The sequence below is a fragment of the Leucoraja erinacea genome, unplaced genomic scaffold, assembly GCF_028641065.1.
Source record: "Leucoraja erinacea ecotype New England unplaced genomic scaffold, Leri_hhj_1 Leri_176S, whole genome shotgun sequence".
NCBI classification, from domain to species: Eukaryota; Metazoa; Chordata; class Chondrichthyes; order Rajiformes; family Rajidae; genus Leucoraja; species Leucoraja erinaceus.
This window is the reverse complement of record NW_026576077.1, coordinates 66400-208691: the sequence shown is the minus strand read 5'-3', so window position 1 is coordinate 208691 and position 142292 is coordinate 66400. Positions and strand designations below refer to the sequence as shown.

Here is a 142292-nt window from a genome sequence, read left to right as displayed (position 1 = left end):
AATGGGTGAAGTTTCGGGTGGAGACCCTTCTTCAGACACCATTTTGTGTCTACCTTCGATTTAAACCAGCATCTGTAGTTCTTCCCTACGCAATCTATACCCCCTGATCCTTTCTCTCGTGATCCCCGCAGGTTCTCTCACCACCTCCTTTATCCAAACCTACAGTTGTCCATTCCCCAGTTTCTTACCTTTCCCCACCAGCCTCCATCTGCCCTTCACCCACTTACTGAACCCACCTGTACTATCCCCTTCCCCTCTTGTTCCCTCTGACTCCACCACTCACTCTCTGCTTCAGCAGGGTGACGCAATGCTGCAAGTGCAACCTCACTAGTGGCTTGTACATCATGAAACATAATATCCCAAATGTTATACTTTGGCCATCTCCTGTGGCTCCACATGTGAATGGCTGCTCTGCCTGGAATGTTGTGAATCTGTGTTGTTCCATGCCACAGAAGGCAGGAGAGGCCGATTCCCTGGATGCTGTCAACTGAGAGTTAGATAGAGGTCTTTAAGATAGCGGAGGCAGGGGATTTGGGGAGAAGGCAGGAACGGGGTACTGATTGTGGATGATCAGCCATGATCGCAGTGAATGGCGCTGCTGGCTCAAAGGGCCGAATGGCCTACTCCTATACCTTTTGTCTATTGAGACCCCTATCCCCACACTCTCACTGTGGGATGACCCCTGACACACAGCGTCACCATACGGTGATGACTCTGTGGTTAAATGTTTCCCCTCAGGTTCCTCTCTCACCTTAAACCAATGTCGTCAGGTTTGTGATCCCCCTATCCTGAGTAAAAGACTGTGCATTCAGATTCAGATTCAGATTCAGATTCAGATTCAATTTTAATTGTCATTGTCAGTGTACAGTACAGAGACAACAAAATGCATTTAGCATCTCCCTGGAAGAGCGACATAGCAAACGATTTGAATAAATAATAATAAGTGTCCGGGGGGGGTGGTGATTGGCAGTCACCGAGGTACGTTGTTGAGTAGAGTAACAGCCGCCGGAAAGAAGCTGTTCCTCGACCTGCTGGTTCGGCAACGGAGAGACCTGTAGCGCCTCCCGGATGGTAGGAGGGTAAACAGTCCATGGTTGGGGTGAGAGCAGTCCTTGGCGATGCTGAGCGCCCTTCACAGACAACGCTTGCTTTGGACAGACTCAATGGAGGGGAGCGAGGAACCGGTGATGCGTTGGGCAATTTTCACCACCCTCTGCAATGCCTTCCGGTCGGAGACAGAGCAGTTGCCGTACCATACTGTGATGCAGTTGGTAAGGATGCTCTCGATGGTGCAGCGGTAGAAGTTCACCAGGATCTGAGGAGACAGATGGACCTTCTTCAGTCCCCTCAGGAAGAAGAGACGCTGATGAGCCTTCTTGATCAGAGTAGAGGTATTGTGGGTCCAAGAGAGGTCATCGGAGATGTTGACTCCCAGGAACCTGAAGCTAGAAACACGTTCCACCTCCGTCCCGTTAATGTGGATGGGGGTGTGCGTGCCGCCCCTAGACTTCCTGAAGTCTACAATGAGCTCCTTGGTCTTCTTGGAGTTAAGGGCCAGGTTGTTGTCAGCGCACCATGCTGCTAAGTGCTGGACCTCCTCCCTGTAGGCCAGCTCATCGTTGTTGCTGATGAGGCCAATCACCGTTGTATCATCTGCATACTTGATCATGGTGTTAGTACCATGTACAGGTGTGCAGTCATAGGTGAAGAGGGAGTAGAGGATCACCCAATCTATTCGCCTCGTGCTCTTATACACCTCTAAGATCAGCGCACAGCCTCCTGCTCTCCAAGGAATGAGGTCCCAGCCTGTCCAACCTCTCCAATAGTTCAGGCACTCAACCCTGGCAACATCCTCGTAAATCTACCCCTTAATAACATCTTTCCTGTAGCAGGGTGACACAATGCTCCAATGCAGCCTCACCAATATCTTATGCATCATGTAACATAACATCCCACTGTAATACATTGGCCATCTCCTGTAGCTACACATGTGAATGGCTGCTCTGCCCTATTCTCCCCAAGTTAGCCCTTTCCCCCTCAATACACTGTTAAAATCTCTGAAATCTCATCCATCGGAGCTATCTCTTTCCCCCTTTTTGCCGTCCTTATTCGTTCTTCAGTATGCTCCTCAATTCCCTCAACTCCTCTAGCTGTCTGTACCATAAGACATGGGCGCAGAATTAGGCCATTCACCCGACGCGTGTACTCTGCATTCCAATCATGGCTGATCTATCCTCCTCTCTCAATCCCATTCTCCTACCTTTGCCCCATAACCTTTGACACCCTTCCTAATCAATAACGTATTAATCTCCACTTTAAAAATACCCAATGTCGTCGTCCACAGCCGTGCGTGGCAATGAATTCCAGATTCACCGACCTCTGGCAAATTAAATTCTTCCTCATCTCCATTCTAAAAGCAAGTATTTTTATTCTGCATCTGTACTTTCTGGTTCTCGACTCGCCCATTACTGGAAACAACCTTTTCATCGCCTGTCCATCTAGGAACCCCACGCCCTTGCTTTCCTTTCCAGAGTCTCAATTTATCTTGTCATGCACAATCTCATACCCCCACCTGTCTAACCGATCAATCTAATAGAAACATGCCTTGAACCTTCTCTATCAAACTTTTAAAATGGTGCGACATTCTGCATCTCTCTTTGCTCATAAACAACCTGCTCCAATTAACCGTTGCAGGTTCCTGCCTAACACCATTAAAACACTGTATCTCCTATTCTGCTTGGGTTGTCTGTAGCCCAATGGAGTAAACTTTAGATTCTCCAGTTTTCAGTAATCTGTACCCCCTGGTAGACACAAAATGCTGGAGTAACTCAGTGTGTCCGGCAGCATCTCTGGAGAGAAGGAATGGGTGAAGTTTCGGGTGGAGACCCTTCTTCAGACACCATTTTGTGTCTACCTTCGATTTAAACCAGCATCTGTAGTTCTTCCCTACGCAATCTATACCCCCTGATCCTTTCTCTCGTGATCCCCGCAGGTTCTCTCACCACCTCCTTTATCCAAACCTACAGTTGTCCATTCCCCAGTTTCTTACCTTTCCCCACCAGCCTCCATCTGCCCTTCACCCACTTACTGAACCCACCTGTACTATCCCCTTCCCCTCTTGTTCCCTCTGACTCCACCACTCACTCTCTGCTTCAGCAGGGTGACGCAATGCTGCAAGTGCAACCTCACCAGTGGCTTGTACATCATGAAACATAATATCCCAAATGTTATACTTTGGCCATCTCCTGTGGCTCCACATGTGAATGGCTGCTCTGCCTGGAATGTTGCACCAGGGGTGGTGGTAAGGCAGATATGACAGTGGCGTTTAAGTGGCTTTTGCATAGGCTCATGGATATACATGGAGTGTTCGGGATGGATCATGTACAGCCACACATACACATGTAAATGCAACTGGATGTTTGTCATTTTACTGCTTGTACCTGGTCTTTCAGGAAGCCTTTGATCAAGTCCCACATAGGAGAACAGTGGGCAAAATTACACATGGTATTGCGGGTAGGGTACAGACATGGATAGAAAATTGGTCGGTAGACAGGAAACATAGAGTAGGGATTAACAGGTCCCTTTCAGAGTGGCAGCCAGTGACCAGTGAGGTACCACAAGGCTCGGTGCTGGGACTGCAGCTATTTGCAATACACATTAATGATTTAGCTGAAGGGATTAAAAGTAACGTTAGCAAATTTGCAGATGACACAAAGCTGGGCGGCATTGTGAGGAGAATGCAGGGTGACTTGGACAGGTTGGGTGAGTGGGCAGATACATGGCAGACGCAGTGTATTGTGGATAAATCTGAGAATATCCACCTTGGTGGCAAGTACAGAAAGTTAGATTATTATGTGAATGGTGTCAAGTTAGGAAAAGGGGAAGTACAACGGGATCTGGGGGTCCTTGTTCATCAGTCAATGAAAGTAAGCATGCAGCCACAGCAGGCAGTGAAGAAAGCTAATGGCATGTTGGCCTTCATCACAAGAGGAGTTGAGTTTTGGAGCAAAGAGGTCCTTCTGCAGTTGTACAGGACCCCGGTGAGACCACACCTGGAGTATTGTGTGCAGTTTTGGTCTCCAAATTTGAGGAAGGACAATCTTGATATTGAGGGAGCCCAGCGTAGGTTCACGATTGGGATTGTAAACACTGGAGTTTAGAAGGATGAGAGGGGATCTTATTGAAACATATAAGATTATTTAAGGGGTTGGACACGCTAGAGGCAGGAAACTTGTTCCCGATGTTGGGGGAGTCCAGAACCAGGGGCCACAGTTTAAGAATAAGTGGTAGGCTATTTAGTTCCAGTGTTTCTGTTTTGAAGGAAATTACCCAAAATTTGGGACATTCTGGTTGCCTTCGGGTTACTAGTGGCCACATCTTCCCATCTCCTCCCCTTTGTGTTTTCCGCAGCGACCGTTCCCTCCGTAACTCCCTGGTCAATTCATCCCTTCCCACCCAAACTACTCTCCCCTGGCACTTTCCCCTGCAACAGCAAGAAATTCTACAGTTGTCCCTTTACCTCCCCCCCTCGACTCCATCCAAGGAACCCGACAGCCTTTCAAGGTGTTCACCTGCACCTCCTCCAACCTCATCTACTGCATCCGCTGTTCTAGGTGTCAACATCTGTACATTGGCGAGACCAAGTGCAGCGAGACCTGGGTGTCATGGTACACCAGTCATTGAAGGTAGGCATGCAGGTGCAGCAGGCAGTAAAGAAAGCAAATGGTATGTTAGCTTTCATTGCAAAAGGATTTGAGTATAGGAGCAGGGAGGTTCTACTGCAGTTGTACAGGGTCTTGGTGAGACCACACCTGGAGTATTGCGTACAGTTTTGGTCTCCAAATCTGAGGAAGGACATTATTGCCATAGAGGGAGTACAGAGACGGTTCACCGGACTGATTGCTGGGATGTCAGGACTGTCTTATGAAGAAAGACTGGATAGACTTGGTTTATACTCTCTAGAATTTAGGAGATTGAGAGGGGATCTTATAGAAACTTACAAAATTCCTAAGGGGTTGGACAGGCTAGATGCAGGAAGATTGTTCCCGATGTTAGGGAAGTCCAGGACAAGGGGTCACAGCTTAAGGATAAGGGGGAAATCTTTTAAAACCGAGATGAGAAGAACTTTTTTCACACAGAGAGTGGTGAATCTCTGGAACTCTCTGCCACAGAGGGTAGTTGAGGCCAGTTTATTGGCTATATTTAAGAGGGAGTTAGATGTGGCCTTTGTGGCTAAAGGGATCAGGGGGTATGGAGAGAAGGCAGGTACGGGATACTGAGTTGGATGATCAGCCATGATCATATTGAATGGCGGTGCAGGCTCGAAGGGACGAATGGCCTACTCCTGCACCTAATTTCTATGTTTCTATGTTTCTAAGTGCAGGCTCCATTGTCAGTGTGAGGCCCAGCGCAAGTTGTAGGAACAGCACCTCATATTTCACTTGGGTAGTTTACACCCCAGCATTATGAACATTGATTTCTCTAATTGTAGATAGCCCTTGCTTTCTCCCTCCTCCCCCCCCCACCCCCACCCCCACCCCCCAACATCAGGCTGAAGAAGGGTCTCGACCCGAAACGTCGCCTATTCCTTCTCTCCATAGATGCTGCCTCACCCGCTGAGTTTCTCCAGCATTTTTTGTCTACTTTAACCTAAACCTCCATGTCAGAGGACAGGAAGACTTTGGGCACAGCTGCCATTCATTGAGGAGGGGCTGTGGAGACTATCTCTATCCAAACACTCATGGCTTGCTCCTTAATCTGATCTGTACTTGCCTTTGATTAGCTAGGAGTAAAGCTATAAATACTCAATTCCCTGTCACCCACATCCATTGTATATTGTGTAAGGTTAGGTTGGGTTAGATCTTGCCTGGCAACTTATAAAGGCACACCTGCTGTGGCAGCTTCCTTGGAATTTGCCGTTACATCTCCAGCCTCTGCCAATTAGATAAACAGTTCGCCACCCAACAAAATCCCTCGTAAATACAGTGTGTGGAGAGCATTAAACATTCAGACAACAGCATCTGAAGTGAGTCGAACATGAAGGTCAAGTACCAGGTCACTATCGGCACTGGCAAAGTGTTCGGCGCTGGGACAAATGATCAAATATCCGTGATGTTAGTGGGGTCACTTGGCAGCTCCGAGGAGGTTCGCATCGGGAACTTGTTCCCTCTTACCCCATCGAAGGTGAGTACCTCACTATTTGGAGTATTGTGTGCAGTTCTGGTTGCACCATTACAGGCAGATTGGGGAGGGCTTTGGAGAGGGTGCAGACAAGGTTTACCAGAATGATGCTTGGATTCGAGGTTTCAGCTACGGGGAGACGGTGGGGAGATGGATTGTTTTCTTTGGAATGTTGGAGGTTACGGGGACGGCTGTGAGATGTATATCAAATGGTGAGAGGCATAGATAAGGTAGACAGAACCCTTTTCCCAGCATGGAATGTCCAACACTAGAGTGCACAGCTAAGAGGTGAGAGGGAGAATGTTTTTAGGGGAGTGAGGGTGGAGATGGGGGGTGTGGGGTGAGTGAGGGTGGAGGTGGGGGGGGGGGTATTGGGGCGGTGAGGGTGGGGATGGAGATGGGGTGTGTGAGGGCAATGCAGGGGTGAGGGTGGGAGTGGAGATGGGGTGTGGGAGGGTAATGCAGGGGGGGAGTGAGGGTGGGGGTGGGGGGGGGTATTGGGGCGGGGAGGGTGGGAGTGGAGATGGGGTGTGTGAGGGTAATGCAGGGGTGAGGGTGGGGATGGAGATGGGGTGTGTGAGGGTAATGCAGGGGTGAGGGTGGGAATGGGAAGGTGAGGATGAGATGGTTGGGGATTGGGGTGTCTGAGTGAGGCTGGGGTTGACAGTGGGGGTGGGGTATTGATGGCTCCGCTTTGCGATGGTCTGAGAGCGGTGGCGTTTTCCCATTTGTGACACAGTCCTACACCATGACACTGAAGACCAAGTCTGACCTTGGAGGCCTCCTGCTAGTGAAACTCTTCAAGAAGTTTGGATTGTTTGAGGATGACTGGTACTGCGGTTGTGTGAGTGTGAAAACCCCAAATGAACTGATCTACAACTTCCCCTGCTACAGCTGGATGACTGATTCCACCCCAATGGTGATCATTGAAGGAGCTGGTACGATGTCTTAACATATCCTATAATAGAATAGAATAGAATAGAATAGTTTCTTTATTGTCATTGTAACATGAACCATGTACAACGAAATTTAAAATGTCAGCCAGTCAGTGCAGCATTCAAACATTTCTAAAAGCTAACGATACATACACGGCAAGATAATAAAGATAAACAACTAAATAAATATCACGGACAAAGCACGCATACACACCCAACCCTCCATCCTTCTGTCGATTTCACAGTTACCACAGTCCCTTAGTCTGTATCGCCCCTGCGTTCCTTGGCGGCTACATTTAGTGCTTTTATAGCAGTGGGGTAAAAACTGTTTTTTAGTCTGTTCGTCCTTGTCCTTGGAGATCTGTACCGTCTGCCTGACGGCAACAGTTCAAACAGGGAGTGTCCGGGGTGGGAAATGTCCTTTATTATACTCTGGGATTTTTTGGTGCAGCGGCAACTGTGTAAGTCCTCCAAGGTAAGGAGAGGGCAGCCGACAATCCTCTGGGCGTTGTCAATGGCCCTCTGGAGCGCTTTCCTCTGAGCCGCTGTGCAGCTGGTGTACCACACGCATACACAGTATGTTAGTATGCTCTCAATGGAGCACCGATAAAAGGACAGCAGCAGTCTCTGAGTGATGTTATTCTTCCTGAGCACCCTCAGGAAGTGCAGTCTCTGCTGGACCTTTTTCAGCAGCGCAGTGGTGTTCACGCTCCACGTCAGGTCCTCCTCAATATGGATTCCCAGGAAGCGGAAATCCGCCACCCTCTCTACACAGTCCCCTCTGATAGTCAATGGTACCATGTTCGTTTTGTTCTTCCTGAAGTCTATTATTACTTCCTTTGTCTTTAAGGTGTTGAGGAGCAGGTTATTTTCTTCACACCACACTGTCAGCTGCTCCACCTCATCCCGGTAGGCGTACTCGTCCCCCCCGGAGATGAGTCCCACCACCGTAGTGTCATCCGCAAATTTGACAATGGTGTTGCTGTGGTGGGCGGGGGTGCAGTCATGTGTGTAGATGGTGTAGAGCAGGGGGCTCAGTACGCAGCCCTGTGGAGAGCCGGTACTGAGGCTGAGGGCCGTGGATGTATGATGGCCCACTCTGACTCTCTGGCTGCGACCCGACAGGAAGCTATTTATCCACGTACAGGTGGAGTGTGGAAGTCCCAAGTCCCCCAGTTTGTCCACCAGTTTGTGGGGAAGGATGGTATTAAAAGCAGAGCTGTAGTCCACAAAGAGCATCCGCACGTAGCTCCCCCGCTGCTCCAGGTGAGACAGTGCAGCATGGAGAGCTGTGGCTACAGCGTCATAACATAACAAAAAACTCAGTCAGATTGGTGAGGCATGCTCCCATGTTGGTTAGCACAGACAAATTGGGTTGAAGGGGCTGTTTCCATGCTGTGTGACTATCGCAGAAGAAATTGAGGAAGATATTGGCCAGTTAATCAGATCTCACCTTGCCTCGCCTCATCCAGCGATCCCCGTACACTAACACTATCCTACACCCGCTAGGGACAATTTTTACATTTACCAAGCACAATTAACCTACAGACCTGTGCGTCTTTGGAGTGTGGGAGGAAACCAAAGATCTCGGGGAAAACCCACGCAGGTCACGGGGAGAAGGTGCAAACGCAGTGGAGACAGCACCCGTAGTCGGGATCAAACCTGTAGGAATGTAGAAAATCAAGCTTGTAATTTGTTCCATCAGATGAAGCATAAAAAGAACTTTAATTTGACATCTAATTCACTTTCATATCTTCAGTATTAAAAAAAGTTATGGCCATTTTCATACTATGAAATTAGCATCTTGTTCCCCATTGACTTAACACAAAAACTGTAATCGAGGACAGTCAAAAGCCCATAACTTTCTTAAAAATTAAGAGAACTGAATGAAATTTTCAGTTATTACAGATTGAAGCATTCTGAAACAAATATAAAACATCTTACTTGGATGATCTGAAATTAAAGCATATAATTAGTTAGTTTCCTAATTGTAGCTAATTACAAAATTTGACGGAAATAGTAATACATCCCACTTGCCATAGAGGGAGTGCAGAGAAGGTTCACCAGACTGATTCCTGGGATGTCAGGACTGTCTTATGAAGAAAGACTGGATAGACTTGGTTTATACTCTCTAGAATTTAGAAGATTGAGAGGGGATCTTATAGAAACTTACAAAATTCTTAAGGGGTTGGACAGGCTAGATGCAGGAAGATTGTTCCCGATGTTGGGGAAGTCCAGGACAAGGGGTCACAGCTTAAGGATAAGGGGGAAAATCCTTTAAAACCGAGATGAGGAGAACTTTTTTCACACAGAGAGTGGTGAATCTCTGGAACTCTCTGCCACAGAGGGTAGTTGAGGCCAGTTCATTGGCTATATTTAAGAGGGAGTTAGAAGTGGCCCTTGTGGCCAAGGGGATCAGAGGGTATGGAGAGAAGGCAGGTACAGGATACTGAGCTGGATGATCAGCCATGATCATATTGAATGGCGGTGCAGGCTCGAAGGGCCAAATGGCCTCTACTCCTGCACCTAATTTCTATGTTTCTATGTTTCTAAGTATTTATGGAGAAGATCAGTTGCTAGCTAGTACATTGGCATCTCATAATCAGTATCATCATCATACTGTAACCAATAAGCAACTCTGTACACCTTGTTTTTCCTCAACTTTTCAATTTTGGCATTGAAGTTTTTGCTCTTCAAACCACGCATGACATGCCTTCCTGCCCACTACTTTCCCATTAAGAATGTTCTGTAGATCATCACATTTGGAGTAGTTCAAATTCAGATAATCTCTGCGAATGCTGTCTAAATCTGTCTCTATTGCTGGGCATTTGGATCAACAATTTTGCATTTCTTATTCGGAGACATCTGTTTAAATTGTAAAGGAAAAATACACTGAACAGCATCAACAGAAACAAGTTATTTGCAATTTTAGAAAAAAGGTGGAAATGATAAAGTTAAACGCTAAAACAAATAGTCAATACCCAACAAAAAAATAATATTCATCAGTTTCATCAAATCAATTAAATTCATCTAAATTTAATTACTAGATCTAAACATCTGTCCATTTCTTAAGAAAAGGCTAATTTTTTTAAATAACCTAAGTATCCAAATAACAAACTAATCACATTCAGAAAAGTAATTCACAATATAACATTTTAAAACCTCACTGTCATGAACTTATATGCCAAATGGAAGTGAATCTGTGGAATTCTCTGCCTCAGAAGGTAGTTGAGGCCAGTTCATTGGCTATATTTAAGAGGGAGTTAGATGTGGCCCTTGTGGCTAAAGGGATCAGGGGGTATGGAGAGAAGGCAGTGATGGGATACTGAGTTGGGTGATCAGCCAAGATCATGTTGAATGGCGAATGGTGCAGGCTCGAAGGGCCGAAGGGCCGAATGGCCTCTACTCCTGCACCTATTTTCTATGTTAATGTTTAATTCCCATAAATTAATCTAGAAACATCCACTCTCAATATCAACATTATTATTTTTTGCACAATACATGTGACTAAAACTTGTGGATATTTAGTATAAAAATATTGATTATGCATAGACAATAACAAAAAATATAGATGATTTAGATGCTCTAATGACATGATTGTCCAAAAAAAAAGAGGATTTAAATTATCTTGCGAGTGGGTGTTTCTGGAATGCGGTCAATTGGAATGTTGCCGTAGATTTGAAGCCCATATCGGCAGGCAAGACTGTGCTGTAAACGTTGCATTGTAAAATTAGACTAAAGCCACCCCAAGAAGCAAGATTATATGTGAAATAGACGTTTACCTTTTGTTCTGTCCTGATATTGCGATCTGTCACATTGAAGGCGTGAGAAGTCGCTTTTTATTTTATTAAATTGTCCAGCGATTTAAAAAATTAAATTAAAATTAAATAAAAACTAGCAGCCCGAGGAAATCCCTCTCCAACAAGCAATTCAAACCTGCATTTTAATCCCCCCCCCCTCAAAGGCTCCGCAGTCGCACACACAGCCACTGGCAGATCTACAGCGCTGCTGAAGGGAGGTTTGTAACATCGCCAGAACCTGGGTCTCCGGTGCTGCATTCACTGTGAGGCAGCAACTCTATCGCTGCTCCAAGCTCTCAGAGATAGAAACATAGAAATTAGGTGCAGGAGTAGAGGCCATTCGGCCCTTCGAGCCTGCACCATTCGCCATTCAATATGATCATGGCTGATCATCCAACTCAGTATCCCGTACCTGCCTTCTCTCCATACCCCCTGATCCCCTTAGCCACAAGGGCCACATCTAACTCCCTCTTAAATATAGCCAATGAACTGGCCTCAACTACCCTCTGTGGCAGAGAGTTCCAGAGATTCACTACTCTCTGTGTGAAAAAAGTTCTTCTCATCTCGGTTATCCTTAAGCTGTGACCCCTTGTCCTGGATTGGGATAGGTTTTGTAAAGCTAGTGCTCTTGGACAGAGAATGACTTTCGGTGTTTGTCCTGTTAATCTGTAACTGTTCTCCAGCCCGGAAAAGACACGAGTTCAACTCTCCCATCTTGGAACAATTCTGGGTGGATGAAATGCAGAAGAGGCAAGAGGATTATCAGTGAGTAGATGTCGTGCCAAATACCAGAACGCTTTGATAAAGTGACTGTGCAGAGGATGTTTCAACTGGTGGCATCATCTAGGACAGGAGGGCACAGCCTCACAATATAAAGATGTACCTTTAGAGATGATGAGCAGGAATTCCTTTAGCCAGAGGGTGGTGAATCTGTGGAATTCATTGCCACAGACGGCTGTGGAATCGTCATGGAGGGTCAGTGTTGGGGGAGAGGGGTCAGTGTTGGGGGAGAGGGGTCAGTGTGGGGGGAGGGGGGGGGGGGGGGAGTCAGTGTGGGGGGGGGGGGGGTCAGGGGGGGGGTCAGTGTGGGGGGGGGGGGGGGGGGTCAGTGCTGGGGGGAGGGGGGTCAGTGTGGGGGAGGGGGGGTCAGTGTGGGGGAGGGGGGGTCAGTGCTGGGGGAGGGGGGGGTCAGTGCTGGGGGGAGGGGGGTCAGTGTTGGGGGAGGGGGGGGTCAGTGTGGGGGGGGGGGGGTCAGTGTGGGGGGGGGGGGGGGTCAGTGTGGGGGTGGTGGGGGTCAGGTGGGGGAGGGGGGGGTCAGTGTGGGGGAGGGGGGGGTGTCAGTGTGGGGGGGGGGGGGGGGTCAGTGCTGGGGGAGGGGGGGTCAGTGTGGGGGGAGGGGGGGTCAGTGTGGGGGGGGGGGGGGTCAGTGTGGGGGAGGGGGGGGGTGTGGGGGGGGTCAGTGTGGGGGAGGGGGGGTCAGTGTGGGGGAGGGGGGGTCAGTGTGGGGGGGGGGGGTCAGTGTGGGGGAGGGGGGGTCAGTCAGGGTCAGTGGGGGGGTGGGGGGGGGGGGTCAGTGTGGGGGGGGGGGGGTGTGGGGGGGGGGTCAGTGGGGGTGGGGGAGGTGGGGGGGGGGGGGGTCAGTGTGGGGGGGGGTCAGTGTGGGGGGGGGGGGTCAGTGTCAGTGTGGGGGGGGGGGTCAGGTGGGGGAGGGTGTGTGGGGGAGGGGGGGTGTCAGTGTGGGGGTGGGGGGGTAAGTGAGGGGGGGTCAGTGTGGGGGAGGGGGGGTCAGTGTGGGGGGAGGGGGGGGGGTGTGGGGGGGGGTGGGGGGGGGGGGGGGGGTCAGGTGTGGGGGGGGTGGGGTCAGTGTGGGGGGGGGGGGGGGGGTCAGGTGGGGGGGGGTGTGGGGGTGTGGGGGGGGGGGGTCAGGTGGGGGATGGGGGGTCAGTGTGGGGGGGGGGGGGGGTCAGTGGGGGGGGGGTCAGTGTGGGGGGGGGGGGGTCAGTGTGGGGGGGGGGGGGGGAGGGTGTGGGGGGGGGGGGGGTCAGTGGGGGGGAGGGGGGGGTCAGTGTGGTGGGTGGGGAGGGGGGGAGGGGGGGGGGTCAGTGTGGGGGAGGGGGGGTCAGTGTGGGGGAGGGGGGGGTCAGGGGGGGGGGGGGGTCAGTGGGGGGGGGGGGTCAGTGGGGGGGGGGTCAGTGTGGGGGAGGGGGGGGGTCAGTGTGGGGGGGGGGGGGGGGGGGGTGGGGGGGAGGGGTGGGTGAGTGGGGGAGGGGGGGGGGGGGGTGTGGGGGAGGGGGGGGGGGGGGTCAGTGTGGGGGGGGGGGGTCAGGGGGGGAGGGGGGGTCAGTGTGGGGGGGGGGGGGTCATGGGGGGTCAGGGTGGGGGAGGGGGGGTCAGTGTGGGGGAGGGGGGTCAGTGTGGGGGGGGGGGGGGTCAGTGGGGGGGGAGGGGGGTCAGTGTGGGGAGGGGGGGTGTGGGGGAGGGGGGGGTCAGGTGGGGGAGGTCAGTGTGGGGGGGGGGGGGGTCAGTGTGGGGGGGGGGGGGGGGGGGGGGGGGTGTGGGGGAGGGGGGGTCAGTGTGGGGGAGGGGGGGGGGTCAGTGTGGGGGAGGGGGGGTCAGTGTGGGGGAGGGGGGGGTCAGTGTGGGGGGGGGGGGGGGGGGGGTCAGGGGGCAGTGTGGGGGAGGGGGGGTCAGTGTGGGGGAGGGGGGGTCAGTGTGGGGGTGGGGGGGTCAGTGTGGGGGAGGGGGGGGTCAGTGTGGGGGAGGGGGGGTCAGTGTGGGGGAGGGGGTCAGTGTGGGGGAGGGGGGGGTCAGTGTGGGGGAGAGGGGTCAGTGTGGGGGAGGGGGGGGTCAGTGTGGGGGGGGGGGGGGGTCAGTGGGGGGGGGGGGGTGGGGGGGGGGGGGGGGGGGGGTCAGTGTGGGGGAGGGGGGGGGGGGTCAGTGTGGGGGGGGGGGGTGTGGGGGGGGGGGTCAGTGTGGGGGGGGGGGGGTCAGTGTTGGGGGGGGGGTCAGTGTGGGGGAGGGGGGGGTCAGTGTGGGGGGGGGGGGTCAGTGTGGGGGGGGGGGGGGGGGTCAGTGTGGGGGGGGGGGGGGTCAGTGTGGGGGGGGGGGGGTCAGTGTGGGGGGGGGGGGGGGGGGGGAGGGGGGGTGTGTGGGGGGGGGTCAGTGTGGGGGGGGGGGGGGGTCAGTGTGGGGGGGGGTCAGTGGGGGGGGGGGGTCAGTGTTGGGGGGGGGGGGGGTCAGTGTTGGGGGGGGGGGGTCAGTGTGGGGGGGGGGGGGGGGGGAGGGGGGGGGTCAGTGTGGGGGTGGGGGGGGGGGGGTCAGTGTTGGGGGGGGGGGGGGGTCAGTGTTGGGGGGGGGGGGGTCAGTGCGGGGTGGGGGGGGGCTGGAACGCATTGCCTGGGGTAAAGACATAACAATAGTGGTGTTTATAAGAGGCTTTTAACACATAGAAGTCCAGGGAATAGAGGGATATGGATCATGTAGAAACAGATGAGATCAGTTTAACTTGGCATCATGTCCAGTATGGACACTGTGGGCTGAAGGGCCCATTCCTGTGCTGTGCTGTTCCATATTATATTTGCTACAGTGCATCAGAGATTTACTCTGCGTCTTCGCTAGGTACAAATAACAAAATTGATTCATCTCTGATTTACTGACCACGTTCATGTGTCATTAAGGAAAGTCCTGTCTCATGTTTCAGGTGGGATTGTTATGCACCAGGTGTTCCACACAAAATCCACCATGATAAGCTCGAGGACTTGCCGAGAGATGCCAAGATCCCAGTTGGAAGACCAATGGGCATTCTCCTCTGCATTTCGGAGTGGTAAGTATGGGAACAACATTGGCCGGTTGGGGATCCTGGTGTGTGTATGTGGGGCCCGACTCAGAACATCTCCAGTCTTCTCTGTCCACGGTTCCCTAGTGCCCACCCCTCCACTCCCCGCTACTCCCCCTCCCCTCCTCTCCCTTCCCCACCCCTCCTCACCCCACCTCCTTGCTGTGGGACTTGCAGAGTGACCATGAGGGTGTGACCCCACGCTGCAAGCTCCAGCTGTTCCCAGCTGTGATCTGCGGTTGGGTCGACCAAAACATCTGGATGGCTATGAAAGAAACACCTGACATCGGCAGTCATTCATGTCCAGCTAAACCTGTTGCTTCTGTCTTTGTTTCTGTAGCTTTTCACGGCTGGCTCTGGGTGAACAGAGATCTTCTGAAACTTGGATTGACAGCAAAACTTCAATCAAAAGTACGTTTTTCCCCAGAGCCTGAGTCCCGGTGTCTCAGCTGCCCACACCTTTCTTCTCAGTATAAAAGAAGGAATTTCTTTAGCCAGAGGATGGTGAATCATTGCCACAGACAGCTGTGGAGGCCAAGTCATTTGGTATTTTTAAAGCCGAGATTGGTCGGTTCTTGAATAGTACGGGTGTCAAAGGTTATGGGGAAAAGGCAGGAGAATTGGATTGAGAGGGAAAATTAGATCAGCCACGATTGAATGGTGGAGTAGACTCAATGGGCCGAATGGCCTAATTCTGCTCCGATGCCTATGGTCTTATGGACTCAACATCCCATGGTTTCACTGTTGCTGGCTGGTACGTTACAGAACTGCCACCACCCGCATTATTACTGACCACTGTGTGTAGGGAGCATCCTGCAGTAGGTTGTGGGTAGTGGGCAGGGCTGTAATGGCCTTCTCTATAGTGCCCAACACTGGTACCAAGAGGACAAGGACCAACCCAGGCTGGGCATGGCTTTAACGCTGCCACTGGTTGGGAAACCAGAGGTGGAGGGGCAAGTCGTCCCATGTGTGAGAGGAAGGGCCAGTGGAGCAGAAAGCCTCATCTGACACCCCTTGAACTTCCGTCCAGTGACAATCTGTCCAAGTGACATGTAGCCTCTGAGAATCTGCTGAGTAGGAAGATTTCTTGCATTAATCCTATACCTATGCAAGAAATCTTCCTACCAATCCTCTGGGTGTTCTGGTTTCCACTCACACTCGTGGTGATGTGCAAGTTTGTAGGTTAATTGTCTTTTGTGCAAATTGTCCTGAGTTTGCTATGTCGCTCTTCCAGGGAGATGCTAACTGCATTTCGTTGTCTCTGTACTGTACACTGACAATGACAATTAAAATTGAATCTGAATCTGAATCTGAATCTGAATCTGAGTGCAGGGAATGGAAGAGAAAGTGGGATAACATGGAACTAGTGTGAAGGTGATTCATGTCGGTGTGGACTCGGCAGGCAGCAGGATCTGTTTCCATGCTGTATCTGAACTAAATTAGAACAAATGTGGATAAATGTGAGGTTATCCATTTTGGTGGCAAAAACGGGAAAGCAGACTATTATCTAAATGGTGTCCGATTGGGAAAGGGGGAGATGCAGCGAGACCTGGGTGTCATGGTACACCAGTCATTGAAGGTAGGCATGCAGGTGCAGCAGGCAGTAAAGAAAGCAAATGGTATGTTAGCTTTCATTGCAAAAGGATTTGAGTATAGGAGCAGGGAGGTTCTACTGCAGTTGTACAGGGTCTTGGTGAGACCACACCTGGAGTATTGCGTACAGTTTTGGTCTCCAAATCTGAGGAAGGACATTATTGCCATAGAGGGAGTGCAGAGACGGTTCACCAGACTGATTCCTGGGATGTCAGGACTGTCTTATGAAGAAAGACTGGATAGACTTGGTTTATACTCTCTAGAATTTAGGAGATTGAGAGGGGATCTTATAGAAACTTACAAAATTCTTAAGGGGTTGGACAGGCTAGATGCAGGAAGATTGTTCCCGATGTTAGGGAAGTCCAGAACAAGGGGTCACAGCTTAAGGATAAGGGGGAAATCCTTTAAAACCGAGATGAGAAGAACGTTTTTCACACAGAGACTGGTGAATCTCTGGAACTCTCTGCCACAGAGGGTAGTTGAGGCCAGTTCATTGGCTATATTTAAGAGGGAGTTAGATGTGGCCCTTGTGGCTAAGGGGATTAGGGGGTATGGAGAGAAGGCAGGTACGGGATACTGAGTTGGATAATCAGCCATGATCATATTGAATGGCGGTGCAGGCTCGAAGGGCCGAATGGCCTACTCCTGCACCTAATTTCTATGTTTCTATGTTTCTATGAATGTCCATTCTTCCAATGTGGGATGGGATGAACATGTGTCTGCTTTGTTTCCTCAGAATATGTGAAGGATCATTGGTGTGACGACTGGTGCTTTAGTTATCAGTTCCTGAACGGATTGGACCCCACTCTCATCAAACAGTGTAAAGAGATTCCAGAAAAGTTCCCCGTTACAGAGCAAATGGTCGGCCCCTTTCTTGGGCCGAATACCAGTCTGCAGCAGGAAGTCCAGGTCAGTCACAACATGGCTCTGAACATCAGTGCGTATTTGGAGTGCAAGGTCCGACGTTCCAGGGAAAAACAATCCTTGTCTATCCAACCTCTCCCTCGTGGCTGAAACCCTCTAATCCCGGCAACATTCCAGTAAACCCCCTCTGTACCCTCTCCAAAGCTTCCACATCTTTCTGGTAATGGGGTGACCAGAATTACACCCAATACTCCAAATGCCTTCTATGAATAAACCAGTTCTGAATCCATATGACCATGTCATGACGCTCATAATTTTATATACTTCCATCAAAACAATCTGTCAATCCTACCTCTCCCTGTAGCTGTAGCCCTCAATCCAGGCAAGCCTCCAATATTGCATCCAGCCCTTGAAGGACACAAGGACTGACCCAGCTTTGTGTCTGCAGTCTAAGGTTGTCAATGCCCCAGGTTTAATCGAGAAATGTGCTTGTACTAATTAACTCAGCAGTCATTTACAAGACCATTTAGCAGCAGAATTTTGGGAACAAGACTGCATCCTTTCTGGCTTTCTATTGCATGTGAAACTTGTTTGCTGATGCAGTCCACCAGTTCTTTTCACATGTCTGGTCCTGTTCTCATTACAGAAAGGGAATATATATCTTGTTGACTACGAGATGCTGGATGGAATTAAAGCCAATCCGAAAGCTGGCCATGAATGTCTCGAAGCACCAATGTGTCTTCTGTACGTAAATCCAGTGAATGAGCTACTCCCCATTGCCATCCAGGTAACTCTCTCCCGCCCGCTCCACCAGCCCTTCACTTCCTCCAGGGCTATTCTCAAAGTAACGCCACTCTCATCTTCTGCTGATGAAATTCTTTGGGCTTTGCATGTCTGAGACTTTCCTCTTCTGTCTTTCTCGTCCTTTCTGTAAATTGATCAATTCTAGGCCTCCATAGAGTCATCCAATATGGAAACAGGCCCTTGTGCCCAACTTGCCCACACCGCCCAACATGACCCACCTACACTAGTCCTTCCTGCCTGCGTTTGGCCAATATCCCTCTAAATATATCCTATTCATGTAGCTGTCTAAATGTTTCTTAAACGTTGCAATAGTTCCTGCCTCAACTACTCCCTTCAGCAACTTGTTCTATATGTACCATCCTTTGTGTAAAAAAGTTACCCCTCGAGTTTCTTTTAAATCTTTACCTTAAACCTACGCAGTCTGTGGCAATGAATTCCACAGAGTCATCACCCACTGGCTAAATACATTTTCCCTCATCTCCATTCTAAAGGTATGTCCTGTAATTCTGAGGCTGTGCCCTCTGGCTGAAGAAATTCCTCCTCATCCTGCTGTCCTCAGTTTAGTTTAGTTTAGAGATACAGCGTGGAAACAGACGCGGGTCTCTACCGCTTTGTCACCTCTGCTCTTTGCTGTCACGTCTCACTTATCATGGGAGACCCCTTCCACCCCTGCAACGGACTGTTCCAGCTGCTACGGTCAGGCAAACGCCTCCGTTGCCATGCGGTGAGAACGGAGAGGTTGAGAAGGAGTTTCTTCCCAGAGGCAATTCGGACTGTAAACGCCTATCTCACCAGGGACTAACTCTACAGAACGTTTTTCCTTCCATTATTTATTATGTAAAAGAATATGTGTGTTATGATTGTGTTTATAGTTTGTTTGGTTGTTTTGTTGTTTGTCTTTTGCACAAAAGTCCGCGAGCATTGCCACTTTCATTTCACTGCACATCTCGTATGTGTATGTGACAAATAAACTTGACTTGACTTGACTTGACATATCATTCTTCTTGCCTTGGGCTTTACTGCAAGAGTCACCTGTGCATTGTGTTATTAACAGATCACCCAGAAGCCTGGGCCGATATTTCTCCCGAGCGACAGCAAGTGGGATTGGCGTCTGGCCAAGATGTGGGTCCGGAATGCTGACGTCCAGGAGCACCAGCTGGTCTCACACTTGCTCAGGACACACCTGTTTGGCGAAGTCTTTTCCATCGCAACTTTACGCAGTCTTGCAAGCTCACACCCGATATTCAAGGTACTCCCAGGTCAACCGCAGTGTCTTCTGAACCAAGCAGAGCTCTCGAGCAGTTGGTGGAGAGAGCCGCCAGCTTTGCCCCACTATGACCTTCTCCACTCAAGCCACGGTCAATGTTCTTCCAATGTCTACAGCAGTTGTAGTGGAGAGGCAACCACCCTCCACCATAATGCCGTCCCTCATTCCCCCTCCCTCTATCCACCCCTTCTACATTGTCTCACCCTCCCTGCTCTCCCTTCATCCTTCATCCCCATTCCACCTCCTCCCCTGACATGTCCCCATCCACTCTGTTCCCCACGACCCTCCATCCCCCTTTCCCCCCACAAGCCCTCCCCTCCCCCCCCACCACAAATAGAAACATCTCAACCATAAAACAATTACAGCACGGAAACAGGCCATCTCGGCCCTACACGTCCGTGCCGAACAAATGTTTTTTCCCTTAGTCCCACCTGCCTGCACTCATACCATAACCCTCCATTCCCTTCTCATCCATATGCCTATCCAATTTATTTTTAAATGATACCAATGAACCTGCCTCCACCACTTCCACCGGAAGCTCATTCCACACCGCTACCACTCTCTGATTAAAGAAGTTCCCCCTCATATTACCCCTAAACTTCTGTCCCTTAATTCTGAAGTCATGTCCTCTTGTTTGAATCTTCCCTATTCTCAAAGGGAAAAGCTTTTCCACATCAACTCTGTCTATCCCTCTCATCATTTTAAAAACCTCTATCAGGTCCCCCCTTAACCTTCTGCGCTCCAGAGAATAAAGACCTAACTTATTCAACCTATCTCTGTAACTTAGTTGTTGAAACCCAGGCAACATTCTAGTAAATCTCCTCTGTACTCTCTCTATTGGACTTGGACATCTTGGACTTGGACATTCCCGTTTTGAGCGTTGCGGTGAATGTTTCCGCGAGTGTGTTCATAATGCCCATCAGAACGACTCTTCCACATGTCTGTGCTGTCTCCACCAGTGGCAGAGTGTTCACTACCCTCCTTACATGATGGAGCCACTTACCACCCCCCCTGTGCCCATCCCCCTCAACACAAAGCACACCTGACTGGTGGTGAAGGACACAAAGTACTGGAGTAACTCAGTGCCTTTGGGCAGCATCTCTGGAGTAACAGAGTGCTGGAGTAACTCAGCGGGTCAGGCAGCATCTGTGGAGAACATGGATAGGTGACGTTTCACAGAGTACTGGAGTAACTCAGTGGGTCAGGCAGCATCTGTGGAGAACATGGATAGGTGACGTTTCACAGAGTGCTGGAGTAACTCAGTGGGTCAGGCAGCATCTGTGGAGAACATGGATAGGATAGGTGACGTTTCATGTCAGGATCCCTCCACAGTGCTGAGGCCAGGTGCCATCTCCAAGACGCCTCCACATACCTACACTACCCCTTGAGCATGACCCATAGATGGACCCCAACACCAGGCCGTCATCTCCCAGACTATTCTAATGTCTTGCCTCTGTCGATCTCCCCACCACAGCCTCCAACCTCATCGTTCCACAGCCTCGCACGTCCCACTTTTATTTTCTCCCCAGAATCTGCCCCCTGGCAGACTCATTGTCTCTACCTGCTCTTTCCCCGCTGAGCTCATCTTGATTCCATCCTATCCCCCCAACCCCTTGTCCAGTCTCCTCCCACCTACATCTGAGGCGCTTCACACACCCTTCAACACTTTGACTGACGGTGAAGTTTGTCACCTCTTAATTTGCCTAAAGTTGCTCAAAGTAAGTTCAAACTTTTCACATTTCAGCTTTTGATGCCTCATGTGAAATATACTTTGCACATCAATACTGCAGCAAGGAACAGCCTTATCTCCGAGGGAGGCGTCTTTGATCAGGTGAGCCTGTTATTCCATATTTGTATTGGAATTTATAACGGCAGTCTTTGTGACGTTCTCAAAGTATAGTTTACGCACTCACGACACACGTAAGATAGTAAAAACAAATCTTCCAAACGTTGTATCTTGATCAGTTGGTCTTTTATTGAAGTAGTACAGAGCAAATAAATAATCCGTCACTTTCTAAGTCGCTGTTCCATTCATGTCATAGAAATCATATGACAGTTTCTTCTTATAAAAGTATGTCGTCTCATTAACTTGTATGTGTCGTAATCATGTGTATGTCGTGAAAAAATATTCTCACCATCCTTCCGACTGAACTCGCAATCTATGAGTCTGCGCTAGTCTCCTCTAGAAATAGACACAACCCCTTCTACGTATCAAATCCCATCTACAAAAGTACAGACAAGTAAAAACTAAAAAATTAAAAATGTTAGACATGGCTATAATATACTGACTTAACCTTAATGGGTCCTACAGAAGTATTTGGGATATTGGCTGTTCAGAAATCCTAATTTCACAGTCATACTGCACAAAACATCCTTTAACACAAGGAAGCACAGAATATGGTCTACAAAAACTGACACAGAGTGCTGGAGTAACTCAGCGGGTCAGGCAGCATCTGTGGAGAACATGGATAGGTGACGTTTCACAGAGTGCTGGAGTAACTCAGCGGGTCAGGCAGCATCTGTGGAGAACATGGATAGGTGACGTTTTGGGTCAAGACCCTTCTTCAGAATTGGAGAAACAAGAGTCTGCAGGCGCTAGAGTCTGCAGTGAAACACAAGGTGCTGGAGGAACTCTGGATCAGACAGCATCTGTGGAGGGAGGGAATGGACAGACAACTCTTTGGGTAGGGACCCTTCTTCAGACACAACTGCTGAGGTGATATAGAACAGTACAAAGGAACGGGCCTGCAGCCCACAATGTTTAAACCAAACATGATGCCAAGTTAAATTGATCCCACCTATGTACACATGGTCCATGTTCCTCTACTCCCTACATTTCTACAGTACATGCTTATCTTAAACCACTATCGTAACTGCCTGCACCACCACCCCTGGCAATGCTTTCCAGGCCCCCACCTCTGTCTCTGTAAAACAACTTGGCCTGCACATGGCCATTAAACTTTTAGATAGACACAAATTGCTGGAATAACTCAGCGGAACAGCTGCATCTCTGGAGATAGGGAATGGGTGACGTTTGCGGTCGAGACCCTTCTTCAGACTGAGTCAGGGGAGAGGGAGTTACAGAGATAAGGAAGAGTAAGAAATCAATAGAGATGCAGATCAAGAAAAATGTGGAATAGATTGTTGTTAGCTAGAAGATGACAAGGGGGAGGGGATGGAGAGAGAGAGAAAGCAAGGGCTACTTGTCAATGTCAATGTCAATGTTCATACCGCTGGGGTGTATCGGCTCAAGCAAAGTATTAGTTGCTGTTCTTCCAATTTGCACTGACAGTGGAGGAGGCTCAGGAAAGAAAGGTCAGTGTGGGAATGCAAGGGGGAGTTAAAGTGCTGAGCAACCAGGAAATCAGGTAGGTTTAGGCGGACTGAGTGGAGGTGTTCAGTTCAATGAACCATTAACTTTCCCCCCTCTCACCTTAACCTCTAACACCCTCTAGTGTTGGATATTTCCAGCCTGGGGAAAAGGTTCTAACTGTCTCTTGCCTCATCATGTTATATATATCTATCAGGTCTCCCCTCAAACTCCAACACTGCAGAGAAAACAGTCCAACTCTTTCCAGCCTCTCCCTTGTAGCTGAAACCCTCTAATCCAGGCAGCATTCTGGTAAACCTACCTGGCACCCTCCTCAAAGCTTCCACATCTTTCCTGTAATAGAAAACATAGAAACATAGAAATTAGGTGCAGGAGTAGAGGCCATTCGGCCCTTCGAGCCTGCACCACCATTCAATATGATCATGGCTGATCATCCAACTCAGTATCCCGTACCTGCCTTCTCTCCATACCCCCTGATCCCCTTAGCCACAAGGGCCACATCTAACTCCCTCTTAAATATAGCCAATGAACTGGCCTCAACTACCCTCTGTGGCAGAGAGTTCCAGAGATTCACCACTCTCTGTGTGAAAAAAGTTCTTCTCATTTCGGTTTTAAAGGATTTCCCCCTTATCCTTAAGCTGTGACCCCTTGTTCTGGACTTCCCCAACATCGGGAACAATCTTCCTGCATCTAGCCTGTCCAACCCCTTAAGAATTTTGTAAGTTTCTATAAGATCCCCTCTCAATCTCCTAAATTCTTGAGAGTATAAACCAAGTCTATCCAGTCTTTCTTCATAAGACAGTCTTGACATCCCAGGAATCAGTCTGGTGAACCGTCTCTGCACTCCCTCTATGGCAATAATGTCCTTCCTCAGATTTGGAGACCAAAACTGTACGCAATACTCCAGGTGTGGTCTCACCAAGACCCTGTACAACTGCAGTAGAACCTCCCTGCTCCTAGACTCAAATCCTTTTGCAATGAAAGCTAACATACCATTGGCTTTCTTTACTGCCTGCTGCACCTGCATGCCTACCTTCAATGACTGGTGTACCATGACACCCAGGTCTCGCTGCATCTCCCCCTTTCCCAATCGGCCACCATTTAGATAATAGTCTGCTTTCCCGTTTTTGCCACCAAAATGGATAACCTCACATTTATCACATTTATTGCAGTTCTGGTCACATAGGGTGACCAGAACTGCACACAACACTCCAAATGTGACCTGACCAAAGTCCTACAGAGTTGTGTAGGAAGGAACTGCAGATGCTGGTTTACACCAAACAAAGACACAAAATGCTGGAGTAACTCAGCGGGACCGGCAGCATCTCGGGATAGACTGCATCGTGACTTTCTACTGAGTTTTTTCATCTGTTCCAGGCATTCTCCTCCGGAGGGACTGCCATCGTGGAGGTCCTGCAGCATGGTCTGGAGCGCACTACCTACGAATCTATGTGTCTCCCAGACAATCTGGCTGCTCGAGGAGTTGAAAAAATCCCCAATTATTACTTCAGAGATGATGCTCAGAAGATCTGGCTGGCCATCAACAAGTGAGAGACCCCTAACCCTGCCTCGGATATGTCCCCTGCCTCCATCTGATACAGCCTCACCTATTAAAGCCATTTACAGTCATTGAAGGGACAAGGGGTTGGTAGAAGTATGTTAATTAAGGGACAGAAGGATCCTATTCCACCCTCAGACACCCCATCCACTGAGCAGTGACTGATACCTGAGGTGGTGCTACAGTCACATACTATCACTGCTTCCGAGTATCATTTCTGCAAGGTGTAGATGGATACTGATCTAACGCAGGGCAATGCCATTATGTAGTGGGGGTGCTATCCTTGGGCATGGGGCATCTTGGTCAGCGTGGATAAGTTGGTTCAAAGGTCCTTCATTGTCATGTGTACCGAGATTTGCTTTACCATACAGTCATCCAAAAAAAAGCAAGAAGATACATAACTACCTAAAGATTAAACATAAACTGGCGTGTGAGAATCGCCAGGCACACAGCATAAGCGTAGACTCACAGCCATCAGTTCAAAGGGTCTATTCTCAAGCTGTATGAATCTGTGTGAGGTGTTGCACTTTGAGAGGCCAAATGTAAGTGGAAAGTATACAGTTAATGGCAGAACCCTTTGGATCTTGCGACTTCAAGGCCATAGCTCCCCGAAAGTGGCAACACACACATTTGGTAAAGAAGGCACATGATAAGATTGCCATAATTGTTGAGGGCACTGAGTATAAGAGTCAGGAAGTCATGATGCAACTTTATAAGACTTTGGTCAGGCTACATTTGTAGTAATGTGTGTAGTTCTGGGCGCCCCATTACAGGAAGGACGTGGATGCTTTGAAGAGTTTATGGGCGGCACTGTGGTGTTGCGGTAGAGTTGTTTCACAGCTCCAGAGACCTGAGTTTGATCCGGACTGGGTGCTATCTGTACAGAGTTTGTACCTTCTCCTTGTGACCACGTGGGATTTCACCTGGTGCTCCGGTTGTTCCCCACAAAAGACATGCGGGTTTATAGGTTGATTGGCTTTGGTGAAGATTGTAAATTGTCCCTCCTGTGTAGGATAGTGCTAGTGTACGGGGTGATCACTGGTCGGCACAGACTCAGTGGGCAGAAGGGTTTGTTTCCACTCTGTATCTCTAAACTAAAGTAAGAGTTCATGAGAAAGATGCCTGGATTACAGGGTGTATGGAAAGGTTGGACAGACTTGATTCTTTTCTCTGCAGCATCGGAGGCTGAGGGGAGACCTGATAGAGGTATACAAAATGTTCAAAGGGCAAGTTGACAGAGTCCTTTTCCAGTGTTTGAGAACATTAGTTTAGGTAAGAGAGGGGGAAGTTTAAAGGAAATATGCAAGTCAAGTTTAGTGAGGGTGCTGCTGAGGGTGGTGGTGGATATAGATGTCATAACAATGTGGGAGAGGCAGCAAATGAGATCATGTTCAGCATTGACGACAGGGTGGGCCAAGCAGACTGGTCTATTGTCTAAATGTGAACAACTTTCCCACCTAGTATGTTATTTTCCCTATCCTTGCCTAATCACTATGCCTTTCCATATGCCCCAATGTTTCGACTCTCACCCCTACACGGCCTGTATCCTCCCTCTGTCTCCCTCCTGAGGGACAGCAGTTGGAGGGGAGCAGATTTCTGTGCTGGAGTCGGGATGTATGAGGTTTGATGGGACCTACACACAAGACTGGAACTGTAAGATTGGAGCCTGCGCCTACAGCTGTTGTGCAGAGAGTGGCCCAACTGGGTAAACCTTATCTTTGATCCTTTCTCCAGCCATTTCTTTGATATCCTCATCCACAAATCCTTCCATGCCTCTCCCACAGTCTGACCTGTCCTTCTCTCCCTCATTACTCCCCTCTTCTCGCCCCTTGCATCTCGTCATAGAGAGAGTGCAGAGACGGTTCACCAGACTGATTCCTGGGATGTCAGGACTGTCTTATGAAGAAAGACTGGATAGACTTGGTTTATACTCTCTAGAATTTAGGAGATTGAGAGGGGATCTTATAGAAACTTACAAAATTCTTAAGGAGTTGGACAGGCTAGATGCAGGAAGATTGTTCCCGATGTTGGGGAAGTCCAGGACAAGGGGTCACAGCTTAAGGATAAGGGGGGAAATCCTTTAAAACCGAGATGAGAATAACTTTTTTCACACAGAGAGTGGTGAATCTCTGGAACTCTCTGCCACAGAGGGTAGTTGAGGCCAGTTCATTGGCTATATTTAAGAGGGAGTTAGATGTGGCCCTTGTGGCTAAGGGGATCAGGGGGTATGGAGAGAAGGCAGGTACGGGATACTGAGTTGGATGATCAGCCATGATCATATTGAATGGCGAATGGTGCAGGCTCGAAGGGCCGAATGGCCTCTACTCCTGCACCTAATTGTATGTTATGTTTCTATGTCACTCGCTCGCAACTCCCCGTTGCTTTCATCCTGTACAGAAGCAAATCCAATAGTGGTCTGGAGTTTTCTACGCCATCCCTCCATAAATACTTTCCTCCATCCCTCAAAGGTTCACGGAAAACATTGTTGACCTATACTACAAGAACGACGCGAGTGTCGAGATTGATGCTGAAATTCAAGCCTGGGTGAATGAGATCTACACCAAAGGATTTTTGGCCAACCCATTGTCAGGTACTCTTCAAATCTCGTCTTGTTGATCAGTCGATCAACTGCTGTCCACATCCAGACCTCAAGGTCATAAAGGCATGTTGGTCTCCAGTTCATTCTTGTAACACCTCTGATCTGATCTTTCCCACTAGGCTTCCCTTCATCATTCCACTCCAAGACTGAACTCATCAAGTTCCTAACCATGGTCATCTTCACCTGTACAGGACTACACTCAGCAGTAAACCTTGGACAGGTCAGCTCGCGTTTCACGCAATTGATGCTCCAATGCAACACAATGCAACACAATACACTGAACTGTGAGCCACACAGCAGCAGCAGCATCCAGTGCAGTCTGGAACCTGACCTCGGGTGCTGTCTGTGTGGAGTTTGCATGTATCCTTGTGACCACATGGGTTTCCTCTGGTGCTCCGGTTTCCCCCCACATCGCAAAGATGTGCAGATTTGTCAGTTAATTGGCCGTCTGTAAATTGCCCCCTAGTGTGTAGGGATTGGATGAGAATGTAGGATAACATGGGGCTAGTATGCACGGGTGATCGATGGTCAGCATGAACTCGATGGGACGAATGGCCTTCCATGCTGTATCTCTAAACTAAAACTAATCCCTAATCCATAACCTTTACCAAACCATGGATAACCTTGGACACACTAATGATGCATGCCCTCATCTCTTCCCATTCTTCAGGGCATGGCCCAGCCAACCAACCTGAACATCATTTTATGAATAAACTCCAAGCTCCCATTTCCCAACCTGTTCTGCCATTTTGGACTATGAAGGGGGATCTTATAGAAACTTACAAAATTCTTAAGGGGTTGGACAGGCTAGATGCAGGAAGATTGTTCCCGATGTTGGGGAAGTCCAGAACAAGGGGCCACACAGTTTAAGGATAAGGGGGAAGTCTTTTAGGACCGAGATGAGAAAAACATTTTTCACACAGAGAGTGGTGAATCTGTGGAATTCTCTGCCACAGAAGGTAGTTGAGGCCACAGTTCATTGGCTATATTCAAGAGTGAGTTAGATGTGGCTCTTGTGGCTAAAGGGATCGGGGGTATGGAGAGAAGGCAGGTACAGGATACTGAGTTGGATGATCAGCCATGATCATATTGAATGGCGGTACAGGCTCGAAGGGCCGAATGGCCTATTGCACCTATTGTGTATGTTTCTATGTATGGAAAGACACTTGGATTGGTACATGGATAGGGAAGGTTTAGAGGAATATGGACCAAATGCAGGCAGGAGATGCCGTATCTTGGTCGGCATGTGCAATTCGGGCTGAAGGGCCTGTTTCCATGCTATACGTCTATGACTATGGGTCCTTAGCTTAAACGTGGCCTGTCCATTCCCACCTCAGATGCTGCCTGATCTGCTGAGTACCTCCAGTATTGTTTTGCCCCAGATTCCCACATTTGCATTCTCCTGTGTCTCCATATAATGTTTGTTTTCCCAGCACGAGTGGAGCGCCACTTTAGAAAACTGCCCTGCCATTATGATGAAGCCTGCACCTACTGAAAAGGGCAAAGTCACCGAAGAAGATATCGAAGAGACTTTGGCACGGGGAAGTGAAAGTCGCGCAGTATTTATAACCACGTTTCTGCTCGGTCAACCAGCTCACGATACCGTAAGTAGCAGAAAAACTGGTCAGCCAAACGGTGAATAAGAGTCGTTTCTCTAGCTCTCTGGCATTTTGTTCAGTTGTACAGGGTCTTGGTGAGACCACACCTGGAGTATTGCGTACAGTTTTGGTCTCCAAATCTGAGGAAGGACATTATTGCCATAGAGGGAATACAGAGAAGGTTCACCAGACTGATTCCTGGGATGTCAGGACTGTCTTATGAAGAAAGACTGGATAGACTTGGTTTATACTCTCTAGAATTTAGGAGATTGAGGGGGGGAACTTATAGAAACTTACAAAATTCTAAGGGGTTGGACAGGCTAGATGCAGGAAGATTGTTCCCGATGTTGGGGAAGTCCAGGACACGGGGTCACAGCTTAAGGATAAGGGGGAAATCCTTTAAAACCGAGATGAGGAGCACTTTTTTCACACAGAGAGTGGTGAATCTCTGGAACTCTCTGCCACAGAGGGTAGTTGAGGCCAGTTCATTGGCTATATTTAAGAGGGAGTTAGATGTGGCCCTTGTGGCCAAGGGGATCAGGGGGTATGGAGAGAAGGCAGGTACGGGATACTGAGTTGGATGATCAGCCATGATCATATTGAATGGCGGTGCAGGCTCGAAGGGCCGAATGGCCTACTCCTGCACCTAATTTCTATGTTTCTATGTTAATGTGTGTATGTGTCGCCCGATGTCTATCTGCCTGTCAATACAATACAATACAATACAATGCAATTTATTTGTCATTTGAACCCCATTGAGATTCAAACGAAATGTTGTTTCTGCAGTCAGACACACAAGAAAAGAACCAAGACACAACACAATTTACACAAACATCCATCACAGCGCATCTCCTCCTTGCTGTGATGGAAGGCAAAGACTTATCTCTCCCCTGCACTTCCCATTCCCCTCCCGATGTCAGAGTCAAAGTCAAAGCCCCCAGCGGGCGCTGGTAATTGTCCCGTGGCCATTAAAGCCGCGCCGGGTGATGCAAGGCCACGCTCCGGGTCTTGTTGTTGTCGCTAGCAAAGTCCCGCAGCCATTCCAAGCCGCGCGGGGCGGTGATGTAAGGCCCCGCTCCAGGTAATCTTCAACCCCGCAACTCGGGCGGGTGAAGTCGCCGTTGGGGAAGCCCCGAAAAGCGGTCTCCCAGCAGGGACCCGCGGGCTCCCGGTGTCACTGTCCACCAGACCTGCGGTTGGAGCCTCCGAATCCCCGGGGTCGGGTCGCCACCATCGCTCCTCCCGCTCCGGACTCGGCCAGCTCCGCGATGGTGAGTAGGTCAGTCCGCAGCTCCATGACTGGAGCCCCAGGACGTTCCTGCTAGAGGCCGCTCCACGTTGCAGCCCCAACGACAACGGAGACCCGACAGGGAAAGGTTGGGTTCTCCGTGCAGGGGATAGATTTTAAAAGTTTCCCCACACACATACACAAAAAAAATAAAATAAACTATCTATCTATGTATTTTTCTTAAGTGTGCCTGTCTGTGTCTGTCTGTATGCTCCTGTCTCTGTGTGTATCTACTGTATATGTGTGTTAGTCAGTGTGTGTGTACATGTCAGCATTTGTGTATGTGAGTGTCAGTGTATATATGCTCCTGTGCATCTGTATCTGCCTGACTAAATGTTTTTGTGTGTGTGTCTGTGTGTGTATACGTGTTTGTCAGTATGTGTGTGTATGTGTGCTCATGTATGACTATCTGCCACTCTGTTTTTGTGTCTATGTGTACACATTTGTTAATGTGTGTGTGTGTAGCAAGGCCAGAACCGCGCTCTGTGTGTGTGGTCGCCCTGGTTTGACTAGGTCACCCGTGTCTTCACTCTCTGCAGACCATCCTGGGCATGTACACGGAGCAGCGCTTCTTTGAGGCAGTGGCAAAAGCACACATCGAAGACTTCGAGAAAGCCCTGCTGCAGATCGAGCGGGAAATTACAAAGAGGAACCAGGACATTTGCCTGCACTACACCTATCTCCAGCCCAGTTTGATTGACAATAGTGTGGCAATCTAAACATGCCATTGCACCATCACCTAACTGCTTCCCGCTTTGTGCCTAGATTAACATTATAATTGCAAAACCTTTATTGCCAAATTAAACCAACTAATCTCCCCCCTATCCAATTATCCCCTCTGATCCTCAGCAACACTCCTACTCTGCCTGCAAGGAGGAACATGCTTGCTTTCCCCTCTCCCATGCACTCTCTCCTTCTCCAGACACTGCCAGCCATGGCAGCGTTCCTGGGTTTTGTTTCACGTATATAGCTTCTGCATTTTGAGAAATTGAAGCTCAAATCGTTTTTTTTTTATTGATCAAAATGAAATATAAATGTCAAAGTTGGTTTTCATTCTGAACCTTGTGTAATTTGGGGTGGGGTGGGGTGGGTGCGTGTGTCCCCCCTCCCATTTGTATGCAGTTTTTGCATTTTTCACTTGAAATTGTGCAATCTGATGCAAACTGTAGCTAGTCTTTTAACTTGCACTTGAATGCAATATTTATGCTTTAAATTGGATTAGCTATGAATAAGGTTAGGCTAAATTACATTCCACATTCCAGGCTCTGATCAACAGGTGCAGCACATGAATGATCTTAGTGTATTCATAGAAACATAGAAAATAGGTGCAGGAGTAGAGGCCATTCGGCCCTTCGAGCCTGCACCATTCGCCATTCAATATGATCATGGTTGATCATCCAACTCAGTATCCCGTACCTGCCTTCTCTCCATACCCCCCCGATCCCTTTAGCCACAAGGGCCACATCTAACTCCCTCTTAAATATATGTATGGAATATAAATTTAATGTATGGAAATCAGATTATAATCAAGCACTTGGCTCATGTTGACCAACCTGGGTCTCACTGCACACCTGGTACTACTCCTGACCCTGACTCCAGTTGCATACATTAGAAACATAGAAATTAGGTGCAGGAGTAGAGGCCATTCGGCCCTTCGAGCCTGCACCGGCATTCAATATGATCATGGCTGATCATCCAATTCAGTATCCTCTAGCTGCCTTCTCTCCATACCCCCTGATCCCTTTAGCCACAAGGGCCACATCTAACTCCCTCTTAAATATAGCCAATGGACTGTGGCCTCAACTACCCTCTGTGGCAGAGAGTTCCAGAGATTCACCACTCTCTGTGTGAAAAAAGTTTTCCTCATCTCGGTTTTAAAGGATTTCCCCCATATCCTTAAGCTGTGACCCCTTGTCCTGGACTTCCCCAACATCGGGAGCAATCTTCCTGCATCTAGCCTGTCCAACCCCTTAAGAATTTTGTAAGTTTCAGAGAGAGGCCATTCTCTCATTCCTGACCCTGAGTCCAGTCCTGGCCCCCTATTCTACCCTGATCATAGCTGCTTACCTGCTTAGGTTCCCATTGTCCCAGCTTTGACTGCACACCTAGTACTATTCCAGACCTTGACTCTGGATGCACACTTGTCCTTGCTCCTAGCCCCTCTGCACAGACAATATATCTGGCCCACACATAAAGCCCCATATCTGACCCCCTGGACTTAACCTATGACGTTCAAGTCCACAGGTGCTTATCTAATGCGGTAATCTTCACGGACTAAATTCTGTATAACAAAATTAGCAACATCCATTGGCTTCCTTGTTATCTAACATGCTAGTTACTTTGTCAAAGAAGTCATCAGTTGTTTGAACACAATTTCTCATCAGTAAAATTATACTCACTCAGCTGTATAAGTGTTCTGTTACCATTTCCTTCATTTTCCTAACTGTCCTGAAGTCATTGTCACCCACAATATTTTCAGTATTTTGCTGTCTTCCTCTCAGCTGGGACTTTTCCAAAATGCAAAGTCCAATAACTATATATTTAAGCAATAATATTCTATTTAATGTGATCTTGAGAGTACATAATATTTTCTGTGGTATTCATAACACAACAATGATATTATCTAAATGGTGGCCGATTGGGAAAGGGGGAGATGCAGCGAGACCTGGGTGTCATGGTACACCAGTCATTGAAGGTAGGCATGCAGGTGCAGCAGGCAGTAAAGAAAGCGAATGGTATGTTAGCTTTCATTGCAAAAGGATTTGAGTATAGGAGCAGGGAGGTTCTACTGCAGTTGTACAGGGTCTTGGTGAGACCACACCTGGAGTATTGCGTACAGTTTTGGTCTCCAAATCTGAGGAAGGACATTATTGCCATAGAAGGAGTGCAGAGACGGTTCACCAGACTGATTCCTGGGATGTCAGGACTGTCTTATGAAGAAAGACTGGATAGACTTGGTTTATACTCTCTAGAATTTAGGAGATTGAGAGGGGATCTTATAGAAACTTACAAAATTCTTAAGGGGTTGGACAGGCTAGATGCAGGAAGATTGTTCCCGATGTTAGGGAAGTCCAGGACAAGGGGTCACAGCTTAAGGATAAGGGGGAAATCCTTTAAAACCGAAGATGAGAAGAACTTTTTTCACACAGAGAGTGGTGAATCTCTGGAACTCTCTGCCACATAGGGTAGTTGAGGCCAGTTCATTGGCTATATTTAAGAGGGAGTTAGATGTGGCCCTTGTGGCTAAAGGGGATCAGAGGGTTTGGAGAGAAGGCAGGTACGGGATACTGAGTTGGATGATCAGCCATGATCATATTGAATGGCGGTGCAGGCTCGAAGGGCCGAATGGCCTACTCCTGCACCTAATTTCTATGTTTCTATGTTTCTATCATGTTGAATGGCGGTGCAGGCTCGAAGGGCCGAATGGCCTACTCCTACACCTAATTTCTATGTTTCTATGTTTCTATGATAAAAATATATTTGTTTTGATTGCACCTACCAACATGCATACATTATTATATTACAGTTAATATGTACCGAGGGGAAATTTTTGTTCCAATGCACCCCATTCCAAATTACGTTAACAATGAAGTGATTGAAATCCTAGTGAAGTTTAAATGGCATCAGAAAAATAAAACCTCCGGAATGGATGATATTCATTACATGGTTGGTTGGAGTCAGTATCAGCACAATTACTATATTAAACTTTGAATCTTCAGATGACAAACAATAACCTCCTCACACATTCCCCTGCAGGTATCTCTGTCACTCCATTAAAATATTCCCCTTCTTTGAACAAGCTCTTAAACATCTCATTTGAATCGGTTTCCATCTGATTACACTCCTTGAGGATGTTCATCTACGTGTTCAATTAATAAAAAAATGAGATTGTGGACATTACTATTCAACCTGCCAAAGAGATTTAGGGGGGGGTTTAGAAATAGTCAGTGAGGTAAACACACACAAAAGTTGAGTGATAAGTGACCCGGAGTCCCTCTCCGACTCTGAAGAAGAGTCTCGATCCATTAACACTATCCTACACCCACAAGGGACAATTTTTACATTTACCGAGCCAATTAACCTACAAACTTGTACGTCTTTGGAGTGTGGGAGGAAAACGATGATCTGGGAGAAAACCCAAGCAGGTCACGGGGAGAACGTGCAAACTCCTTACAGACAGCGCCCGTAGTCGGGCTGGAACCCAGGTCACCAGCGCTGCATTCGCTGTAAGGCAGCAACTCTACCGTTGCACCACCGTGACCACCTAATCCTTTTTCTATGGTGTGGGCTGAATCACCCGCAGCTCAACACCGACAAAACTAAGGAGCTAGTGGTGGACTTTAGGGGGAGAGGAACACCCCAGTCCCCTGTCTCCATCAATGGTGTGGATGTACAAATACCTGGGAATTGGGATTGTACCTGGACAGTGAACTGGACTGGTCCAGGAACACTGAGGGCCTGTACAAGAAGGGACAGAGCCGCCTGTACTGGGCAGCAGGGTCAAGGCTGCGGACGGACATCAGTAGGATCAACAAACTCATCAGGAAGGCTGGCTCCGTCTTGGGGGCGGAATTGGAGTTGGATCGATGGGAGGTTGGTCTTGGAGGGGAGGATGCTCCTCAAACTGCGGAGCATCCTGGACAATACATCTCACCCCCTCTATAACACACTGGTCAACCTGAGCAACAGACTGGTTCCACCAAGATGCAGCACAGAACGCCACAGGAGATCTGTGTGAAAAACATTTTTTTTTCACACACAGAGAGTGGTGAATCTGTGGAACTCTCTGCCACAGAAGGTAGTTGAGGCCACACAGTTCATTGGCTATATTTAAGAGGGAGTTAGATGTGGCCTTTGTGGCTAAAGGGATCAGGGGGTATGGAGAGAAGATAGGGATGGGATACTGAGTTGGATGATCAGCCATGATCATATTGAATGGCGAATGGTGCAGGCTCAAATGGCCTCTACTCCTGCACCTATTGTATATGTTTCTATCCTTATTTCCTGTGGCTATCAAACTGTACAACCCCTCCACCTTCTGTGATGGGGTAGACTGAAACTGACTCCCCTCCCTCCCCACAATCTCTGCACACCCCCAATCCTTTCCCTTCGTCACTTTAATCTCATGTTTCATTTATTTTGTGTTTTTTTGGCTGTTGGCAGACCAATCTCCCTCCTGGGATAAATTAAGTTCTCTCGTATCGAACAGCAGAGGGCAGATCTGTACCGCGAGAGTGGGGAAGTTTCATGGAGATATGTGAAGCTGTTTTTTTTACACAGAGCAGTGGTGAATTTCTATAGCAGGATTACACAACACAGCATTGTATATATCAGTCTGAAGAAGGGTTTCGGCCCGAAACGTTACCTATTTACTTCGCTCCATAGATGCTGCTGCACCCGCTGAGTTTCTCCAGCTTTTTTGTGTACCATTGTATATATAATACAGTACAGTACAGAATCCAGAGGCAGGATGCAGGAGAAAAGAGTGTAGGGGGAGTTTGCATGGGGTAAGGTTCAGGGGGGGTGTGCAGTGGTGGTTGTCAGGGGGGGGGGGGGGGGGAGGTGAGCTCGCTGCAATAAGGCAGTCACAGCCTGGGCATGCCCTTACGAGAGGCTGATGCCACACAGTGCATTCCTGCAGCCTAATGCTTCCTGTTGCATCCGTGGACATGCTGGGGCTCGGCCCAGCCTGAGGCAGTGTTACTCAACGCCAGCTCTCCCCTGCTCTGCAGCTGCCTCTGACTGAACAGCCCCGGACATGTCGGCATTCCTCACCCTTCCATAGACGGCGCACTGCCTCTCCCCTCTGCTCCCAAACCCCAGGCCCATTCCCAAGTCTCTCCATCTCAAGATCTGGGGTCACCTGTTCCACTGGACTCTGCCCCTCAGCCCCCAGAGTGGCCCCTTGACCAAGACCACCCCTACCTCCACCATTGGTGGTACAGAGCGTAGAGCCACTACCTCACAGCACCACAGACCCGTGTTCGACCCTGACAACGGGTGCTGTCTCTGTGGAGTTTGTACGTTCTCCCTGTGGCCGCGTGGGTTTTCTCTGGGTTGCGAGGGTTTACTAAGATGTGCAGGTTTGTAGGTTAATTGGCTTCTGTAAATTGTCCCTAGTGTGTAGGATAGTGCTAGTGTTCAGGGTGATCGCTGGGTAGCACAGACTCGGTGGGCCGAAGGGCCTGTGTTCACACTGTATTACAGTAGAGTGAAAGAAAAGTGAACTTCCGGTGACAGATTTGCTTTGGTAGTCCACACCACAAGATTAGAAATTGTTCAGCTCGGCATCTGCATACAATAGTGTCTGTCTTGTTGCTTCTTGTGTGTGGTGGTGGAAACAGGGCCCTTTGGCCCACTCGAGCTCACCTTGAGCAGAGATCACCCACTACACTTACACACTCCTACACAATTCATATACAAACCTGTGAGGTTTTCAGAGTGTGGGAGGAAACCGGAGCACGTGGTCACAGGGAGAACGCACAAACTCCGTACAGACAGCGCCTATAGTCTGGATCGAACCCGGGTCTCTGGCGCTATGAGGCAGCAACTTAACTCTCTGCTGCCACTTGATGTGTCTTGGCCTTGATCTTAGCTGGGTCATCATTTTTTTGGATTTGAGTATAGGAGCAGGGAGGTTCTACTGCAGTTGTACAGGGTTTTGGTGAGACCACACCTGGAGTATTGTGTACAGTTTTGGTCTCCTAATCTGAGGAAAGACATTATTGCCATAGAGGGAGTACAGAGAAGGTTCACCAGACTGATTCCTGGGATGGCAGGACTTTCATATGAAGAAAGACTGGATAGACTCGGCTTGTACTCGCTAGAATTTAGAAGATTGAGGGGGGATCTTATAGAAACTTACAAAATTCTTAAGGGGTTGGACAGGCTAGATGCAGGAAGATTGTTCCCGATGTTGGGGAAGTCCAGGACAAGGGGTCACAGCTTAAGGATAAGGGGGAAATCCTTTAGGACCGAGATGAGAAAAACTTTTTTCACACAGAGAGTGGTGAATCTCTGGAACTCTCTGCCACAGAAGGTAGTTGAGGCCACACAGTTCATTGGCTATATTTAAGAGGGAGTTAGATGTGGCCCTTGTGGCTAAAGGGATCAGGGGGTATGGAGAGAAGGCAGGTACAGGATACTGAGTTGGATGATCAGCCATGATCATATTGAATGGCGAATGGTGCAGGCTCGAAGGGCCGAATGGCCTCTACTCCTGCACCTATTTTCTATGTTTCTATCATCACCAGCCCTGATGTTGCTCAGTACCATGGGTCATTTGACCCCATTACAAACACTATCTAACTGTTGTTCCATCTGGTAACCAACAACCAGTCCCTTCATTTGTGGTGCTGCATGTGACTTCAGTTCTGTTACCGTTATATATTTGAATCTTTGTCAGTAATGTTTCTAAAGTGATGTTTTTCTAAACATCCTGGTTTGGGAACAGCTCCATCCAAGACCACAAGAAACTGCAGCGAATTGTGGATGCTGCCCTGATCATCACGCCAACCTTACCTCCCTCCCATTGACTCCATCTACATTTCACTCAGCCTTGGCAAGGCCAGCAGCATAATCAAGGACCAGTCTTGCCCCAGGTAGACACAAAATGCTGGAGTAACTCAGCGGGACTGGACAGGCAGCATCTCTGGAGAGAAGGAATGGGTGACGTTTCGGTTCGACTGGTCTCGACCCGAAATAGTCACCCATACCTTCTCTCCAGAGATGCTGCCTGTCCCGCTGAGTAACTCCAGCTTTTTGTGTCTATCTTCAGTTTAAACCAGCATCTGCAGTTCCTTCTGACACCAGTCACTCTCGTTTCTCCCCTCTCCCATCAGGCAAGATTACTTGACATTATCTTGCACTAAACGTAATTCCCTTTATCCTGTATCTGCAATATGGACAGCACGATTGTAACTTGAAAAGTCGTTCTGCAGACTGGATGGCATGCATCAAAAAGCTTTCCGCTGGTACCTCGGTACATGTGATAAACTGAACTAAACACTCAACAGTGTGCAGGAAGGAACTGCAGATGCTGATTTACACCGAAGATAGGCACAACACAAGATGCTGGAGTAACTCAGCGGGACAGGCAGCATCTCAGGATCGAAGAATGGGTGACGTTTCGAGCAGATCTTTGAGGCAACTTTAGTTGTAGTTAAGACACACAGCACAGAATTAGGCCCTTCGGCCCACTGAGTTCATGCTAACTCAGCAGGGACATGTTGGGCTGAATGGTTATTTACTTATATGCTGTAGACAGTGCATTCAGAAAATATTCAGACCCCTTCACTTTTTCAGCATTTTGTTACTTCAACCTTATTTCTTTTTAATTACTTTGCAAAATTTTCTAAACACCTGTTTTTGCTTTTTTTAAATTATGGGGTATTGTGTGTAGATTGATGATAAAAAAAATATGAATTTAATCCATTTTAGAATAAGGCTGTAATGTAACAAAACGTGGAAAAAAGTGAATTGGTCTGAATACTTTCTGAATGCACTGTATCTGTATAATGCCACCCAACACACACTCCTCTCCCCTATCCTCTATATATTCTATTCATTGCCCACACCCCACTCTACTCCCTAATCTACCCAACCCATCTTTTTCTTAAAGGGACACAAAATGGTGGAAAAGGGCCAACACTTTTTTTTAAATCCCTTTTGGCTGTTAAGCAGCATCTGCAGTTCCTTGTTTGTATAGTTCCCTCTGCTTTAGCCTCTCCCTACCCCAACCCCCATCACAGTTTTCAGCAGCTAAACCTCTCGAAGTCTGAACGACAGCATTCCCCCTCCCCATCAGACATCTTTAAAAAATGCCAATCGGTTGAGTGAACAAAACATCTTAATTTGTCTGCCTATTCCCTTCTCTCCATAGATCCTGCTGCACCCGCTGAGTTTCTCCAGCATTTTTGTCTACCTTAAAACATGTTAATTGTCAGGAGGAGACTTTAAGTCGTGGAAACAGCAGCGTTTGAGTCTCTTCCTCATTCAACTCAACTTTAATGTTGAATGTTTAATGCACAGATACAAGTAGGGGTACAACGAAATGCAGTTTAGCGTCAGTCCGTAGTAATAGTGCAATATAGAAATAAAAATACAGAATAATCAAACAATGTGGAGGGAGAGACTGGAGAAATCTCCCGAGTTCAGCAAAGTGATAGAAGCTGTTCGTCTTCCTCATGTTAGTTACGTTGACCAATGTTGCATTATTATCACCACTGCACCCCCCCCACACTATTTTACACAATTTGCATTCTATAAGTTGCAGGCAGGAAGTTTTTAAAAACTTAAATTCCCTTTTAAGGAACTTTTCAGCGAAAAAAAGTTGTCGCGGACTGTTTCCCCAACCGCAGGGTGTGTGTGAGTCCACGGTGGGGAAATAGTGCGCTGGCTGGGAGGGGGAGGATGAAGGGGGGGGTTTGAAGGGGAGGGGTGGGGGGGGGGGGGGTGTTGTGTGTGTGGGGGGGGTGGGGGGGTTGTTGTGGGGGGGGGGGGGGGGGGGGGGGGGGAGGGGAGGGGAGGAGGGGCGGCGCACGGATACGGTGGGTGGTGAGGCGCCGCTATAAAAGGGCGCGGCCGCGCCCGGAGCCGCCAGTTGGGAGCCGCCGCCGGGTCGAGTCGTGTCGTGTCGTGTCGTGTCGCGTCGTGTCGTGTGGTGTCGTGTCGTGTGTAGTCGCCGTCTAACCCGCTCCCACGTCGCCGTCCAGTCGCCGCCATGACCTGGGCTGCCTACATCGAACAAATGATGTCCGGAGGCGACTCGCAGGACGCGGCCATCATCGGCTACGAGGCCTTCTCCATCTGGGCCGCCTTTCCCACCGGCAACTTCGGCAACGTCACCGTGAGCGCCTCACCCCTCACCCCTCACCCTGACCCTCATCCCTGACCCCCGCCCCACTATGTGTGTGACCCCTAACCCTGACTCCCCCCTCCCTAACCCACTGTGTGTGTGACCCCTAACCCTGACTCACCCCCTGACCCCTAACCCTAACCCTAACCCTAACCCTGACCCCTCACCCTGACCCTCACCCTGACCCCCACCACTGTGTGTGTGTGACCCCTCACCCCTGACCCCATCACTCACCCCCCCGCCACACTGTGTGTGTGTGACCCCTCACCCCCTGACCCCTCACCCCTCACCCTGACCCCCCGCCCCACTGTGTGTGTGACCCCCCCCCTGACCCCATCACTCACCCCCCTGACCCTCACCCTGACCCTCACCCCCACTCACCCCCCTCCACCCCCCCGCCCCACTGTGTGTGTGACCCCCCACCCTGACCCCCCTGACTCACCCCCTGACTCACTGTGTCCCCCCTGAACCCCCCTGACCCTCACCCCCACTGTGTGTGTGTGTGTCCCCCCCCCCCCCACTGTGTGTGTGTGTGTGACCCCCCCCACCCTGTGTGTGTGTGTGTCCCCCCACCCCACTGTGTGTGTGTGTGTGTCCCACTGTGTGTGTGTGTGTCCACCCCACTGTGTGTGTGTGTCCCCCCCACTGTGTGTGTGTGACCCCTCACCCTGACCCCCCCTGACTCACTGTGTCCCCCCTGAACTCGCCCTCACCCTCCCCCCCCCACTGTGTGTGTGTGTGTGTCCCCCACTGTGTGTGTGTGTGTGTCCCCCACTGTGTGTGTGTGTGTGTGTCCCCACTGTGTGTGTGTGTGTGTGTCCCCCCCTGTGTGTGTGTGTGTGTGTCCCCCCCACTGTGTGTGTGTGTGTGTCCCCCCCACTGTGTGTGTGTGTGTCCCCCCCCCCACTGTGTGTGTGTGTGTGTGTGTCCCCCCCACTGTGTGTGTGTGTGTCCCCCCCACTGTGTGTGTGTGTGTGTCCCCCCCACTGTGTGTGTGTGTGTGGTGTGTCCCCCCCCACTGTGTGTGTGTGTGTCCCCCCCACTGTGTGTGTGTGTGTCCCCCCCACTGTGTGTGTGTGTGTCCCCCCCACTGTGTGTGTGTGTGTGTCCCCCCCCCCACTGTGTGTGTGTGTGTCCCCCCCACTGTGTGTGTGTGTGTGTCCCCCCCCACTGTGTGTGTGTGTGTGTCCCCCCCCCACTGTGTGTGTGTGTGTGTCCCCCCCACTGTGTGTGTGTGTGTGTCCCCCCCCCACTGTGTGTGTGTGTGTGTCCCCCCCCTGTGTGTGTGTGTGTGTCCCCCCCACTGTGTGTGTGTGTGTCCCCCCCCCACTGTGTGTGTGTGTGTGTCCCCCACCACTGTGTGTGTGTGTGTCCCCCCCACTGTGTGTGTGTGTGTGTGTGTCCCCCCACTGTGTGTGTGTGTGTGTCCCCCACTGTGTGTGTGTGTGTGTCCCCCCACTGTGTGTGTGTGTGTGTGTCCCCCCCACTGTGTGTGTGTGTGTCCCCCCCACTGTGTGTGTGTGTGTCCCCCCCACTGTGTGTGTGTGTGTGTGTCCCCCCACTGTGTGTGTGTGTGTGTGTCCCCCCCCCCCCACTGTGTGTGTGTGTGTGTCCCCCCCCACTGTGTGTGTGTGTGTCCCCCCACTGTGTGTGTGTGTGTCCCCCCCACTGTGTGTGTGTGTCCCCCCCCCCACTGTGTGTGTGTGTGTCCCCCACTGTGTGTGTGTGTGTCCCCCCCACTGTGTGTGTGTGTGTGTCCCCCCCCACTGTGTGTGTGTGTGTCCCCCACTGTGTGTGTGTGTGTGTCCCCCACTGTGTGTGTGTGTGTGTGTCCCCCCACTGTGTGTGTGTGTGTCCCCCCCACTGTGTGTGTGTGTGTGTGTCCCCCCCACTGTGTGTGTGTGTGTCCCCCCCCCACTGTGTGTGTGTGTGTGTGTGTGTGTCCCCCCCCACTGTGTGTGTGTGTGTCCCCCACTGTGTGTGTGTGTGTGTGTCCCCCACTGTGTGTCCCCCCCACTGAACTCACCCTCACCCCCTCCCCCCTGACACATCCCCCCCACCACTGTGCGTGTGGGGTGCCCCCACCCCCCCCCCACTGTGTGTGTGCCCCCCCTGAACTCACCCTCACCCCCTCCCCCCCACTGTGTGTGTACACCCCCCACATCCCCTCCCCCTGTGTGTGTGTCCCCCCCCCCTCCTGCTGTTGCTCTAACTCCACGCTACTGCCTGGAGTTGTGCCAGAAGGTGGGGGGGGGGGGGGGGGTTTTAGGTTCCTCCTGTCTGGGGTGGGGTGGCACATGGGGAGGGGGGAGATGGGGGAGGCCGAGTGGTGGTCTGGTGTCTCGTGTATATGGGGCGGTGTGGTTGTTAGGATATGGGGGGGGGGTGAGGGTAGGGGGTCTGAGAGCTGTGACAACAATGCTGCAGTTGTTTCTCATCTTTTGCAGTTGCTTGAACCTTTTATTCTGCAGCTTACTAAAGCTTGGCACTAAATCGCAAGGGTGTGGGTGGGGCCTTTGGAGAAGGTGTAGAACCGGTCGGTTTACCAGGAGTTACTCAGCGGGTCGGGCAGCACCTCTGGAGAAAATGGATGGGTTCATATCTGGACCCTTCAAACGGGAATGATACCCCCCTCCACATAGAGTGGCGAATCTCTGGAACTCTCTGCCACAGAAGGTAGTTGAGGCCACAGTTCATTGGCTATATTTAAGAGGGAGTTAGATGTGGCTAAAGGGATCAGGGGGTATGGAGAGAAGGCAGGTACAGGATACTGAGTTGGATGATCAGCCATGATCATATTGAATGGTGCAGGGCCGAATGGCCTAATCCTGCACCTATTTTCTATGATACCTGGATTTGAGGGCTTCATCTACAGAAGTGGTTCACAACCTTTTTGGTCCCGTTTACCCCAACCCTGCTTGATTCAGTAATTTGAGTTTACACTTTGAAATACCGTTTTTAACAAATCCATAATCAACAAATTTACCCCCTGGGTGGGAAAAATGTAGGTACATTTCCCCCCAGGGAGTGGCTGGATAAACTTGCTGCAGTATAGAAGCGTGGGCTGAAGGGCCTGTCTCTATGTTGTATTGTTCGATGTAACATGCCCTTTGGCTGTGCCGAGCTGTTTGTGGTCTTGGCATATCCAAACACTCACCAAGGCCCCAACATGTACTGTGCAAGTCCTGCCCTGCTTGGATGTATCAATCTGCAACACCTCACATATGTGGATGTTGCACACACACACACGCACGCACACACATGTGAAGGGACTGCTTGCAACATTAACGGACATTTGTGGTGAATGTTTAGAAGTTGCACGGCAGCTGAACAATGAGGGCGTGTGGTGAAAGGGAAGAATCCCTGGCTACTTAATTCGTCATTGTGAGACCATGAGATATTTGGTGGAAACTCTTGCTCCCGCCCTCCACCCTCCTTGCAATTCTTGCCTCAGTTTCTCTCTGCATTTTATCAAACTGGTTTGGGGTTTGTTGAAGGCAAAGCTAAAAGATTGTTTTCTTTGCCTCTTGATGTTGTTCACGGTCGATTGTTTGACCGTCGGCATTCCATCCCGTGACCTGGACTGCTGCGGGAGTCAGGTCAAGGTGTGGCAGCTGGTCATATGATCACATTCCCAGCCAGACTTGTTCACAAAATCACTGGGTAAACATCTCGCTGTCGGTGTGGGCACTTGTAACATTTCCCCCTTCTCATGGTGTGCCTCTGCTCGTTCTCTGTGCCAAGCAAGGCTGGAATATTTTAATTACAGGCCTTGAAGACCAGCTGGAGATCAGAATTGTTTGTGTATTGGCCAGGATGATGAAATGTGTACTGTGACATGCTAGTTATTCTTTAGTTTAGAGATACAACGCAGAATCCCACGAGTCCACGCTGACCAGTGATCGCTCATATTAGAAACATAGTAAATAGGTGCAGGAGTAGAGGCCATTCGGCTCTTCCAGCCTGCACTGCCATTCATTATGATCATGGCTGATCATCCAACTCAGTATCCTGTACCTGCCTTCTCTCCATACCCCCTGATCCCTTTAGCCACAAGGGCCACATCTAACTCCTTCTTAAATATAGCCAATGAACTGTGGCCTCAACTACCCTCTGTGGCAGAGAGTTCCAGAGATTCACCACTCTGTGTGAAAAAAGTTTTTCTCATCTCGGTCCTAAAGGATTTCCCCCTTATCCTTAAACTGTGTGTGATCCCTTGTCCTGGACTTCCCCAACATCGGGAACAATCTTCCTGCATCTAGCCTGTCCAACCCCTTATGAATTTTGTAAGTTTCTATAAGATCCCCCCTCAATCTTCTAAACCTCAACATCTTTGGAATGTGGGAGGAAACCGGAGCACCTGGAGAAAACCCACGTGGTCACAGGGTGAACGTGCAAACTCTGTGCAGACAGAATCTTTAGTCAGGTTTGAACCCTGTAAGGCAGCAGCTCTACCCGCAGTTGTAACGATGACTAAAGTGGGAATTAATGTTGGGTGTGTGAGTGGTGCGTGGTGTGTGTAATTGGTGACGCCCTGTTCTATGCTGTCAAGGTGAGTGATGGCGTGGGTATGAAGGGGACATTGGTCGGAGTGTGGTGAACGGGAGGTGTAGGTGGGCTTTCTCATATGTCCCAGACAGAACAATGAAACTCCGCATCAACAAATGGCTGCAGGCGGAGCTGTGGGTTTTACATGAAATTTGCAAGTACTTGAAAAAAGATGATGTGGAACTTTGCTGGGTCTTTCTGGGATGGGTTAGCGTGAAAGTGTCTGTTGCTGTTGGCGGATGCGAGCGGTGCACCGATCCTTACCACGGCTGCTGTCTGTGTGGAGTTGGCACGTTCCTGTGACCGCGTGGGTTTTCTTACACATTCCAAAGACATGCAAGTCCTAAGTTAATTGGCTTCTGTATATTGCCCCTCATGTGTGGGGAGATCAGTGGTCAGCATGGACTCAATGGGTGGAAGGGCCAAACTACTCCTCTAAAGGTCCTCCTGCAGTTGTACAGGGCCCTGGTGAGACCACACCTGGAGTTCTGTGCAGTTTTGGTCTCCAAACTTGAGGAAGGACATTCTTGTTATTGAGGGAGCCCAGCGTAGGTTCACCAGGTTAATTCCCAGGATGGCGGGACTGTCGTATGCTGAAAGAATGGAGCGACTGGGCTTGTACATTCTGGAGTTTAGAAGGATGAAAGGATATCTTATTGAAACATATAAGATTATTAAGGGTTTAGACACGCTAGAGGCAGGAGATATGTTCCCGATGTTGGGGGGAGTCCAGAACCAGGGGCCACACAGTTTAAGAATAAGGGGTAAGCCATTTAGAATGGAGGTGTGGAAACACTTTTTCACACAGAGAGTTGTGAGTCTGTGGAATTCTCTGCCTTGGAGGCCGGTTCTCTGGATACTTTCAAGAGAGATCTAGATAGGGCTCTTAAAGATAACGGAGTCGGGGGATATGGGGAGAAGGCAGGAACGGGGTACGGATTGGGGATGATCAGCCATGATCACATTGAATAGCGGTGCTGACTCGAAGGGCCGAATGGCCTCTACTGCTGCACCTGTTGTCTATTGTGTAAACCTGTGGTGGCTTGGTGCAGAGGGCTGGTGTGCAAGTAGAGGGGATAAGGTGTGATCTGTTCCGCTGTTAAGCAGGGACTATACAGCCAGAGACTGCATTTGCTGCTCAGCGGGACTATCTGTGCCGTCTCCCCGTGACCTGCATGGGTTTTCTCCGCTTTCCTTCCACACTCCAAAGACGTACAGGTTTGTAGGTTAATTGACTTGGTATAAATGTAAATTATCCCTAATGTGTGTGGGATAGTGTTAGTGGGCGGCGTTTGCTGGTCGACGTGGGCTGAAGGGCCTGTTTCCGTGCTGTATCTAATCTAAAATATGTCCCGTTGTGACTATTGGCTGCTTGTTTTTGTGTTACAGGCCGATCAAGTTAAAGCTATTGTGAGTAATGACCAAAATGCGCTGGCAATGAACGGGCTGCAGTTGGGAATAAAGAGATACACCGTACTAATTAATAACCTGCACGACGACGGGTACATGATTGTAAAAGGAAAATCGGAACGCGAGGATCAGAGGTGTAATGTAGTGATTGGCAAAACTGAAAAAGGTGAGTTCTACACTAAATGTTGAGAGCATTGATGGGGGTGGGGGAGAGATAATGGGGGTTTGGTTTAGAGCAGCCCACCAGGTCCGTACCAACCGTCAATCACCTGTTTTCAGTTTGCGTTTATTGTCACGTGTACTGAGGTACGGTGAAAAAAGCTTTTGTTGCGTTATCAAGTCAGTGGAAAGACAATACATGATTACAATCGACAGATTAAGAAGAGCTGCCAGAGTAGAGATTCAATAGTGGAGCGAGTTTGCAGATCCACTGTGTGAGTTGCATCTTATTCACACTGGTTCTATGTTTATAGCCCAACATGCCCCATCTACACTAGTCCCACCCCGACCAACATGCCCCATCTACACTAGTCCCACCCCGACCAACATGCCCCGTCTACACTAGTCCCACCCCGACCAACATGCCCCGTCTACACTAGTCCCACCCCGACCAACATGCCCCGTCTACACTAGTCCCACCCCGACCAACATGCCCCATCTACACTAGTCCACCCCGACCAACATGCCCCATCTACACTAGTCCCACCCCGACCAACATGCCCCGTCTACACTAGTCCCACCCCGACCAACATGCCCCGTCTACACTAGTCCCACATAGACCAACATGCCCCATCTACACTAGTCCCACCCCGACCAACATGCCCCATCTACACTAGTCCCACCCCGACCAACATGCCCCATCTACACTAGTCCCACCCCAACCAACATGCCCCATCTACACTAGTCCCACCCCGACCAACATGCCCCATCTACACTAGTCCCACCCCGACCAACATGCCCCTTCTACACTAGTCCCACCCCGACCAACATGCTCCATCTACACTAGTCCCACATAGACCAACATGCCCCGTCTACACTAGTCCCACCCCGACCAACATGCCCCATCTACACTAGTCCCACCCCGACCAACATGCCCCATCTACACTAGTCCCACCCCGACCAACATGCCCCATCTACACTAGTCCCACCCCGACCAACATGCCCCATCTACACTAGTCCCACCCCGACCAACATGCCCCGTCTACACTAGTCCCACCCCGACCAACATGCCCCGTCTACACTAGTCCCACCCCGACCAACATGCCCCATCTACACTAGTCCCACCCCGACCAACATGCCCCATCTACACTAGTCCCACCCCGACCAACATGCCCAATCTACACTAGTCCCACCCCGACCAACATGCCCCATCTACACTAGTCCCACCCCGACCAACATGCCCCGTCTACACTAGTCCCACCCCGACCAACATGCCCCGTCTACACTAGTCCCACCCCCAGCGACCTGCCCCAACACTAGTCCCACCCCGACCAACACGCGCCATCTACACTAGTCCCACCCCGACCAACATGCCCCATCTACACTAGTCCCACCCCGACCAACATGCCCCCGTCTACACTAGTCCCACATAGACCAACATGCCCCATCTACACTAGTCCCACCCCCGACCAACATGCCCCATCTACACTAGTCCCACCCCGACCAACATGCCCCATCTACACTAGTCCCACATAGACCAACATGCCCCATCTACACTAGTCCCACCCCGACCAACATGCCCCATGCCCACCCCGACCAACATGCCCCATCTACACTAGTCCCACCCCGACCAACATGTCCCGTCTACACTAGTCCCACCCGGACCAACATGCCCCATCTACACTAGTCCCACCCCGACCAACATGCCCCATCTACACTAGTCCCACCCCGACCAAAATGCCCCATCTACACTAGTCCCACTCCAACCAACATGCCCCATCTACACTAGTCCCACCCCGCCCAACATGCCCCATCTACACTAGTCCCACCCCGACCAACATGCCCCATCTACACTAGTCCCCCCCCGACCAACATGCCCCATCTACACTAGTCCCCCCCCCGACCAACATGCCCCATCTACACTAGTCCCACCCCGACCAACATGCCCCATCTACACTAGTCCCACCCCGACCAACATGCCCCATCTACACTAGTCCCACCCCCGACCAAGATACAAGATACATTTAATTGTCATTTGGACCCCTTGAGGTCCAAACGAAATGCCGTTTCTGCAGCCATACATTACAAACACATAGACCCAAGACACAACATAATTTACATAAACATCCATCACATCGCTGTGATGGAAGGCCTAATAAACTTATCTCTCCACTGCACTCTTCCCCCCCCCGATGTCAAAGTCAAAGCCCCCGGCTGGCGATGGCGATTGTCCCGCGGCCATTAAAGCCACGCCGGGTGATGCTAGGTCGCACACCGGGTCTTGGTGTTAGAACCCCCGGCGTGCGCTCGCAGAGTCCCGCGGCCATTCCAAGCCGCGCAGGGCAGTGATGTCAGGCCCCGCTCCAGGAGCTCTTTAACTCCGCAACTCGGGCGGGGGAAGTCGCCGTTGCGAGAGCCCTGAAAAGCGGTCTCCCTCCAGGGACCCGCGGGCTCCCGGTGCCGCCGTCCACAGACCTTCCGTTGGAGCCTCCGACTCTCCGGTAGTAGCAGCAGCAGCAGCAGCAGCAGCAGCAGCGCTCCTCCACCGCTCCACCCGCTCCGGACTCGGCCAGCCCCGCGACGGTGAGTCGTAGCACCAGAGTCCCCGGCTCCTTCCTGTTGGAGGCCGCTCCTCGTTGCGGCCCCAACGACAACGGAAACCCGACGAGAAAAGGTCGGGTCTCCAGTGCAGGGAGAGATTTTAAAAAAGTTTCCCCCCCACCCCCACCCCCCCACACACACACCCCAACAAAAAATAACAAAAACTACATTTAAACACAGACAGAAAATAATAAAACGCGGACAGACTGCAGAGGCCGCTGCTGACCAGAGTCGCGCCGCCCTTTAAACATGCCCCTTCAACACTAGTCCCACCCCCACCATCATGCCACATCTAAACTATTCCCACCCCGACCAACATGCCCCATCTACGCTAGGCCCACCACTACCAACATGCCCCATCTACACTAGTCCCACCCCGACCAACATGCCCCATCTACATGTCGCATCCCGACCAACATGCCCCATCTGCACTATTCCCCTCCCCCGACCAACATGCCCCATCTACACTAGTCCCATCGCAACCAACATGCCCCATCTACACTAGTCCCACCCCGACCGACGTGCCCCATCTACACTAGTCCCACCCCGACCAACACTACCCACCTACACTAGTCTCACCCCGCCCAAGAAGCCCCATCTAGACTAATCCTACCCCGACCAACCGGCCTCATCTACACTAGTCCCACCCTGGCCAACATGCCCCATCTACACTAGTCCCACCCCGACCAACATGCCCCATCTACACTAGTTCCACCCCGATCAACATGCCCCATCTACACTAGTACCCACCCCCAACTACACTAGTCTCACCAACATGCCCCATCTACACTAGTCCCACCCCGACCAACAGGCCTCATCCACACTAGTCCCACCCTGGCCAACATGCCCCATCTACACTAGTCCCACCCCGACCAACATGCCCCATCTACACTAGTCCCACCCTGGCCAACATGCCCCATCTACACTAGTCCCACCCCGACCAACATGCCCCATCTACACTAGTCCCACATAGTTCAACATGCCCCATCTACACTAGTCCCACCCCGACCAACATGCCCCATCTACACTAGCCCCACCCCGACCAACATGCCCCATCTACACTAGTCCCACCCCGATCAACATGCCCCACTATCTACACTAGTCCCACTACACTGGTCCCACCCTGACCAACATGCCCCATCTACACTAGTCCCACCCCGATCAACATGCCCCATCTACACTAGTCCCACCCCAACCAACATGCCCCATCTACACTAGTCCCGACCAACATGCCACATCTATATAGTCCCGACCAACATGCCTCATCTACACTAGTCACACACGGACCAACATGCCCCATCTACACTAGTCCCACCCCAACCAACATGCCCCATCTACACTAGTCCCACCCCGATCAACATGCCCCATCTACACTAGTCCCACCCCGACCAACATGCCCCATCTACACTAGTCCCACCCCGACCAACATGCCCCATCTACCAACCCACCCCAACCAACATGCCCCATCTACACTAGTCCCACCCCAACCAACATGCCCCATCTACACTAGTCCCACCCCGACCAACATGCCCCGTCTACACTAGTCCCACCCCGATCAACATGCCCCATCTACACTAGTCCCACCCCCACCAACATGCCCCAGCTACTGCTAATACAAAGAAGAATCTGTTTAGTTTGGAGATGCTGCATGGAAACATGCCCTTCGGCCCGTGGTGTCTCTGTATACTAGCACTATCCTACACACCAGTGACAATTTATAGAAGCCAGGTAACCTTGGTGCTGGCTCGAAGGGCCTCCTACCTGGAGAAATCCCATGCAAGTCAAGTGGTGAATGTACAAACTCCACACAGACAACCCTCGTAGTCAGGATCTCACAAAATGACCTCCCTTCCATCCATCGCCTCCATCTACACCTCACGCTGCCTCCACAAGGCCAGCAGCATCATCAAGGACCAGTCTCACCCCCCGGTCACTCCCTCTTCTCCCCATTCCCATCGGGCAAGAGGTACAGAAGTGTGAAAACCAACGCACACACACCTCCAGATTCAGGAACAGTTTCTTCCCGGCTGTTATCAGGCAACTGAACCGTCCTCTCACCAACTAGAGAGCGGTCCTGACCTCCCATCCACCTCAGTGGTGACTATCTTTAATTGGACATTACTGGACTTTATCTTGCACTAAACGTTATTCCCTTCATCCTGTATCTGTACACTGTGGACGGCTCGATTGTAATCATGTGTTGTCTTTCTGCTGACTGGTTAGCGCGCAACAAAAGCTTTTCACTGTACCTTGGCACACGTGACAATAAACTAAACTGACTCAACTGATCTCCAGCCTAGTTCCTAGTTACAGAGCATGGAAACTCGACTCACCCAATGCTGACCTTGTCTTTAGCACAGTGGCGAAGCAGGCCCTTTGGTCCACCAAGTCTGCATCCACACCATACGCTAGCATTATCCGGCACACTACATAAGCCGATCTTTGGGATGTGGGTGGAAACCAGAGCACTCATGAGGGGAGAGGTGTAGCGGGTATCTATGTTTGTACATGGGGTAAAGTCATGTGGAATGAGGAGATATTTGGACATCTGACACTGAATCTAAACCTGGTGTTGGTAACCATTTGCCCAATCTGTCCTAGAGGGGCAACTGTTTCTTGCGAGCTGTCAGTGGAGGCAGGTACTATAAGACCAGGTGTATGAGTAGGAATGGGATATGGGAAACACACTAGCGTAGATGGGGCAACTTAGTCAGTGTGGGCTGAATGATTTGACTACAATATGTTCTGGTGACATTGCTTACTAGAATGGTGGGTGCTGTCTATTGCTGCTTACGGTCTGTTAATCTTTCTTCTCTTTCAGCAATAATCATGTTGGAAGGGAACAACCCGCAGGTTAAGTCTACTTTAAACGAGCAGGTATCAAAAATCGTTGATACCCTAAAAAATGCCAAAATGTGACGTCGTTGCATCAGACTGACCATTCTCTTTTGTACCGCTCTCAGCTTGCCCACTGCAGAGACCCTTTTTATACATACACTGAAATTGAAAGCAAAATCTGGTGAAGCTTTAATGCACTGTCAATCTTGAATGATTCCTGGACTGTTCAAACTGATTGCAAATGTGATAAGAAGCACAGGTCAAGCTTGCGTTGCCAAGTGTGGCTGGTGGCAATAAATCCCTATCGCCCTTTCCAACACTCTTTTAATTTTTGTCTCGTATGTTCATTGCACCAGACACTTGCTTGCGGCCCTCAGGCTTCGAGGCACCAACATTCCACACACGGTCTTGATTAGCTGCAGAAATCACCACTGATTTTTAGAAACTCATGCATTTAGTTTATTGTCACATCTATCGAGGGAAAGACCATTTGTTGCATGCTAACCACACAACAGAAAGACTATCCATGACTACAATCAGGCCATCATAGTGTGCAGATCAGGAAGTGGGAGGTCAGGACCGCTCTCTAGTTGGTGAGAGGACGGTTCAGTTGCCTGATAACAGCCGGGAAGAAACTGTCCCTGAATCTGGAGGTGTGTGCGATTGTTTCCACACTTCTGTACCTCTTGCCCGATGGGAGAGGGGAGAAGAGGGAGTGACTGAGTGAGACTGGTCCTTGTTGATGCCGCTGGCCTTGCCGAGGCAGTATTAAGTATGGAAGGGAGGCTAGCTTGCGTGATGTCTGCAACTCTGCAATCTCTTGTGGTCTTGCATGAAGCTGTTCCCAAACCATGTTGTGATACATCCCAATAAAATGCTTTCTCCGACACATCTGTGGGAGATGAAGAGTATATTCCTCTCATGATTTTACACATCTCTATAAGATTCCCCCTCATCCTCCTGCACAAAGTCTGCGTGTAGCTCGGGCCCTGATGAACATGTGTGGGAAACAGACACCCAATGAGACTTTAATTCAATGACCCTTTCTTTTATTGAAATCATATTTGAAGTTAAAAGATTTCTTAAAAATTACATGATAGAAAATGGAAATTATCAAACTATTTTATTGCATACATCTAAATTTACAAAAAATGATCTTGAAGAGATTGTTAGGCAGAGTCCAGAGCTATTCAGCACATTATTCTCAGGTGGATGTAATGAGAGGTGTCAACAGGAGGTTCCAGGGACATTAGCTGTCGGTCTCGATGGATTCACCTGGCCTCCTCCACACATGGAAGGAACTGCCACCATCAACAGTGCTTCCAAACTGAACACAGGCCGTTCTCACTTGTAGATGGGTGATCAGGTATAAATGGGCTGAGCCAGCTCTGGGGAAGCAGTACATTTAGTTGGGAGAAACAGGCCCTTCGGCCCACCCCATTCTATGTTAACCCACTTTTGGGAATGAGGGTGGAAACTGCACGTGGTCACGGGGAGAGCCTGCAATCTCCACACACACACAGACACAAGGCCAGGATCGAACCCGGGTCTCTAGCGCTGTGAGGCAGTGGTTCTACCTGCTGCACCCTTTGCCGATTCCTACCTTGGGGACTGTGATATTCAACAAAGGCAAGGCCAGTGGTCACAGGTTCCTCAGTCAAACCCAGAGAGCCTCTGGTTTACAGAGAGTATAGCCCAGGAGGTTAGATCAAGAAGTGCATGGATCCACTCTGCACCCATAACAATCTTCTATGCAACAGACATGTATATCAGCAATAAAAGGACACAGAGTGCCGGAGTAACTCAGCAGGTCAGCAACTGAAACGTCACCTATCCATGTTCTCCATAGATGCTGCCTGACCCGCTGAGTTACTCCAGCACTCTGTGCTTTGGTGTAAACCTGCACCTGCCATTCCTAGTTTGTATGTTTTATCAGCGCAAGACTGTGTTAGTTACATTTCCACAGTTAACTCCCAACGTCTTATACCAGGAGCTCCTGGCACAGGCCTGTGTACCATTGCACAATGTTCCACAAGCGTGGCAGCTGTTTAGTTCTACGGCTTGTGCAGGCCAGAGGCAAACAGCAGAGTCTGACAAGGTTTATCATACCTACATACCTGGATTTGGACAGGACTGAACACGTTCGGCTATGTTCAGAGCTGAAGCTCAGTAACGCTAAGATTTCAATAGACGGAACAAAAAAAAAGTTTTTAAAAAAAGAACTGCTAATGCTGGAAGGATCGAAGGCCGACAAAAATGCTGGAGAATCTCAGCTGGGTGAGGCAGCATCTATGGAGCGAGATGCCACCTGCTCCTTCACTCCACAGATGCTGCCTCGCCCACTGAGTTTCTCCAGCATTTTTGCCCAGCTAAACAAAAAGTGTTTCCAGACTGAGCTTCGATGGAGCCCAGTGACTTGTGGCCACTGTAAATACTCACGTGGATAAGATTGAGAACTTGCCACACACAGTCAGGGAAGTAGCCACATTATGAGTCAGTTCCTGTTCAACAATCTGAATGATATTTGCTGTTAGATCATTAGGGGCAGCTGGTGTAATGGATAAGCGGAGACTGATTACTGCACGAGCTTCACTCCCTTCAAATCTTATCAAATGTTTGGAATCCAAGTGTACTTTGGACGTAGACTGGCCCCTCGAGTGAGTCTACAGCAACCAGCGACCACACTACACTGTCCTACACACACTAGGGACAATTTACAATCAACATACAGACCTGTGGCACTTTGGGATGTGGGAGGAGTCCGGAGCACACATGGCCCCAGGGAGAACGTGCAAACTCCGTACAGACAGCACCGAGGTCAGGATGGATCCCGGGTCTCTGGCGCCGTGAGGCAGCAGCTCTACCTGCTGCACCACCGCGACGTACAATGGTGGTGGCAGTGACAAGTCCATGGTTAAAGGGGAAGAAACAGTTCATGAGAATGACTTGTGTAGAAGGCAGGAGAATGATACACCTGTGGACCCTGGCACCTGTTGCTAATGCTCCCCTTTCAGGAAGGCCCCTACATTTTCTCTTCAGGCACGGTGGTGCAGCGGGTAGAGCTGCTGCCTCACGGCGCCAGAGACCCGGGCTCGATCCCGACTACGGGCGCTGTCTGTACGGAGTTTGCACGTTCTCCCTGTGACCTGCGTGAGTTTTCTCCGGGTGCTCCGGTTTCCTCCCACACTACAAAGACGTGCAGGTTTGTAGGTTACATCGGTGGCCAAGACTCGAGACAACAGACTGACTGGGCTTTACATGTTGTTGGCCATTAGAGGGTACAGGTGGAGAGAGGGGACATCAGGCCAAGAGGCTGACCCCCAGATGCAGAGGCCTCTACATTGAGTTTCACACCTGCTGTGTGCGATGCAGGGCTGGGTCTCTATTCAGCAAGTGTGCATGTAGGATTGGACAGGCTAGATGCTGGTAACATGTTCCCCTGATGTTGGGGGGAAGAATCCAGAACCAGGGGCCACACACACACACACACACACAGTTTCAGAATAAGGGGTCGGCCATTTAGGACTGAGATGAGGAGAAGCTTTTCCACCCAGAGAGTTGTGAATCTGTGGAATTCTCTGCCACAGACGGCGGTGGAGGCCGATTCACTGGATGTTTTCAAGAGAGAGTTAGATTTATCTCTTGGGGCTAACGGAATCAAGGGATATGGGGAGAGAAAGCAGGAACGGGGAACTGATTGTGGATGATCAGCCGTGATCACAATGAATGGGGATGCTGACTCCTCTCCCACCCCATGTCCGTTTGCCACTAGGGTGGGGGCTTTTGTGGTGTTGGCATTTGGGGGGGGGGGGGGGGGAGGGGGCGACTAACTCCAGGTTAAAGGGCAGCTCACCAACAATATATACACACACATGTATTTCTTTTAGAAGGAGCTGGAAACAACAGTTAGATAGCAGGACACAGGCAGCTCCCGTGTGGTGCCACGGGGCAAGTGTGAGTGAGGGCTGTTTAAACGGTGTAAACATGGGCAGACGAGAGGCCAGAGTCGGAACCTGATGACGTGCTGTTGTGCTCTGGTGCCGGGCTGCCTCCGGTGGTAGCCCCGGTGCAGACACACGAGCTGCCGGACTGCGACAGACCCTGGGTGCCGTGGTGCGGGACACCAATGGTGCCAAACGTGTGTGGGCCTGAGGACGAGGAGGCCTGCAGAAGGGGCGTGCGTTCAGATTCCCTCTCATCGTTCTCCTCTCCTGCCGTCTCTGTCTCAGAGTCTGAGTCGGACGCAGAACGCAGGACCCTCTGCTTACACACTGGGCACGTCTTGTGTGTCTGTGTCAGCCACGTGTCCACACACTTACAATGGTACGCTGCAGGGAGAGGCAGGGTTAGTGGCAGGCTCACACTCGCCCGCTCACACCCGCTCACACTCACACACACGTGTCCACACACTCACAGTGGTACGCTGCAGGGAGAGGCAGGGTTAGTGGCAGGGTCACACTCGCCCGCTCACACTCACGCTCACACGCACACACACACACACGCTCACACCCACGTGTCCACACACTTACAGTGGTACGTTGCAGGGAGAGGCAGGGTTAGTGGCTGGCTCACACTCACCCGCTCACACCTGCTCACACTCACACACACCCGCTCACACTCACACACACATGCTCACACCCACGTGTCCACACACAGTGGTACGCTGCAGGGAGAGGCAGGGTTAGTGGCAGGCTCACACTCGCCCGCTCACACCCGCACACTCGCACACACACGCTCACACTCACACACACGTGTCCACACACTTACAGTGGTACGTTGCAGGGAGAGGCAGGGTTAGTGGCAGGCTCACACTCGCCCGCTCACACTAGCTCACACCCGCTCACACTCATACACACGCTCACACCCACGTGTCCACACATTTACAGTGGTACGCTGCAGGGAGAGGCAGGGTTAGTGGCAGGCTCACACTCGCCCGCTCACACTCACACACACACACACACACACCCGCTCACACACACACATGCTCACACCCGCTCACACCCACGTGTCCACACACTTACAGTGGTACGTTGCAGGGAGAGGCAGGGTTAGTGGCAGGCTCACACTCGCCCGCTCACACCCGCTCACACTCACACACACGTGTCCACACACTTACAGTGGTACGTTGCAGGGAGAGGCAGGGTTAGTGGCAGGCTCACACTCGCCTGCTCACACTCGCACACACACACTCACACACACGTGTCCACACACTTACAGTGGTACGTTGCAGGGAGAGGCAGGGTTAGTGGCAGGCTCACACTCACACCCACGCTCGCATTCACACACTCGCCCGCTCAGTCACACCCACACACTCACACACACACACACACAGCTCATCCAACATTCAATGCACATTTTTAATGCAAGGACAGTGAGAGAAGGAACTGCAGGTGCGGGTAAACGCAACATGCTGGAGTGACTCAGCAGTCACTACATTCTTCTGTAGGTCAACCCAGAATCCTTGCCAGGATTAACAAGTGTGCCAGAGATGTAACCTCAGTGATCTACCCTGTTGCAGCCGCCTCCACCATTAGCCAGTGAACAGGCCGTGTCTCACAACTCCACCTGAAGGCCCTTCTACTTCTCACTTCATCCACACAGTTCCTTCTCATTTTGAAACACTAACACATGAGCCAACGCTGCTCAAACACGTGGCGTTTATTAAACCTTTCAATTGCTGCTTCTGCAGTCACAGCATGAATGTAAGCTGCACCCACTAAAGGATCTCGCCCCCGAAACGTCACCCATTCCTTCTCTCCAGAGATGCTGCCTGTCCCGCTGAGTTACTCCAGCATTTTGTGTCTCCCCTCTCTAAAGATCCAAGGTGTTTCCTCATGATATTGTGTACAGGGAAAGGCTGATTACACACAGCAACTCCCTGTCAGCTTCCAATCTTGTGATGTTTGGTCACTCCCCATCGACTCACGTCCCTATCCTACACTGAGATCACAATGCCTTCCCCCACTCCCTTTAGTATATTATTGTCACATCTACCGAGGTACAGCCAGTCGAAAACAGGTACAGGAGGAGGCCATTCGGCCCTTCCAGCCAGCACCGCCATTCAATGTGATCACGGCTGATCATCCACAATCAGTTCCCCGTTCCTGCCTTTTCCCCAAATCCCTCGATTTCGTTAGCCCTAAGAGCTAAATCTAACTCTCTCTTGAAACCATCCAGTGAATCGGCCTCCACTGCCTTCTGTGGCAGAGAATTCCACAGATTCACAACTCTCTGGGTGAAAACGTGTTTCCTCATCTCAGTCCCAAATGGCCGACCCCCTATTCTTAAACTGTGGCCCTGGTTCTGGACTTCCCCAACATCGGGAACATCTTGTGTGTGTGTGTGTGTGTGTGTGGCCACTGGTGTGTGTGTGTGTGTGTGTGTGTGTGTGGGTGTGTGTGTGTGTGTGTGGTCACTGGTGTGTGTGTGTGTGTCACTGGTGTGTGTGTGTGTGTGTGTGTGTGTGTGTGTGCGCGTGTGTGTGTGTGTGTGGCCACTGGTGTGTGTGTGTGTGTGTGTGTGGGGTCACTGGTGTGTGTGTGTGTGTGTGTGAGGTCACTGGTGTGTGTGTGTGTGTGAGTGTGTGTGTGTGGGGTCACTGGTGTGTGTGTGTGTGTGTGTGGGCATGTGTATGTGTGTGTGTGTGTGTGTGTGTGTGTGTGTGGGCCACTGGTGTGTGTGTGTGTGTGCGTGTGTGTGGTCACTGGTGTGTGTGTGTGTGTGTCACTGGTGTGTGTGTGTGTGTGTGTGTGTGTGTGTGTGTGTGTGTGTGGTCACTGGTGTGTGTGTGTGTGTGTGTGTGTGGTGTGTGTGTGTGTGGTCACTGGTGTGTGTGTGTGTGTGTGTCACTGGTGTGTGTGGTCACTGGTGTGTGTGTGTGTGTGTGTGTGTGTGTGTGTGTGTGTGTGTGTGTGTGTGTGTGTGTGTGTGTGTGTGTGTGTGTGGTCACTGGTGTGTGTGTGTGTGTGTGTGTGTGGGGTCACTGGTGTGTGTGTGTGTGTGTGTGTGTGTGGTCACTGGTGTGCGCGTGTGTGTGGTCACTTGTGTGTGTGTGTGTGTGTGTGTGTGTGCGCGTGTGTGTGGTCACTGGTGTGTGTGTGTGTGTGTGTGTATGTGTGTGTGTGTTTTGGTATGTGTGTGTGTGTGTGTGTGTGTGTGTGTGTGTGCGCGCGTGCGTGTGTGTGTGTGTCACTGGTGTGTGTGTGTGTGTGTGGTCACTGGTGGTGTGTGTGTGTGTGTGTGTGGTCACTGGTGTGTGTGTGTGTGTGTGTGTGTGTGTGTGTGGTCACTGGTGTGTGTGTGTGGTCACTGGTGTGTGTGTGGTCACTGGTGTGTGTGTGTGTGTGTGTGTGTGTGGTCACTGGTGGTGTGTGTGTGTGTGTGTGGTCACTGGTGTGTGTGTGTGTGTGTGTGTGTGTGTGTGTGTGTGTGGTCACTGGTGTGTGTGTGTGTGTGTGTGTGTGTGCGCGGAGGCAGAGGCTGCCCAGAGATCTGTGGCCGTGTCCAAACGACACAACTTCCAGCAACTGCCAGTGAAGGAAGCCCTCCCCCCCATCCACACGGAGACTTGATCTCCCCGCACCAGCTTGTCTTTGTCCATCTCTAGCTGAACAGCCATGAATCTTGCACACTGCTCCACAGTATCTGCCGGCAGCAGCCATCGACACAGAGCTGGAGTAACTCAGCGGGACTGGACAGGCAGCATCTCCGGAGAGAAAGAATGGGTGACGTTTCATGGATTGAGACGGGTCGTCTGAAGAAGGGTCTCGACCCGAAACGTCACCCATTCCTTCTCTCCAGAGATAGAAACATAGACAATAGGTGCAGGAGTAGAGGCCATTCGGCCCTTCGAGCCTGCACCATTCGCCATTCAATATGATCATGGCTGATCATCCAACTCAGTATCCCGTACCTGCCTTCTCTCCATACCCCCTGATCCCCTTAGCCACAAGGGCCACATCTAATTCCCTCTTAAATATAGCCAATGAACTGGCCTCGACTACCGTCTGTGGCAGAGAGTTCCAGAGATTCACCACTCTCTGTGTGAAAAAAAGTTCTTCTCATCTCAGTTTTAAAGGATTTCCCCCTTATCCTTAAGCTGTGACCCCTTGTCCTGGACTTCCCTAACATCGGGAACAATCTTCCTGCATCTAACCCCTTAAGAATTTTGTAAGTTTCTATAAGATCCCCTCTCAATCATCTAAATTCTAGCAAGTACAAGCCGAGTCTATCCAGTCTTTCTTCATAAGACAGTCCTGACATCCCAGGAATCAGTCTGGTAAACCTTCTCTGCACTCCCTCTATGGCAAGAATGTCCCTTGCTGCCTGTCCAGTCCCGCTGAGTTACTCCAGCACTCTGCCTATCTTCGGTTTAAACCAGCACCTGCAGTTCCTTCCTGCACGTGTGCCTGCTGTGGAGAGCTGATTAAAACACAACTTACCGTGCGAGCAAGGCAGGACCCGCAGCCGGTCACCCTCCTCATACTCGTCTAGACAGATGGCACACACGTCATAGGCATCTCCTGTAGGGACACACAAGGGGCACTGAGTAATGGGACACACACACACACGCACACGGGCACACACACACACACACACACACACACGCGCACACACGGGCACACACGGGCACACACACACGTCATAGGCATCTCCTGTAGGGACACACAAGGGGCACTGAGTAATGGGACACACACACACGCATGCGGGCACAGACACACACACACACACACACCCCGCACACACACACGCACACAGACACGCACACAGAAAGTAACGGCTAGGCCCACGCAGATGCCCACTGACCCCACCCCACACAGACCCCACCCCACACAGACCCCACCCCACACTGACCCACACAGACCCCACCCCACAGACCCCACACTGCCCTATCCGAGCTGCACACACACACACTGATAGACCTTGCACCATCTTTTGGGGCGAATTAGACCAGAGGATACACGGGCGCAAGGCCATAAGGGTGCAGTGGGTAGAGCTGCTGCCTCACAGCGCCAGAGACCAGAGTTCCATCCTGTCTGTGTGGAGTTTGCACGTTCTCCCTGTGACCTGCGTGGGTTTTCTCCGGGTGCTCCGGTTTCCTCCCACACTCCAAGGACGTGCGGGTTTGTAGGTTAATTGGCTTCCAGTGTGTGGGATGGTGCTAGTGTGGGGGGGGGGGGGGGGGGATCGCCGGCCAGCATTGTCTCGGTGGGGTGAGGGGCCTTATTCCACACATTATCCTCAGGAAGGGAAGGAGGCCATTTGGCCCGTGAATGGCTGCTTTCCCATGTAATCATGGCTGATCTATCTTCCCCTCTCAACCCCATTCTTCTGCCATCTCCTATAAGTATTGAGGTATTTCCTAAGCGAGGGCTTTGGGGGAGGCGAGCAGCTCGAGGAAGTGTAGGCAATGTGAGGGGTCACTATAGAAACATAGAAATTAGGTGCAGGAGTAGAGGCCATTCGGCCCTTCGAGCCTGCACCGCCATTCATTATGATCATGGCTGATCATCCAACTCAGTATCCCGTACCTGCCTTCTCTCCATACCCCCTGATCCCCTTAGCCACAAGGGCCACATCTAACTCCCTCTTAAATATAGCCAATGAAGTGGCCTCAACTACCCTCTGTGGCAGAGAGTTCCAGAGATTCACCACTCTCTGCGTGAAAAAAGTTCTTCTCATCTCGGTTTTAAAAGATTTCCCCTTTATCCTTAAGCTGTGACCCCTTGTCCTGGACTTCCCTAACATCGGGAACAATCTTCCTGCATCTAGCCTGTCCAACCCCTTAAGAATTTTGTAAGTTTCTATAAGATCCCCTCTCAATCTTCTAAATTCTAGAGAGTATAAACCAAGTTCTATCCAGTCTTTCTTCATAAGACAGTCCTGACATCCCAGGAATCAGTCTGGTGAACCGTCTCTGCACTCCCTCTATGGCAATAATGTCCTTCCTCAGATTTGGAGACCAAAACTGTACGCAATACTCCAGGTGTGGTCTCACCAAGACCCTGTACAACTGCAGTAGAACCTATATGTTGACATGGTGCCCAGTACCAACATTGTGGGCTGAAGGGCCTGTTGCTGGGCTGTTCCACGCTCTGGGTGGGTCTGGCTTCTCGGGAAGTGGGATAATCTCAGAAGAGTTAGTCAGGAATGCCAGCACATGAGCTGAGAGCAAGGTTCACCGTTTAAATGTTTACTGAAAGCAAACAAGAAATATCAAGATGAAGTGTAAGGGAGAGGTGCGGAGCCTCGATGTGGTTGTGAGGCTGAGAGACTGAAACACAGACGGGCAGCGTCGAACCGTCGAGCCAGGAGTCGTGAAAATACAAAGGGACCAATGACTGCATCGTCTTCAGACACAACCTCCAGTTAGTGGTCGACTCTGACAATATCTGGGGTCAGGGGTGACAGCCTGGGGTCAGGGGTGACGGGGACCGTCTGGGGTCAGGGGTGACGGGGACCGTCTGGGGTCAGGGGTGACGGGGACAGTCTGGGGTCAGGGGTGACGGGGACCGTCTGGGGTCAGGGGTGACGGGGACAGTCTGGGGTGGCAGTCTGGGGTCAGGGGTGAACGGGGACAGTCTGGGGTTAGGGGTGGCAGTCTGGGGTCAGGGGTGACGGGGACAGTCTGGGGTGGCAGTCTGGGGTCAGGGGTGAACGGGGACAGCCTGGTGTCAGGGGTGATGGGGACAGTCTGGGGTCAAGGGTGACAGTCTGGGGTCAGGGGTGACGGGGCAGAGAGGGAGAGAGAGAGAGAGAAAGAAGGAAAGAGAGAGACAAACAAAAGAGAGAGGGAGAGAGAAGGAGACAAGGAGGACAGAGAGAGTAAGAATGTGTTTGATGTTCGTTCACTTTGAGGAGTGAGGGAGTGAGGGGAGAGTTAGTGTTGTAGGCTTGCAGGCCAGCAGTGATATGAAGAACTTCACCTTAAACTATTTCCGTGTTGAACATAAGTAAGTTAGTTTTGAACTTTGATCATACCAATCATGGGCGGAGGCCACACACTAACTGAAGGAAATGCTGCACAGATCAGATCTCAACAACCGCTCTGCTGACCTAAAAAATACTTGTTTTTTGTCATTTCCAAAAAACGCTGCAGCCTGGAACCACAAAGGAAGTGGAATGTAGAGCGGGCGGGCTGGCGGGCTGCAAGGCATGTCACATCCTGTGCAGCTTTACAAACTATTCATACCATTCTGGGACTAGGCCGCAACAAACTAAATAAAGCAAGCCAAGATCTGTCAAAGCATCAGAGAAAGAACAGCTCCTCACACAACCCGCCCGGCTTGCTGTGGGCCCTGTGTGTGTGTGTGTGTGTGTGTGTGTGTGTGTATATGTGTGTGTCTGTGTGTGTGTGTGTGTGTGTGTGTGTGTGTGTGTGTGTGTGTGTGTGTGTGTGTGTGTGTGTGTGTGTGTGTGTGTGTGTGTGTGTGTGTGTGTGTGTCTGTGTGTGTGTGTGTGTGTGTGTGTGTGTGTGTGTGTGTGTGTGTGTGTGTGTGTGTGTGTGTGTGTGTGTGTGTGTGTGTCTGTGTGTGTGTGTGTCTGTGTGTGTGTGTGTCTGTGTGTGTGTGTGTGTGTGTGTGTGTGTGTGTGTGTGTGTGTGTGTGTGTGTGTCTCTCTGTGTGTGTGTGTGTGTGTCTCTGTGTGTGTGTGTGTGTGTGTGTGTGTGTGTGTGTGTGTGTGTGTGTGCGCTCGCAATACTTGCTCAAATACTATCCTGCATATTATATGTTCACCAATGTACTGATCTATCTGTGTAGGGAAGAACTGCAGATGCTGGTTTAAACCCAAGATAAGAGACAAAATGCTGGAGTAACGTCACCTATCCATGTTCTCCACAGATGCTGCCTGACCCGCTGAGTTACTCCGGCACTCTGTGACAGACACTGGCCATTGCAGCATTGTATTCATAGAAACATAGAAAATAGGTGCAGGAGTAGAGGTCATTCGGCCCTTCGAGCCTGCACCATTCGCCATTCAATATGATCATGGCTGATCATCCAACTCAGTATCCTGTACCTGCCTTATCTCCATACCCCCTGATCCCTTTAGTCACAAGGGCCACATCTAACTTCCTCTTAAATATAGCCAATGAACTGTGGCCTCAACTACATTCTGTGGCAGAGAATTCCACAGATTCACCACTCTCTGTGTGAAAAATGTTTTCCTCATCTCGGTCCTAAAAGATTTCCCCTTTATCCTTATACTGTGACCCCTTGTTCTGGACTTCCCCAATATCGGGAACAATCTTCCTGCATCGAGCCTGTCCAACCCCTTAAGAATTTTGTGAGTTTCTATAAGATCCCCCCTCAATCTTCTAAATTCTAGCGAGTACAAGCCGAGTCTATCCAGTCTTTCTTCATATGAAAGTCCTGACATCCCAGGAATCAGTCTGGTGAACCTTCTCTGCACTCCCTCTATGGCAATAATGTCCTTCCTCAGATTTGGAGACCAAAACTGCACGCAATAATCCAGGTGTGGTCTCACCAAGACCCTGTACAACTGCAGTAGAACCTCCCTGCTCCTAGACTCAAATCCTTTTGCTATGAATGCTAACATACCATTCGCCTTCTTCACTTCCTGCTGCACCTGCATGCCTACTTTTAATGACTGGTGTACCATGACACCCAGGTCTTTAAAAGTAGGCATGCAGTTTTGGGCACACAGTTCCAGGAAAGATGTTGTCAAGCTGGAAAGGGTCCAGAGAAGATTTACGAGGATGTTGCCAGGACTAGAAGGTGTGAGCTATAGGGAGAGGTTGAGGCTGGGTCTCTATTCCATGGAGCCAGAAGGATGAGGGGTGATCATATCGAGGTGTATAAGATCAGGAGGGGAATAGATCGGGTAGACGCACAGAGTATTTTGCGCAGAGTAGGAGAATCGAGGACCAGAGGACAGATTGAACAGGAACAAGCCAATGTTGATGGGTAGAAAGTGCTATTTGAACTAATGAGTCAGCATGACTGTGTCAGCAGCAGGAAGTGGGTTCAGAAATTGATCCTGGCTTTTGAGGAGGTGATTCTGAGGGTAGGGGTGGGGGTGGGGTGAGGTGGTGGAAGTTGTCCACCATGGTCTAGAAACAGGCCATTCGGCCCAACTTGCCCATGCCGACCAACATGTCTGGTCTATAGACCCAACTGCCTCCATATCCCTCCAAACCTGTCCTATCCACGTACCCGTCTAATGTTTCTTAAACCCATTGGGATAGCCCCAGCCTCAACTGCAGCTCGTTCCATACACCCACCACCCTCTGTGTGAAGGTTCTTACCAATAACTGGTTACTTTTGGCCCTTGGACTCATCTCGAGCTGCTCTGTATCTGACTGTACACTTCCTGTTGTTGCTGGTTCCTATAGAATCTTTCCCACTCACATCAAACCTATGTCCTCTGTTCCTCTAATGTAATTTTTCATCGGGCATTTGATGAGGTCCCTCCCTTATGGTCAGCTGTGTGTGATCCAGTGAATTCATCGTATCACAACGGATCAGCCATGATTGAACAGCGAAGCAGGCTCGATGGGACGAATGGCCTAATTCTGCTCCTAATGAATTCAGAACAGGGTTGCCCGTGTGATATTCTGATTGGAGGCTTGTGGCTAGCGGAGTTCTCGAGGGAGGTGTTGCTGTTGATATATATTTATATATATTTAAAGCTAGTTGGCTTGAATCGAGCACCAACATTGGCAGATAGTGAGGAAGTGCAGAGTCAGATACAGATCAGCTCGGGATGAATTCCCGGGACAAAAGTATTGGTAAGACCCTTCACACAACACTGATGTACAGAGGGGCCCCAAGCCCAGAGCTGCCTGAAAGTGGCAAGACAAGTGGTTCGAGGGGTAAGTAGTCTATAGCTACAGCATCAAATACAGAGACAGGAAGTCATGTTGCAGTTTGAGACCATATATGGAGCATTCTGTGCATTCTCCTCACCACATTACAGGAAGGAAGTCCAGGCTTTAGAGGGTGCAAGAGCATTTACCAGAATGCTGTAGAGGGATTTGAGCTCATTAGCTAGAGGAGAGGTTGGGCAAACTTGCATTAATCCCCCAGAGTGGACACGACAACAACTAGAGGACACTGGTGCAAGGGGAGAGGGGTAAAGGTTTACACCAGATGTGTAGGACAGGGGGGAGTGGGTGCTTCGAACACATTGCCTGGGATGATGGTGATGGTGGAGGCATTTAAGAGGCTTTGATAGACACAGGGAATGGAGAGATATGGAACATGTTTAAGTAACATAGCATCATATTGACTAGCCTGTCCCTGTCCTGACTTGTCTTTGCATTCTCTATGTCTGTTTTAAGGCACTAGATCCCACATTTTTGTAACCCAATGCTGAGTGATGCCCTACATGCAGACCCAGTAAACGATGCCACCATATTGAGGGGGGATCTTATGGAAACATACAAAATTCTTAAGGGGTTGGACAGGCTAGATGCAGGAAGATTGTTCCCGATGTTGGGGAAGTCCAGAACAAGGGGTCACACAGTTTAAGGATAAGAGGGAAGTCTTTTAGGACCAAGATGAGAAAAACATTTTTTTTTCACACACAGAGAGTGGTGAATCTGTGGAATTCTCTGCCACAGAAGGTAGTTGAGGCCACACAGTTCATTGGCTATATTTAAGAGGGAGTTAGATGTGGCCCTTGTGGCTAAAGGGATCAGGGGGTATGGAGAGAAGGCAGGTACAGGATACTGAGTTGCATGATCAGCCATGATCATATTGAATGGCGAATGGTGCAGGCTGGAAGGGCCGAATGGCCTCTACTCCTGCACCTATTTTCTATGAATAATCTGTGTATGTGGATCCAAGCCGGGCTCAATGTTCAACACAAGGTCCACTGCATTCCCTTGGCAACTTGGACTGTCCACATGCTGTTTCAAGAAACCCTCACAGATTCTGCCCCATGGAAGCCGTTAGCACTGAGCAAGCCCCAGTCAGCATTGGGGAAGGAAGTTAAAGTCACCACGAAACTTTGACATCTTTCAGTAATCTGCCGATAAATCTCTTCCTCTATCTCCCTCTTGCAATAGCTGCTCTGAACCGGTCCTACTGAGTGCCCCCCCCCCCCCCTCCATGAACTGTCTCCCTCGGATGGGCACGTCGCACATCAACCCGGCACACACCTACTTCCACTTTATACTGCTTCAACTGTTTTTTAAATCTGGTTTCTCTGGGTGTCTAAATATTTATCTAATTAAGTTGTTACATCGGATGGAAGTTGCATTCCAGATCTCGTTGTACCTCTGTGCAATGACAATAAAGATATATTATTATGAATGAATGAATGAATTTCTAACTGTCACTGTTGTCACTTGCGGGCGGAGCACCAAGGTAAATTCCTTGTATGTGAATACTTGGCCAATAAACGTATTCATTTCATCCTATTGGGAGGGGGGTGGGGGCTACAGTACAACCCCACTGGAGCGCTTGCACCTGGGGGGTAAATGTCACCTCCCCAAGGGGTGAACTTGTTGATTGTGGATGTGTACATGTTTGTTCTCATTGACTGATTGGTATATCTGTTCATCATTAGTTGTTCATAAATCAGTGAAACAACATTGTTATGTGTGATTAAAGTTGCCGGGGGTAAACGGGACGAGAAGGGCTGTTCTAACCTTGTTTAAGAAGGAACCGCAGATGCTGGGAAAATGGAAAGTAGACAAAAAATGCTGGAGAAACTCAGCGGGTGAGGCAGCATCTATGTGTTGTTTCGACCCGAAACGTCACCTACTGCTTTTCTCCATAGATGCTGCCTCACCCGCTGACTTTCTCCAGCATTTTTTGTCTAGTTACTGTCCTAACCCTTGCTATAGAATGCCATTAAATGCACCAACAAGAGCTGGAGGAGGTTGTTGAGGTCGTTTAAGAAACATTTCGACAGGTACATGGATAGGACAGGAAGCTTCATAAGTTTATAAGTGATAGGAGCAGAATTCGGCCATTCGGCCCATTAAGTCAACTCCGCCATTCAATCATGGCTGATCTATCTCTCCCTCCTAACCCCATTCTCCTGCCTTCTCCCCATAAAGCCCTGACACCCGCACTAAAACAGAATCTATCTATCTCTAAGGTAAGCACAAATGGAAAGTAGACAAAAAAATGCTGGAGAAACTCAGCGGGTGCAGCAGCATCTATGGAGCTTGGAATGGTCAGACTCATCATGCAACGGAGAAAGCAACAGGGGTCCTAAACATCCTGAGGTGCAACTTTCATCATTGTTCAACTTCTGTCAAGGAGAAGCTATACTTCACCCTGGTTAGACCTCATTTAGACTCCACAAATACAAAACATTTCTTCCATCGAACGTGTCCATAGACAGACAGGCAGCTCGATTTGTTACTAACACCTATGAGAGAGAAGCGAGTGTCACCAAACTTCTGAATTCTCTGGTCGGGGTGGAAGGAACCCTCTCCAAGACACACACACACACACACGTCAAGCTCACCGTTTGACCTTAACGTTTTTACAAAATGTTAAATGGTCAGCTCGACATAGACTACAAGACCTACACCAATTAGGAGCAGACGAGGGCATTGGATCCAATTTGTGATCCCAGCTACAAAGACAGATGTGTACAGCAATTCGTTCTTCCCCCGCACACACAATTAAAGCACGGAATAATCTCCACCCAACTATAGTTACCCAACCAGATGCAACTACATTTAAAATAGCTCTTAATAATAACTTCCCAATAACCCTTTCTGTCTTAAGCCCTCCCTTCACCACTTCCACAGTTTAAATTCCATTTGGAATAGTTTGGAGGACCAAGAAACCAAGATGGGCCAAATGGCCTCATTCTGCTCCTAGAACTGGTGGACATTGCAGAAATGTGAACTGCAACTTTGCCATGAGGAACTACAAGGCTGTATGTTGGGCAGCAGAGCGCTGCTCCCCTGCTAACTCAAACACAGAGACCACTTCCGCAGTGACACTACTTGCAACACAGGAAGCAGAAGTAAGCACTTCCTGTTTTTCCAAACTCAAGAGGAAGCCACTCTGAAAAACGAAGTCAACATTTTGAAAGAGTGTTCCTCTGGAAGTTCAAAGGGAACTGAAATGCAGCAATTCTGCACAAATTCTCCTAAAGCGTTTGACAGCGCTGGGCCTGTACTTGCTGGAGTTTAGAAAAATGAGGGTGGGACCTCATTGAAATGTACAGAATAATGCAAGACCCGGATAGAGTGGATATGGAGAGGATGTTTACACTGGAGGGAGTGTCTAGGACTAGAGGTCACAGCCTCAGAATTAAAGGACGCTCCTTTAGGAAGATGAGGAGGAATTTATTTAGTCAGAGGGTGGTGAATCAGTGGAATTCTTTGCCACAGATGGCTGTGGAGGCCAAGTCATTACAGATTTTTTTAAGTCAGAGATAGATAGATTCTTGATTAGTGCGGGTGTCAGGGGTTAAGGGGAAAAGGCAGGAGAATGTATTCCAATAGGCAATAGGTGCAGGAGAAGGCCATTTGGCCCTTTGAGTCAGCACCGCCATTCACTATAATCATGGCTGATCATCCACAATCAGGTCCCCATTCCTGCCTTCTCCCCATATCCCCTGACTCTGTATTCACCCGATCTATACACCTCAGGATCACGCAGCATCTCTGGAGAAGCAGAATAGGTGACATTTCGGGTCGAGACCCTTCTTCAGGTTTAATCTAATCTAATTGGTTTAGTTTAGAGATACAGCATGGAAACAGGCCCTTCGGCCCACCGAGTCTGTGCTGGACAGCCATCACCTCTCCATGTTCTCCACAGATGCTGCCTGACCCGCTGAGTTACTCCAACACTCTGTGAAACGTCACCTATCCACGTTCTCCACAGATGCTGCCTGACCCGCTGAGTTACTCCAGCACTCTGTGAAACGTCACCTATCCATGTTCTCCACAGATGCTGCCTGACCCACTGAGTTACTCCAGCACTCTGTGAAACGTCACCTATCCATGTTCGCCACAGATGCTGCCTGACCCGCTGAGTTACTCCAGCACTCTGTGAAACGTCACCTATCCATGTTCTCCACAGATGCTGCCTGACCTGCTGAGTTACTCCAGCACTCTGTGAAACATTACCTATCCATGTTCTCCACAGATGCTGCCTGACCCGCTGAGTTACTCCAGCACTCTGTGAAACGTCACCTATCCATGTTCTCCACAGATGCTGCATGACCCGCTGAGTTCCTCCAACACTCTGTGAAACGTCACCTATCCATGTTCTCCACAGATGCTGCCTGACCCGCTGAGTTCCTCCAACACTCTGTGAAACATCACCTATCCATGTTCTCCACAGATGCTGCCTGACCCGCTGAGTTACTCCAGCATTTTGTGTCTACCTTCATCTGCAGTTCCTTCCTTCACAATTTCAAGGCCACTTGAGAACAAATGCACGTGAGAGATTACAGATATCCTACCCGCCCAGTTACTATGGCATCCATTGTTGCTGCAACAAGGCTGATGGAAATATGGCCCTCGCGCTGTGTGAATATGGTTCAACGTGAAATAATACTGGACAGAAACAAGCAGATTAGTTTAACACTAATCTCCTCACCCCTCCAGTCCCTGCATATTCATGTGCTGTTCTAAAACCTGTTTCATGCCCTATTGTATCCAAAGATCTTTGAATGTATCGGCCTCCTGCACCACCCCAGGCAACGACCGTTCTCGCTCCACATTAATGCGAGTATGATTCAGAGGTGTTCTTGCTACTGAACCATCCCACTACAACCAGAGAGCAGTGCCGAACTATCCACCCCATTAGTGATGATTCAGACAATCCTTCATCAGACTTTGCTGGCATTACCTTGCACTAAACGTTATTCCCCTATCATGTGTCTGTACGCTGTCAATAGCTTGATTGTAATCATGTATTGTCTTTCCACTGACTGGACAGCACGCAACAAAAGCTGTTCACTGTACCTCCATACACACAAATGACAATAAACTCGACAGAACTAACGCTCTGCTTTCCAGTCTTTGCCTTTTCCTCCTTGTGGTAAACATTCTGAGTATCATCAATGCCTCCCTTAATTATATATATACACACGTATAACAGCTCGATGAGACTAGATGGGCCGAATGGCCTGATTCTGCTCCTTTGACTTACAATGTTGCCTCAAAGCAAACATCTCCTTGTAGCTAATATCTTCTAATCCAGACAGCATTCTGGTAACATGTGGAGCAAGGAACTGCAGATGCTAGTTTAAACCGAAGATAGACATGAAATACTGGAGCAACTCAGCGGGGAACAGGCAACCAGAGATGCTGCCCGACCCGCTGAGTTACTCCAGCACATTCTCCAGAGATGCTGCCTGTCCCCCCGAGTTACTCCAGCACTCTGTATCTGTCCACCTTCTCCAGAGATGCTGCCCGACCCGCTGAGTTACTCCAGCACATTCTCCAGAGATGCTGCCTGTCCCCCCGAGTTACTCCAGCACTCTGTATCTGTCCACCTTCTCCAGAGATGCTGCCCGACCCGCTGAGTTACTCCAGCACATTCTCCAGAGATGCTGCCTGACCCGCTGAGTTACTCCAGCACTCTGTATCTGTCCACCTTCTCCAGAGATGCTGCCTGACCCGCTGAGTTACTCCAGCACATTCTCCAGAGATGCTGCCTGTCCCGCTGAGTTACTCCAGCACATTCTCCAGAGATGCTGCCTGTCCCGCTGAGTTACTCCAGCACATTCTCCAGAGATGCTGCCTGTCCCGCTGAGTTACTCCAGATTTTTGTGTCTATCTTCAGCATTCTGGTAAACCTCCACATCCTTTCTGTACAATATTCCAAATGCTGTCTAAGCAAAGTTCTGTACAGCTGCAAGAAGCTCAATGCCTCCAAACCATTAACGCCAGCTTTACCATTATGTTTCAGGGAGCTAGTCTAACCCCTTCTCTCCCCCTTGCTCAACCTGGACCTCCCTCTCCACCTACATTCCTTCCTCCAGCTTCACAATTCGTAACTCCAATCCTTTTGTCTCTGGCTTTTGACCAACCAGCTGCTCTCCCCCTCACCTGTGTCCACCTGCCACCTGCCAAGCTCTGTCCACCCTATCCCTACAATCAGTCTCGACCTGAAACGTCAACTCTCCATGTTCTCCAGAGATGCTGCCTGATCCACTATCACTCCAGTGCCTTGTGTAGGCCAGCACGATGAGCGCGGGTGTCGAGGGTTATGGGGAGAAGGGAGGAGAATGGGGTTGAGGGGGAAAGATAGATTAACCATGATTGAGTGGTGAAGTCGACTCGATGGTCCGAATGGCCTAATTCTGCTCCTATACCCAGTTGTAGAGTTGAGATCACTGTTGTGACAATGGCCAGTCCGGTCTCCAGTACTGCTCTCTCCTCCTCCAGTTAGACTGTACCTACTGTTTCACAATGCCCTCTTCCATTACTGCCCCTCACAAGCCTTCAGTCCCGTTCAATATTGGGGAAGCTCAAGTGGCCCCACTATGACAAACTTCAGTTGCTTTTGCATCTTGCTATGATCTGTCCACATGTCACTTCCTCTATCTCCCCGCTGGCTACTGGAACTGCAAAGCCATCTCTCATTACTGAGCTCCCTGCACACATCATAACGGTATGTTCCCTGAATATAAATATGGTACACATGACAATAAAAGCCCTTTGACATTTTCCCCGATGGCTCCACCACTGCTTTTACTTCCCTCTTTCACACCTGAAACCATCGAAATACTGAAACACGGTGTTGCCATCCCTGTTCCTCTCACGACAACCAATGGCCACATCATCATAGATCCAAGCACTGATCCACACTCTGTTCATCGGCTCGATCCACCGTACTCCTTGCATTGAAATAAACACACCAGCCCGTCAGCCTCCCTATTCCTTGACCTCTCCCTGCATGTCCATCCTCTGTGACTACATACAGACACAGAGTGCTGGAGTAACTCAGCGGGTCAGGCAGCATCTGTGGAGCTAAGGAAATCGGCAACGTTTCGGGCCGAAACCCGGAAGGGTTTCGGCCCAAAACGTTGCCTATTTCCAGAAGGATTTCGGCCCGAAACGTTGCCTATTTCCTTCGCTCCATAGATGCTGCTGCACCATAACTCAGCGGGTCAGGCAGCATCTGTGGAGAACATGGATAGGTGACGTTTTCACAGAGTGCTGGAGTAACTCAGCGGGTCAGGCAGCATCTGTGGAGAACATGGATAGGTGACGTTTCACAGAGTGCTGGAGTAACTCAGTGGGTCAGGCAGCATCTGTGGAGAACATGGATAGGTGACGTTTCACAGAGTGCTGGAGTAACTCAGCGGGTCAGGCAGCATCTGTGGAGAACATGGATAGGTGACGTTTCACAGAGTGCTGGAGTAACTCAGCAGGTTCCCCCCTCTCAACTTGTAGCTGTGCCCTCTAGTCTTGGACATCCATCTCCACCCTGGGGAAAAGGCTCTAACTGTCGACCCTGTCTACGCCTCTCAGAATTATATACCCTCCATCAGATCGTCCACCAGCTCTGAGTGGAGAGCAGCATATTGACTGGTTGCATCGTGGCCTTGGTCAGCGACTTGGATGCCCAGGAGCAAAGAAGACTGCAAACGGCGGTGAACACTTCCTGCTCCGTCACACGTACTGACACCCCCCATCATTGAAGGGATCTACAGGAGTCGCAGCCAGCATCATCAGAGACCCACACCACCCTGGCCACGCTCCCATTTCACCCCTGCTGTCGGTAACAAGATGCAGGAGCCTGAAAACTAACGCCCAGGTTCAGGAACAGCTTCTGCCCGACAGCCACCATAGAAACAGAAAATAGGTGCAGGAGTAGAGGCCATTCGGCCCTTCGAGCCTGCACCATTCGCCATTCAATATGATCATGGCTGATCATCCAACTCAATATCCTGTACCTGCCTTCTCTCCATACCCCCTGATCCCTTTAGCCGCAAGGGCCACATCTAACTCCCTCTTAAATATAGCCAATGAACTGTGTGGCCTCAACTACCTTCTGTGGCAGAGAATTCCACAGATTCACCACTCTCTGTATGTGAAAAAAAATGTTTTTCTCATCTTGGTCCTAAAAGACTTCCCTCTTATCCTTAAACTGTGTGACCCCTTGTTCTGGACTTCCCCAACATCAGGAACAATCTTCCTGCATCTAGCCTGTCCAACCCCTTAAGAATTTTGTACGTTTCCATAAGATCCCCCCTTAATATGGTGGCATCGTTTACTGGATCTGCATGTAGGGCATCACTCAGCATTGGGTTACAAAAATGTGGGATCTAGTGCCTTAAAACAGACATAGAGAATGCAAAGACAAGTCAGGACAGGACAGGGACAGGCTAGTCAATATGATGCTATGTTACTTAAACATGTTCCATATCTCTCCATTCCCTGTGTCTATCAAAGCCTCTTAAATGCCTCCACTACCTTCTGTGGCAGAGAGTTCCAGACTGTTAAACACTACAGCCTCTAAATAAACTCCGATCTACATAGACAGGGACTGTGTCTGTGTCCTGAGCTTGTTTTTCATTTATCATGCTGTGGTGCAGCTAGTGAGAATATCATTGTTCTGTCAGGGATATATGATGATACGTGTAGGAAAGAACTGCAGATGCTGGTCTAAATCGTAGACACAAAATGCTGGAGTAACTCAGCGGGACAGGCAGTATCTGGAGAGAAGGAATGGGCGACGTTTTGGGTCGAGACCCTTCTTCAGCATGAAAAGTCACCCATTCCTTCCCTCCAGAGATGCTGCCTGTCCCGCTGAGTTACTCCAACACTTTGTAACAACAGAACACTCTGGACTCGAGTTTCTAAAGGAGCACTATCTTAATACGGCAAGCAAGATATTTTTAATGATTCCATTGGGCGCTACAATGACCGGTTGAACATATTCTGGGTGATCCAGCAAAACCTTCTGGTCAGCAAACATTGCTGGTGAAACTTGGTGACTTTAGGCCGTGCACCGAGACAGTAACTTCACACCACACACACTCTGCACATGGTGGATAACAGCGGTGCTGACACAGACAGGAAAAGCCTGAGCTGATAATTACCGTCACCACAAACACGCCCGATGTAGCGATATTAGAGTTTCAAAATTACACTTTACACATCAGAGGCCCAGACTTCTCACGAGTAGAGTTTCCACTGATCAACTTTCCACTGCAATGCTTTCTCTCCACTTCCTCTCAATGCAAGTAGAACGTTCTTTCACAGCGATCAAACGCCCTTCACCACATCTGCACCTTTTATTACTCTATTGTGAGCAGTTTCGGGCCCCATATCTTAGTTTAGTTTAGAGATACAGCGCAAAAAGAGGCCCTTCGGCCCACTGGGTCCGTGCAGACCAGCGATCGATCCCCGCACATTAACACAATCCTACACCCACCAGGGACAATTTTTACATTTACACCGAGCCAATTAACCAACAAACCTGCACGTCTTTGGAGTGTGGGAGGAAACCGAAGATCTCGGTGAAAACCCATACAGTTCACGGGGAGAACGTGCAAACTCCGTACAGACAGCGCCCGTAGTCGGGATGGAACCTGGGTTTGTGGCGCAGCATTCGCTGTAAGCAACTCTACCGCTGTGCCACCGTGACTGCCACACAGTCTGAGGAAAGACGTGCTAGCGTTGGAGAGGGTCCAGAGGAGGTTTACAAGAGTGATCCCAGGAATGGGTGGGCTAACATATGATGAGCGTTTGTCGGCACTGGGCCTGTACTCGCTGGAGTTTAGGAGGTTGAGGGGGGACCTCATTGAAACGTACAGAATAGTGAAAGGGTTAGGCCTGGATAGAAACACAGACACATAGGAAATAGGTGCAGGAGGAGGCCATTCGGCCCTTTGAGCCAGCACCGCCATTCATTGTGATCATGGCTGATCATTAACCCATGCCTGCCTTCTCCCCATATCCCTCGACTCCACTAGCCCCTAGAGCTCTATCTAATTCTCTCTTAAATCCATTAGAGTGGATGTGGAGAGGATGCTTCCACTGGTGGGAGAGCCTAGGACCAGAGGGCACAGTCTCAGAATAAAAGGATGTACCTTTAGAAAGCAGAGGGAGGAATTTCTTTAGTCAGAGGGTGGTGAATCTGTGGAATTCGTAGCTAGAGATGGGTGGTGGAGGCCACATCAATGGTTATTTTTTAAGCGATCATTTACAAATTCTTGTATGAAGGAGCTGTAGACGCTGGTTTAAAGCACAGATAGACACAATGCTGGAGCAACTCAACTGGTCAGGCAGTATAGACAATAGGTGCAGGAGTAGGCCATTCAGCCCTTCGAGCCTGCACCGCCATTCACTGTGATCATGGCTGAACATCACTGGAGAGAAGGAATGGGTGACGTTTCGGGTCTCGACCCATTCCTTCTCTCCAGAGATACTGCTTGACCCGCTGAGTTACTCCAGCATTTTGTGTCAAAGGTTTGGAGGGATATGGGCCAAATTAGACCGACTTAACCGGGGCATCTTGGTCGGCACGGAAGAGGTAAACTAAAACATTGTTTCCATGGTGTACGACTTCTTGTGTACGGGGCCCCTGCTCAGCCTAACGTTCTGTTTGATCTTATTTTTACTGTGCACGCCAGGTTGATTGCATTTGTCGAAACAGGGCAGACGGACCACGTGAAGGTTACAATCACCCACCCCTGCCGTACGACTATTGTATTGTATTGTATTCAAATTTATTGTCATTGTCTCATTTGAGACAACGAAATGAATTTTCCTTACAGGCAGTATCATTAAAAAAATCACAAAGAAATAATAAAAATAAATAATAAATAAATAATAAAACATATTAAAAATAAAATTGAAATTGAATTAAAATTTTAAGTCTACAAGTCTGTTTTAAAATATTTCCCTCATGTCATCCCTTGATTTCTTGCCAATGCTTTAATAAATCCATGCCCTCAGGCTGAGGAACGACACGCTAATAAAAACAACTTGTTTCTACTGCTCCCTCAAATCTGTTGGATATGTGAATACTTCTATCAAATGCCCTTCAGCCCATCAAGCCCACACCGCCCAGCGATCACGTCGGCAGGAGCTCTAGTCGACAGTGTGGGTCGAGGCTGCTGGGGGGGGGGGGTATGGGTAGGTGTGTCAGCGTGTAGTAACAATGGCGCAGCTGTAGAGCACGACTCCACACTATATTCCATCTGCCACTTCTATGCCCACTCTCCCAACCTGTACAAGTCCTTCTGCAGAGACCCTGCATTCACTGTACTACTACCTTTGTGAGACACAGTGGTAGAGTTGCTGCCTCACAGTGCTACAGACCCAGTTTCCATCCTGACTACAGGCGCTGTCTGTACTGAGCTTACACGTTCTACCTGTGACAGCGTGGGTTTTCTCCTGGTGCTCCGGTTTCCACCCATATACCAAAGACACGCGTGTTTGTAGGTTCATCTGTTTCTAGTAATTACTCCAAGCATGTAGGGTGTGGAGCAACATAGATCTAATGCACACAGTAACCATATAACCATATAACCATAAAACAATTACAGCACGGAAACAGGCCATCTCGGCCCTACAAGTCCGTGCCCAACAACTTTTTTTCCCTTAGTCCCACCTGCCTGCACTCATACCATAACCCTCCATTTCCTTCTCATCCATATGCCTATCCAATTTATTTTTAAATGATACCAATGAACCTGCCTCCACCACTTCCACTGGAAGCTCATTCCACACCGCTACCACTCTCCGAGTAAAGAAGTTCCCCCTCATATTACCCCTAAACTTCTGTCCCTTAATTTTGAAGTCATGTCCTCTTGTTTGAATCTTCCCTATTCTCAAAGGGAAAAGCTTGTCCACATCAACTCTGTCTATCTCTCTCATCATTTTAAAGACCTCTATCAAGTCCCCCCTTAACCTTCTGCGCTCCAGAGAATAAAGACCTAACTTGTTCAACCTATCTCTGTAACTTAGTTGTTGAAACCCAGGCAACATTCTAGTAAATCTCCTCTGTACTCTCTCTATTTTGTTGACAAATAGTAGATGGATGATAGGTGTGGACTGGTGGGCCGAATGGCCTGCTTCCACGCTGTATCTCTAAACTACATGCAGCCAGAGTGGCATCTAAATGCAGTCAAAACTATCAGTGGCTTCTTAGCCGTGAGATACAGAGGGGCAGGTTAATGTTAGTTGTTGGGAACATGATACAGATTCCACACGCAATAACTATTCAGCCTCAGACTCCCTACCTCAGGATGGAATGTGCAGCCTTCCACTGATGTAATGTGGACGCCTCAGTCACAGAGGGGCAACCTATTCCCCATGTTGGGGGAGTCCAGAACCAGGGGCCACACACACACAGTTTAAGAATAAGGGGCATGCCATTTAGAACGGAGACGAGGAAACACTTTTTCCACACAGAGAGTTGTAAGTCTGTGGAATTCTCTGCCACAGAAGGCGGTGGAGGCAGGTTCTCTGGATATTTTCAAGTGAGAGTTAGATAGAGCTCTTGAAGATAGCGGAATCAGGGGATATAGGGAGAAGGCAGGAATGGGGTACTGTTTGGGGATGATCAGCCATGATACAGTAGCTCAGGGGGACAGTAACTGGTGTAACTCAGCAGGACAGGCACCAGGAATCTGAGGGATAACTTTTCCACACAGAGGGTGGTGGGTGTATGGAACGAGCTGCCAGAGGAGGTAGTTGAGGCTGGGACTATCCCAACGTTTAAGAAAGAGTTAGACAGGTACATGGATAGGACAGTTTTAGAGGGATGTAGGTCAAATGAGGGCAGGTGGGACTAGCGTAGATGGGACATGTTGGGCCGAAGGGCCTGTTTCCACACTGTATCACTCCATGATTCTGTAAGAGTTAGATTCAGTGAGAGTTAGATAGAGCTCTTAAAGATAGCGGAATCAGGGGATATAGGGAGAAGGCAGGAACGGGGTGTTTGGGGATGATCAGCCATGATCACATTGAATGGCGGTGCTGGCTCAAAGGGCCGAATGGCCTACTCCTGCAGCTATTGTCCATATACACTGGGAAGTACGTGGTTATATCAAAGATAGACAGGAAAAGCTGGAGTTACTCAGCAAGACAGCATCTCTGGAGAGAAGGAATGGGTGATGTTTTGAGACCCTTCCTCAGACCAGACGTCTTGACCCGAAACGTCACCCATTCCTTCTCTCTGGAGATGCTGCCTGTCCCGCTGAGTTACTCCAGCTTTGAGTCATAGAGTTATAGTATGGATTGCCCACATCGGCCAACAATGTCCCAGCTACACTAGTCCCACCTGCCTGCGTTTGGTCCATATCCCTCCAAACATATCCTATCCATGTACCTGTCCAACTGTTTCTTAAATGATGGAATAGCCCCAGCTTCAACTACCTCCTCTGGCAAGGACACGGAAGGATTTTGAGAAGCAGTGGACAAAATGGCGTCGTTACGGTGAAGACTCTGGGTGTGTGTGCACATGTGGAGGGGAGGGCCAATATTGTAGCTGGAGTCTCAGCTCCCTCCAGCGTATGACTGGTGACAGTGCTGCAGTTAGTCAGCAGCTCACCACCACTTCCTGGACACGCCCCTGTGGACGTCAGCAAGCTGGAGAGGCTTTGGAGAAGATTCACCAGGATGTTGCCGGGACTTGAGGGTGTGAGCTACAGGGAGAGGTTGAGCAGGCTGGGTCTCTATTCCATGGAGTGCAGGAGGATGAGGGGAGACTTTACAGAGTTGTATAAAATCATGAGAGGAATAGATCAGGTAGATGCACAGAGTCTCTTGCCCAGAGTAGGGGAATCGAGGACCAGAGGACAGGGGTTCAAGGTGAAGGGGAAAAGAAACGCAAGCCATTCCAGTAGGTGTTGTCATGGAGCTTAGAACCGTACCGCACAGGAACAGGCCATTCAGCCCACAATGTCCATGCTGGACTTGATGCCAAGTTAGACACAAAATGCTGGAGTAACTCAGCAGGACAGGCACCAGGAGTCTGAGGGATAACTTTTCCACACAGAGGGTGGTGGGTGTATGGAACGAGCTGCCAGAGGAGGTAGTTGAGGCTGGGACTATCCCAACGTTTAAGAAAGAGTTAGTCAGGTACATGGATAGCACAGTTTTAGAGGGATGTAGGTCAAATGAGGGCAGGTGGGACTAGTGTAGATGGGACATGTTGGGCCGAAGGGCCTGTTTCCACACTGTATCACTCCATGATTCTGTGACTCTATGACTCTGTTCACCATGTTACTGCAGATGCTGGAATATTCAGCAGGTCAGGCAGTATCTGTGGCAGGGAGGAACTGGTGTATAACAATAGAGTTATACACCATTGAAAAAGGCCCTTCTGCCCAACATCCGTGCTGACCCATATGTCTGTCACAGCTATTCTCAATTCCCTGTGTTTCGCCCACATCCCTCTAAACATTCCTATCCATGTAGCTGTTGAAATGTGCTTTAAACATTGTAAAGGTATCTGCCTCTAGCAGCTGTGGTGGTTAGCTCAATCCCCACTCACCCACCACCCACCACCCTGTGTGAGAATCATGCACAAACATCAAGGTGTTGCAGGCCAGGCAGCATGTGGGGAGAGAGGGAAGGGGTGATGCTTGGGGTGGAGACCCTTCTTCAGACCAGAAACCATATAACCATATAACAATTACAGCATGGAAACAGGCCATCTCGACCCTTCTAGTCCGTGCCGAACACATAATCTCCCCTAGTCCCATATACCTGCGCTCAGACCATAACCCTCCATTCCCTTCCCATCCATATAACTATCCAATTTATTTTTAAATGATAAAAACGAACCTGCCTCCACCACCTTCACTGGAAGCTCATTCCGCACAGCTACCACTCTCTGAGTAAAGAAGTTCCCCCTCATGTTACCCCTAAACTTCAGTCCCTTAATTCTCAAGTCATGTCCCCTTGTTTGAATCTTCCCTACTCTCAGTGGGAAAAGCTTTTCCACGTCAACTCTGTCTATCCCTCTCATCATTTTAAAAACCTCTATCAAGTCCCCCCGTTAACCTTCTGCGCTCCAAAGAATAAAGCCCTAACTTGTTCAACCTTTCTCTGTAACTTAGTTGCTGAAACCCAGGCAACATTCTAGTAAATCTCCTCTGTACTCTCTCTATTTTGTTGACAGACCCAAGCCCTCTGATTCTGACTCTGATCTCATCTCTGCTTCTCAATGATACCTCTCCACCTCCTTTGTTTTAGTTTAGAGATACAGCGCGGAAACAAGGCCTTCGGCCCACTGAGTCAGTGTCGACCAGCGATCCCCGCACACTAACACTAGAATGTTTTTAAACAGTTAAGGCAGGGAGTGGAGCAGACAACATCCTAACATGGCTGACAAATCACTTCCTGGTTCTCACGTGGCTGGCAGGAGTAGCGCTCCATCTGCTGGCAATGCCTGGTATCTGCTATCGCCCTTCCTCAAGAGAGCTCTCCTTAAAAAGAAGGGTCTCGACCCGAAACGTCACCTATCCATGTTCCCCACAGATGCTGCCTGACCCGCTGAGTTACTCCAGCACTCTGTGAAACGTCACCTATCCATGTTCTCCACAGATGCTGCCTGACCCGCTGAGTTACTCCAGCACTCTGTAAAACGTCACCTATCCATGTTCTCCACAGATGCTGCCTGACCCGCTGAGTTATGGTGCAGCAGCACCTATGGAGCGAAGGAAATAGGCAACGTTTCGGGCCGAAACCCTTCTGGAAATAGGCAACGTTTCGGGCCGAAACCCGAAAAGGGTTTCGACCCGAAACGTTACCTATTTCCTTAGCTCCATAGATGCTGCTGCACCCGCTAAGTTAATCCAGCACTCTGTGAAACGTCACCTATCCATGTTCTCCACAGATGCTGCCTGACCCGCTGAGTTACTCCAGCACTCTGTGAAACGTCACCTATCCATGTTCTCCACAGATGCTGCCTGACCCGCTGAGTTACTCCAGCACTCTGTGAAACGTCACCTATCCATGTTCCATGTTCTCCACAGATGCTGCCTGACCCGCTGAGTTACTCCAGCACTCTGTGAAACGTCACCTATCCATGTTCTCCACAGATGCTGCCTGACCCGCTGAGTTACTCCAGCACTCTGTGAAACGTCACCTATCCATGTTCTCCACAGATGCTGCCTGACCCGCTGAGTTACTCCAGCATATTTGTGCATCAACCAGCCTCTGCAGTTCATAAGTTATAGGAGCAGAGTTAGGCCATTCGGCCCATCGTCTATTCTGCCATTCAATCATGGCCAATAGACAATAGGTGCAGGCCATTCGGCCCCTTCGAGCCAGCTCCGCCATTCAATGTGATCATGGCTGTTCATCCCCAATCAGTACCCCGTTCCTGCCTTCTCCCCATATCCCCTGACACCGCTATTTTTAAGAGCCCTATCTAGCTCTCTTTTGAAAGCCAATCTTTCCTTCTCAACCCCATTCTCCTGCCTTCTCCCCATCATCCCCGACTCACTTACTAATCAAGAATCTATCTATCTCTGCCTTAAATATATCCATTGCCGTCTGTGGCAATGAATTCCACAGATTCACTACACTTGGAAATCAATGGAACTTTATCTCACTTAAAAGGAAATAATTATATTTAAGAAAGAACTGCGGATGCTGGAAAAATCGAAGGTAGACAAAAATGCTGGAGAAACTCAGCGTGAGAGGCAGCATCTATGGAGCCATGGAATAGGTGACGTTTCGGGTTGAGACCCTTCTTCAGATTGGAAATAAGGTTCATTCACGTGGCACTAAAATAAATGTATTTAGTTTTGGAGATACAGCATGGAAATGGGCACTTCACCCCACCGAGTCAGTACTGACCGATGATCACCATTAGACTAGTACTATGCTGCACTCTAGGGACAAGTTACAGAAGCCAATCAACCTGGAAACCTGCCCGCATTTGGGATGAGGGAGGACACCAGAGAAGATGCAAGTGGTCACAGGGAGAACGTGCAAACTCCGTACTGACAGCACCCACCCTTTGTGTTTCAACACGCCCCTCCTCCCTACCTTTGCTGAATTTATGGACTGGGAGTTTCTTGAGCTGGTCCTTGGAGAGTCGGTTTCTCCGGATCCTCCGGCGATACTGCACGCATCTGACGATCTGCAATGCCAAGAACAAAAGCAAGATCTCAGGACAAACACACACATTATTGGACAGGAGAGTTATTCAAGCCTCCCACTCATGGCTCACACCATGAAAAGCCCACACACACACGCACACACGCACACACACACACAGTGCCCTTAAAACAATTTCACTGCTGAAGTATTACATGTCCAAGTTGGGATCATTCCACAGACCCTGATGAAAAGTAACCTAGACTAGTACAGGAAGTAAATAAGTCAATCATTGGATACTTTCCTTCATTAGACAGGGCATGGAATAACGAAACAAAGTGTAGCTGCTGGTTTACAGTTTAGAGACACAACATGGAAACAGCCCCTAGAGTAAACGGGGTCCACACTCCCCATCTATCACCCGTCCACCCTAGTTCCATGTTGTAACACTTTCACATCCTGCACACCAGGGGCAACTTACACAAGCCAATTCATCTACCAACCTGCACCTCCTTTGGGACGTGGGCTGGATGTGTACTCTGGGCCGGGACGGGGACTCTGGGCTGGGACGGGGACTCTGGGCCGGGACGGGGACGGGGACGGGGACTCTGGGCCGGGCGGGGACGGGGACGGGGGGACGGGGACGGGGACGGGACGGGACGGGGACTCTGGGCTGGGGGGACGGGGACTCTGGGGACGGGGACGGGGACTCTGGGCTGGGACGGGGACGGGGACGGGGGGACGGGGACTCTGGGGGGACGGGGACGGGGACTCTGGGCCGGGACGGGGACACTGGGCCGGGGACGGGGACGGGGACGGGGACGGGGACTCTGGGCCGGGGACGGGGACGGGGACGGGGGACGGGGGGACGGGGACTCTGGCCGGGACGGGGACTGGGACGGGACGGGACTCTGGGCCGGGACGGGGACGGGGACGGGGACGGGGACTCTGGGCCGGGACGGGGACTCTGGGCCGGGACGGGGACGGGGGACTCTGGGCCGGACGGGGACGGGGACTCTGGGCCTGGGACGGGGACGGGACTCTCTGGGCCGGGACGGGGACGGGGACGGGGACTCTGGGCCGGGACGGGGACTCTGGACCGGGGGACGGGACGGGGACTCTGGGCCGGGACGGGGACTCTGGGCCGGGACGGGGACTGGGACTCTGGGGACGGGGACTGGGGCCGGGACGGGGACGGGACGGGGACGGGGACTCTGGGCCGGGGGGGACGGGCCGGGACGGGGACGGGGACGGGGACTCTGGGCCGGGACGGGGACGGGGACGGGGACTCTGGGGGACGGGGACGGGACGGGGACGGGGACGGGGACTCTGGGACGGGACGGGGACGGGGACGGGGGACTCTGGGGACGGGACGGGGACGGGGACGGGGACGGGGACTCTGGGCCGGGACGGGGACACTGGGCCGGGACGGGGACGGGGACGGGGACGGGGACTCTGGGCCGGGCCGGGACGGGGACGGGGACGGGGACGGGGACGGGGACGGGGACGGGGGGCGGGGACGGGACGGGGACTCTGGGCCCGGGACGGGGACGGGGACGGGGACGGGGACTGGGGGACGGGACGGGGACGGGGACTCTGGGCCGGGACGGGGACTCTGGGACGGGACTGGGACTCTGGGCCGGGGACTGGACGGGACGGGGGGACTGGGCCGGGACGGGGACTCTGGACGTGACGGGACGGGGACGGGGGGGACTCTGGGCCAGGACGGGGACTCTGGCCGGACGGGGACCGGGAAGGGGATCAGGACGGGGGCACTGGGACGGGGACTTGGCATGGGGACTCACAATGACATAGACTTTAGACTCTGGGCCGGGACGGGAAACAGGCCGGGGACGGCCCCTGACTCTGTGGCCGACCAGGGATCATGGCTCCGGGGGACACTAGGGACTACTCCTACACACTAGGGGCACTCTGGGCCGGTTTACGGGGACTCTGTTTAACCGGGGGGGACAAACCCGCACACGGGACGGGGACGGGGACGGGGAGTGTGGGAGGAAACCGGGAGATCTGGGGAGAAAACCCACGCAGGTCACGGGGGGACGGGGACGGGGACTCTGGGCCGTTTATGGGGTACTATAGGCCGGGGAGGGGGACGGGGACTCCGGGACGGGGACTGGGGACAGTTGCATAGGGAACAAGGACGGGGACTCTGGGCAGTGACGGGGACGGGTACTGACGGGAATGTGGGACGGGGCCGGGGACGGGGACATGGGACTCACGGGGCCGGGGGGACTCTGATGGGACGGGGACTCGGGACGGGGACGGGAGAGGCCGGGACGGGACTCTGGGCCGGCACGTGTTACACGGGACGGGGACACTCTGGGCCGGGACGGGGATGAAGAACACATTACCCGCTTACACCCCTTATCATAAGTGAACAGAGACTTCATTAACTGGGAGGCATGGGTCCCTATGAACACGGACGGGATTGTGATCTGACGTCTGATTTCGTCTGCAAAAATTAAAACCAAAATCAGCAACCGATTTTTAAAAGTTTAGTTTAGAGATACATCGCGGAAACAGGCCCTTCGGCCCACCGAGTCAGCACCGACTGGCGATCCCCACACACTAACACTATCCTACACACACTAGGCACTTACACCAAAGCCAATTAACCTACAAACCTGCACATCTTTGAAGTGTGGGAGGAAACCAAAGTCTCGGAGAAACTCCACTGAGTATAGGAGCAGAGAGGTTCTACTGCAGTTGTACAGGGTCTTGGTGAGACCACACCTGGAGTATTGCGTACAGTTTTGGTCTCCAAATCTGAGGAAGGACATTATTGCCATAGAGGGAGTGCAGAGACGGTTCACCAGACTGATTCCTGGGATGTCAGGACTGTCTTATGAAGAAAGACTGGATAGACTTGGTTTTTATACTCTCTAGAATTTAGAAGATTGAGAGGGGATCTTATAGAAACTTACAAAATTCTTAAGGGGTTGGACAGGCTAGATGCAGGAAGATTGTTCCCGATGTTAGGGAAGTCCAGGACAAGGGGTCACAGCTTAAGGATAAGGGGAAAATCCTTTAAAAAAACCGAGATGAGAAGAACTTTTTTCACACAGAGAGTGGTGAATCTCTGGAACTCTCTGCCACAGAGGGTAGTTGAGGCCAGTTCATTGGCTATATTTAAGAGGGAGTTAGATGTGGCCCTTGTGGCTAAGGGGATCAGGGGGTATGGAGAGAAGGCAGGTACGGGATACTGAGTTGGATGATCAGCCATGATCATATTGAATGGCGGTGCAGGCTCGAAGGGCCGAATGGCCTACTCCTGCACCTAATTTCTATGTTTCTATGTTTCCACACAGGTCACGGGGAGAACGAACAAACTCCGTACAGTCAGCACCCGTAGTCCCGATCAAACCCGGGTCTCGGGCGCTGTGAGGCAGTAACTCTACCCGCTGCGCCAGTATGCTGCCCAATCCTCCACTGACACCACTAAAATTAGTGCTGGAGTAACTCAGAGGGTCAGACAGCGACTCTGGAGAACATGGAGAGGTAACGTTTTCAGTTGAGACCCTTCTTCTGTTGAAACATCACCTGTCCATGTTCTCCACAGATGCTGCCTGACCTCTGCTTGTTATGTTTTCAGGCCTCAGTAACTGAAACGGTTGCAAACAGCATCAGCTTACAGGTGCAAGGCAGCACCCAGCTCCTGACACAGACAAATAGAAATGGCACATTGCCTCCATACTAATCCTATCCATGCACCTGTCCGAGGGTGGTTTAAATCTGTCATTGTACCTACATCTAACTCTCATTCCACCAGCCCCTGTGAGGAGAGATTACCCCCCCTCATATCCCTTTTAAATCTTCCTCCTCCCACCCAACAACCGGGCCTTGTAGCTTTGGATTCAGGGCGGCACAGTGGAGTTGCTGCCTTACAGGCCCGAGTCCACGCAGACACTAGTTTTGTGTCATCCACTCCCTACACACCAGGGGCAGTTTACAGAGGGCCAATTACCCTACAAACCCTCACGTCTTTGGGATGTGGGAGGAAACCAGAGCACCCGGAGGAAACCCACGCAGTCACAGGGGGAAGGTGGAGACTCTGCACTGACAACACCGGGATTGAACCCGGGTCTCTGGCTCTGTGAGTAAGCGGTTCTACCCGCTGCACCACCGTGCACAGACGTGACCCTAGTGACGGCGGCGGCATGCGCCACGGGCGGCGCGGAGCTGAAACCTACCGTTACTCCAGCGCATGCTGAGCAGTTGGTCCGAGTCGACGTTGTGCACGATTGCAGCCTTGTAGCCGGCCAGCTGCGCCTGCAGAACCTGCAACAGACATCCAACGCCATAGCTCAGACTTTACACACTAGAGATACAGCGCGGAAATAGGCCCTTCAGCCCACCGAGTCCGTGCCGACCAGCGATCACCTCCTCCTCCCTCTCCCTCCCTCTCCTTCCCTCCCCCTCCCTCTCCTTCCCTCTTTATCTCCCTCTCCCTCCCTCTCTCTCCCCCTCTGTCCCTATCTCCCTCCCTCCTCTCCCTCCCTCTCCCTCTCCCTCTCCCTCTCCCTCCTCCTCCCCCTCTCTCTCCCCCTCTCTCTCCCCCCTCACTCCCTCTCTCCCTCTCCCTCCCTCTCCCTCCCTCTCCTTCCCTCTCTCCCCCTCCCCCTCCCTCCCTCCCTCCCCCCCTCCCTCCCTCCCCCTCTCCTTCCCTCTCTCTCTCTCCCTCCCTCTCTCTCCCTTCCCTCTCCCCCCCCCCCCTCCCTCTCCTTCCCTCTCTCTCTCCCCCTCCCTCACTCCCTCTCCCTCCCCCTCGATTTTCTAGCACATGCGTTACATGGAATTCTTTGCCACAGACGGGCCACAAGTCAGTGGATATTTTTAAGGCAGAGATAGATAGATTCTTAGGTACACAAAGATGCTGGAGAAACTCAGCGGGTGCAGCAGCATCTATGGAGCGAAGGAAATAGGCAACGTTTCGGGCCCCAAACCCTTTTCCTTCTTCTGAAGAAGGGTTTCGGCCCGAAACGTTGCCTATTTCCTTCGCTCCATAGATGCTGCTGCACCCACTGAGTTTCTCCAGCACTTTTGTCCACCTTCGATTTTCCAGCATCTGCAGTTCCTTCTTGAAAAGATAGATTCTTGATCAGTACGGGTGCCAGGGGTTATGAGAAGAAGGCAGGAGAATGGGGTTAGGAGGGAGAGATAGATCAGCAATGATTAGACAATAGACAATAGGTGCAGGAGTAGAGGCCATTCGGCCCCTCATTCCAGCACTGCCATCCAATGTGATCGTGGCTGATCATCCCCAATCAGTACCCCGTTCCTGCCCACTCCCCATATCCCCTGACTCCGCTATCTTTAAGAGCCCTATCTAGCTCTCTCTTGAAAGTATCCAGAGAACCGGCCTCCACCGCCCTCTGAGGCAGAGAATTCCACAGACTCACAACTCTCTGTGAGAAAAAGTGTTTCCTCGTCTCCGTTCTAAATGTCTTGCCCCTTATTCTTAAACTGTGTGTGTGTGTGTGTGTGTGTGTGTGTGTCTGTGTGTGTGTGTGTGTGTGTGTGTGTGTGTGTGTGTGTGTGTGTGTGTGTGTGTGTGTGTGTGTGTGTGTGTGTGTGTGTGTGTGCGTGTGTGTGTGTGTGTGTGTGTGCGTGCGCGTGCGTGTGCGTGTGTGTGTGTGTGGCCCCTGATTCAGGACTACCCCAACATCGGGAACATAATTCCTGCCTCCAAGCCCTTAACAATTTTATATGTTTCAATACGATTCAATGATTGATTGGCAGAGTACAGTTGAAGGGCCGAATGGCCTAATTCTCATCCAATAACACTTATGACCTACCTTGACATCAAAGTTGCATCCATATCGACGAATCACAACGATGAAGTCCATCAGGCTGGTGTTTGAGGGAGGCGGAGCGATGGGCACACACGCATTCTCTGGCTTTGCAAACACCAAGTAACCCTAGAGGGGTTCAAATAAATCAACATTAACTTCCAATGGGAAACAGTTATTGCCTCTTCACAAGTTCACGGGTTATAGGATTAGGCCATTCGGCCCATCTAGCCTACTGTACCATTCAATAATCATGGCTGATCTCCACCTGCTAATCCCATTCTCCTGCCTTCTCCCCATAAACATTGACACCCGTTCCAATCAAGAATTTGTCTACCTCTGCTTTAAAAAATATCCATTGACTTGGCCTCCACACCCCTCTGTGGCAATGAGTTCCACAGATTCACCACCCTCTGACTAAAGAAATTCGTCCTCACCTCCTTTCTAAAAGAGCGGCCTTTAATTCTGAGACTGTGACCTCTGGTCCTAGACTCTCCCACCAGTGGAAACATCCTCTCCACATCCACTCTATCCAGGCCTTTCATTCCTCTGTACGTTTCAGTCTCCCCTCTCATCCTTCTAAACTCCAGCGAGTGCAGATCCAGTGATGTCAACACTCTTCATTTTAATTTTGTTTAGGGATACAGCATGGCCCACTGAGTCCGCACTGACCAGCGAGCCATGCACATTGACACTAGACTACACACACACTGGGGACAATTTTACATGTATAACAAGCCAATTAACCTACAAACGACGTTTTTGGGAATGCCATCAGATAGTGGAAGGCATTCTCCAAACGCATTCTCTGCTTTCCCGTCTTCAGGTAAAGGAATAAACCTACCGGTAATCCATCCCTTTGCAATTGGTAGCCAAACATTGATGGCAGGTCTTCGAAGATCATGGTGGTGTTGGGCGTGCTGTTAGTGTACTGTGGGAACAAATACATCCATTATTGCCAACCTTTAACATGTTGCCACCGCTGCTGTTAGTGCCGAGTGATGCAACTCACCAGGGCAGCAAACATCACAACACAGCCCCACTGTGGTGATCCACACTCGCACAAAGAGGCTACGGTCAGTGTCTAACAGGAGCAGAATGAGGCCATCTCTGGAGAACATGGACAGGTGACATACAGAGATACAGCGTGGAAATGTTCCTTTCCACCTCACCGAGTCCACTCTGACCATCGATCACCCATTCATTGAATCACCCAGAATTGAACTGAATTTATTTGTCATTCAGACCTTTCGGTCTGAACAAAATTTTGTTTCCCTGCAGTCATACATATAACCATATAACAATTACAGCACGGAAACAGGCCATCTCGACCCTTCTAGTCCGTGCCGAACACGTATTCTCCCCTAGTCCCATATACCTGCGTTCAGACCATAACCCTCCATACCTTTCCCGTCCATATAACTATCAAATTTATTTTTAAATGATAAAAACAAACCTGCCTCCACCACCTTCACTGGAAGCTCATTCCACACAGCTACCACTCTCTGAGTAAAGAAGTTCCCCCTCATGTTACCCCTAAACTTCTGTCCCTTAATTCTCAAGTCATGTCCCCTTGTTTGAATCTTCCCTACTCACAGTGGGAAAAGCTTACCCTTGTCAACTCTGTCTATCCCTCTCATCATTTTAAAGACCTCTATCAAATCCCCCCTTAACCTTCTGCGCTCCAAAGAATAAAGCCCTAACTTGTTCAACCTTTCTCTGTAACTTAGTTGCTGAAACCCAGGCAACATTCTAGTAAATCTCCTCTGTACTCTCTCTATTTTGTTGACATCCTTCATATAATTGGGCGACCAAAATTGTACACCATACTCCAGAATTGGCCTCACCAATGCCTTGTACAATTTTAACATTACATCCCAACTTCTATACATGTAATAAAAAATGACAAAAACACACAATCAACACAAATTTAACATCCACCACAGTGAGTTCACCAAACACCTCCTCACTGTGATGGAAGGCAAAATCTTAAAGTCTCTGTCTCTTCCCTCTTTGTTCTCCCTGTGCGCCGAGACAATCCAGGCTCCAGATGTTGTCACCCCACTGGTGATGGTAAATTATCACATTCTCATCTACCCACTAGGGCAATTCACAAAGGCCAATCAATAGACAATAGACAATAGTGCAGGAGGAGGCCATTCGGCCCTTCGAGCCTGCACCATTCGCCATTCAATATGATCATGGCTGATCATCCAACTCAGTATCCTGTACCTGCCTTCTCTCCATACCCCCTGATCTCTTTAGCCACATGGGCCACATTTAACTCCCTCTTAAATATAGCCAATTCTAACTCCCTCTTAAATATAGCCAATGAAATGTAAGCAACTAGCACCAATTGTACTAAAAGCTCAGTGAATTCAACATTAATCCGAGGGATAGATGGGTGTTGCCAGACTTACCGCGTACACATAGCCCTCCAGAGCTGGAACATCCATGATGAGGATTGGCAGGATGAAGATTGCACAGTAGGGCATGGAATAGTACACGCCTGCAGGCATCTTGAGGCAGAAGGTCCAGCACAACAATCCTGCAACACAAACGGCTGAGTGGTCAATGCTGAACAGATCCTTCCCACCTCCACCAATATCGATAAACAATAAATCAGATTCAGATTCAACTTTAATTGTCATTGTCAGTGTACAGTACAGAGACAACGAAATGCAGTTAGCATCTCCCTGGAAGAGTGACATAGAATATGATTTCAATAAATAAATCTATTTACATGCATACAGTCATAGTGTTTTTCCTGTGGGAGGAGTGTCGGGGGGGGGGGGGGATTGGCAGTCACCGAGGTACGTTGTTGAGTAGAGTGACAGCCGCAGGGAAGAAGCTGTTCCTGGACCTGCTGGTCCGGCACCGGAGAGACCTGTAGCGCCTCCCGGATGGGAGGAGGGTAAACCCTGGGTGGGGTGAGAGCAGACCTTGGCGATGCTGAGCGCCCTCCGCAGACAACGCTTGCTTTGGACAGACTCAATGGAGGGGAGTGAGGAACCGGTGATGCGTTGGGCAATTTTCATCACCCTCTGCAATGCCTTCCGGTCGGAGACAGAGCAGTTGCCGTACCGTACTGTGATGCAGTTGGTAAGGATGCTCTCGATGGTGCAGCGGTAGAAGTTCACCAGGATCTGAGGAGACAGATGGACCTTCTTCAGTCTCCTCAGGAAGAAGAGACGCTGGTGAGCCAAATGGTTGGTGAGTAAATAATGTCCCTGTCCCACTTAGGAAACCTGAACGGAAACCTCTGGAGATCTTGCGCCCCACCCAAGGTTTCCGTGCGGTTCCTGGAGGTTTTTGTCAGTCTCCCTACCTGCTTCCACTACCTGCAACCTCCGGCAACCACCTGCAACCTCCGGGAAACGCACGGAAACCTTGGGTGGGGCGCAAAGTCTCCAGAGGTTTCCGTTCAGGTTTCCTAAGTGGGACAGGGGCACAAGTTTGCTGACGACACCTAAATCAGAGGAGTTGCAGGCAGTGAGGAAATCTGTCAGAAAACACAGCAGGATCTAATTCAGTTGAAGAAATGGGCAGAGAAATGGCAGATGGAGTTTAATCTGGACCGCGGGTTCCTTGAGTGCAGGCCCCAGGGCTGCACCCCCTTGACCGTGGGTCCCTGGACTGCAGGACTGATTTGATTAATCCCACTTTGTCCTCTCGTGCTGCTCCACTCACCATTGGTCTGCACTCTATCCTATCTTTTCATTAGACTTTAGAGATACAGCACGGAAACAGGCCCTTCGGCCCACCGAGTCCGCGCTGACCTGTGATCACCCCGTACACTAGCACCATCCTACACACACTGGGGACAATTTACAATTTTACCAAAGCCAATTAACGCACAAACCTGCACGTCTTTGGAGTGTGGGAGGAATGAAAACCCTCGTGGCCACAGTGAGAACGTGCAAACTCCACACAGACAGCACTCGTAGTCAGGATGGAACCTGAGTCTCTGGCTCTGTGAGGCAACAACTCTACCATTGCACCACTGATCCTCCCCGATCTAAAGGCACGCACGTCCTCTTATTGGTAGGCTGTGCCCTCTGGTCCTAGACTCTTCCACCACTGGACCGACCTCCCCACAGCCGTGTAGGACCTCACTGCCATCGCATCGCACCAATGACCACTTACCTTAGAGTGCAGTCGCTGGAGTACAGAGACGGTCAGAGTTGTCCTTCACACCAGAGATCAGGCTCATGACCAGAACTGATGGAGAAAAGGGTCATGAGATCAGTGAACACTATTTTAAAATGTGTAAACATCAATAGAGCAAGTCTGCCAAGCCTCTCGACACCCTTTAACCACAACCTGAAAAATCCCAGCGCCACCTCACAAACAACTCATTGCTTTCCTCTCCCTTGGGTTGTAAATCTGTGGGATTCTTTGCCCCAGGTGGCTGTGGAGGCCAAGTCAAGGCAGAGATAGATAGATTCTTGATTCATATGGGTGTCGGAGGTTAGGGGGGAAGGCAGGAGAATGGGGTTGGGGGGGAGAGATAGATCAGCCATGATTGAATGGTGGAGTAGACTTGATGGGCTGAAGCCTCATTCTGCTGTTATCACTAATGAACATGAACTTCAGGTGATGCACATTATCAGAAAGTCTTTCCAAACTCTGTCTATTGTCTTCCCCAAAGATTCTTCAGCACCCACAACAACTTGCTAGCCCACTGCTCTTCCCCACGGCCATCCAGTCTTTCCTGTTTCAAGTGTACATGCCTTTTGAGATTTCACATTGAAATTTCATATCAGTTCTTGCGTCATAGCTTGTTGAATAATATCGAGCTACGCTTCATCAGAATTGCCAAGGACAAACTGCACCCCCTCCACACACACCTGGATCTCCTGCCATCAGGCAAGAGATATCGAAGCATCAAAGCCCGGACTACGAGGCTGCTAAACAGCTTCCTACCACAGGCTGTGAGGCTGCTAAACAGTCACTCTGCACTCACAGTCACTTGACTTGACTCTGCGGCTGGCACGGACACTTTAATAACTGGCACTGGCCACTCAAATCAGCGGCCCCGGACATTTTTTATGATTGGTTTACTGTATTTTAACATTGTGTTTTTTACCTGCTTTTAACTATTTATTCTGTTCCATCAGGGACTGGATTGTTTTTAGTGTTATTATGTGTGAAGTGTTTTTAAATTTCATGTGCGATGCTCCGCTATTCACTGGGAAACGTCTTTTCATTTTGCACTGTACAACTGTTGCTTGCAAGATGACAATAAAGGTTGATTGATTGATTGATTTGATTGATCAACCACCTTTCGTTTGACAATTGCCTTTGCTGACTTCCCCAGCCTTTCGCAATTGGATTGGGGTGGGAGATTGCAACCTTCATTGTCCGCCCAGCTTCAACTAATGCAGATAACCCCACGTGCACAAACAAAAGATCAAATAGAACAGTTGACCTACAACTTTAGGCTGTGCACGCCATACGCAAGAAGACAAATTAATTAAGCCTTATCAGTTCCAAAAGAAACATCTCGAGTTAATACAAACATTTCTCAGCTCCAATTCCCAATCCTAGTGATATTGAAATAAATCTGCAGACAGTGTAATCAGGTTTTTTCCAGTGACTGGTGTGTTGAACAAAGCTGTGTGGAATGTTCAAGCGGTGGTATAATGTTTGCATTATCTTCTTGTGACTGCCTACGTCATGGCTCTGTGCTTCCACCATGGTGCATGTGACACTCCAAAAGTCCCATTGTTCCTCATTTACTGTTTCAAGATCCTCACTTATTTTTACAAAAGTTTTTTGGTCACCTGGTTTTGTTAATGTGCCTGCTGCTATGAAGACAAACGAAATGTTAGTTGGGACCTTGCCATTTATTATTCATTTCTAACTTAGCCCCTGCTTTAAGACCCTTGCCACACTGACTTGACATTACGCTGCTAACTCTGGTATTTTTCTCTTTGCACTCCCGTTGTGCTTGGGTAGAATGTGATTTTTTGTTTTGTTTTAGAGATAGAGCGTGGAAACAGGCCCTTCGACCACTGGGTCCAGGCCGACCAGCAACCCCAGCATATTAACACTGTCCTATACACACACTCTAGGGACAGTTCTTACATTTACCAAACCAATTTACCTACACACCAGTACTTCTTTGGAGCGTGGGAGGAAACCAAAGATCTCGGAGAAAACCCACGCAGGTCATGGGGAGAAGGTACAAACTCCTTACAGACAGCACCCGTAGTTGGGGTGGAACCCGGATTCTGGCGTTGCATTCGCTGTGAGGCAGCAACTCTACCGCTGCGCCACCGTGACCACCAATCTTCTACATCTAGTTGAAAGCGATCTTACAGACAGGAGGTAGACGAGTGATAGAAGATTGGGCTGGAGAGAGAGATTACTGAATAAGAATTAGTTCCATAGAAGTGGAACGGAAGACTGGTTGTGAGCAAGAGGAACTGAAGAAAATAGATACGAGCCAGAGATTGGCTTCGAGAGTTAGAGTCTACCCGACCGGACAGTCACGCCACGGAAATAAAACAGTGGGCTTAAAGAATTGTCAACGCAAGTGCGACTTTACGCTAGTCGTCCTATTCGGGAAGTGCTGAGAGTCTCCAACTAATATAAAGTTACTGAAAATGTTTAGGCAAAAATAAAACTGGATGTGTAGATAAAATTTCAGATTTTAGCTGAATAGCAATGAATCAATAGATTAGGATCAAATTCTTGAAAAAAAAACAGAAACAGAGGATTTTTCTCGAGGTGAAGTACAGATGGAATCGACATTACTACAGGGTGTGGAGATGATGCACTCTTTATATTAACGCTCTACACATTAACCATTACTTATTTCTCGATTGGATTTATTGGCAACAAGCTAATTATGTCCCTGTGACCACTGTCAGCAAACTATATACCCTCACTCTTAGATCCCATTCTGTGTTCTGTGAGACAATATTTCCACCAAGTTATTCCCACCAAGTCCTGATCTCCAAGGTGGACAAAAATGCTGGAGAAACTCAGCAGGTGAGGTAGCATCTACGGAGCGAAGGAATAGGTGACGTTTCGGGTGGAGATCCTTCTTCAGATCTCCTGATCTGATCTCCACATTGCTGCCTCACTTCTATCCACTGTGGAGTTTACACAATTCAGGCATGGAGCTTGCAAATATCTTTATGTTCCTGTGCCAATGTAGTTTCTCACACATTGAGGTGTTACGGAAACTGTATTCCATCCACGATTCTTAGATCAACAAAATCTACAAATGATACTGCCATGATCTGGGGAACATCTAATTCTCTCTTTTGAATGAATGATAGACACATAGATACATATACATTCGGTACAGGAGTAGGCCACTCAGCCCTTCGAGTCCTATCAGTACCCCGTTCCTGCCTTCTCCCCATATCCCTTGATTCCATTAGCCCCAAGTTAAATCTAACTCATTTGAATGCATCCACTGAATCGGCCTCCACTGCCTCCTGAGGCAGAGAATTCCACAACTCTGTGTGAAAAAGTTTTTCCTCATCTCAGTTCTAAATGGCCTCCCCCTTATTCTATGCTAATTAGTTGCCACAGAGCTAGTTACAGTGAGATTCCTTTTTTTTCCGACAACCCAGGCAGCACACAAGTGTGGCCATGCGTTGTTGCCGTCAAAGACCCAAAGTAGGGAACAGTCCTGTCTACTGTGGCCGCTGCATGTGCCAGCAATCCTCTCCTTCCCCCTCTCCCTCCCAAAGCATACCAGCTACATAAAGTAGTTGTGCAATGCATACCTGCAATTATTAGGTAAAGTTGCAATAATGCTCACACAGACATACATGTCAATCTTCTCACCACATGGGTCTGATCAACGGCAGCTGGGCGGGGGTGGGGACATCGAATGGGGCAACCAAATCATCAAATGATCCAGTTCACCATACTTGTTGTAAGCAACACCAGCGAGCTGGTCTCCAGCTGCTGACCCCATTATGTTTTCACAATGAGCCTGTCGACAGGCTTTCTTCACCAGGTGTAGCAAGTAGTCAAAGGCAAAGCAAAGTCAAGGTGAGCACACCTTACAAATGACAAGTTACAAAGGTACGTGGGTTCTTTATCATTACTTGCAGTTGAGAGAGTAAAATGAACACTGTCCTCACACACTGGGGAAGAATAAAATCTCAAGATTCAAAGAGAAACGAATTACAAATCAAGGATTTGGTGGCACAGTAGAGTTGCTGCCTTACAGCGCCAGACACCCGGGTTGCTTCCCGACTACGGGTGCTGTCTGTGTGGAGTTTGTACGTTTTCCCCGTGACCTGCGTGGGTTTTCTCTGGGAGCTCCGGTTCCCCCTCACACTCCAAAGAGGAACAGGGACGTAGGAGAGGGGTGGGGGGTGGTATTTAGACTCAAAGTGCTGAACGGTGGTTTACACAAACATGAGCAGCAAAAGGTGCGCAGCGGGTTGAGCTGCTGCCTCACAGCGGCAGAAATTCGGGTTCAATCCTGACCTCAGGTGCTGTCTGTGTGGAGTTTGCACGTTCTCCCTGTGACTCCGAGTGGTCCCGTTTCCTCCCACATCCCAAAGACGTGCAGGTTTGAGGTTGGTTGTCCCTCTGTAAATTGCCTCGGATGCGTGGGGGAGGGGAGGGGGGCTGAGAAAGTGGGAAAACATAAAACCCGTGACCAGGCCAGGACACAAGGGAAAGGTTGGGCAAGATGGATTGTTATTCTGTGGAGCATAGATGGCCGAGCAGGTGATAATTGTGGAGGAGTATACAATCACGTGGGGAAACAGACAGTGTCTTTCACAGGGTAAGGAAATGAAGAACTAGAGGGCATCGGCTTATCATGAGAAGGCAACCTTTTCTCACAGAGGGTTCTTGGATTCTTGGTCCTCCAAAATATTCCAAATGGAATTTAAACTGTGGAGGTGGTGAAGGGAGGGCTTAAGCCAGAAAGGGTTATTGGGAAGAAAGAGCTACTTTAAATGTAGTTGCATCTGGTTGGGTAACTATAGTTGGGTGGAGATTATTCCGTGCTTTAATTGTGTGTGCGGGGGAAGAACGAATTGCTGTACACATCTGTCTTTGTAGCTGGGATCACAAATTGGATCGAATGCCCTCGTCTGCTCCTAATTGGTTTGGGTTTGGTGTAGGTCTTGTAGTCTATGTCGAGCTGACCATTTAACATTTTGTAAAAACGTTAAGGTCAAACGGTGAGCTTCACGTGTGTGTGTGTGTCTTGGAGAGGGTTCCTTCCACTCCGACCAGAGAATTCAGAAGTTTGGTGACACTCGCTTCTCTCTCATAGGTGTTAGTAACAAATCGAGCTGCCTGTCTGTCTGTCTGTGGACACGTTCGATGGAAGAAATGTTTTGTATTTGTGTACGGGTCCCATGCTGCAACTGCGGAGTCCAAATGAGGGTGGTGGGCTTATGGAACGAGCTGCCACAGGAAGTAGATGAGGCCGTGATATGGACCACGAGCAGGCAGATGACATTGTGTTCGGCACGGACATTGTGGGCCAAAGGGCCTGTTGTTGTGCCGTACTGTCCCATGGATATGAATGGCCCAAACATTTTCTAGTGCTACGCTAGCATGTTTGACTCTATGACGACTTGCTCAGGAGCTTTCTTCCATATTTCCTAAGACGCTTCATGCAGAGCTCTGGTTAAAGATGTCACAGCTTTGGGCAGACCTGTTATGCTTGCTTCACTGAAGCAAAGACAAACACACTACATAATCCAGTCAGCAGCCAAAAGCAAGTTTGCCTCTTCAGACTTTCAGATGCAAGGTTAAGCAAACACATGACACTCAGTTTAATGGTGGACTCCTGGCTTTGCATCATTAGGTATGGCAGTCAAATGACTAAACACTTTCCTTCTCTGAATCCTTCCTACTTATTCTCATGTTTTAACAGGGTCACGCGCTTTTAAAACCAAACGCCAGTGAATGAACAATGCAAAATCTCAATGCTACAGGGGATTAAAGAGGCGTTATTCATCCAGAGCGTAAACACACACACTGAATGTTTGGTGGCAATCTGACGAAACATCTCCCCGATAGATCACAAGCTTTAACTTGTGCAGCACAGGAACAGGCCCTTCGGTCCACAATGTTTGTGCCAAACACCACGAACTGAACTGATCCCACCTCAGCGGGTCAGGCAGCATCTGTGGAGAACATGGATAGGTGACGTTTCACAGAGTGCTGGAGAAAATCAGCGGGTCAGGCAGCATCTGTGGAGAACATGGATAGGTGACGTTTCACAGAGTGCTGGAGAAAATCAGCAGGTCAGGCAGCATCTGTGGGGAACATGGATAGGTGACGTTTCACAGAGTGCTGGAGTAACTCAGCGGGTCAGGCAGCATCTGTGGAGAACATGGATAGGTGACGTTTCACAGAGTGCTGGAGTAACTCAGCGGGTCAGGCAGCATCTGTGGAGAACATGGATAGGTGACGTTTCACAGAGTGCTGGAGAAAATCAGCAGGTCAGGCAGCATCTGTGGAGAACATGGATAGGTGACGTTTCACAGAGTGCTGGAGAAAATCAGCAGGTCAGGTAGCATCTGTGGAGAACATGGATAGGTGACGTTTCACAGAGTGCTGGAGTAACTCAGCGGGTCAGGCAGCATCTGTGGAGAACATGGATAGGTGATGTTTCAGGTCGAGACAATTCTTCAGACTGGGCCAGGAATCCAGGTGAGTTGACCGGCCTGGCCTGCTGGCAGCCAGGGGAGGAGCCAGGATCGGCCGAGTTGATGGTCACAGCCCGCATGTGGCCGGAGTGCTGGCAGACACTGCCGGCGAGAGCCGCCTTGAAGCGGTCAAGGAAGTTTTGTAGTCGGTCGGTCTGTCTGTCTGAGCAGCATTCCGTTAAATGGAACCTGTTAGATGTCCGTCAAAACAAGGATTCACTGAACTTTTGATTTTATTAAGTGTTTCATTAGTCGATGTGTTTTCATGATTTATTATTTGCTTGCAATCACTGCTAGTAAAGATTTATAAAGTACACTTTGCATTGAATTAAGCGTCACTGCTCTTTATGCCTTCTCTTTACAATGATCCGGGTTCGATCCTGACTATGGGTGCTGTCTGTACGGAGTTTGCACGTTCTCCCCGCCACCTGCATGGGTTTTCCCCAGGTGCTCCAGTTTCCTCCCACACTCCAAACTCATGCAGGTTTGTAGGTTAATTGGCTTGTGTAAATTGTAAATTGTCCCTAGTGGGATTAGCATGGATAGGCACAGTGGGTACTGTGATGAAGCAGACCAAAAGGGCCTGTTCCAGTGATGCATGTTCTATTCTGTGCTCTGCTGGGTGTTGCAAGTCTCAGTCATGGCTGAAAGGATTGCTCCCTCACCTCTGAGACAAACATTTGTGCTTCATCTACAGATTTGGGCCGGCACAGCGGCGCTCCAGAGACTGCTGACTACGGGTGCTGTCTGTACGGAGTTTGCACGTTCTCCCTGTGACCACAATGGCTTCCTCCCATATTCCAAAGACGAGTATGCTTGTAGGTTAACTGGCCTCCAAATTGTCCCTGGTGTGTCGGGTAGAACGCATGTACGGGTCATTGCTGGGACAAAGATCCTATTTCAGAAAGTTCTGAAATAAGAGTCTTGACCAGAAATGTCACCTATTCCTTCTATTCAGAGATGCTGCTGAGTTACAATAGACAATAGGTGCCACTCGGCCCTTCGAGCCAGCACTGCCATTCAATGTGATCATGGTTCAAGCATCATATTTATCTTCAGTCCTATTTCCACGATGTAACTAAACTAAACTTTGAAACAAAGCGTCACTTTAGCACTATCCGGTGTTTTAATAATTGTTGTTAAAATGGCAGTGCCCATTTGGGATGCAGTGCAACCCCTGAAATGTCCAGCAGTCACAGATGTCCTCCAGCAAGCCAGTACACTCACGCCATCTCCATGGAAACCCCTGCACAAACATAACCTCGGCAAGTGAGTGGGCAGTTAGCTGGAAAATATTCTCCACTCTCCTGCCTGGATGTGTGAATAGCCACCTTAGCCAGGCCCGGACGGAGCAAAGCAACAACAAGGAGGTGCCTCATTCATTGTCTCTCTCTCTCTCCTACCTCTCTCTGCATTGTGAATCGGACAGATCAGGAGAGTGAGTCCTGACCTGCGTTCTGAACCCGAGGAGGCATCAGAGGGGCTGCAACCCGTCACATCACATTTATATATATATATATAACTCCCGTCCCCTGCAACTTGGTACAAACAAGCTAACTGTTCTGTTACGGCAAAGGCCACTCTCCAAGTGATCACCAAGCCCAGAAGCCGTGACATAAGTTTGTTTTTACTTTAGTGAAACGTCGTGGAAATGGGTATTATACCATAGGGGCAAAGGGAAGGGGGGGTGGGGTGCTTGTATGTTAGTTATCCAAATTGAGAGAATTCACTGATCATTGGATAGTAAGCTACCTAAGCAGAATATGAGGTGCTGTGCCTCCAGTTTGTGTGTGGTCTCAGTCAGGCAATGGAGGAGGCCCAGAACAGAGAGGTCAGTGTGGGTATGGGAAGGGCCGTTAAAATATTAAGCAACCGGGAGATTCAACAGGTGTTGGCGGACCGAGCGCAAGTATTGGTGAAACGGTTGCAGAGCCTACGCTTGGTGTCGCCGATGTACAGGAGGCCACATGGGGAACTGCGGATGCTGCTGTAATGAAGTTAGAGGAGGTGACCGTGGGGAACAGTGGATGCTGTAGATAAAGTTAGATTCTACACTTAGTGTCGCCGACGTACAGGAGGCCACGTGGGGGAACTGCGGATGCTGTAATGAAGTTAGAGGAGGTGTCCGTGACCCTTTGTTTCACCTGGACGGACACAATACTCACATCGACATCTTGTACGACCTTACATCATGCCCTAACACTTGCACTCAATGACGTGATAGATAAAGGCTAGCATGCCATCTATGTTCTTCACCAGCCTAGCCAACGATATGGTCATTTTCCATCACACATACGAGCAGAACTAGGGCATTCAGTCCAGCAAGTCGATCCTGGCTGATGGATTTTCCCCCCATTCTCCTGTTTCCTCGCTGTAACCAATAAACAACTTTTCAAAGTCTGCTTTAAAAATACCCAATGACTTGGCCTCCACCGCTGCCTGTGGCAATGGATTCCAGATTCACCACCTCGTGCTAGATTCCTCCTCATCCCCATTCTAAAGGTCCGTTGTTTTATTCAGAGGCTGTGCCCTCTGTTCCTAGACTGTCCTTTGTGGAAACACCCTCTCCACATCCACTCTGACCAGGCCTTTCATTATTCGGTACGTTTCACTGAGATCCTCTGCCATCTTTGTAAACTTCAGGAAACAATGTACTTGTACTCCTATGTAGCCCTGTTTCACTCTGCATCTTTTCAGCACATCCAGTTAATCACATCATTCCTATCGTAGTATGACCAATACTACACGCAATACTCCAGTAAAATCATGTGTCGGAAGGAACTGCAGATGCTGGTTTAAGCCGAAGATAGACACAAAATGCTGGAGTAACTCAGCGGGACAGGCAGCATCTCGGGAGAGAAGGAATGGGTGACGTTTCGGGTCTCGCACCTAAACGTCACCCGTTCCTTCTCTCCTGAGATGCTGCCTGTCCTACTGAGGTAATCCAGCTTTTTATGTCTAACTCCAGTCAAATCACTTGGTTTCACCTCCCGAAATGCATGACACTGCTCTTGTCCAGTTAAATCTGCCTTTGCCCGCTTACCAAGTAGATCTAGATTCCTTGTATGAGAATACTTTGCCAATAAACTTATTCATTCATTCATCTCTTAGAAACATAGAAACATAGAAATTAGGTGCAGGAGTAGGCCATTCGGCCCTTCGAGCCTGCACCGCCATTCAATATGATCATGGCTGATCATCCAACTCAGTATCCCGTACCTGCCTTCTCTCCATACCCCCTGATCCCCTTAGCCACATCTAACTCCCTCTTAAATATAGCCAATGAAGTGGCCTCAACTACCCTCTGTGGCAGAGAGTTCCAGAGATTCACCACTCTCTGCGTGAAAAAAGTTCTTCTCATCTCGGTTTTAAAGGATTTCCCCTTTATCCTTAAGCTGTGACCCCTTGTCCTGGACTTCCCTAACATCGGGAACAATCTTCCTGCATCTAGCCTGTCCAACCCCTTCATTCATCTCTTCGTAACCTTAGACTACCATCTTCACAGTCAACATTAACACCGATTTAGGTGGCATCCACAATATTAATAAACATGCCACCTATATTCTCATCCAAATCGTTAACATTCGGACAAACACAAAGGGACCTGGCACCAACCCAGGGGACACTGACCCCCTGGGACACCCCCAGGGAACACCTCATGGGACACAAGCCTCCAACTCCATCCTTCGATGTCTACCACCAAACCAACTTTGGCAAGCTCTCCCTGGTTCCGATGTGACCCAACACTACAGACCACCCGACCGTGCATGACTTTATCAAAGACCCCAATAAAGTACATGTGGACATCAGTTCTCCAGTCAGAAGACAGGTTCCAACCTGAAACGTCTCTGCTATTCGCTTCACAGATGCTGCCTGATCCTCCATCAATGGAAACAGAGCCTGAGGGATTACTATGAGCTCAGGTGAATAAACACTGGCACGGCTTTCATTAAACAGCCTGTAGGCTGTGCAAGTGGATTTGCTTGAGGTTTAATAAAGCAAGGTCGATAGATCAGAGTTAGGAGTTAAATAGTCACTGCACGCACTCCTTGTACATAAACTAATAGCAGGTGAATGTCCAGTCAGATACCCCGAGCTGCTTGCACACATATGCATTGACCTCCTTGCTGTCAAACAGTGTTACAGTGAGGTAGGCGAGAGCACACCTGACCAAAGATTGCAACAGCCTAGAGAGGAGGAGGAGGTAAGAAGCAAATTTACCTTTCATCTGATTCTCAAATGAGCAAATGTATTTCTAAATAACATTTTGCCACTTTAGAACCATTCCAAAAGAAATTAGAAGCCATGTCACATCACAAGGTTATAGCGCCTAGTCAGGGAAGGGCTCACAATGTATCACAAGTACTTCTCATAAGATCATAAGTGATAGGAGCAGAATTAAGCCATTCAGCCCATCAAGTCTAATCATGGCTGATCTATCTCTCCCTCCTAACCTGATTCTCTTGCCTTCTCCCCATAACCCGACACTCATACTGACCAAGAATCTATCTCTGCCTTAAATATATTCACTGACTTGACCGCCACAGCCTTCTGAGGCAAAGAAGTTCTCATATAAACTCGGTCCAGAGCACGAGATACCCATGGCAATAAACACACCACTAAATCCCCATTGCCCCTTCATCACCCAATATACCCAATAACTTGGCCTCCACTGCCACCTGTGGCAATGAATTCAATGGATTCACCACCCTCTGGCTAAATAAATTCCTCCTCATATCCATTCTAAAGGTATGTCATTTTAAAAATATACTTGGGAACTGGAAGGCTAGGTTGCCTCCATTTTACAGCAACCCTACCTGGAAGCCAGGCCAGATGAACTTTGGTTTGTGTTCAGCACATAGGAATACAATATTGTTGCAATCATTGAAGCACAATTGAAATGTGAGCAAGACTGGTAGCCCAAGATTCCAGAGTGGAGGTTTCAGGCATAAGGGAGGGGTAGGTAAAAGAGGTGATGTTGCATTGTTGAACAAGGAAGCTATCACCAATAATAACCAGCAGGTAGGAGAGGCAAGATGGGCAAAGCTCAGAAATAAAAATGGAACAATCACTTTGCTGGGATTACACCAGAAGCCTCCCTTAGTCAGGAAGAAATAGAATAGCAGATTAGTGTTCACGTCACAGGGAGATACCGGGGGGGGGGGGGGGGGGGGGGGGGGGGGGAAAGCATTTCTCACTCCTCATTCACTCACCTAACTCATTGATATACACTGTGAATAACCAAGCCATTTGCACTGAAGCAGCCTCTTCATTTACTGCCTGACACCGAGAAGACTCATAAATTCATGAGGGGAATAGAATACACAATAGGTGCAGGAGTAGGCCATTCGGCCCTTCGAGCCAGCACCGCCATTCAATGTGATCATGGCTGATCATCCCCAATCAGAATGCACAGCCTTTTACCCAGGGTAGGGGAATCAAGAATCAGGACAACATCACTTTAAAGAGGGGGGGATGTTTGAATAGGAACTTATTTTCTTCACAAAGGGTGGTACGGAACGAGCTGCCAGACAAGGCATTTGAGGCAGATACTATAACAACATTTAAAAGACATCTGGATAGGTTTGCAGGTTGGAAAGGTTGAGGGACATGGGACAAATGTGGGCATGTGTGACTAACCTAGAAGGGGCATCTTGGTCAACATGGACACCTGTATGTCAACACCTGCCTTGTGTCCTCTTCATCACCTTTATCCAGCATGTTTACACAACTTTACCACTGCTCTCCAGCACAACAACCAAACCACCCACACCATGACCCGAAGCTCCTTGCTGCAATTCCACTCCACTCAGTACAAGCTACCCGGTCCCCACCCCAACCTCACCCAGAGGACACAAGAGGAGTCTCACTGCCACCTCTCACCATATGCACACTCCACCCCATGTACCCCCCGATCACACTGCCCGACACCCCACCTCACCAACACCCCACCTCACCCAGACAGCACCCCCCCCCACATGCCACCACATGTACCCCCCAAACCACATTGCCCCCACACCCTACCACACCCAGACAGCACCCCCCCCCACATGCCACCACATGTACCCCCCCAAACCACACTGCCCCCACACCCCGACAGCACCCCACAACCACACTGCCCCCACCCCCCCATCTCACCCACACAGCAATCCACCACATGCCACCCATGTACCCCCCCAACCACACTGCCCCACACCCCACCTCACACGACTTACATCCCTCAACCACCCGGACCACCGCCTCATTCAGTCTCCCATGCCTCCACCCCCACTCGTGTCAGCCTCACCTGCCCTACATTCGACCCCCTCCTCTCATCACCCCAGTGGCCCCTTCTCCAGCTCACTAGGAATAACACTCACCACACACAGATCTCCCCGTCACCCCCGTGTGGCCCAGGATTGATGCCCACGACCCACACTCCCCCCAGCACTGACCCAGACCCTCACCCTGAGGCCCACTCACTGACTGACCCACTGTCCAACTGACCACACTCCCGCCAGCACAGAGCCCAGACCCTCACCCTCACCCTGAGGCCCCACTGACCCACTCACTGACCAACTGTCCACACTCCCCCAGCACAGACCCAGACCCTCACCCTGAGGCCCACTCACTGACTGACCAACTGACCACACTCCCCCAGCACTGACCCAGACCCTCACCCTGAGGCCCACTGACCCACTCACTGACCCACTGTCCAAGTGTCCACACTCCCCCAGCACAGACCCAGACCCTCACCCTCCCTGAGGCCCACTGACCCACTCACTGACCAACTGTCCACACTCCCGCCCCCTCCTCCTCCTCCTCCACCCGCCCGGTGGTGCCCCGCTCCTCAGCGCCGGGTGTGAGATGAGCTGAGCTGCAGGCGGCGGCGAGGGGGGGCGGCCAGACTCACCGACAAGCTGGGAGACTCAGGGTGGGAGACGAAGCCCCGCTCACTGTCGTCCGCCCGACTCCATGACAGTGGAAAATGGCGGCGCCTTCCCCGCCCGTCAATCACCAGCGTCGCCACTCCCCCTCCCCTCGCGTCGCCCCCCCGCCCCCAGCCCGCCCCTCCCCCCGCGTCACGCCACTCCCCCTCCCCTCGCGTCAATCATCCCAGCTCCGCCCCTCCCCCCGCGTCGCCTCTGCCCCCGCGTCGCCCCGCCCCCGCCCGTCAATCACCTCGCGTCGCCCCCTCCCCCCGGCGTCAATCATCCCAGCTCCGCCCCTCCCCCCGCGTCACGCCTCTCCCCCCTTCCCCCGCGTCAATTAACCCAGCCCCGCCCCTCCCCCCCGCGTCGCCCCTCCCCTCGCGTCATTCATCCCAGCTCCGCCCCTCACCCCGCGTCAATCAATCAACCCAGCTCCGCCCCTCCCCTCGCGTCAATCATCCGAGCTCCGCCCCTCCAACTCGCGTCGCCGCTCCCCGCGCATCGCCCCTCCCCCCGCGTCACGCCTCTCCCCCTCCCCCCGCGTCAATCAACCCAGCTCCGCCCCTCCCCTCGCGTCAATCATCCCAGCTCCGCCCCTTCCCCTCGCGTCGCCACTCCCCGCGCATCGCCCCTCCCAGCGTCAATCCCCAGCTCCGCCCTTCTCCTACACCCCCCCTGCGTCATCAACACCCCGCCCCCTACTCCCGCACCGCCGTCACCCGCTCACCCATATCCGCCCCGCCCCCCTCACGTCACCCATATCGCCCCGCCCCCTCACGTCACCCATATCGCCCCGCCCCCTGCACCCTGGCCCACCTCCTGCTCTGACGTCACTATTCGTCCCGCCCCTCCGCTGCAGTCACCCCGCCCCGCCCCGCCCCGCCTCACGTCTGTCACGGCCCAAGCCATTCGGCCCCTCTACCCCCAACCTGGCGGTGGCGTTGTCGCGGGTTCGATCCTCTGGTCCGGCGCTGCTTCTTTGGAGTTTGTCCCCTATGTAGAATATTGGTTGTAGGAATGGATTGTGCCTGGCTCTGGTGGTGTAGGAATTGCTCTGCCAAAGACAAGAAGGCTCTGCAGAGAGTAGTGCGTTCGGCCGAACAAACGCACTATGGGAACTTCACTCACCCCCCTGCAGGAACTATACAACAGGAGGTGCAACTCCAGAGCAAATAAAATCATGAGAGACCCCTTCCACCCCTACAACGGACTGTTCCAGCTGCTACGGTCCGTTGCCATGCGGTGAGAACGGAGAGGTTGAGAAGGAGTTTCTTCCCAGAGGCAATTCGGACTGTAAACGCCTTTCTCACCAGGGACTAACTCTACTGAACGTTTTTCCTTCCATTATTTATTATGTAAAAGATTATGTGTGTTATGATTGTGTTTATAATTTGTTTGGTTGTTTTGTTGTTTGTCTTTTGCACAAAAGTCCGCGAGCATTGCCACTTTCATTTCACTGCACATCTCGTATGTGTATGTGACAAATAAACTTGACTTGACTTGACTTGACTTCAAGCACCTCCTGTATGTGCTGGCCCTGGGGAGGGTCCAGAGGAGGTTTACGACAGTGATCCCAGGAATGAGTGGGTTAACCTATGATGAGCATCTGTCGGCATTGGGCCTGTACTCGCTGGAGTTTAGAAGAATGAGGAGGGGACCTCATTGAAACGTACAGAACAGTGAAAGGCCTGGATGGAGTGGATGTGGAGAGGATGTTTGCACTGGTGGGAGAGTCTAGGACCAGAGGGCACAGCCTCAGAATAAAAGGACGTTCCTTTGGGATGGAGATGAGGAGGAATTTATTTAGCCAGAGGGTGGTGAATCTGTGGAATTCATTGCCACACAGACGGCTGTGGAGGCCACAAGTCATTGGGTATTTTTAAGGCAGAGATAGATAGATTTTTGATTAGTGCGGGTGTCAGGGGTTATGGGGAGAAGGCAGGAGAGTTAGGAGGGAGAGATAGACCAGCCATGATTGAATGGCGAAGTAGACTTGATAGAAACATAGAAACATAGAAATTAGGTGCAGGAGTAGGCCATTCGGCCCTTCGAGCCTGCACCGCCATTCAATATGATCATGGCTGATCATCCAACTCAGTATCCCGTACCTGCCTTCTCTCCATACCCCCTGATCCCCTTAGCCACAAGGGCCGCATCTAACTCCCTCTTAAATATAGCCAATGAACTGGCCTCAACTACCCTCTGTGGCAGAGTTCCAGAGATTCACCACTCTCTGCGTGAAAAAAGTTCTTCTCATCTCGGTTTTAAAGGATTTCCCCATTATCCTTAAGCTGTGACCCCTTGTCCTGGACTTCCCTAACATCGGGAACAATCTACCTGCATCTAGCCTGTCCAACCCCTTAAGAATTTTGTAAGTTTCTATAAGATCCCCTCTCAATCTTCTAAATTCTAGAGAGTATAAACCAAGTCTATCCAGTCTTTCTTCATAAGACAGTCCTGACATCCCAGGAATCAGTCTGGTGAACCGTCTCTGCACTCCCTCTATGGCAATAATGTCCTTCCTCAGATTTGGAGACCAAAACTGTACGCAATACTCCAGGTGTGGTCTCACCAAGACCCTGTACAACTGGGCCGAACGGCCTGATCCTGCTCCTATCACTTATGAATTTCTGAATTTAACGCGCTGGAAATTTAAGTTGCTAATTTCCCATTCGGCCTTTTGTTGGCATTGGTGTGAGTTTCTGATTGGGCTCAGGGTGGGGGTGGAGGGGTCAGGTGGCAAATTTCCATTGCAATAGCGCCTATTAACGCCTATTTCTCAGCCCGGTTGCTGGTTCGAGGCGCGCTGTGTGAGTGAGTGAGTAAGCCAGGACTAGACTGCACGGAGGTCCCAGCATGGCGCAGCGATTCCTAGACTTGCAGACCGAGACGGCGGGACTCAGTCCCCGAAGGGAGGACCTCTATTTCCCGCAGGGACAGGTCGAGGGGGCAGAGCGAGCTCTCTGCCCCTTCCCTCCCCATCCGCTACCCGGCGAGGAGCGGCGCGGCCCGGGGCAACCTGCAGACAGCGAGGCTTGGTCGGCAGGTAAGGTTCACCTGAGATTAGATGGATCTGTCCAGCGACTGAGGTTGGAATACGTATAGGAACTGCAGGTGCTGCGTTACACCGAGAATAGACACAATGTGCTGGAGTAACTCAGCGGGACAGGCAGAATGTGTGGAGAAAATTGAATAGGTGACCTCCAAGTTCTCCAGAGATGCTGCCTGACCCGCTGAGTTACTCCAGCACTTTGTGGGGTCTCTCTCCATATCTAAATGATCATAGGGTCACTCACCATGTGGCTTTGGTCTGTTCAAGACTTTGTGTCGCCTATCATAGACTGATACAGTGTGGAAACAGGCCCTTCGGCCCAACTTGCCCATGCCGGCCAACATGTCCCAGCTACACTAGTCCCACCTGCCTGCGCTTTGCCCATATCTCTCTACTCCTGTCCTATCCATGTACCTGTCCAACTGTTTCTTAAACGTTGGGATAGTCCCAGCCTCAACTACCTCCTCCGGCAGCTCGTTCCATACACCCACCGTGCTCTGTGTGGAAAAGTTACCCCTCAGATTCCTATTAAATCTTTTCCCCCCTCACCTTAAACCTATGTCCTCTGGTCCTCGATTCCCCTACTCTGGGCAGTGATTAATCAATATTAATGATTATATATTAATAATTTTTGATTAGTACAGGTGTCAAAGGTTATAGGGAGGTGTCCAGATGATGGGGTTAGGATGGTGAAATCGCAAAAGGATTTGAGTATAGGAGCAGGGAGGTTCTACTGCAGTTGTACAGGGTCTTGGTGAGACCACACCTGTATTGCATTCAGTTTTGGTCTCCTAATCTGAAGAAGGACATTATTGCCATAGAGGGAGTGCAGAGAAGGTTCACCAGACTGATTCTTGGGATGTCAGGACTGTTTTATGAAGAAAGACTGGATAGACTTGGTTTATACTCTCTAGAATTTAGGAGACTGAGAGGGGATCTTATAGAAACTTACAAAATTCTTAAGGGGTTGGACAGGCTAGATGCAGGAAGATTGCTCCCAATGTTGGGGAAGTCCAGGACAAGGGGTCACAGCTTAAGGATAAGGGGGAAATCCTTTAAAACTGAGATGAGAAGAACTTTTTTCACACAGAGAGTGGTGAATCTCTGGAACTCTCTGCCACAGAGGGTAGTTGAGGCCACAGTTCATTGGCTATATTTAAGAGGGAGTTAGATGTGGGCCTTGTGGCCAAGGGGATCAGGGGGTATGGAGAGAAGGCAGGTACGGGATACTGAGTTGGATGATCAGCCATGATCATATTGAATGGCGAATGGTGCAGGCTCGAAGGGCCGAATGGCCTCTACTCCTGCACCTATTGTCTATGTTTCTATGTGAGATTGATCAGCCACAATTCATTGGCAGAGTAGACTCACTGGGTTTAATGGCCTAATTCTGCTACTGGGTTAGGGATCTTATTAAATCTCCCTCTCTCACCTTATAGCTGTGCCCTCTAGTCATAGAGTGATACAGTGTGGAAACAGGCCCTTCAGCCCAACTTGCCCACACCGGCCAACATGTCCCAGCTACACTAGTCCCACTTGCCCGGGTTTGGCCCATATCCCTCCACACCTGCCCCATCCATGTACCTGTCTAACCATTTCTTAGACGTCAGGTATACAATAATGCTGGAGAAACTCAGCAGATGCAGCAGCATCTATGGAGCGATGGAAGTCTACACTAGCCATAGAAGGGAGCCTACTTCCTTCGCTCCATAGATGCTGCTGCACCTGCTGAGTTTCTCCAGCATTTTTGTGTACATTTGATTTTCCAGCATCTGCAGTTCCTTCTTAAATAATTTCTTAGACGTCGGACAGTGTTGGACATGGCCACCCTGGGGATAAAAGGTTGTGACTCTCTACCCTTTCAATGCCTCTCATTTTATTTACTTCTATCTAATCTCCCTCCGCCCAGCCTCTGAGGTTGAAGAGACTAAGAGGCAGTATGGGGGTTGTGACGTGATTGTTTTTCCTCTCCCTGGCAGACACCTCCATGCTGGGCAACACCATGGACTGCTGGCCTGAGTCGTACCCGAAGCCATCGTCCCGTGAGCCTGTCGTAGCTGAGGCCGACCAGACTGAGGATGGCACCATAGCCTCGTGTTCTCAGCATGAAGACAGTAAGTGTGGATCGGGCACAGCGGGAATCCCTTAGAAAGGAGCTTGTAGTGATACAGTGCGGAAACAGGCCCAACTTACCCACACTGGCCAACATGCCCCCATCTACACTAACCCATTCGGCCCTTCGAGCCTGCACCACCATTCAATATGATCATGGCTGATCATCCAACTCAGTATCCCATCCCTGCCTTCTCTCCATACCCCCTGACCCCTTTAGCCACAAGGGCCACATCTAACTCCCTCTTAAATATATGTATTGAATATAAATTTAATGTATGGAAATCAGACTATAATCAAGCATAGAAAATAGGTGCAGGATTAGAGGCCATTCGGCCCTTCGAGCCTGCACCATTCGCCATTCAATATGATCATGGCTGATCATCCAACTCAGTATCCTGTACCTGCCTTCTCTCCATACCCCTGATACCTTTAGCCACAAGGGCCACATCTAACTCCCTCTTAAATATGACCTCAACTACCTTCTGTGGCAGAGAATTCCACAGATTCACCACTCTCTGTGTAAATTTTTTTTTTCTCATCTCGGTCCTAAAAGACTTCCCTCTTATCTTTAAACTGTGACCCCTAGTTCTGGACTTCCCCAACATCGGGAACAATCTTCCTGCATCTAGCCTGTCCAACCCCTTAAGAATTTTGTAAGTTTCTATAAGATCCCTCTTAAATATGGCCTCAACTACCTTCTGTGGCAGAGAATTCCACAGATTCACCACTCTATGTGTGGGGGAAAAAAATTCTCATCTCGGTCCTAATAGACATACTAAAACTGTGTGTGGCCCCTTGTTCTGGACTTCCCCAACAGACAGTACCCGTAGTCAGGATGGAACCAGGGTCTCTGGCGCTGTAGGCAGCAGCTCTGCCCGTTGTGTGTTGTGTGTGCCGTTACCCACTGTATCTTGTCACCTGCAGACGCCCACAACTTGGTGTCGGGAGCCGACTCCTGGAACGGTTTGCGTTGGCTCGGGGCGAGGCCGGAATCCTGGGTGGACGCGGCCAAGGAGAACGGCTCCAACACGGGGCAGCAGCAGCAGCAGCAGCAGACGGTGTCGAAGAGGACCAAGGGGCGCACCACCTTCAGCGGCGACCAGCTGCGAGTCCTGCAGCAACGCTTCCACCTGCAGCGTTACGTCTCCGCATCCGAGCGGCAGGAGCTGGGACATGTGCTGGGGATGAGCAGTCAACAGGTAGGGGGAGGTGGTGGTGGTGAAGGTGGAGGTGGGGGGTGAAGGTGGAGGTGGGGGGTGGGAAGGTGGAGGTGGAGGTGGGGGGGGGGGGTGAAGGTGGGAGTGGGGGAGTGAAGGTGGAGGTGGAGGTGAAGGTGAAGGTGAAGGTGGAGGTGGAGGTGGGGGGGGGGGGGTGAAGGTGGAGGTGGGGGGGGGTGAAGGTGGAGGTGGAGGTGGAGGTGACAGGTGAAGGTGAAGGTGGAGGTGGAGGTGGGGGGGGTGAAGGTGGAGGTGGAGGTGGGGGGGTGAAGGTGGAGGTGGGGGGGTGGAGGTGGAGGTGGAGGGTGGGGGGGTGAAGGTGGAGGTGGAGGTGGGGGGGTGAAGGTGGAGGTGGGGGGGTGAAGGGAGGTGGGGGGGGTGGAGGTGGAGGGGGGGGGGGTGAGGTGGAGGGTGGGGGGGGGGGGTGAAGGTGGGGGTGAAGGTGTGGAGGTGGGGGGGTGGAGGTGGAGGTGGTGGTGGGGGGTGAAGGTGGAGGTGGGGGGGGGTGGAGGTGGAGGTGGGGGGGGGGTGAAGGTGGGGGTGGGGGTGGGGGGGTGGAAGGTGGGGGGTGAAGGTGGAGGTGGAGGTGGAGGGGGAGGTGGGGGGGTGAAGGTGGAGGTGGGGGGGGGGAACGGTGGAGGTGGGGGGGGTGAAGGTGGAGGTGGAGGTGGGGGGGGTGAAGGTGGGGGGTGAAGGTGGGGGGGGGGGGTGTGGAGGTGGAGGTGGAGGTGGGGTGGGGGTGGAGGGGGGGGGGGGTGGGGGGGGGGGGGGGGGGGTGGGGGGAGGGGGGGGTAGGGGGGGGGGTGGGTGGGTGGGGGGGGGGGAGGGGGTGGGGGTGGAGGTGGGGGGGGGGAAGAGGGGTTTGAGTGGGGGGGGGGTGGGGGGGGTGGGTGAGGTGGAGGGTGGGGGTGAAGGTGGAGGTGGGGGGTGGAGGGGGTGAAGGTGGAGGTGGTGGGGTGGGAGGTGGGGGGGGGGGGGTGAGGTGTGGAGGGGGGGGGGTGGAGGTGGAGGTGGGGGTGGGGGGGGAGTGGGGGTGTGAGGTGGAGGTGGAGGGGGTGGGGGGGAGGTGAAGGTGGAGGTGGGGGGGGGGGGGGGGTGGAGGGGGGGGGGGGGGGGGGTGGGGGGGGGGGGGGGGGGGTGGGGGGGGGGGGGGGGGGGGGGGGGGGGGGGGGGGGGGTGGGGGGGGGGGGGGGGGGGGGGGGGGGGGGTGGGGGGGGGGGGGGGGGGGGAGGGGGGGGGGGGGGTTGGGGGTGGGGGGGGGTGGGGGGGGGTGGGGGGTGGAGGTGGAGGGTGGAGGTGGAGGGTGGAGTGGAGGGGAGGTGGGGGGTGGAAGGTGAAGGGAGGTGGGTGGGGTGGAGGTGGAGGTGGGGGTGGGGTGGGGGAGGTGGAGGTGGAGGTGGGGGGGTGGAGGTGGAGGTGGGGGGGGGGGTGGAGGTGGAGGGGGGGGTGGGGGGGGAAGGTGGGGTGGGGGGTGGGGGGGTGGGGTGGGGGGGGGAGGGGGGGGTGGAGGTGGGGGGGGGTGGAGGTGGGGTGGGGGGGGGGGGTGGAGGGGGGAGAGGGGGGTGAGGGGGGTGAGGGGGGGGGGGGGGGGGGTGTGGAGGTGGAGGTGGGGGTGTGGAGGTGGAGGGGGGGGTTGAGGGGGGGAAGGTGGGGGTGGGGGGGGGGAGGTGGGGGTGGGGGGGGGTGGAGGTGGGAGGGGTGGAGGGGGGGGGGTGGGTGGGGGGGGGGGTGGAGGTGGAGGGGGTGGGAGGGGGGGTGGGGGGGTGAGGTGGGGTGGGGGGTGGGGGTGGAGGGGAGGGGGGTGAAGGTGGAGGTGGGGGGGGGGAAGGTGGAGGGGGGAGGGTGGGGGTGGGGGGGGTGGGTGGAGGTGGGGGGGGGAAGGGGAGGTGGGGTGGAGGTGGGGGGTGGAGGTGGGGGGGGTGAAGGGGGGTGGGGGGTGGAGGTGGAGGTGGGGGGGGGGAGGGTGGGTGGTGGTGGGGGGGAGGTGGAGGGGGGTGGGTGAAGGTGGACGGTGGAGGTGGGGGGTGAAGGTGGAGGTGGGGTGGGGGTGAAGGTGGAGGTGGGGGTTGAGGGGTGAGGTGGGGGGGTGGAGGTGGGGTGGGGGGGGAAGGTGGTTGTGGAGTGGGGGGTGGGGTTCCCTCTGGGGGGGGGGGGTGGGGGGGGTGAGGTGGAGGTGTGGGTGGAGGTGGGGGGGTGAAGGTGGAGGTGGGAGGGGGGGGTGAATGGTGGAAGGTGGGGGTGGGGGTGAAGGTGGAGGTGGGGGGGTGAAGGTGGAGGTGGGGGTGGAGGGTGGGGGGTGGGTGTGGAGGTGGAGGTGGGGGTGGAAGGTGGAGGTGGAGGTGGGGGGGGGAGGTGAAGGTGGAGGTGGAGTGAAGGTGGAGGTGGGGGGGTGGAGGTGGGGGGGGTGGAGGTGGAGGTGGGGGTGGGGGGGGGAAGGTGAAGGTGGGGGTGGTGGGGGTGGGTGGGGGGGTGGAGGTGGGGGGGGAGAAGGGGAGGTGGAAGGGGGGGGGGTGAAGGTGGAGGTGGGGGGGGTGGGTGGGGTGGGGGGGGGTGAAGGTGGAGGTGGGGGGGGGGGGTGGAGGTGGAGGTGGGGGGGTGGAGGTGGGGGGTGGAGGGTGGGGGGGGGGTGGAGGTGGAGGTGGGGGGTGGAGGTGGGGGGGTGAAGGTGAAGGTGGAGGTGTGGTTCGCTTGTCTCTACTGTACACTGACAATGACAATTAAAATTGAATCTGAATCTGAGGTGGGGGGGTGAAGGTGGAGGTGGGGGGGTGAAGGTGGGGTGGGAGTGGAGGTGGGGGGGTGAAGGGGGAGGTGGAGGTGGGGGGGGTGAAGGTGAAGGTGGAGGTGTGGTTCGCTTGTCGCTGTACGGTACACTGACAATGACAATTAAAATTGAATCTGAATCTGAATCTGAGGTGGGGGGGTGGGTGGGGGGTGGGGGAGTGAAGGTGAAGGTGGAGGTGAAGGTGGGGGAGGGGAGGTGGGGGGGTGAAGGTGGGGGGGGGGAAGGTGGAGGTGGGGGGGTGAAGGAGGTCGGGGGGGGGGGGGCTGCTACTCACACATAGGCTGTTGGGGCCACATATCTTCATCATTATCTTCCCTCCTTGATACACGTGACAATAAACTAAACTAAACTAAGAGAAAGGTTGAACAAGTTAGGTCTTTATTCTCTGGAGCGCAGAAGGTTAAGGGGGACTTGATAGAGGTCTTTAAAATGATGAGAGGGATAGACAGAGTTGACGTGGACAAGCTTTTCCCTTTGAGAATAGGGAAGATTCAAACAAGAGGACATGACTTCAGAATTAAGGGACAGAAGTTTAGGGGTAACATGAGGGGGAACTTCTTTACTCAGAGAGTGGTGGCGGTGTGGAATGAGCTTCCAGTGGAAGTGGTGGAGGCAGGTTCGTTGGTATCATTTAAAAATAAATTGGATAGGCATATGGATGAGAAGGGAATGGAGGGTTATGGTATGAGTGCAGGCAGGTGGGACAAAGGGAAAAAGTTGTTCGGCACGGACTTGTAGGGCCGAGATGGCCTGTTTCCGTGCTGTAATTGTTATATGGTTAAACTAAAAACTAATATCTCGGGTGGCACGGTGGTGCAGCGGGTAGAGCTGCTGCCTCACAACATCACAGACCCAGGTTCGATCCTGATTACGGGAGCTGTCTGTGTGGAGTTTGCACGGTCTCCCTGTGACCTGCGTGGGTTTTTCCCCGGATGATCCAGTTTCCTCCCACACTCCAAAGACGTACAGGTTTCTGTAAAGTGTGAATTGTCCGCAGTGTGTGTAGGATAGTGTGAGTGTACGGGGTGATCGATGGTCGGCATGGACTCGGTGGGCAGAAGGGCCTGTTTCCACACAATCTAAAGTCTATCTTAGTTTAGTTTAGGGATACTGGGTTAACATACGATGAGCGTTTGTCGGCACTGGGCCTGTACTCGCTGGAGTTTAGAAGAATGAGCGGGGACCTCATTGAAACGTAGCAAATAGTGGAAGGGTTGGATAGAGTGGATGTGGAGAGGATGTTTCCACTAATGGGAGAGTCTAGGACCAGAGGTCACAACCTCAGAATTAAAGGATATTCTTTTCGGAAGGAGATGAGGAGAAATTTCTTTACTCAAGATGGTGGTGAATCTGTGGAATTATTTGCAGAGGCCACACCAGTGGATGTTTTTAAAGCAGGCATAGATAGATTCTTGATTAGTACGGGTGTCTGGGGTTATGGGGAGAAGGCAGGAGAATGGGGTTAGGAGTATTGCGTACAGTTTTGGTCTCCTAATCTGAGGAAAGACATTCTTGCCATAGAGGATTTGAGTCTAGGAGCAGGGAGGTTCTACTGCAGTTGTACAGGGTCTTGGTGAGACCACACCTGGAGTATTGCGTACAGTTTTGGTCTCCTAATCTGAGGAAAGACATTATTGCCATAGAGGGAGTACAGAGAAGGTTCACCAGACTGATTCCTGGGATGTCAGGACTTTCATATGAAGAAAGACTGGATAGACTCGGCTTGTACTCGCTGGAATTTAGAAGGTTGAGGGGGGATCTTATAGAAACTTACAAAATTCTTAAGGGGTTGGACAGGCTAGATGCAGGAAGATTGTTCCCGATGTTGGGGAAGTCCAGAACAAGGGGTCACAGTTTAAGGATAAGGGGGAATCCTTTAGGACCGAGATGAGAAAAACATTTTTCACAGAGAGAGTGGTGAATCTGTGGAACTCTCTGCCACAGAAGGTAGTTGAGGCCACAGTTCATTGGCTATATTTAAGAGGGTGTTGGATGTGGCCCTTGTGTCTAAAGGGATCAGTGGGTATGGAGAGAAGGCAGGTACAGGATACTGAGTTGGATGATCAGCCATGATCATATTGAATGGCGGTGCAGGCTCGAAGGGCCGAATGGCCTCTAATCCTGCACCTATTTGCTATGTTCTATGTTTCTATGAGTTACTCCATGTTCATCAGAGATGCTGCCTGACCCGCTGAGTTACTCCAGCACTCTGTGAAACGTCACCTATCCATGTTCTCCACAGATGCTGCCTGACCCACCCGCTGAGTTACTCCAGCACTCTGTGAAACGTCACCTATCCATGTTCTCCACAGATGCTGCCTGACCCACTCAGTTATGGTGCAGCAGCATCTATGGAGCTAAGGAAATAGGCAATGTTTCGGGCCGAAATCCTTCTGGAAATAGGCAACGTTTCGGGCCGAAACCCTTACGGGTTTCGGCCTGAAACGTTGCCTATTTCCTTAGCTCCATAGATGCTGCCTGACTCGCTGAGTTACTCCAGCACTCTGTGAAACGTCACCTATCCATGTTCTCCACAGATGCTGCCTGACCCGCTGAGTTACTCCAGCACTCTGTGAAACGTCACCTATCCATGTTCTCCACAGATGCTGCTGACCCACTGAGTTGCTCCCAGCACTCTGTGTATTTTTGGGGTGCATGTTGGGGTAACACTATCAAACTCCAGAGCGCTAGAGTGCTCTAACGACCCTGTTCCGGTGACACAGGCAGTTCCAGCTGCCCAGGGTGATCTCACACCTTGGAGGTGTTGCATTTCTGAGCATTGTTGTGCCTGGCCTTGGAATCTGTACCTGGCTGCTTGTACCTGCAGAATCCTTTGTTATGCAGCCCACCTTGAGGACGTGTGAATAGTCTGCGAACTGCAACTGTGGACAGTGTCTCACCCCAGGCCCCCTTGTCCATGCTTACACCTCTGCCCTGCCAGACCCACTGGGACCGACCGCTGAGCTCTTTGTTTTGCTAATCAGCCACAAACTGCAGCCCCGGGAACATTCTTGTAGTCACCCAGCCATACTAGTTATCAGTCATGCAGCATATAGACAGGCCCTTCGGCCCAACTTGCTCATGCTGACCCTACCTGCTCATGTGGACCAACACTAGTCAAGTCAAGAGAGTTAGAAACATAGAAAATAGGTGCAGGAGTAGAGGCCATTCGGCCCTTCGAGCTTGCACCACCATTCAATATGATCATGGCTGATAGAAACATAGAAAATAGGTGCAGGAGTAGAGGCCATTCAGCCCTTCGAGCTTGCACCACCATTCAATATCATCATGGCTGATAGAAACATAGAAAATAGGTGCAGGAGTAGAGGCCATTCGGCCCTTCGAGCCTGCACCGCCATTCAATATGATCATGGCTGATAGATACATAGAAAATAGGTGCAGGAGTAGAGGCCATTCGGCCCTTCGAGCCTGCACCACCATTCAATATGATCATGGCTGATCATCCAACTCAGTATCCCATCCCTGCCTTCTCTCCATACCCCCTGATCCCTTTAGCCACAAGGGCCACATCTAACTCCCTCTTAAATATAGCCAACGAACTGTGTGGCCTCAACTACCTTCTGTGGCAGAGAGTTCCACAGATTCACCACTCTCTGTGTGTGAAAAATGTTTTTCTCATCTCGGTCCTAAAAGATTTCCCCCTTATCCTTAAACTGTGTGTGTGGCCCCTTGTTCTGGACTTCCCCAACATCGGGAACAATCTTCCTGCATCTAGCCTGTCCAACCCCTTAAGAATTTTGTAAGTTTCTATAAGATCCCCCCTCAATCTTCTAAATTCTAGCGAGTACAAGCCGAGTCTATCCAGTCTTTCTTCATATGAAAGTCCTGACATCCCAGGAATCAGTCTGGTGAACCTTCTCTGTACTCCCTCTATGGCAATAATGTCTTTTCTCAGATTAGGAGACCAAAACTGTACGCAATACTCCAGGTGTGGTCTCACCAAGACCCTGTACAACTGCAGTAGAACCTCCCTGCTCCTAGACTCAAATCCTCTATGGCAAGAATGTCTTTCCTCAGATTAGGAGACCAAAACTGTTTCTATAAGATCTTCTAAATTCTAGTGACGTTTGGTGTTGATCCTGAAGAAGGGTCCTGACCCGAAGCTTCACCCATCCCTTCTCTCCAGAGATGCTGCCTGTGCCGCTGAGTTACTCCAGCTTTCTGTGCCTATATATAATGCAATTTAAAGACCTACGGTGATAATGAACTGGATTTATTCCTTTCAGGTGAAGACTTGGTTCCAAAATCGACGCATGAAGGTCAAGCGGATCGTGAAGGACCCGACCGACAGCACAGTGGTCAGCTACCTGCGGCCGGACTCAACTCAGGTGAGTGTGGGTACCTGGGCTCGGCTGGGATGGGTCTCTCCATCAACAATGTACAGGGTAGAGCTGCTGCCTCACAGCGCCAAAGACCCAGGTTCGATCCTGACCTCGGGTGCTGTCTGTGCAGAGTTTGCATGCTCTCCCCGTGACCTGTGTGGGTTTTCTCCGGGTGCTCCAGTTTCCTCCCACACTCCAAAGACTTGCGGGTTAGTAGATGAATTGGCTGCTATGAATTTGGAGGAAAGGCATCTCGTATATCAGCTTCCAACACAGTGGTGTGAAAAGTGATTTCTCTAAATTCAAATAACCCCGGCATTCCCTCTCTCTCTCCACTGGTCACTGATGTCCACCCTGGATTTTGTCCTTCCACTACCACCCTCTGTCATCTGTGAATAAGCCCGTTCTGAATCTCCAGCGTATGTGTTAGTTTAGAGATACAACGTGAAAACAGGCCCTTCAGCCCACTGAGTCCATGCTGACCAGCGATCCCTGTACACTAGTTCTGTCCTACACACCTGGGGACAATTTACAGAAGCCAATTAACCTGCAAACATAGAAACATAGACAACTGGTGCAGGAGTAGAGGCCATTCGGCCCTTCGAGCCTGCACCATTCGCCATTCAATATCATCATGGCTGATCATCCAATTCAGTATCCCATCCCTGCCTTCTCTCCATACCCCCTGATCCCTTTAGCCACAAGGGCCACATCTAACTCCCTCTTAAATATAGCCTGGCCTCAACTACCTTCTGTGGCAGAGAATTCCAGAGATTCACCACTTTCTGTGTGAAGAATGTTTTTCTCATCTCGGTCCTAAAAGATTTCCCCCTTATCCTTAAACTGTGTGTGGCCCCTTGTACTGGACTTCCCCAACATCGGGAACAATCTTCCTGCATCTAGCCTGTCCAACCCCTTAAGAACTTTGTAAGTTTCTATAAGATCCCCCCTCAATCTTCTAAATTCTAGCGTGTACAAGCCGAGTCTATCCAGTCTTTCTTCATATGAAAGTCCTGACATCCCAGGAATCAGTCTGGTGAACCTTCTCTGTACTCCCTCTATGGCAAGAATGTCCTTCCTCAGATTAGGAGACCAAATACTCCATCTGTGGATAGAACATTCTTCACGAGACATTGTCAACCTCCCTGCTCCTAGACTCAAATCCTCTACGGCAAGAATGTCTTTCCTCAGATTAGGAGACCATCATTGGAGTGTGGGGGGAAAACCACGTGTTCACAGGGAGATCGTGCAAACTCCACATAGACAGCACATGTGGTGAAGATTAGCCTTGTTGACCATCTCCACAGTTATGGTGTGTGTGTGTGTGTGTGTCTAGTGTTGGACTTACAGAAACTTCTTGTGTGTTTGCAGGGTAACCATTTGGCCTTCAGGAATCTGTCAGAATATATGCAGCATCAGTTCCACCCGCTGCCCAAACACTGCCCATCAGCTGCCCAGGCCTGGCCGTGTCCCGAGTCCATGTGTCCAGCCATGGGCAGCCTGCAGTCCACCCTCATCAAGAGCGCCCTGCAATACACCAACCGATCGGTCAAGTTCTCTATCGCCCTGTCCTCCCAGCCCGAGCCTGAGCTGGGGCCACAGTCAGTGACGTCCAGCAGCCCAGACCAGCAGTTCCTCAGGCCACGAGCCTTTCCCCAGTCTGGACATCTCCATCCTGGAGCCTCTGGTACTGGGCTCTACCATGGAGCTCCCCAGCCTGGTCTCCACCACGGAGCTGGGCTCCTCCACCATGGAAGTCTCCAGTCTGGGCATCTCCACCCTCGAGCGTCAGGCAATGGGCTCCAGCACAGAGCCCCAGGCACTGGGCTCCAGCACGGAGCTGGGCTCCAGCACAGAGCCCCAGGCACTGGGCCCCACTACGGAGCTGGGCTCCACCACGAAGCTTCCCAGTTTGGGTATCTCCACACTGGAGCTTCCGGGAACGGGCTCCACCCTGGAGCCACTGTGACAGGGCACCTCCACCCTGGGCCCCAGCCTGAGGCTCAGAGCAGCGTACTCCTGAGGTACCAGGCAGCTGGGGGTCAGTGTGAGGGGAGGGGTTTCTCCTAGAGAGGGCCGGAGAGAGCGACACATTCTGTAGTTGAGCAATGATTGCACCACCCCCCCCAATATGATTCCGTCACAGAGTGATACAGTGTGGAAACAGGCCCTTCAGCCCAACTTGCCCACACTAGTCCCACCTGCCTGCGCTTGGTCCATATCCCTCCAAACCTGTCCCATCCACGTACCTGTCTAACTGTTTCTTAAACGTTGGGATAGTCCCAGCCTCAACTACCTCCTCTGGCAGCTCGTTCCATACACCCACCACCCTCTGTGTGGAAAAGTTACCCCTCAGATTCCTATTAAATCTTCTCCCCTTCCCCTTAAACCCATGTCCTCTGGTCCTCGATTCCCCTACTCTGGGCAAGAGACTCTGCCCGATCTATTCCTCTCATGATTTTATACACCTCTATAAGATCTCCCCTCATCCTCCTGCGCTCCAAGGAATAGAGACCCAGCCTACCTCAACCTCTCCCTGTAGCTCACACCATCTAGTCAATAGACAATAGGTGCAGGAGTAGAGGCCATTCGGCCCTTCGAGCCTGCACCGCCATTCAATGTGATCATGGCTGATTATCCCCGTTCCTGCTTTCACTCCATAACCCTTAACTCCGCTATCCCAAGAGATCTAGCTCTCTCTTGAAAGTATCCAGAGAACCGGCCTCCACCGCCCTCTGAGGCAGAGGATTCCACAGACTCACAACTCTCTGTGTACATGTCCTTGCAACTCTAGTTCTCAACGCCATTTGTAGGAAAGTCAAGTCAAGTCAAGTTTATTTGTCACATACACATACGAGATGTGCAGTGAAATGAAAGTGGCAATGCTCGTGGACTTTTGTGCAAAAGACAAACAACAAAACAACCAAACAAATTATAAACACAATCATAACACACATATTCTTTTACATAATAAATAATGGAAGGAAAAACGTTCAGTAGAGTTAGTCCCTGGTGAGATAGGCGTTTACAGTCCGAATTGCCTCTGGGAAGAAACTCCTTCCAGAAACCAGAACATCTTCTGTCAAGAAGCTGATCTGTGGAGAGCGTGGATGAAGAGAGATCCTGGTCCCATTGCTGCAGGCCAGGCAGTGGAGAATGTTCCCCTCGCACCGGAGAATATGCTCCTCGGAGGAAGGCAACAACTGGATTGCTGGGATGTGGATGTGTCTCATACAGCTGCCTGCGCTCAAAGTAGTCGCTGATTTTGTACATCACTTGCTGATAACGTCAATAAACCTGCGGGCTTTTCAAGAGTCGACTGTGTTTCATTGTCAATGTCCCATTACATAGAAACATAGAAATTAGGTGCAGGAGTAGAGGCCATTCGGCCCTTCGAGCCTGCACCGCCATTCAATATGATCATGGCTGATCATCCAACTCAGTATCCTGTACCTGCCTTCTCTCCATACCCCCTGATCCCTTTAGCCACAAGGGCCACATCTAACTCCCTCTTAAATATAGCCAATGAACTGGCCTCAACTACCCTCTGTGACAGAGAGTTCCAGAGATTCACCACTCTCTGTGTGAAAAAAGTTCTTCTCATCTCGGTTTTAAAGGATTTCCCCCTTATCCTTAAGCTGTGACCCCTTGTCCTGGACTTCCCCAACATCGGGAACAATCTTCCTGCATCTAGCCTGTCCAACCCCTTACAGAACGGTAACATTCTTACTTGCAGAAGCACAAGAATATGTCGAGTCTGAAGACAGGCCTCGACCCATTCCTTCTCTACAGAGATGCTGCCTGTCCCGCTGAGTTCATGAGGTATAGGAGTAGAATTAGGCCATTCAGCCCATCTACCCTGCCATTCAATCAGGGCTGATCTATCTCTCCCTCCTAACCCCATTCTCCTGCCTTCTCCCCATAACCCCTGACACCCGCACTAATCAAGAATCTATCTATCTCTGCCTTAAATATACCACTGACTTGTGGCCTCCACAGCCATCTGTGGTAAAGAATCCCACAGATTCACCACCCTCTGACTAAAGAAATTCCTCCTCATCTCCTTCCTAAAGGAACGTCCTTTAATTGTGAGGCTGTGCCCTCTGGTCCTAGACTCTCCCACTAGTGGAAACATCCTCTCCACATCCACTCCATCAAGAGTGAGAAGGCAGGGAGAGAGGGAGAGGGAGAAGGGGAGGGGGGAGGGGGAGAGAAAGTAAGCTCAGATACTGTGGGAGTGTACCGTGTCAAAGGCTATGGGGAGAAGGCAGGAGAATGAAGTTGAAGGACAGACAGATCAGCCATGATTGAATGGTGGAATAGACATGATGGGCCGAATGGCCTCATTCTTCTTCTATTACATGGTCCACAGAGGCATAGAGGTTCAAGGTGAAGGGGAAAAGATTTGATAGGAATCTGAGGGGCAAGTTTTTCACACAGAACATAGAAACATAGACAATAGGTGCAGGAGTAGAGCCCATTCGGCCCTTCGAGCCTGCACCATTCGCCATTCAATATGATCATGGCTGATCATCCAACTCAGTATCCCATACCTGCCTTCTCTCCATACCCCCTGATCCCTTTAGCCACAAGGGCCACATCTAACTCCCTCTTAAATATAGCCAATGAACTGTGTGGCCTCAACTACCTTCTGTGGCAGAGAGTTCCAGAGATTCGCCACTCTCTGTGTGAAAAAAAAATGTTTTTCTCATCTCGGGTCCTAAAAGATTTCCCCCTTATCCTTAAACTGTGACCCCTTGTCCTGGACTTCCCCAACATCAGGAACAATCTTCCTGCATCTAGCCTGTCCAACCCCTTAAGAATTTTGTAAGTTTCTATAAGATCCCCCCTCAATCTCCTAAATTCTAGCGAGTACAAGCCGAGTCTATCCAGTCTTTCTTCATAAGAAAGTCCTGACATCCCAGGAATCAGTCTGGTGAACCGTCTCTGTACTCCCTCTATGGCAAGAATGTCTTTCCTCAGATTAGGAGACCAAAACTGTACGCAATACTCCAGGTGTGGTCTCACCAAGACCCTGTACAACTGCAGTAGAACCTCCCTGCTCCTAGACCCAAATCCTCTATGGCAAGAATGTCTTTCCTCATATTAGGAGACCAAAACTGTACGCAATACTCCAGGTGTGGTCTCACCAAGACCCTGTACAACTGCAGTAGAACCTCCCTGCTCCTAGACTCAAATCCTCTATGGCAAGAATGTCTTTCCTCAGATTAGGAGACCAAAGCTGTACGCAATACTCCAGGTGTGGTCTCACCAAGACCCTGTACAACTGCAGTAGAACCTCCCTGCTCCTAGACTCAAATCCTCTATGGCAAGAATGTCTTTCCTCAGATTAGGAGACCAAAACTGTACGCAATACTCCGGGTGTGGTCTCACCAAGACCCTGTACAACTGCAGTAGAACCTCCCTGCCAGAGGAGGTAGTTGAGACTGGGACTATCCCAATGTTTAAGAAACAGTTAGACAGGTACATGGATAGGACAGGTGTGGAGGGAGGTTACACAAAAAAAAGCTGAAGAAACTCAGCGGGTGCAGCAGCATCTATGGAGCGAAGGAAATATTTCCTTCGCTCCATAGATGCTGCTGCACCCGCTGAGTTTCTCCAGCTTTTTTTTTTGTGTAACCTTCGATTCTCCAGCATCTGCAGTTCCCTCTTAAACACATGTGTGGAGGGATATGGGCCAAACATGAGCAGGTGGGACTAGTGTAGCTGGGACATTGTTGGGCAGGGAAGGGCCAGTTGGGCCGAAGGGCCTGTTTCCACGCTGTGTCACTCAGTGACTCCCCCAGTCTCACACCTCGTTATCAAGTCCCACTCCGGGTATAAAAGTCGCAGCCTCGGGGCAGCAGGTTCATCGTCTCCCGCTGCCAATGGACGAGGTTTACCTGGAATACCTGCTGCCGTCCCCGGCACACCTGGACAACAGCCCGACCCCGCACCCACCCTCACCCCCTCCTCAACCCCCTCCCCACCCACCCTCACCCCTCCCCACCAACCCTCACCCTCACCCCCACCCCCTCACCACCCCTCACCCTCCCCCCACCACCGCCCCGGGGACAACCTGCACCTGGACTCGAGCCACGGTCAGTGTGAAGCGGCGACTCTCCGGCCCCAGTCCCGGTCAAGCGCCGACTCTAGGCGGCTGAACACGGGAACTCGCGGGGCGGGGAGGGAGAGGAGGGGGGGGTAGAGAGAGGAGAGGGGGGGAGAGAGGAGGGAGGAGGAGGAGGGGGGGAGAGGAGAGGGGGGGGAGAGAGAGAGGGGGGAGAGAGGAGGGGAGAGAGAGAGGAGAGGGAGGGAGAGGAGAGGGAGGGGGGAGAGAGAGAGAGGAGGAGAGGAGGAGAGGAGAGGAGAGGGGGGAGAGGAGAGGAGGGAGGAGGGGAGGAGAGGGGGAGAGAGGGGGAGAGGAGAGGGGGAGGGAGGAGGGGGAGAGAGAGAGAGGGGGGGGAGGGGAGGGGGGGGAGAGGGAGAGGGAGAGAGAGAAGGGGAGAGGAGGGGAGGGGAGAGGGAGAGAGAGGAGGGAGAGAGAGGGAGTTAGGGGAGAGGAGAGGGAGAGGAGAGGGAGAGGAGGGGGGGGGAGAGGAGAGGAGAGGAGAGGGGGAGGAGGGAGAGGGAGGAGAGGAGGGGGGGGGAGAGGAGGGAGGAGGAGAGAGGAGAGGGAGAGGAGGAGAGGGAGAGAGGGAGAGGAGAGGAGAGGGGGGGGAGGAGGGGGGGGGGGAGAGGAGGGAGAGGGGGGAGAGGGTGAGGAGAGGGGCTTGGAGTTGACATCCTGACCGACATCCTATACATCAGCAGAATCTCGGTTTTTCAACCTAGCCCGGCTCGGGGTGGGCTAGGACGCGGGCGGAGGGGCGGAAGGGTCTGTGTGACTGACGCTGTTGCCTCTGTGGGTTCAGGTGCGGGACAGCAGCGAGGGGCCGGGCCGAGTGGCCGCAGGCGGACCGTCTTCAGCCTGGAGCAGAAGCGGCAACTGATGCAGCGGTTCCGGCAGCAGCGATACCTTAGTCCCGGGGAACGGGCGGAGCTCGCAGCCTCACTGGGCCTCGACTGTAAAACAGGTGTGTGGTTGTGTGGGGGGGGTAACTCTGCTCCCCTCTATTACCCCTCTACCCCCCCCCCCCCCCCCTCTCTCTCTACCCCCTCTCACCCGGGGGGGATGTGTGTGTGTGGGGGGGGTAACTCTGCTCCCCTCTATCACCCCCTCTTCCCCCCCCCCCCCTCTACTACCCCCCCCCCCCCCTTCCTCCTCTCACCCGGGGACTGTGTGGGGGGCTGTGTGTGTGGGGGGCTGTGTGTGTGTGGGGAGGGTGTGTGTGTGGGGGGGTAACTCTGCTCCCCTCTATTACCCCCTCTACCCCCCCCCTCTTACATACCCCCCACCCCCCCTTCCTCCTCTCACCCGGGGGCTGTGTGTATATATATAACGTGTGTGGGGGGGGGGTAACTCTGCTCCCCTCTATCACCCCCCTCTCTCCCCCCCCCCTCTCTACCCCCCCCCCCCCCCCCTCTTTCTCTCTCCTTCCTCCTCTCACACGGGGACTGTGTGTGTGTATGTATGTGGGGAGGGGGGTGGTGTGTGTATATATATATGTGTGTGTGTATATATATGTGTGTGTGTGTGTGTGTGTATATATGTGTGTGTGTGTATATACGTATGTGTGTGTGTGTGTGTGTGTGTATATATATGTGTGTGTGCGTGTGTTGTAGGGGGCTGTGTGTGTGTGCGTGTGTTGTAGGGGCTGGTGTGTGTGTATGTGGGGAGGTGTGTGTGTGTATATATATATGTGTGTGTGGGGGGGGGCTGTGTGTGTGTGTGTTGTGTTGTAGGGGGCAGTGTGTGGGGGGGGGGACTGTGTGTGTGTGTGTGTGTGTGTGTGTGTGTGTGTGTGTGTGTGTGTGTGTGTGTGTGTGTGTGTGTGTGTGTGTGTGTGTGTGTGTGTGTGTGTGTGTGTGTGTGTGTGTGTGTGTGTGTGTGTGTGTGTGTGTGTGTGTGTGTGTGTGTGTGTGTGTGTGTGTGTGTATGTGTGTGTGGGTGTGTGTTTGTGGGGAGGTGTGTGTGTGTGTATATATATATATGTATATATATATATATATATATATATATATATATATATGAGTATATGTGTATATATGGGTGTATGTATGCTGTGTGTGTGTGTGTATATATATATATAAATGTGTGTGTGTGTAGGGGGCTGTATGTGGGGAGGTGTGTGTGTATATATATATATGTGTGTGTTGTAAGGGGCTGTGGGGGGAGGGGGCAGTGTTGGGGGGGGGGGAAGCAATTTTTAATGTTCACTTCATGTTGATTTCAGGTCAAGACATGGTATCAGAATCGAAGGATGAAGCTGAAACGCCAGCACCCACTGGGCTGGCCTGAACCGGACATCAGCCCCTTCTCCGGCCAGGTACTTGACCGCTCCCCTGCACCCTCTGCTCTGCCCCCCCCTCCCCCTCCCCCCCGTGCGCGACTGTACCTGCACCTCAGGTGTGAGCGGTTGTACCTGTACCACAGGTGTGTGTGGTTGTTTTTACACTACAGGTGTGTGCGGTTATACCTGCACCACAGGTGTGAGCGGTTGTACCTGCACCACAGGTGTGAGCGGTTGTACCTGCACCACAGGTGTGAGCGGTTGTTTTTGCACCACAGGTGTGTGCGGTTGTACCTGCACCACAGGTGTGAGCGGTTGTACCTGCACCACAGGTGTGTGCGGTTGTATCTGCACCACAGGTGTGAGCGGTTGTACCTGCACCACAGGTGTGAGCGGTTGTACCTGCACCACAGGTGTGAGCGGCTGTACCTGCACCACAGGTGTGAGCGGTTGTACCTGCACCACAAGTGTGCACGGTTGTACCTGCACCACAGGTGTGCACGGTTGTACCTGCACCACAGGTGTGAGCGGTTGTACCTGCACCACAGGTGTGTGCGGTTGTACCTGCACCACAGGTGTGAGCGGCTGTTCTTGCACCACAGGTGTGTGCGGTTGTACCTGCACCACAGGTGTGAGCGGTTGTACCTGCACCACAGGTGTGTGCGGTTGTTTTTGCACCACAAGTGTGCACGGTTGTACCTGCACCACAGGTGTGAGCGGTTGTACCTGCACCACAGGTGTGTGCGGTTGTACCTGCACCACAGGTGTGTGCGGTTGTACCTGCACCACAGGTGTGTGCGGTTGTACCTGCACCACAAGTGTGCACGGTTGTACCTGCACCACAGGTGTGAGCGGTTGTACCTGCAGCACAGTAACGCTGGGCTTTTCCTTGCAGCCTCTCTCTCTGGATCAGGGACTGATGCCAGACCTGGTGAAGTGCCACATCCATGGCCATGAACACAGCTCTGCTCTGTGCAGTGAGGAGATGATGGGACAGAGATCACTGATGGAGCAGCCGTTCTCCGAGCTACTACAGCCCCCCTCCGTCCAGGGAAATCTGGAGACCCACCCTGCCGGTTCCTGCTTCCACTTCCAGACCTCACCGTCAGAGAACCACCTGGACACTCACCTGGGCGGCTTCTGCCAGGAGCACCTGGTGGTTCCAGAGACGCCACCTCCACCATTCACAGACCCCAGGTGTGGGATGGGCCGGGTGGTCCCGGGGGATGCCCCCGCCCCCTCTTACATGGAGCAGCTCCAGAACCCACCTCTGTCGCCCACCTACTCATTGACACAAGCTGAGCTCTCGTCCCTCCCGGAGGTGAGGGTCAGAGTGGGGACCAGGACCACTCAGGACATTCACATCTACCAGAACGGCTGGAGCTCCCTGCAGTCGGGTCACTGCTCGGGGTACATGATGATCACTCCACTGCTGGACACCTACGATGCGGAATCACCTGCCTACACACAGTCCTGTAGTCACAGCTTAGTGGGCTGAGACTGACAGACACAGAGTGCCGGAGTAACTCAGTGGGTCAGGCAGCATCTGTGGAGAACTTTCTGATCCTCACTGAGTTACTCCAGCACTCTGCGTCCATCTTTACTACGGTTTGTTTTTATAATATTTAGTTGGGTGAGACTGGTCTAGTGGTGAAGAAATGTAATTCAGTAATATAACATTCCCCTCATACTCTCTCTCATTTCTCTGCACCTTTTGCCCACCCCCCCCCCAGCCCCTCTCTCCTTTCTCATCCCCGCTCAATAGAAAGTTTTACCAAGAATGGTTTTAATATTTTTTTAAGATGATTATTGACGTGTTTGCATTTAAGTGGAGATTGTTTCCACAGCAAATCCCGGACTGTTTTTGTATGTTTCTATTTGACAATTGGTGCCCAAGGCTCTTGTGATATTTTAGTGCAGTGTGTGGGTGGGTGGGTTGGGTTGGGTTGGGTTGGGTTGGGGGGGGGGGGGGGGGGGGAGGGAGAGTGGACTTTGAGGACAGTTTCACAGCCAGTCCATGCACCAATCTGCACCTCGTGTTTCCTTTAACAACATGTGTGTGTTTTTTTTGTTGTTCCTGCATCGAATATTGAAATAAAAGTTTGTTGAAGCCAAGGATGTCTCTTGTGACTGGGTCAGACTGGCAGGAGGAAGAATTGATGTTCAGATTATGATTTTGATTAGTAAACCGTTCAGGAACAACAGGCCCGCCCTTGATCTGTGTGGAGCAGCGGGTAGAGCTGCTGCCTCACATCGCCGGAGACCTGGGTTGATGGCCGATTGGGAAAGGGGGAGATGCAGCGAGACCTGGGTGTCATGGTACACCAGTCATTGAAGGTAAGCATGCAGGTGCAGCAGGCAGTGAAGAAAGCGAATGGTGTGTTAGCATTCATTACAAAAGGATTTGAGTGTAGGAGCAGGGAGGTTCTACTGCAGTTGTACAGGGTCTTGGTGAAACCACACCTGGAGTATTGCATACAGTTTTGGTCTCCTAATCTGAGGAAGGACATTATTGCCATAGAGGGAGTGCAGAGAAGGTTCACCAGACTGATTCCTGGGATGTCGGGACTGTCTTATGAAGAAACACTGCATAGACTTGGTTTATACTCTCTAGAATTTAGGAGATTGAGAGGGGATCTTATAGAAACTTACAAAATTCTTAAGGGGTTGGACAGGCTAGATGCAGGAAGATTGTTCCCGATGTTGGGGAAGTCCAGGACAAGGGGTCACAGCTTAAGGATAAGGGGGAAATCCTTTAAAACCGAGATGAGAAGAACTTTTTTTCACACAGAGTGGTGAATCTCTGGAACTCTCTGCCACAGAGGGTAGTTGAGGCCAGTTCATTGGCTATATTTAAGAGGGAGTTAGATGTGGCCCTTGTGGCTAAAGGGATCAGGGGGTATGGAGAGAAGGCAGGTACGGGATACTGAGTTGGATGATCAGCCATGATCATATTGAATGGCGGTGCAGGCTCGAAGGGCCGAATGGCCTCTACTCCTGCACCTAATTTCTATGTTTCTATGTTATGGTCTGAGCGCAGGTATATGGGACTAGGGGAGAATATGTGTTCGGCACGGACTAGAAGGGCCGAGATGGCCTGTTTCCGTGCTGTAATTGTTATATGGTTATATAGTTAAAGTGCAAATAACAGAAATCAGGGTCTCGACCCGAAACGTCACCTATCTATGGCCTCCAGACATGCTGCCTGACCCGCTGAGTTACTCCAGCACTTTGTATCTTTTTTTAAAACCAACATGAATCTGCAGTTCCAGGTGTGTGTCTACCTGATCTCACTTGCGATAGAACTTTTGCCGACTAATGGCGGTCACGGCCCTGTCCTGACTTTAGGATTTCATAACTTTTGCTTAAAACGTTACAACGCACAAACAATTAGATTAAAACTGGAGAAAAGATCCCGCTGGCAGCGGTGGGATTCGAACCCACGCCTCCGAAGAGACTGGAGCCTAAATCCAGCGCCTTAGACCGCTCGGCCACGCTACCGATGAAAGTGTAGGTCGGAGCAGCCGATCACAGTCATCGCTTCGACAGCTGCAAGAGAGGAACTTCATGCCGACAGAGTTATACAGCACAGAGACCCACTCCTCGCTGTTTATTCCATGCAGACAGAGTCTTGCAGCACAGAGACCCACTCCTCGCTGTTTATTCCATGCAGACAGAGTCTTGCAGCACAGAGACCGGTCTTACTCGTTGCATTTCACCCGCTGCATGTCTGGGAATCAAGAGGCGGGTCGGGGAACTGCGAATATCTATCACAGCGAACAACCCTAACCCTTCAGAGAGGAACTCCTCGCTGTTTATTTCATGCAGACAGATTTATGCAACACGGAGACCGGCCTCACTCGTTGCATTTTACCCGCTGCATGTCTGGGAATCAATATCTATCACAGCGAACAACCCTAACCCTTCAGCCATTGAACTAAAGCGCTCACTGCAAGTTTTTGGGGTGTGAAATGGCAAAAAAAAACTGCATTTGTCCGCAATAAACAGCTTTAAACATCACGGCCGGACTGTTTATGAAGAGTTTTTTTTTGTGTTTTAAAACACTCAGGCGGGACAAAAAAAACTTCTAAGTCAAGTCAAGTCAAGTTTATTTGTCACATACACATACGAGATGTGCAGTGAAATGAAAGTGGCAATGCTCGCGGACTTTTGTGCAAAAGACAAACAACAAAACAACCAAACAAACTATAAACACAATCATAACACAAATTCTAATGAGACTTTTTACCACAATTGCCAACATTCTCTCATTTTTTTTGTGCAATGCTTTAAAAAAAAATATCGGAGCATAATTACAGCATGGAAACAGGCCCTTCGGCCCTTCTCTGTCCCTGCATCTTCTGGTCTTGCCCACGTTAGAAACATTGAAATTATGTGCAGGAGTAGAGGCCATTCGGCCCTTCGAGCCTGCACCGCCATTCAATGTGATCATGGCTGATCATCCAACTCAGTATCCCGTACCTGCCTTCTCTCCATACCCCCTGATCCCCTTAGCCACAAGGGCCACATCTAACTCCCTCTTAAATATAGCCAAATGAACTGGCCTCAACTACCCTCTGTGGCAGAGAGTTCCAGAGATTCACCACTCTCTGTGTGAAAAAGTTTCTTCTCATCTCGGTTTTTAAAGGATTTCCCCCTTATCCTTAAGCTGTGACCCCTTGTCCTGGACTTCCCTAACAACGTTGACCAACATGTCCTTCAGCAGGGGTCATGTTGCAGTTGTACAAGGCGTTGAGGCCGCATTCTGGGCACCATGTTACAAGCTGGAAAGGGTGCAGAGAAGATTCACGAGGATGTTGCCAGGACTAGGTGGTGTGATCTATAGGGAGAGGTTGGGACTTTATTCCATGGAGCGCAGGAGGATGAGGAGGCATCTTGCAGAGGTGTATAAAAATCATGAGAGGAATAGATCAGGTAGATGCACAGAGTCTCTTGCCCAGAGTAGGGGAATCGAGGACCAGAGGACACAGGTTCAAGGTGAAGGGGAAAAGATTTAATAGGAATCTGAGGGGTGACTTTTATACACAGAGGGTGGTGGGTGTATGGAACAAGCTGCCAGAGGAGGTAGTTGAGGCTGGGATTGTCCCATTGTTTAAGAAACAGTTAGACAGGTACATGGATAGGACAGGTTTGGAGGGATATGGGCCATATGCGGGCAGGTGGGACTAGTGTATCTGGGACATGTTGGGTGGTGTGGCCAAGTTGGGCCGAAGGGCCTGTTTCCACACTGTATCACTCTGTGACAGGCAGCATATCTGGAGAGAAGGAATGGGTGACGTTTCAGGTCAAGACCCTTCTTCAGTTCAGTCTGAAGAAGGGTCTCGACCCAAAACGTCACCCATTCCTTCTACAGAGATGCTGCCTGTCACGCTGTGTTATAAGGTGGGGGTCGGGCCATTCGGCGCATTCCTCCGCCAAATCTGGACGGTCATCTCCCCATCTAACTCGGCTTTCTCCATTTTACACCCCGGAAACTCAAGAATCTATCTATCTCTCCTTAAATAATCCACGGGTGGCTCCACAGCCGTCTGTGGCAAATAATGTGACAGATTCAGAGAATCGGAGAAGATGGATCTCTTCCTAAAGGAAAGTCCTTTAATTCTTGCCTTGATGCCCTGGATGGGGAGTGTGGATGTTATTTCATTCTAATAACATCTTATTGTTGAGAGCAGCGTAGCGCAGTGCCAGTGATGGGCAGCAGAGGGAGCACCAGTCCAGCAGATCAGGCAGCATCTGTGCTGTAGATACAATGGGTGTGGAGAGTCCAGGATTAGAGGGCACAGCCTCAGTATTAAAGGACGGGGAGTGGGGGGCAGGTACACAGAGGGTGGCTGGTGGTGGAGGCTGATATATAGTGGTGTTTAGGAGGTTTTAGACAAGCACATGAAAACAGCACTTCATAGCAAAAGGATTTGAGTTAGGAGAGGGGGGAGGAGTGGGGTACCGCAAGGTCAGTGCTGGGACCCCAGCTATTTAAAATATATATTAATGATCTGGATGAGGGAATTGAAGGGAATATCTCCAAGTTTGCGGATGACCCTAAGAGGGGGGGCAGTGGGGAGTGGGGAGGAGGATGCTAGGAGGTGACTGGGATAGGCTGGGGAGTGGACAGTCAGAGCAGTAGTAATGTGGATAAATGGAGGTTATCCATTTTGGTTTGCAAAAAAACGGGAAAGACAGACTATTATCTAAATGGTGGCCGATTGGGAAAAGGGGAGGCGGGGAGACTGGGTGTAAGGGACACCAGTCATTTGAAGGTAGGCATTTGCAGGTGCAGCAGCAGTGAAGGGGGGGTTAGGAGAGCAGGGAGGGGCAGTTGTACAGGGTCTTGGTGAGACCACAACCTGGAGAGAGGGGGAGATTATTGCAGGAGAGGGGAGTGCAGAGAGGTTCAGGAGAGGGGGGGAGAGGGGGGAGAGGGAGAGAGGATGGGGAGAGAGGGGAGGAGGAGGATGGGGGAGGAGAGGAGATTGAGAGAGGGGATGGGGGGGGGGGAGAGAGGAGGGAGGAGATGCAGGAAGATTGTTCCCGATGTTGGGGAGGAACAAGGGGCCACAGTTCAAGGAGGGGAAGTCTTTTAGGACCGAGAGAGAAAAACATTTTTCCACACGGAGGTGGTGAATCTGTGGAATTCTCTGCCACAGGAGGTAGTTGAGGCCACACAGCTATATTTAAGAGGGAGTTAGATGTGGCAGGTACGGGATACTGAGTTGGATGATCAGCTTCAGAGAGACAATGGCGGTGCAGGCTCGAAGGGCAAGGCCTCTACTCCTGCACCTATTGGAGGAGGGAATGGGGATAGGACGTGACTGATGGTAGGGCCATCACGCTCAGCAACTTTGGGCTGAAGGGCTGTCTCTGGTCCACAAGTTCAGGAGAGGCCATCGGCCCATCGGTCACTCTGCAAGCATGGCAGATTCAAGCCCCAGATCCCATTCTCCTGCCTTCTCCCCATAACCCTGGGACAGGGGGGGGACAAAAAGTGAGAGGGTGAGGCATCTAGGGAGCGAGGAGGCAGTTTGGGGGAGGACTTTGAGAGGGGGATATCCACTGACTTGTGGAGACAGGTCTGTGTGGGGTTCCACAGGGAAATTCTCCTCATCTCCCTTTCTAAAAGGGCCCTTTAATTCTGGGGGGGAGAGTTGTGACTCGGTTCCACCTGTCGGGGTTATGTTTAATGAATCAGGGGCATCCGCGTGTGTGAGAGAACAGGAAGGATTTCAGTTGATTCAAACTGCGGTTCATCCGGTCGCGCCCATAGTCGTTTCTCCCCTTCACCAGAGGTTTGAGTAACTGCAGAAAGACAACGAGAGGGTTTTTTCCTGCACTTGGGGGCAGTAAAATAGATATGCAGAGCCGTGACCTGGGTCCGGGTACACGAGTCTTGCCAGCAGCGGGGAGGGGGAGGGAGAGGGGAGGGGGGAGGGGGGGAGAGAGGAGAGAGGAGGGGGAGGGGAGAGGGGGAGAGGGAGAGGGGGGGAGGGGGAGGGGAGAGGGGGGAGGCCACGGGCGCCTTTGCCGGCGATGCAGCCGCCCGCTTTCTAATTGCCGCCTCGGAGGGAAAAGGGGGGAGATGGGCTTTGCACATCCCAAGAAAAGGGAGAGGGTGCCCGCTGGGAGTAATTCAGGGGAATCAGGCGCAGCATCTGCCGCTCCATGAAGAACCGCCAGCTCCGCGCCTGCAAAACACCTCCCGCTTAATTTTGATTCAGTGCTCGCCGTACAAAACAGCCCTAGAAAGACCACACCTGGAGTGCAGGAGTAGAGGCCATGAGTAATTCAGGATGTGATACAGGCAGCCCTGTGAGAACACATTGGTGAGTGCCTGTGTGGCTCTGTGGCAGATACAGGTGCACCACTCTCTGTAGTACAGGGCCCTAGTGAGACCACACCTGGAGTATTGTGTGCAGGTGTACAGGGCCCTAGTGAGACCACACCTGGAGTATTGTGTGCAGTTTTGGTCCCCTAATTTGAGGAAGGACATTCTTGCTGTTGAGGGAGCCCAGCGTAGGTCCACCAGGTTAATTCCCGGGATGGCGGGACTGTCATATGCTGAGAGAATGGAGCGGCTGTGGGCTTGTACACTCTGTGGAGTTTAGAAGGATGAGAGGGCATCTCATTGAAACATATATGAGATTGTTAAGGGTTTGGACACGCTAGAGGCAGGAAACGTGTTCCCGATGTTGGGGGAGTCCAGAACCAGGGGCCACACACACACACACACAGTTTAAGAATAAGGGGTAAGCCATTTGGAACGGAGACGAGGAAACACTTTTTCTCACAGAGAGTGGTGAGTCTGTGGAATTCTCTGCCTCGGAGGCCGGTTCTCTGGATACTTTCGAGACGGAGCTAGACAGGGCTCTTACAAATAGCGGAATCGGGGGATATGGGGAGAAGGCAGGAACGGGGTACTGATTGGGGATGATCAGCCATGATTACATTGAATGGCGGTGCTGGCTCGAAGGGCTGAATGGCCTCTACTCCTACACCTGTTGCCCATGTTTCTGTGCAGCCTGACCCGCTGAGTTACTCCAGCCTTTCGTGTTGCCTCCAACAATCCGCCTGCTGATGGATTATAAAACTCAAATTACCTTTTTAACCTCCTTGAAGTCACTGGATTCTGCCGCCATCTTCATAGCCGAGCAGTGGGTGCCGGTGGAGTCCAGTGGTCCCAGCGCGGAGTTGGGTGGTCCCAGCACGGAGTCGGGTGGTCCCAGCGCGGAGTGGAGTGGTCCCAGCGCGGAGTGGAGTGGTCTCAGCGCGGAGTTGAGTGGTGTCAGCGCGGAGTTGAGTGGTGTCAGCGCGGAGTCGAGTGGTCCCACCGCGGAGTCGAGTGGTCCCAGCGCGGAGTCCAGTGGTCCCAGCGCGGAGTCGAGTGATCCCAGCGCGGAGTGGAGTGGTGTCAGCGCGGAGTCGAGTGATCCCAGCGCGGAGTCGAGTGGTGTCAGCGCGGAGTCGAGTGGTCCCAGCGCGGAGTGGAGTGGTCCCCAGCGCGGAGTCGAGTGGTCCTCGCTAGGTCCTCACTAGATGAAACACGGAGTTACAATGCGCAGGAGAGCGGGGCCGGGGCTGGTCTTATACCGGGGCCGAGTCACACATGGGGTCGGGGCAGCTTTGATCATCTCTCTCAAGGTGTCGGGGACTTTTGCTCCGGCCTTTTCCCACCGAGCTGTGAAAAGTATCACCTCATCTCAGGTAGCATGTGTCTGCACTTGGACACGTTCCTCCTTGTTTCCCGTGAGAGTTTCTCCTCCATAGAAACATAGAAACATAGAAATTAGGTGCAGGAGTAGAGGCCATTCGGCCCTTCGAGCCTGCACCGCCATTCAATATGATAATGGCTGATCATCCAACTCAGTATCCCGTACCTGCCTCTCTCCATACCCCCTGATCCCCTTAGCCACAAGGGCCACATCTAACTCCCTCTTAAATATAGCCAATGAACTGGCCTCAACTACCCTCTGTGGCAGAGAGTTCCAGAGATTCACCACTCTCTGTGTGAAAAAAGTTCTTCTCATCTCGGTTTTAAAGGATTTCCCCCTTATCCTTAAGCTGTGACCCCTTGCCCTGGACTTCCCTAACATCGGGAACAATCTTCCTGCATCTAGCCTGTCCAACCCCTTAAGAATTTTGTAAGTTTCTATAAGATCCCCTCTCAATCTTCTAAATTCTAGAGAGTATAAACCAAGTCTATCCAGTCTTTCTTCATATACCATACATGACAATGCTGCCCCTTTATCCCGAATCTGAGCGCTGGGCGAGGTAGGGACTCACACAGAGACATAGACAATAGGTGTGGGAGGAGGCCATTCGGCCCGTCCAGCCAGCACCGCCATTCACTATGATAAGGGCTGATCATCCACAATCAGTTCCCCGTTCCTGCTTTCTCCCCATATCCCTTGATTCCGTTAGCCCAAAGAGCTAAATCTAACTCTCTCTTGAAAACATCCAGCGAATCGGCCTCCACTGCCTTCTGTGGCAGAGAATTCCACACATTCACAACTCTCTGGGTGAAAACGTTTTTCCTCATCTCAGTCCTAAATGGCCGACCCCTTATTCTTAAACTGTGTGTGTGACCCCTAGTTCTGGACTCCCCCAACATTGGGGAACATGTTTCCTGCATCTAGCGTGTCCAATCCTTTAGGAATGTTATATGTTTCTATAAGATTGCCTCTCATCCTTCTGAATTCCGGTGAATACAAGCCCAGTCGACCCATTCTTTCATCATATATCAGTCACTAAGATAGACACATCAAGTTGGGGTAACGTAGTGAGTCAGACAGCATCGCTGGATAATTATATTGCACGCTATGTATATTTCTGTACACTGTGGACGGCTCGATTGTAATCATGTACAGTCTATCCGCTGACTGGATAGCTCAAATACAAAAGCGTTTCACTGTACCTCAGTACACGGGACAATAATAAATGAAAGCAAACTAATTGTAGATCTTGTGTACAAAATCATGAGAGGAATAGATCGGTCAGATGCACAGAGTCTCTTGTAGGGGAATCGAGGACCAGAGGACAAAGTGTTCAAGGTGAAGGGGAAAATATTTAATAGGAATCCGAGGGGTAACTTTTTCACACAGTGGGTGGTGGGTGTATGGAACGAGCTGCCAGAGGTGGTAGTTGAGGCTGGGGGCTATCCCAATGTTTAAGAAACAGATAGACAGGTACATGGGTAGGAGCTTAAGGATAAAGGGGAAATCCTTTAAAACCGAGATGAGAAGAACTTTTTTCACACAGAGAGTGGTGAATCTCTGGAATTCTCTGCCACAGAGGGTAGTCGAGGCCAGTTCATTGGCTATATTTAAGAGGGAGTTAGATGTGGCCCTTGTGGCTAAAGGGATCAGGGGGTATGGAGAGAAGGCAGGTACGGATACTGAGTTGGATGATCAGCCATGATCATATTGAATGGCGGTGCAGGCTCGAAGGGCCGAATGGCCTACTCCTGCACCTGATTTCTATGTTTCTATGTTTCTATGACATGTTAATATGGACCAAACACAGGCAGGTGGGACTAGTGTAGATGGGACATGTTGGCCAGCGTGGGCATGTTGGGCTGTTAAGCTGGAAAGGGTGCAGAGAATGTTCACCAGGATGTTGCCAGGACTCGAGGGGCCTGAGCTACAGGGAGAGGTTTGGGCAGGCTGGGACTATATTCAGTGGAGTGCAGGAGGATGAGGGGTGATCTTGTAGAGGTGTATAAATGAATCATGGCACCGTTTATTACCCCCAGAGTCGGGGAATCAAGAACAGGGGGATCAAAGATGTATTACCAAACAGTATTATACCAAAGGTTTATGGAACAAGCTGCCATTGGAGACATGGAGGCACACAACACTAAATGTTATTCTATATCGTTCATTCATTTGTGTAAGAAGCAACTGCAGATGCTGGTTTAAACCGAAGATAGACACAAAATGCTGGTCTGACCAGTCAATGAAAGTAAACGGGATCTGGGGGTCATTGTTCAGTCATGAAAGTAAGCATGCAGGTCCAGCAGGTAGTGAAGAAAGCGAATGGCATGTTGGGGAAGTCCAGGACAAGGGGCCACACAGTTTAAGGATAAGGGGGAAATCCTTTAGGACCGAGATGAGAAAAACATTTTCCACACAGAGAGTGGTGAATCTGTGGAATTCTCTGCCACAGAAGGTAGTTGAGGCCACACAGTTCATTGGCTATATTTAAGAGGGAGTTAGATGTGGTCATTGTGGCTAAAGGGATCAGGGGGTATGGAGAGAAGGCAGGGATGGGATACTGAGTTGGATGATCAGCCATGATCATATTGAATGGCGGTGTAGGCTCGAAGGGCCGAATGGCCTCTACTCCTGCACCTATTTTTCTATGTTTCTCTGTCTATGTTTATCACAAGAGGAGTTGAGTATAGGAGGAAAGAGGTCCTTCTGCAGTTGTACATGGCCCTGGTGAAGCCACACCTGGAGTATTGTGTGCAGTTTTGGTCCCCTAATTTGAGGAAGGACATTCTTGCTATTGAGGGAGCCCAGCGTAGGTTCACCAGGTTAATTCCCGGGATGGCGGGATGTATATACACCTTAAGAGAGGTGGTGAAATGTGTAGGAAGGAACTGCAGATGCTGGTTTAAACCGAAGATAGACACAAAATGCTGGAGTAACTGAGCGGGCCAGGCAGCATCTCTGGAGAGAAGGAATGGGTGAGGTTTTATGTCTGGACCGTTCTCAGCTCCCATTCCTTCTCTCCAGAGACACTGCCTGTCCCGCTGAGTCACTCCAGCTTTTTGTATCTTAAACCAGCACCAGTTGGACCTATGTTCGTGTCAATTGCAGAATTGGCACAAATCCATCAATTCCACACTGTGTGAACTGATATAACAAGTGATGTCGAGGAATCCTGGGCTTGAACCTTGCAGGGACTGGTTCCCAGCACACTTGCACACAGAGGTGTCGGCATGGGAGAGTTACAGATATTAATAGCCCACACTCTCTCTCATTCCCCCATCCACAGGGCCTTGCATTGAAGTGGGCAAGGTGTTGCAGATCAAAGGGGTTCGAGTTGAAGGGACATTTCACACAGATAGGCCTTGGAGACCACCCTTTCCCAGCCTATGTGTGAACACATTCCTTCACCTCTTCACACCCACGCTGTATGTCTCAACTAAAACCATGGGCAGTGTTTTAGAAGGAACTGCAGATGCTGGTTTAAACCGAAAAATAGACAGAGTGCTGGAGTAACTCAGCGGGTCAGGCAGCATCTGTGGAGAACATGGATAGGTGACGTTTCACAGAGTACTGGAGTAACTCAGTGGGGCAGGCAGCATCTGTGGAGAACATGGATAGGGGACGTTTCACAGAGTGCGGGAGTAACACAGCGGGACAGGCAGCATCTGTGGAGAAACATGGATAGGTGACGTTTCACAGAGTGCTGGAGTAACTCAGCGGGTCAGGCAGCATCTGTGGAGAACATGGATAGGTGACGTTTCACAGAGTGCTGGAGTAACTCAGCAGGTCAGGCAGCATCTGTGGAGAACGTGGATAGGTGATGTTTCACAGAGTGCTGGAGTAACTCAGTGGGTCAGGCAGCATCTGTGGAGAACATGGATAGGTGACGTTTCACAGAGTGCTGGAGTAACTCAGCGGGTCAGGCAGCATCTGTGGAGAACATGGATAGGTGACGTATCGCAGAGTGCTGCTGGAGTAACTCAGTGGATCAGGCAGCATCTGTGGAGAACATGGATAGGTGACGTTTCACAGAGTGCTGGAGTAACTCAGCGAGTCACCTACTTCATTCACTCAAATGAATAATTTCAGAAGAAGGGTCTCGACTACAAACGTCATCTATCCATGTTCTCCACAGATGCTATATTTAAGAGGGAGTTAGATGTGGCTAAAGGGATCAGGGGGTATGGAGAGAAGGCAGGTACAGGATACTGAGTTGGATGATCAGTCATGATCATATTGAATGGCGAATGGTGCCGGCTCGAAGGGCCGAATGGCCTCTACTCCTGCACCTATTGTCTATGTTTCTATGCTGCCTGAGTTATTCCAGCACTCTGTGTCTTTCTGCAGTTCCTTGTTTCTGTAATAACTGCATGAGTTTTGCGGGGTCGGGAGGCTGCTGGATGAGAGGCCATCTCCACGGGGTTAGTGGTTGGGACGTGTGTGGCGGTTCCTTTGAAGGTCAGCAAGGCGCGATGAGCAGGGAGATGAGAACTCGTGGGCGACACACGCCTCGCCGGTCCGACCCGTGTTTCACACACGCCTCTCACTCCCCGCTGGCCCTTTCACCAAGTCCACGACGTGTCACAGTCAAGTGTTGTAATTGTCACATTCACCCCAAACGCTTTCTTACTTACAGCGACACATCAGCCTGAAGAAAGGTGTAATGTCTCCCATTCCTTCTCTCCTTCTCTCTGCCTGTCCCCCTGAATTACAGCCATCGAGTAGTATCGAAAGTAGGCATGCAGGTACAGCGTGCAAACAGGCCCTTCGGCCCAACTTACCCATACTGTCCCACATCTACACTAGTCCCACCTGCGCTTGGCCCATATCCCTCCAAACCTGTCCTATCCATGTACCTGTCTAACTGTTTGTTAAACGTTGGGATGGTCCCAGCCTCAACTACCTCCTCTGGCAGCTCGTTCCATGCACCCACCACCCTCTGTGTGAAAAAGTTATCCCTCAGATTCCCGTTAAATCTTTTCCCCTTCACCCTGAACCTGTGTTTCCCGCATTTACTCCAGAATGTTGTGTGGATATTCAGTGTAAACCAGCATCTGCGGTTCCTCCCTATGGCGATTAAGAGGCCATTTAGATAGGCAGGGGATGGAGGGATATGGACCATGTACAGGCAGATGGGATCAGTTTAACTTGGCGTTATGTTCAGTACAGACACCGTGGGCCGAAGGGCCTGTTCCTGTGCTATACAGGGCTGTGTTCTACGTTCAGGGAGGAGATGAGGAGGAATTTCTTTAGCCAGAGGGTGGTGAATCTGTGGGATTCGTTGCCACAGGCGGCCGTGGAGGCCACAAGTCAGTGGATATTTTTAAGGCCGAGATAGATAGATTCTTGATTAGTGCGGGTGTCAGAGGTTATGGGGAGAAGGCAGGAGAATGGGGTTAGGAGGGAGAGATAGATAGAATCATAGAAACATAGAAAATAGGTGCAGGAGGAGGCCATTCGGCAGTATAATGTGGATAAATGTGAGGTTCTCCACTTTGGTGGCAAAAACAGGAAAGTAGACTATTATCTGAATGGTGGCCGATTAGGAAAAGGGGAGATGCAACGAGACCTGGGTGTCATGGTACACCAGTTATTGAAAGTAGGCATGCAGGTGCAGCAGGCAGTGAAGAAAGCAAATGGTATATTAGCATTCATAGCAAAAGGATTTGAGTGTAGGAGCAGAGAGGTTCTACTGCAGTTTTGGTCTCCTAATCTGAGGAAAGACATTCTTTCCATAGAGGGATTACAGAGAAGGTTCA

General features: G+C 50.9%; 6 protein-coding genes and 1 non-coding gene across 7 annotated transcripts; 5 read left to right on the top strand and 2 right to left on the bottom strand.

Annotated features, from left to right (window-relative positions):
* The first annotated feature begins 5814 nt into the window (after positions 1-5814).
* Positions 5815-30698, top strand: LOC129716169 (polyunsaturated fatty acid lipoxygenase ALOX15B-like). Its single transcript, XM_055666046.1, has 14 exons — positions 5815-6183; positions 6920-7118; positions 11599-11680; positions 14616-14738; positions 15091-15161; positions 17080-17252; positions 17854-17994; positions 19066-19260; positions 21023-21109; positions 23987-24156; positions 26636-26757; positions 26886-26986; positions 28200-28370; positions 30192-30698. The coding sequence occupies exons 1-14, from the start codon at positions 6037-6039 to the stop codon at positions 30369-30371; spliced, it is 1962 nt and encodes a 653-aa protein (XP_055522021.1). The 5' UTR covers positions 5815-6036; the 3' UTR covers positions 30372-30698.
* An 8567-nt stretch (positions 30699-39265) lies between these two features.
* LOC129716158 (profilin-1-like) lies at positions 39266-51383 on the top strand. The gene is made up of 3 exons (XM_055666036.1): positions 39266-39499; positions 45446-45632; positions 51048-51383. Exons 1-3 carry the CDS (start codon positions 39374-39376, stop codon positions 51143-51145), a joined length of 411 nt encoding a protein of 136 aa, XP_055522011.1. The 5' UTR covers positions 39266-39373; the 3' UTR covers positions 51146-51383.
* A 708-nt stretch (positions 51384-52091) lies between these two features.
* Positions 52092-105507, bottom strand: LOC129716163 (E3 ubiquitin-protein ligase RNF167-like). Its single transcript, XM_055666041.1, has 11 exons — positions 105386-105507; positions 91988-92062; positions 90262-90389; positions 88686-88772; positions 87848-87970; positions 86243-86330; positions 84230-84504; positions 82942-83208; positions 81981-82074; positions 59506-59586; positions 52092-55392 (listed from the first exon to the last, which is right to left on the bottom strand). The coding sequence occupies exons 3-11, from the start codon at positions 90358-90360 to the stop codon at positions 55034-55036; spliced, it is 1473 nt and encodes a 490-aa protein (XP_055522016.1). The 5' UTR covers positions 90361-90389; positions 91988-92062; positions 105386-105507; the 3' UTR covers positions 52092-55033.
* Positions 105508-108260: 2753 nt separating this feature from the next.
* Positions 108261-117437, top strand: LOC129716162 (uncharacterized). Its single transcript, XM_055666040.1, has 4 exons — positions 108261-108450; positions 110436-110570; positions 111496-111770; positions 117297-117437. The coding sequence occupies exons 1-4, from the start codon at positions 108261-108263 to the stop codon at positions 117435-117437; spliced, it is 741 nt and encodes a 246-aa protein (XP_055522015.1).
* A 520-nt stretch (positions 117438-117957) lies between these two features.
* On the top strand, positions 117958-122240 carry LOC129716161 (uncharacterized). The gene is made up of 2 exons (XM_055666039.1): positions 117958-118922; positions 120288-122240. The coding sequence occupies exons 1-2, from the start codon at positions 118797-118799 to the stop codon at positions 120984-120986; spliced, it is 825 nt and encodes a 274-aa protein (XP_055522014.1). The 5' UTR covers positions 117958-118796; the 3' UTR covers positions 120987-122240.
* Positions 122241-127255: 5015 nt separating this feature from the next.
* LOC129716165 (uncharacterized) lies at positions 127256-129065 on the top strand. The gene is made up of 2 exons (XM_055666043.1): positions 127256-127345; positions 128205-129065. The coding sequence occupies exons 1-2, from the start codon at positions 127280-127282 to the stop codon at positions 128805-128807; spliced, it is 669 nt and encodes a 222-aa protein (XP_055522018.1). The 5' UTR covers positions 127256-127279; the 3' UTR covers positions 128808-129065.
* Positions 129066-130728: 1663 nt separating this feature from the next.
* On the bottom strand, positions 130729-130810 carry trnal-uag (transfer RNA leucine (anticodon UAG)). Its single transcript has one exon. It is a non-coding gene; the product is annotated as a tRNA-Leu (tRNA).
* Between the last annotated feature and the right edge of the window lie 11482 nt (positions 130811-142292).

Bases quoted from the DNA above. Each gene is read 5' to 3' on its own strand.
- LOC129716169 (XM_055666046.1), top strand. From the start codon at position 6,037: ATGAAGGTCAAGTACCAGGTCACTATCGGCACTGGCAAAGTGTTCGGC. The intron at 7,119-11,598 runs GTACGATGTCTT...ACTGTTCTCCAG, and splicing joins GGTGATCATTGAAGGAGCTG to CCCGGAAAAGACACGAGTTC. The intron at 14,739-15,090 runs GTAAGTATGGGA...TTGTTTCTGTAG, and splicing joins CTCCTCTGCATTTCGGAGTG to CTTTTCACGGCTGGCTCTGG.
- LOC129716158 (XM_055666036.1), top strand. From the start codon at position 39,374: ATGACCTGGGCTGCCTACATCGAACAAATGATGTCCGGAGGCGACTCG. The intron at 39,500-45,445 runs GTGAGCGCCTCA...TTTGTGTTACAG, and splicing joins GCAACTTCGGCAACGTCACC to GCCGATCAAGTTAAAGCTAT. The intron at 45,633-51,047 runs GTGAGTTCTACA...CTTCTCTTTCAG, and splicing joins GATTGGCAAAACTGAAAAAG to CAATAATCATGTTGGAAGGG.
- LOC129716163 (XM_055666041.1), bottom strand. From the start codon at position 90,360: ATGCCTGCAGGCGTGTACTATTCCATGCCCTACTGTGCAATCTTCATC. The intron at 86,331-87,847 runs GTAGGTCATAAG...TGTCTGTTGCAG, and splicing joins GATGCAACTTTGATGTCAAG to GTTCTGCAGGCGCAGCTGGC. The intron at 59,587-81,980 runs GTAGGGAGGAGG...GTGTCCCTACAG, and splicing joins AGTCCATAAATTCAGCAAAG to GAGATGCCTATGACGTGTGT.
- LOC129716162 (XM_055666040.1), top strand. From the start codon at position 108,261: ATGGCGCAGCGATTCCTAGACTTGCAGACCGAGACGGCGGGACTCAGT. The intron at 108,451-110,435 runs GTAAGGTTCACC...TCTCCCTGGCAG, and splicing joins CAGCGAGGCTTGGTCGGCAG to ACACCTCCATGCTGGGCAAC. The intron at 110,571-111,495 runs GTAAGTGTGGAT...TGTCACCTGCAG, and splicing joins GTGTTCTCAGCATGAAGACA to ACGCCCACAACTTGGTGTCG.
- LOC129716161 (XM_055666039.1), top strand. From the start codon at position 118,797: ATGAACTGGATTTATTCCTTTCAGGTGAAGACTTGGTTCCAAAATCGA. The intron at 118,923-120,287 runs GTGAGTGTGGGT...GTGTGTTTGCAG, and splicing joins TGCGGCCGGACTCAACTCAG to GGTAACCATTTGGCCTTCAG.
- LOC129716165 (XM_055666043.1), top strand. From the start codon at position 127,280: ATGAAGCTGAAACGCCAGCACCCACTGGGCTGGCCTGAACCGGACATC. The intron at 127,346-128,204 runs GTACTTGACCGC...TTTTCCTTGCAG, and splicing joins TCAGCCCCTTCTCCGGCCAG to CCTCTCTCTCTGGATCAGGG.